The sequence below is a fragment of the Anastrepha obliqua genome, chromosome 3, assembly GCF_027943255.1.
Source record: "Anastrepha obliqua isolate idAnaObli1 chromosome 3, idAnaObli1_1.0, whole genome shotgun sequence".
In the NCBI taxonomy this organism is placed as follows: domain Eukaryota; kingdom Metazoa; phylum Arthropoda; class Insecta; order Diptera; family Tephritidae; genus Anastrepha; species Anastrepha obliqua.
The window spans coordinates 48,553,817-48,697,995 of NC_072894.1; the positions used below are offsets into that span (position 1 = coordinate 48,553,817).

At 35.6% G+C, this 144,179-nt stretch overlaps 2 protein-coding genes across 2 annotated transcripts; one reads left to right on the forward strand and one right to left on the reverse strand.

Annotated features, from left to right (window-relative positions):
• The first annotated feature begins 5,558 nt into the window (after window positions 1-5,558).
• LOC129243101 (uncharacterized) lies at window positions 5,559-6,095 on the forward strand. Its single transcript, XM_054880225.1, has 2 exons — window positions 5,559-5,641; window positions 5,704-6,095. Exons 1-2 carry the CDS (start codon window positions 5,591-5,593, stop codon window positions 6,046-6,048), a joined length of 396 nt encoding a protein of 131 aa, XP_054736200.1. The 5' UTR covers window positions 5,559-5,590; the 3' UTR covers window positions 6,049-6,095.
• A 10,381-nt stretch (window positions 6,096-16,476) lies between these two features.
• Window positions 16,477-76,792, reverse strand: LOC129242413 (uncharacterized). The gene is made up of 5 exons (XM_054879040.1): window positions 76,088-76,792; window positions 25,294-25,837; window positions 17,098-17,258; window positions 16,712-16,834; window positions 16,477-16,630 (listed from the first exon to the last, which is right to left on the reverse strand). The coding sequence occupies exons 2-5, from the start codon at window positions 25,337-25,339 to the stop codon at window positions 16,565-16,567; spliced, it is 396 nt and encodes a 131-aa protein (XP_054735015.1). The 5' UTR covers window positions 25,340-25,837; window positions 76,088-76,792; the 3' UTR covers window positions 16,477-16,564.
• Between the last annotated feature and the right edge of the window lie 67,387 nt (window positions 76,793-144,179).

The window sequence follows — 144,179 nt, forward strand, 5'->3', positions numbered from 1 at the left end:
CTCCTTCGCTGTAGCAAACTTTTGTTGTGACGAATGGTTTTGTTCCGCTGGCACTGCAGACAGCTCCGAGCGTAATTTCTGCTATCTCGCTGAACACCAGGCCATACAAAGCGCTCTGTGACTAGTCGAGTAGTTCCTCTTATACCTGGGTGTGACAAATTGTGAGTTGACCGTAAAAACGCTTGTCTAAACTTTTTAGTGATAAATGGTCGCATATGGCCAGTTGAAATGTCGCAGTATAAGCCCCTAGAACTACAAGGTAGAACAAAACTTTTGAGCTTAAGAGAGTGTTTAATGTTACCATTTAATAAGCTACGTAGCTCATCATCTTTCGATTGATCCTCCGCCAAATCGTCGTAATTTATTGGTTCGACCGTGAGGGATTGTATGCGCGAAAGCAAATCAGCCACCACGTTATCTTCACCGCAAACATGACGAATATCGGTAGTGATTTGCACAATGAAGTCAAGTTGACGAATTTGACGATCGGAAGCTTTGTCTAGCCTTTGCTGGAATGCATAAATCAAAGGCTTGTGGTCCGTGTAAATATGGCAACGTCGACCTTCGACCATGTACCTAAAATGCCGTAATGCTAGGTATACAGCAGTAAGCTCTCTGTCATACGTGCTATATCTACTTTCAGCGGTGGTAAATCTGCGCGAAAAAAACCCTAATGGCTGCAGCGTTCCATTTACGACTTGATTTAATACAGCACCAGTAGCAAAGTTGGAGGCGTCTACCCAAAGAGAAAGCTCGGCATCGTGCAATGGATGAGCGAGAAGTGTGCAATTTGATAGCTGTTCTTTGCACGCATTAAAACAATTAATCGTTTCCTCTGACCATGCAAGTGGTGTTGTATCGTTTCGACGGTTGCCGCGAACCATGTTAAATAGAGGGCCTTGAATTTCCAAAGCGTTTGGTAGGAAGCGGCGATAAAAATTAAGCATTGCCAAGAATCTTTTTAATTCTTTGACAACGATTGGCTGTTTAAACTTTCGTAATGCCTCAACTCGCGTTGGCAGCGGCCGTATACCGTCTTTGTTGATGGAGTGTCCCAAAAATTGCAGCTCCGAAACGCCAAATTCCGATTTGCTAACGTTAATAGTAAGGTGGTTATTTCTCAGCCGCTGAAGAACTTGACGAAGGTGGTTTCCATGCTCTTCTACTGAGGCCGATGCGATGCAAACATCATCCAGATAAACGAAGACGAAGTTTAAGCCGTAAAGAACTTCGTTTATGAGCCTTTGGAATGTTTGCGCAGCATTCCTCAGGCCGAAAGTCATATGCGTAAACTCAAGGAGCCCGAAGGGAGTCGTTATCGCTGTTTTGCCTATGTCGTCCTCACTTATCCGCACCTGGTGAAAAGCCTTTTTTAAATCGATTTTAGAAAAAATGCATTTTCCGGCCAAAATATTCGAAAAATCCTGTAGGAAGGGCAGCGGGTATCGATCGGGAATCGTTATCGCGTTTAAGGCTCGATAATCACCACATGGCCTCCACGTACCATCTGACTTACGCACCATATGCAAAGGGCTCGCCCAGTTGCTGCTGGAGGGACGACAAATTCCCAGTTTTAGTAGTGCGTCAAACTCAGCTTTAGCAGCTAACAATTTTTCGGGCGAAAGGCGTCGCGGTCGTGCGTAGACAGGTTGACCGGTAGTGATTATTCGATGTTCTATGGTCGATTTTGTTGTTGCAGTTAGAGGAAGTGAGCGGGTGATATCTCTGTACTCTTCGATAATGTTTGAGAAACAAATGTCCGCGTTGAAAGTTTTAATGCTGGATGTGCAAACGCTGTCAATTTCGCAAATCGACCTTAATTCTGTTTTGCGATCGAGCAGACACCGTTTTTTTAGATCGACTAATAGTTCGAAATGAGCTAAAAAATCAGCCCCAATAATCGCTTGGGAAACGTCAGCAATAAGAAAATTCCATAAAAATTCGCGTCGTAGGTTAAGATTAAGTTTGAGAATGGCCTCGCCAAATACTGAGATAGGCGAGCCATTTGCGGCAAACAATTTTGTACCGTTTGGTGAGGCTCGAGCTGCGTTAGCGCACTTTGGTATAACTGAGACGTCAGCACCGGTATCTATTAAAAAATGCATATTTGCTGACGTATCATATATGCGCAACCGGTGTGTTTTTGCGGCTTCAGACTGCTTGCCTAAATCTGAAACCGCGACAGCCGAGCGGACCTATAATGATTTTTTCGTCGATGAAAAATTGCATGGCTCTCGGCACTTAGTTGCCTTCTCGCCAAATTTATTATGATACCAACACACAATTTTATTTGCTTTACTTGAATCTGTGTAGGGCCCACGTGACCTAGACCTTGAGCGTGGACGAAAGCGATGCTCCTTGCTACTTAAAAGACTTTGTACCTGTTTCGCTAGTTCCGCTATCTCAAGTTTGAGGTTAGAAACCTCACTAACTGCAGATACCTCGTGTAACTGACTATCTCGCATTCCAATGGTTTCAATAATGGAGTCAGCGATCTTAATTTTTTCTGTAATAGCAACGTTCGTGGCAATAATTGCAGCTTGAACATAAGGAGGAAGTCTGCTCACCCATAAATCATGCAAAACGCTGTCGCTCAACGTTGTTCCAGCTGCTTGCTTCATAATATTGAACAGCTCACTGGGGCGCCGGTCGCCCAGAACCATATCTTTAAGCACTCGCTGAAGTCGTCGTTGTTGACTGTCGGAAAAATGTTCGATAAGTTTTTCTTGAATGTATTTATATTTTGCGTTCGCCGGTTGACCATCTATTATAGGACGAAGCTCCATTAATTTGGTAGGTGGAACGCTAGCAAGAACGATGTTGAATTTTCTTGCATCGTTAGTAACAGAAGAAGCGTCGAACCAAAAATCCAAAGAATAAAAATAAGCCTCAATGTTGTCTTCGGTCATCGTTGGTAATGGCAATCGAGGAGTAGAGCCTGGAACATCCAAAGAATATGCGTCTGAGGACCGGCCGGCAGAAACTATATGGCTATCGTTTAGCGACATTAATTTTTTTCCTCGTCGGGTCACCAATTGTAGCAAAACACGTGTGTCGAGTCCAGGGTCCAGGAATGGAAAGAAAATTTATTTCATATCTTAATGTTAGAATAGTAAAAAGTAATGTAAGATTAATAATCAGCTGTTTGACAGAGTTGCATTTAGGGATCCAACGCCGACAACATGACAAGTGGTTGCCACATATATATAGCCGGGATGCTCTTCGAGCTGTGTAAGGTGATATCGACACAGAGTTAAGTTTGTATGCATTTTTTGCACATCTTTTTCATATATCTATTCACTTGTATTATTAACCAGATCTGAGATCTCACTAATGTCATTCTAACAATCTGATGGCATTAGGATTAACTCTTATACACAGCTTTATGAAAGCTTATGTTGTTGCACATAGTTGGGACAGATTGCAGGATCTCTCTTATGAAAGTCCCGTCAGCAGATATGGATGCATCCATTCATCCACTTGATGCAGGTATATGTACATAGCCGACATTTAAAGCATATGACAGGTGTGTACTAGAGTTTTTCGTCCAATTTTGGTACGTATTTTGCCACCTTGCGCGGTAAATTTTTTTTTCTTTTGTACTTAAATTGTTCTTTCTTATTAATGAGATATACTTGGAGTCCCACATTTACCTGCCGCCCAGAAAATTATTTTCTATCGTTTCAAAATGAATTTTGTCAGTCACGCTTCATGTGAAAGAATTTCACAACCTGATTTTATACAATAAATTGCATACACATTTACTAATAGCGAATTGGAGCAAATTAAGTTAAGCCGTCAAATATGTACGAGGGTTACTCCTTAATATTTTGCGCCTTTCCAACATTTCCATGTTATTTGATATTCTTGGTGAAAAGTTTGGCGTTTTTAAGCGTTAATTTATATGTATATGACGTTTTCACATACGACCTAGGTATATATGAAAAAAGTTCAGTAAGTTAAAAAAGTCAGTCCGACCAAAAGAGGGAACTGGCTCGTGAAAAGTTTTGGGCAATAATTTATTATTTTGGTTCCCAAAACATTCAGGCTAAAAAGCTCATTGTGTTTAGAGCTCTGGAAAGAGGGTAGATAGTCAAGGGGTAAAGGAGAAAAGTATCAGAAGAGATAGGTAAGAATAGATACAGTGACAGAGGTAGTTAGTTCTGTGAGAATATTCCAGATTCTTTGGAAAATCTGTAAATATCCTCCAGTTTTAGAGAACGAATATTACTCATTCTCACGACATCGGAACCCAAAACTCGTAGTCTTGCTCTAGCAAAGGCAGGACACTCACAGAGAAAGTGCTCAGTGCTATCCGCCTCCACCAAGCAAGACAGGCACATTGGGTCCTCAATGATTCTAATGGTGGTCATATGTTGACCCCATGGGTTATGTCCTGTAATAATACCGACCATCAACCGAACGTCTTTCCTTCCAAGTTTTAGTAGAAAGTTTGACAGTTTTCTGTTCGGACTTGTCACAAAACGCTTTGCAGTTCTCCAGCGTTCTAGACTGGACCATCGCTAGACTTACATAATCGCTGATCCAATTTATGATTCCTGCGGAACTGATTCCAATTATTGGCTCTGGTCCTTGTGGGGAAATCGTTGGTTGGCCAATTCATCGGCAATTAGGTTACTTGAACACCAGAGTGCACCGGAACCCATATAAGTACAAGCCTGTTCTGTCTTGCGACAGAATTAAGCTTCTTCTTACATTCTTGAACAATCTTTGAGGTTTGCTTCGCGTTTTCCAGGGCCGTCAATGCAGCCTGACTGTCAATGAAAACTTTCCCGCTCAATCTCCTCTCGATTATCATCTCCTCTCGCTCCGTCTCCTCCTTTGACGTTGAAGCAATCGGCTCCCCAAGAGAGGTTTTGAGCACTCAAGAGATCGAATTAATGGATCAATCGCCTTACAGTCCTGATTTGGCACCTGATGACCTACAAGTAAAATATTCTCAAAATTAATGAAGGGATTTTCATTTTTATTTTACTGTGTTTTCAATATTGAGCGCAAGATATAAAAGACAACCCTCGTAAGTATAAATTCATAGTTTAGAAAAACGTTCAATTCGCACATTATTATTTCGAATGAGTAGTTTTCCGATTATTCATCAAAATATAAACACATTGTTGGGTTCGCACAAATTACTTGCATATGCCCGAATATATGTTTGTAGATATCTGTGCACTCGTACTTCTGTACGCAAATGTACGACAGCAAGTCAAGTTCAATGACAAATGCGACCAATTAAATTTAATTTTTACAAATAGGTGTATTTGCTTATTGAAGATATATGTACCTGAGTAGATAGGTGGTGGAAAATAATACAATTTTCACACTCTTTTTATCAACTGAAACTGAAAATCTGTTTGTGCTATTTAAGCGACAAAAATCATGTAAATTTATACAGATTCGATTCAAAGGAGGAAGTGTAAACAACAAGTAATTAACAGTTAAGTGCCAAATAGGAAAATATAAAAAAATTATAAAATCAGCGGAAGTCGATAGCATAAAAATTATAACAATATGAGAAGTTTAAAATTATAAAATCAGCGGAAGTCGATAGCATAAAAATTATAACAATATGAGAAGTTTATTATCATACTTATTGTGCATAAGCGCCGTTACGCTTTCGGTAAATACGTGCACTAAATATCTACAATTTTTATAAACTTTTTCATTTTCCCTTCTATACAGACGACAGCACCTCAATATGTGGGTCCTTACGCTACACTACCACCACAGTTTTCACAACTGAGCTCCACGCCATATATAGGGTATGGACAAAATATTCGTATTCAGCCATGGGTCATTGGGCAATATGCTTACCCAAATTATCTGTACTACTCAAATTACTGGAATAATAATAATAATCCTTCCAGCTATCCATATAATATGAACGTTCCTGCCTATAATGGCTATAATCCACCGAATCCGCCTAATCCACCCAATCCGTATAATCCTTACAATATGAATACGGGTACGAATACTTATTGGAATGGATACGCATGGGTGAACAATTCATCGTCGATGGGTAGATAAAAAAACACAAGCGACCGAAAGTTTAGTCACTTTACTGACATTTGTACTTTATGAAAAAGTGTATTTAAAAAAGTGTTTGAAATGTAATTAAATAAATTTATTAAAATATAAATTGATAATTTAATGCTTTTTTTGGGAAAACCCGGGCTATTGCAGGGTACATTACACAGTGGAAGGTGCCTGCATATGTTTAAATAATTTGTTTTCGATATTTTCGAGATTTTGCGATTCATTCATTTGTTTTAGAAGAAAACCGATTTTCTCTATTACGTTATGCACGCATCAACTATTTTTATTTAAGACAATTTTGCTTACAATACCGACTCTTAAGGCATTTGAGGACTCATTAGCAACTCGTGCGCACGGATCACGACAGAAAAATAAGCCGCTCCACTTTAAAGTAAAAACACTTCAATATACTTTCTCGGTGTCAGATATTTCAATGCCAACAGCATTGATTGCATTGGGATTCTTCTTTTATATACAAAATTCGATCATGTACTTTGTTTGGAAGAAAGGCCCTCAGCGAAAAAATTGTCACACATCAACATTATTTAGTTGTCCTATTTTGTAATTAGGCCACCGTAACCGAATAGGTTGAAACTTGACTACCATTTGGAAGCACGTAGGTTCGAATTTGCGTGCAAGAAACTCCACAGCTCGACCGCTCGGCTGGCAATGGCAAACGTGTATTTGTGCCAAGCAAATTCTTCTCATAAAAAACATTTTCCATGCGGAGTCGGCTTAAAAATGTAGGTCACCCCATTCGAGGAGCAACATTAAGACGAACATCACAATTAGACGAAGAAGCTCTGCCAAACACCCAAAACGGGTGTAAGCACCAATTATACGAGATGTGTTCAAAAAATAAGGCGAGTTTTCAAATTTTGCGGCCCACGTACATTCGACTTTCGGTTATTATTTTCTTATGTTGATACACACGTTTTAAAGATATGTTCACGGTTTTAGCAATATACATACTCGTAGCAAGATTAATTGTTTTGTGAGAGGCATAAATAAGAAAAGTGTTTTACGTGTTCGGCGATTTTCTGCTATCGGAAAAAATGGATCAAAGAAGTTGCATAATATTTTGTGTAACAAATGGAATTAAGTGCTCAAAACCACTCAGAATGTTGACAGTGGCATACGCTGAGAGCACTCTGAGTCAAAAAAATGTTTACAATTGGGTTTTCACAGAAGATGAATATGATCGAGAAGACGTGAATGACGACGCTCGCTCTGGACGCCCCAGCACATCAACAATCGATGGAAATGTTGAGAAAGTGAAGAAAATTGTTATAGAAAATCGTCGAGTCACAATTATAGAAGTTGCTGAGGATGACGGCATATCGGTTGGCTCATGCTATACGACCTTTTCGGAAATTTTGGGCATTCGTGTGGCAGCGAAGTTAGTTCCAAAATTGCTGAATTTTGACCAAAAACAACTTCGCATGAGCATTGCTCAGGAGTTGTTGGATGACGGCAACAATGATCCAGATTAGCTTGAAAGGGTCATAACTGGTGACGGATCATGGGTATATGGTTATGAAATCGAAACCAATGCCCAACCGTCCCAATGGAAAAGTCCAGTAGTCGATAGCAGAAAATCGCCGAACATGCAAAATATTGTCTTATTTATGGCTCTCATAAACAAACTAAACATGCTAAATCCACAAAGATATCTTCGAGATGAGTGTGACAACGTAAAAATAATAATCCAAAGTCAAATGTACGTATCCCACGAAATTTGAAAATTCGCCTTATTTTTTGAACACACCTCGTATATGGTTGGATGAGAAATAAATTCATTGTTTTTGGGCGAAATTGATGCGCAAATGGCTGAATACTGTTTTGACGATGGTGCGGGTACTAATATCTAGGTCAACTTCTATTATTTCTGTAATTTTATCGACATTATCGACAATGGGCCTGGCTGTGCGAGGTGCATCGTTAATATCAAAAATTCCTGACCGTAACCGACGAAACCGAAATTGCATGTTATTAACTATTACAGTATCAGCACCGTACACCATTCACAATTTACGGAAAACTGTAAAATGTTCCGAATTCTCTCTTTGTTGGTTTCTATTATTAACACCCTTTAACTCATACCTGAATGGAATAAACAAGTATCCGCCAAAGAATTTTTTTAGTGTGAAATTCCACCTTGAAAACGAGCATGAACCTTAATTTTTTAATTGATACTTTACGAGATATCGATCACTACAGTCATCTACCGAGAAATTAATTGATTTGCTTTTGTATGGTAAATAAATTTTAATTGTATTGTAAAAAAATTAGAAATGTTTACAATCCAAACATACCGAATTAGCGGGCAGACAATGACACACCTACGGGATTCACCAGACCAACTGTAGCATTAGTCACACAATCATTTAACTACTATGTTATTTTCCCATTTATTTAAATATATTTTTTTTGTTTACCCGTTTCGCACCAGTATTTTAATGCGGCCTATTTTCATTAATTAACTTTAAATTAAGGACTCAATGTATACAAGTTTTTATAGGTGCATTTATTTGGCTTTAAGTTTTTTGTATTTTATAATTGACAATTTTAAATGTATAAAAGCAAAGAAACAGCTGAAACTAGTTTTGAATATGTATGGGTGTATACATGCCCTGTGCTGTTGGCGTAAACCTTCTCTTTCACGTGGCCCCAAAGAAAAAAGTGACAAGGTGTTAAATCACAAGATCAATGGTTTCGTTGCTTGTGTGACACGTAGCGCCGTCTTGTTGAAATTAAACGTTGCCCATATCAATACCATCCAATTCCGGTCATAAAAATTCGTTAATCATATCTCGTTAATCATCTTATTGGAAAACCCTTTATGTAAATATTTACGCATGTACTCTTACTTGCACGTGCTCTATTACTATCGCCAAAAAGCAGATTAAGTCAGATACACAACTCAGTCACAAATATTCCAGGGATTTGCAGTGCCGCGTATTTCCTCCAATTCTAAACTCCCGTGGAGAAGACTCTTCTTTCAAATATTGAGAAATTCGAGCTTCCACTGAACTCTGCATTTTTCACAGTTCCCAAGGGTGATTGAATGAACAAGCAAACAAAACGATGTGAAATGACTGTTTGTGAAGAGGAAGAGTGAAGAAAGTAATGGAAACAACCAAACACAAGAAATTATACGCACAGACTCACACTTTCTTTCCACGGCTACTTTCGCAAAAAACTGCATTTGTGCTTTCACAATTTAACACGCGGCACTTCGTTCTCATTAAATTGTTTAGTCTAAATCCCATAAAGCACAATATTACCAATCCATTCACTAAATTTTCACAAACATGTAATTTCATATCCTTTTATTTGTTTTTTTTCGCTAGTTTTGTATTAGTAAAGGACCTGACGTCAGACTTGTCAAAATTGCGAAAGATAAATTAAGTGTTTTTGGATGACGCCACCTCCATTACTTGATTCGCCTTGATGATTTGAATTGAGTTAAAATTAAGTATTTGGAAAAAATGAAAGAAACGAAATTATTAAACAAGTCATGATATAGATTTCCGAATAAAAGCAAAATGAAGAAGAAACTACAGAGCCTGAGGGCCAAACATGGACCAAATTTTCTAAAAAAAATCAATTTTAAAAATTTTAATACTTACTACAAAACTCAATTTCCGTTTTCGAAATTCTTTTATGGGAAAAGAGAAAAAGTTCCCTTAGTTTGCTGTTTCAATCATTTTTTAGTTTTGTATTCAAAATCCATGTATGATGACTAATTAGGTTTGCCCTTTAACTGTTATGAAAAAGTAAATTGTGAGGGGAACTTCGACTACCACGTCACGGAAAGATTCGCCAGCCGAATTCTGTACCATCATTTCATATGTACTTACACACTCGTCCTATCAGTCGTTGTTCAGACGACAACGAAGTGTCAATGGTTGATATTTTCGTATATTACCAACACAGTTTCAATTTTTCTGTAAACACATCACAAATGACGTCAGCTCGTCAACTGATTCTAGCAAGAGTGCATTGCATTTTCAGCATCGATATTTTTGAGTTATTTTCCATGAGTTTTACGAAATCCATGGGTAGCTTTAAATAAAATGTTATCAAAATGCGTGCCTAGTTAAGTATGTCATAATATCAACATGCAGATGGTTATTATAAGTTTTATATTTATTATTCAGTTTTTATCAAGAAGTTCAGAAAAATAATTATTTCGATGATCAGTGATCCTAATTAAGTATAAAGTTATTTCAATCAAGTTACCTACAGGGTGGCTGATGAAAGCCGCTACCAAAAAAAAATTGAATAACTTTTTTTCTTTTTAAGTTATCTGTTCCATTTTTGTTTTAATTTGCAGATTGATCTTTAAAATTTATTAAAATGGATAACTGGGACACGCAAACAAGAATTTGGATAGTCCGCCGCTATCACGCACTGGAGTCCGTAGTTTTGGTACAGAGAGAGTACAGGCGGATGTTTGGCGGCGATCCCCCGAGCAGATGGACCATAATGAGACTGGTGAATAATTTTGCTGAGCAAGGAACAGTCGCAAGAAGGCCTTATAATCGAAACCCACCAGTTCGGACGGAGGAAACGATCGCTGCTGTAGCTGCAGCTATACAAAGCAATCCAAGGGTTTCAACAAAAAGCTTATCTGCTCAACTTGGTGTCAGCCGACAGTCTTTGCAAACAATAATGCACAAAGATTTAGACTTATTTCCCTACAAAATTCAAATGGTTAACAAACTGAATGCAGCAGACTTGCCGATTCGCTTGGAATTTTGCCAGAAGATCCTGCAAATGGTGGAAGAAGACCAAAACATGTTAAACTGCCTTTTCATGTCTGATGAGGCCCATTTCGATTTAAACGGCAATGTGAACAAACAAAATTGTCGAATATGGAGTACTTCTAACCCACAGATACTCCACGAGACTGAATTGCATCCTCTTCGCGTGACAGTGTGGTGTGCGGTTTCTTCACGCTGTATTGTCGGGCCTTATTTTTTTGAAGAAAATGGTCACACCGTTACGGTTACTGGAGACCGTTATTTGAAAATGCTGAAAGAATTTTTCTATCCAGAACTACGCCGAAAGAGAATTCCTTTCAACTCTGTATGGTTTCAACAAGATGGGGCAACGTCTCACATAGCCCAGACTGTTATGACAGAGTTGCGACGAAAATTTCCCAATAAACTGATTTCAAGAAACTCCGAATTTCGTTGGCCCCCCCAGGTCGCCTGACCTTACTGCACCTGACTTTTTCTTGTGGGGTTTATGTAAACAAGAAGTTTATAAAACAAAGCCAACAAATTTGGATGAACTAAAACAATCCATTCGGACAACAATTGCGGCTATTCCTGTCGCAACTCTCAAAGCAGCAATGAACAACTTTTTACTAAGATGCCGCACTTGTGTCAACGAGCATGGGGGCATTTAAATTCAATTATTTTTAAAACTAGTTAAGCTACATTTAATAAAATTTAATGACCTTCAACTTGAAAAAAAAAAAAAATGAATTCCATACACTAAAAAAAAAGTTATTTGAGTTTCTTAATGTAGCAAAATTCATCAGCCACCCTGTATAAGCGCTACTCACTAAGACCCTAGTATCAATTTACCACAATCAAAAGATCTGCATACACAACTCAATTCACAAGTCACATAAAATATCAGGGAACCTCAAACTAATTCGTAATAGGTGTAATTATTAGGTGTTTCATCGAGCTCTTGACTTTAGTTTGTAGCGTGCGAGTTGATTTTTTCCTCTACAGTTTTATACCGACTCCAAACGGCAGCTAGTTTTTTGCGGCAGAAGCTTTTTCATGGCATAAATACACTCGGAGACTTGCCATTGCCTGTCTTGGAAAGACTGTTGCTAGAAAAAACTTCTTCCATTTTTGGTATTTCGTGCGTGAGCGCTTCCGAGCGGTAGTTGCGCACCAACCCATTCTGAATAAATCCATAAGAGATTAAATCGCTACAGTGTAACCCTTGTTAGCGATTCTTTGATTCATCACCAGTTCAGTCTTATTGCTGTTCTAACGAAATTGAATGTATTCAGAAATTAAGAATACACGGAATGAATGGAAAAAGTAGGGCTGGCGCTTTGGGTTGAACTACGAGATAAATTAGTGTCAATCCTATAATTTTTTAAGTGCAATTTAATTTAGTGAACATTTTTGGTACTGGATATCTTCGAATGCGAATAACGTCCATATATTCTAAGTGTACATTTAAGGCAGATCTATGTTCTATGCTGTTTTACAAATATTGCATGAAAGCAAGTTGATGAATGCCTCAGTATTAATGAACTAGCTGCCTGGACATGAGAACAATAAAATTAATAACGAGTTATATACCAGTTCATTTCACGAAAATTTCAATATGAAAAGTTTAACTCTCATTGGATAGAATGTACAGTACAGAAGTCAAGCCACCTATCAAACGGACAACAACTTAAGAATGCTCACTGAGTACTGCACAGTACTGCTCTCCTTCCATCTCAGTCTCAAATGCAAGTATCTGTCGGGTAGGACAGTCCGAAGTCTATGAAAAGTGGCACGAATTCTAACACAAGCTATCAGAAACTTAAAAACCGGATCAAAAATCAATTGTGGGTGAATAATAAGCTTTAATTATTTGTTATTAGTAATAAATAATTTCGTCGAATTCTTCATAGAGATTGTTCACAGTACTAGTTTACATTTGAACTGATAATGAACTGTTTTGTTAATGACAGCTCTCTCCCGTAAAACAAACCTATTCGCCTCAGACTTGAACAATACCTCAAAATATTAAAAATTTTCATCTAAAGTGCGAAAGTTTGGCCGGTAAGTTCGTAGGATAAGCTAGCTAATATGCAAAACTGATATTTCCCGCCTTGGTTCGCCTTGTAGAAGAGGAATAGACACCTTTAATGCGGCTGCATGGATCTGTGTAGACGAAGGTTGAATTTGATCTGAATCGCTTTTCTAGACAACATTTTAAATATCGTCTTCTGAATTTATCTGGAATCACGGATGTGTAGAAATTTTACACGCACTCTCCTCGAAAATTTTCTGAACGATTCACGCCGTCGCGACAGTGTGGGTGGTGGTCAAAGAATATATTTAAATTGCTTTTTTTTTGTTTTTGCTTTTTTATTTAAAGAGAGTATTATCATATTATTATTAGTTTATGCACCGGAGAATTCTCAATTTCTAGGATGAAAATGAATATATTAGGCACACGCCATTTGGTCAAAAGATTTGATAAAATCTAATTGGGAAATATTAGGGAATATTGCAAATTTGCAAAATAACTTTATTTGGACCTCTAGCAACTCGGGCGTAGTTTGGTTATTTTCCAGTATTTTTGCATAAAGGAAAATAAAGTAACCTCTTAAAAACGTATATTTTTTGAACTTTGAAATACTCACTAATAGTTCAGCCGTGTTCTTTGAAAGTGGTATAAGTCCATTTTCGCAAAAAATTGGTTGATGATAAAAATTAATACATTTAACTATGAACTTTTTATTTATAAATATTTTCCAAAAAACTCTTTTAAAATTTTCATTGCTTTTATCATCACAAATTTTTGTAGTTAATGAAGTTACAAATATGGTATACTTACTTTGAAAATGGTGCAAATCCAATATCCTTAAAGACAGTACTATTTATATTAGTTCGAAATTGTTTTACATAATGTCTTTACTGCATTTTTATATAATTGACAATATTGTAAATGAAAGAAATATTTTTATACTTTCCCGGAATAGCGGTTTTTTTATAGAATATAAGGTCATCCAGGGTTGCCCCAGAAATTCCTTCTCGCTGATTGAAGCGTTTAGAAAATGAAAACACAATCAAACAGGTAACAGCCTAAAGCGATATATGCGCTGGACAAAATATAAATTTCATTTTGGCTATAATGTGGCTTAAAGCTGTTCAGTCCCCCAAGAACGGCGTAGAAATGATAAAACACAAACTTTTATATTCTGGACACTCTTATCTCTATCAAATGATACCGTTTTTGGAATTATGGAGGGTACTATAAGAAAAGTTCTTAAAGACTATTATACAATCACAAAACAATTTCGAATATATAAAAAGTTTATTTTGCATGAAATGAAACAAGCTCATTTTGTTTCTAGAAAGCCCTTAGAAGATGCGATTCTAATAAGGAGAAAAACTAAACCACACTTTAGTGATTTTGTTTTGGTATCATATACTTTTGGTTTTGTGAAAATGTCTGATTTTGTGCAGAATAATCGTCATTTGCGGGAAGCGAGAGCTACAAAAATTTTATTGAGATGGTTCCATCGCTTCAAAAACGGTGATTTTAATGTTGACGACCGGCCGCGTGAAGGCCAACAACTTTCGAAAACGCTGAATTGGAGGCATTGCTCAATGAGGATTCGTGTTAAACGCAAGAAGAGCTTGTTTCAGTATTAGGAGTTACCCGCCAATCCATTTCCAAGTGATTGCATGCTTTGGGAGTGATTTAGAAACAGGCGACTTGGGTTCCTTATGAGTTAAAATCAAGGGATGTTGCGTTTTTTCGCCTGGGAACGACTGTTCCAGCGGCAAAAGAGGAAAGGTTTTCTTCTTCGCCTCGTGACGGGTGATGAAAAATGGATTCATTACAGCAATCCAAAGAAAAGGAAGTCATGGGGACTGCCCGGTTATGCTTCTATGTCGTCGCCTCGGCCGAATATTCACGCTGCGAAGGTTATGCTATGGATTTGGTGGGACCAAGTTGCTGTTATTTATTATGAACTGTTAAAACCAAGCGAAACCATCACTGGGGATCACCATCGACTTCAATTGATGCGATTGAGCCGAGCACTGCGCGAGAAGCGGCCGGAATATGCGGGGAGGCATGCAAAAGTGATTCTACAGCATGACAACGCTCGGGCTCACTTTGCCAAACCCGTTAAAACCTACCTGAAAACACTAAAATGGGAAATTCTACCCGACCCGCCATATTCTCCAGATATTGCGCCGTCCGATTATCACCTGTTCCGATCGATTGCACATGGTTTAGCTGACCAACAGTTCCATTCATATGAAGATGTAAAAAAATGTCTTGATCCGTTGATAGCCTCAAAAGATGAACAGTTTTATCGCGATGGTATACGAGATCTACCAGAAAGGTGAGAAAGAGTAGTAGTCAGCAATGGACAATACTTTTAATGATTCACTTGTAACCATTTTTACAGAATAGGGTTGTATTTTCATCAAAAAACAGTGAGAACTTAGTTGCGAACCTAATATAAAACCTCATTTAGTGAGAATGAGCAGTTTAAGTCACTAAATTTATTGCTCTCTCGGGGAGAAAGACAGAACTTTAGAAATATAGTACACCACGTTTACATCATGATTCCAGACCCTTCACATTAGGAAGATTTACAGATATAATTGATTCATTACATCCCTCCAATTCATGTTTATTTCCGAAAATTTCATTATAATAAAAAAAAGTTACAATATATTAATAATTAGAATACAAATAATTTTGGTTGAATGGTAAATGTTGAAATAAATCCTTTTTATTTTATTATTTCTTTTTTTTATTGTTGAAAATTCACTAAAAAAATGGAAATATTTTTTTTAGATATTTATTAAAGAAAGGTTTTTACTTTTTGCTCTCTTTGAAATTGGTTTAAGTCCTTTTGAAGTCATTAAAATGATACATTTTTGTTAATCCCATTAAAGCAATTATAAATTATAAATTTAAATCAATTTAATATTGAAAAAATACAAAACAACACGTATCCATATTTTTCAAAATATTCAAATGCAAATCCTCAAATATCTCCATATAAAATAAATTACACTTACACAAACGGCTCAATCAATCAAAACCGTCATCACAAAAACAAAAAAAATGAAGTAAGCGTTTTTAGATATTTCAAGTGAACCCCTCCGCCAACTCTTCCAGATATTTGATGTAGCCACTTGAAAGAAATAATTGATATGTTTACTATTTCTAATAGTCCCAATTAATTCAACTGTTTACAATATTTTATTATTCGCTTCTATCTTTTTTGATTGACACATTTTAAATATAACATAAAAACTCCGTATACAAATATTTACAATTGAATAACAACATCGTCACTAAATCAACTACATAAATTATTGTACAATTATTGCCACGCCTTTTACGTGTGCATTTACAGGCAATTACATACATACATATGTTAATATGCATACATAGGTATGTATATGAATATTCATATTTGCGTACATAACAAATATACAAACATACATACATATAAGTGAAAAAAAACACGTTAGCGCTAGCATTTCAATAATTTACAAATTTACTAAATTTGTTTAAATGAAATCGACTGATTTCGAATCTCATTAATTAAGTTTATATATTTAGAAATATTTTAGGATATTTACGCTATAGCAAATTATAACTAATTACAATGACATAAATACGATTGCACTTAACTAATTACTTGTCAGTAAGGTCACTTAGCGTGAACTTGAGACGCGCAGATGTTTAGGGCGCTTCGAAGTGGATAGGTTGCGTTTCAATAATCTTCATCCTCGTCAGGTGGTTCTGTGGCATACGTCAGCTCGTTCAGATAAAACCATTTCTGGAATATATGTAAATGTTAATAAAAATGATCTCGAAAATTTTTACACTCATTGGCAGTGTTGATATTTCTATTCATTACCGGTGACTCTGTACAATTAAAATTGTAATCCCAATCACAGATGCGATACTCCTGATTGAAAGAAGTCTCGTTGGCGCATAAATGCGGTATGCGATTACCCTCTTCATCGCACATGTGGAAGATCTAAGCATTTTAATGAGAAAATGGTCAAGTTAATGAAATTGTGTGCATACTTTTAGGCTGTTAACAATTATTAAAAGTAGTACTCGAAAGCTACTTAAATTAAAAATTCCACAACTTTGAATAAATGTGAGCAATACCAACTTCGCTCTTCTCTCTCTAACACACACACATACGCAATTGAAGCAAAACTAAGCTTTTCTTATGTTTACGACTTTTTTTAGCATATTTTTTTTTTTTCATTTTATTTCTTATCTACTATTCACCTGACAATTGTACTCCATGTCGGCGTAGAAGCCAACCGGTCGATGCGTGCAATCAAAAGAGAATGTGATATTATCTAAATTCGTCCACTCTTTCGTTTTGTGATTTTGAAATACTGGACTGGCGGCATCTTGTAACGTCAAGGCTGCAAGTAGAATTGGACCTGTATACATGCAGCAGATTTTGCCACAGATACGATACGAATAATTTTTGTTAATAATCAGTCAACGATATTTACAAGTTTGTACAAGATGATTTTTTATGGACATGGTGTTAGTTTTTCTATTTCCTTCTTTGCTGTTGTTGCACTTATAGATATTTGGGGTTAATTAGTGTTTATAGAAATGGCAAAAGCAATATTTTTAAATGTAGGATATTACAAAATATAGTATGGCTAAAATATTCAGCATATGAACAGTGACTGTGAATAATGGTGGGACGGCTATTTTTTGTATAAAGCTTGCAATATTTGTAGCGTTCACTATTTTTGTTAATATATTGCAATATAAAGACTACAAAAGCAGCAATAAAAGCCCAAACCTTTTGAAAAATCTTAAAACTAATGAGACCAGATATTTCGACAAAACTGACAGGAAACATGAAAAAAATGCGCATGACTCTTGGCGAAAATCTCCTAACTTCTCATAATAGTGAATTCTGGTTTAAAATATCAGAATAGAGTGAATAAAAATAATGGATAATTGACAAAATTTTCAAAATATTATTTGAATTTTCGAAATTTGCAAACATCAATTTTTTTCCATTTTTTAAGCTTTTAAGAAGTTTGAAGCTTTTATTTAGGTGTTTTCATTAGAATATAAGCTGTGCTTTTATATTAAATCCAAATTTTACACTTAAAAAACATAAATTTCGAAGTGTAAAATTTGGTTCGCATCGAACTTTAAACACTCGCGTACAATTTAGCAAAATTTATTATAATTTCAGCTGGTCGTAAGTTCTGGAATAAAAAAACAAACTTAAAGACAATGAGAGCTAAGCCTTCTAGCTTCAAATAGACAGATGGAAATTGAGTTTTACTATATAATATAGTTTTTTAATAGCGGCCGCCACTCGGCAGACAATTGCAAACCACCGAGTTTTTTGTCATGAAAAAGCTCCTGATAAAAAATATCTTAAAACTGAAGGTCCCTCCATTTGTGGAATAACATCAAGATGCACGCCACAAATAGCAGGAGGAGCTTGGCCAAACACCCAAAAAGGACATAGACGCCAATTATAATATATATGCATGTATATATAAAGTGGGCATGGTCTTATGAAATCTCAGTAATATTTATTTTAAGTATCTAAATAAAGTGGGAAGTAATACCTGCACAAAGTTTAGGTGAGTTTTATTAAGTCACAATCAAGATATACTCAAGATTTATTAAGACACAATTAAGATATATATTTGTAAATTTTTTTGGGCTCGTCACTTTCACCAAAAATAAGTAATCTTGCATCATTTACAACAGATATCTTTTTTTTATTTTTTCAAAATATCCATTATATAATATAAGAAGTGGGTGTGGCTATTACCCAATTTCACTCATTTTAAATGCCAAATTACCTTCGTAGAAGCGTAAAATATGCACGAAATTTTATTCAAAAATATATTAAATTTTACTTTGGTTATACATACTTAAATCGATTCCTCTCTTCATTCTGAGCATTTTGGTGTACAAATATACAAAGTTGGTTCAATAAGTCCTCGTGTTTGATGACAGAGGGCATTCCTGAGAGAAGGTGCTGTAAGCATCGTGTGGTGCCATCTATCAAATGACGGTAAACAAATTTAAGACTGATTGATAGGTTAGTTTGGATTTGGCAACTATTCGAGTAAGACGTGTTTCCCGATTTTCGCTAAAATGGAAAAAGAGCAGTAACGTTCGGTAATTGGCCTTCTGTTTTTGGATGAGAAAAATGCGAGGAGATAAAAGCAAAGTTGGGTGCTGGATATGGAGACACTTCGCCATCTATGACCACAGTAAGATATTGATTCAACGAATTTAAGCGTGGGTGAATATCTGTTTTAGATGAGGAGCGACCAGGACGACCGGCAGGCGTGCTTACCGAGGAGCGAACGAAAGTGCGCGATGTAACAGAGGCCATAAGTGTGTCGGCCGGAACGGCAATTAAGATTTTACATGATAAGTTGGCGATGATAAAATTGTTAATTAATTTAATTTACTTCATTAATATTTATGATAAGTTGGCGATGAAAATTTTGTCGGCCCGATAGGTGCCCTAATTGCTCATCGTGGACAACAAGCGGATGTGGCTGTTAACTTCGAAGCAGTGTTGGGAGCAATTTCCGCGAGGTCCGAAGGAATTTTCGCGTCGCGTTGTCAGAATCAAAACAATGGGTTTCTCCCGGTTAGTCTGCTCCAAAGAAAGCCAAGACAGTCCCATCAGCCGAAAAGGTCATGACGACGATTTTTTGGTATACGAACAGCGTCATCCTCATGGAATTAAAAAAAAGGAACGATAACTGGACAATACTAGAGTGAGTTATTGGACCGCTTTCACAAAAAATTGAAGGAGGCACTGTCGCATTTGGGGAAAAAGAACGTGCTGTTTCACCACGATAACGTGCCAGCACTTTCATATGGAGTTGTCACCGCCAAACTGCATGAATTACCGCCGAACTCCCGATATGGTTCCCTGCGACTTTTTCTTTTTCCCTAATATAAAGATATGATTTGCGGGAAAAAAATTATTATAGTTGAAGCGAAGAAGCCATCGTCGAGACAGAGGTGAGAGCTCGAGAAATTCTATATTATTTTTGGAGGGGTTAAAATAACAATTTGTTTTTCATTTCTAACGCGGGTACTTATTGAAAACCCCTTTTTTTATGTATGTATGTCGATACATATCTATGTTTTTATGCTGTTACATATAACCGTTATATGACCAAAATTAGACTACACTTTAGCACAAGTGCATATGGTTATAAAAAACGGTGCGATAACTGTTAACAGTGACTGTAAGCTTGAGCAATTTGCAAGGTTTAGTTAAGGTGTGTCGGTTGCTAAAATTTTAATAATGAGTGCAATGAATAAATCAATTTTTACGTAGTGCCAGATAAAGAGACGTATGTAAACAGAGTAGCTGAAGTACAGGTTTCTTTTATAACCATAAATTGCTTGATAGAAACAGTTTCTCACTTTGGAACAATTTACTTTCAGTGAGTAGTTGAGTAGTTGGGGCCTCATTTTTCTCTTTATTTTAAATAAGTTACTAAAAGCATTATTTCGATGAAGCACTATTTCGGTTATGAACGATTGTTTGCGAGCTCACTAGCAGACATGGCCTGCGATTTCAGCAGCACGACATGTCATGCCACACATCTCGTTAAACAATCGATCTTTGGTGACCCTTTCAACATTTTTTGTAGTGTGGTCAGAAAGATGAATATTATGTGAATAATGTAGAAAAGATTTAGGCCGTTCAGAGGCACTGTTACGCCTCAAGGGTTCGTCAAATAATGTCAGTCACGATCAAAAGCCTTGACCATTTTGTGTATGCTGTATTATGTTATTTAAATGTCTAGAAGATTGGAAATTTTTAATAAAGTTACTATATCAAATACCAAAAAAAAAGGATTTCAGTATATTTTATTTTTAAAAATAAATTTGTATGTGGACCTTTTTTGGCATTGGATGGAACCGCTTGTTAGGAAATATGGTATATAAAATTGAAGAATTTTGTATCTATTAAGTATAAGCGAAAGAATACGAATTTAAGCGGATCCGAGCGAGACTCTGTATTCATTTTGAAAGTTGATGAGGGCAAATGCGATGATTTAAGTAAAAAAAATAAAGTTTTAGCTCAAAATTCAAGAAATATTTATCTACAGAATTATAGGGCGAATGATGGATGTAAATTATTTATATGAAATAAGCAGCAATGCGAATGCATGTCGAACTATTAGCAATTTGACTGGGCCACCATGTAAGTGGAAATACGGCTTAGTAAAATGCCAAAAACGGTAAAATTTCTGAATGAATTTCTAATCATTTTGATGATATTATAATACAAATACATTATATACATTTGTTATATTTATAAATCAACCCGCAACAAGAAATACTAGAAATTACAGCAAAAATATTTCATACATTCAACATACATACAAAAGTACTTGTTTCTGTGATAACGGTACATGCATATAGGAAAGTTGCAGCCGTTGTAGCCGATGGAATGGTCCGTGACTATTATTCGGAAGTGCGCAGGTGCGAATTTCCGTGCATGAAACACCAAACAATAGAAAAAGTTTCTTCTAAGAGCGGTCGCCCCTCGACAGGCAATGACAAGCCTCCGAGTTTGTTTGTGCATTGTAAAATTTCCTCATAAAAAAACCACTTGGCGTTTGCAGTCGACTTAAAACTGTAGATCCCTCCATTTGTGGAACAACAACAAGAAGCTCAGTCACACACGCAATATAGAAACCAGCTCAATTTTCTGTATCAAACGCGTTGTCCAATGAATTATTAACGATCCAATTACCCTTTTCCGTCTTACTTCGCACTTCATATTTGATAAAGTTCTCTACTTAAAAATCAAAAATTTTCATTTTCCTTTTGTACTTAAATTCCAAAATATCAAATCATTAACACACCCATTTGGACTTGACATACTTATTTGTTAAAACTTACTTGAAATAAAATTTTGGCCGCAAATATATAAGTACTTTCCAAATGCTTTCACATTACCTTCATAAATACCCATCTACCGAAAAACAAACACCAATTAAACTAACAACAAAAAAGCGTTTCAAGTTCATGCAGAAAATAATAATTTTTCAAACTTGTTTATCAATGTAAAAACTCAACCCACTTAATTAAAACAAGGAAACATCGAGGCCGTGGCGAAAACCCAAAAGCAAGTCATTAGCCATTTACCCATTTGTCATTAAACCATACTCAAAAACAAAAAAAAAACAAAAATGAATCAACAATTACCAATCACCAATCAGTACTCAAGTTGACCACGGAGTAATTAATATATCAAAATATTTACCGTTACTCATCGCTAAAGTAGGTATAAAACATTGAGAAAAAATTGATTTCTACGATATATAAAATTATTATTATTAGTTGCTACCGTACTGAAGATATGTAAAATACATACATGCATATATATGTAGATACACATATGCCATATATATGTATATATATATATATATATTTATATATAGCTATGTATAAAGGGTGTTTCATATGTGGTTTTTTAATCCTGTGCTATTTTGACAATGATAGTTCTTTCCCACTGGACGTTTTGACCAAAAGTCAGTGTCAAATCGCCGGAGAATAAAATTAATTGAAAATCAATTAAATATCTTATCAAAAACTTATTTCCAAAGTCAATGTTATGTAGTCCAACCATTGCATTTCATAAAAAGGTATCAAAATCATATTTTCTGACTAAGCAAATATTCCTCTGGGCGTCTATGTAAATAAACAGAATTGTCGCATATCGGCATCGGAAAATCAGCACATGAGTGTCGAGGAGCCATTGCATCCTGAGAGAATGAATGGTAAATACACATACAAGATACACGTATTTTTGTGGCTGTAAATGGAAAACATAGACTTGCACGATCTTTGGTATCAGCAAAATGGCGCGTCCAACCATATAGTACACGCCACAATTGATATTTTGTGCGACAAATTCGGCAATTGTATTACTAACCGTTGACTCCGTTGAATTTTTTTGCGAGGTGCGCGAAGAACCGACTGACGGATATCGAGCAAGCCATTAATGGGAGACTCAATTGTGAGGGTCACTATGAAAATGAGCCCGGCAAACACTGTTTTCGCATTTTTACTGATAGCTCCAGAACCGAGCCCGGTCCGGCTTTGGTGTCTACGTAGAATACAGAGGGATTAAACTACACTTAGCTTTTGGAATGTACACATCTGTGTTTCAAGCGGAGGTGTTTGCTGTTCAGGAAGCAATGAACTTTGTTCTGGAAAACAGATGGAGGGGCTGATCTGTTTGTGTCTGCAGCGACAGCAAAGCTCCAACCCTCCAACCACTTCAAGGGTAGTTGAGTCCAGTAAATCGAGGGAGAACTATGTCGTTAGACTTAATATTCTGATGCTAACATGGATCCCGGCACACGTGGGTATCGCGGGTAACGAGATCTCTGGCTCTTTAGCTGGGAGGGGCTTTGACGCCAACTTTTTTGACCCGGAGCACGTTCTGTCATTCGGGTTACTCTAATCCATAAGCGAGCTTGGCAGGCTGAGAGAAGCTGCAGATGGACAAAACTGATATTTACTGTCCGACGGACTGTCGCAGCTGCTCCTGTCACGAGATTAAAATCGTATTGTATAAATAATGTGGCTGTCTGCGCGTTCAAGTAAGACAATAAGTGAAGACATTTTTTGATTAATGTTATGTTATGCGTTGTAGTACGGGTTAAATAAGAGGATAAAGCAAACGTTAAAACATAATTTACAGTATATGTTAAGGATTGTATAAGTTGAAGTTCTCGTATGCTTAAAATTTATTTATGTTATAGGACTATGAATAAGTTCGTGCGGTTTTTTTTCGAAATTTGAAACTTTATTGACGTAAAATGGTTACAAATTTAATATTCAAAGTATTGTCCATCGCTTACTACTACTTTTTCCCATCTTTCTGGCAATTCACGGATTCCCTTTGTGAAAAATTCGGTCGGTTTTGCCGCAATCCACGAATCGATCCATTTTTTGACTTCATCGTAATTACGGAAGTGCTGGTCAGCCAGGCCATGTTGCATCGATCGGAAGAGATAGTAATCGGATGGCGCAAGGTCTGGACTATACGGCGGGTGGGGTAGGACATCCCATTTGAGCGTTTCTAAGTATGTTTTGACCACTTGTGCAACATGTGGCCGAGCATTGTCATGTTGCAAAATAACTTTGTCGTGTCTATCGGCGTATTGCGGCCGTTTTTCTCGCAGTGCTCGGCTCAAACGCATCAATTGTCGTCGGTAGACATCCCCCGTAATCGTTTCATTCGGTTTCAGTGGCTCATAATACACAACACCCAGCTGGTCCCACCAGATACACAGCATAACCTTCAGGCCATGAATATTCTGCGCCGACGTCGATGTTGAAGCATGGCCAGGGTATCCATACGTTGCCCGACGTTTTGGATTGTCGTAATGGACCCACTTTTCATCGCCAGTCACAATTCGATGCAAAAAACCCTTTCTTTTGTGCCGTTGAAGCAGTTGTTCGCATGCCATAAAACGGCGTTCAACGTCTCTTGGCTTCAATTCATACGGCACCCAATGGCCTACCTTTCGGATCATTCCCATGGCTTTTAAACGTTTGGAAATGGTTGATTGATCAACTCCCAAAGTTTTTGCAACCTCTTCTTGCGTTTGAGCCGGATCTTGATCGAGCAATTCCTCCAATTCGGTATCCATGAACTTTGGCGGCGCACCCTCGCGTTCTTCGTCTTCCAAGCCAAAATCACCACTTTTAAAGCGTGCAAACCACTTCTGGCACGTTCGCTCAGCTAGAGCATGCTCACCATAAACTTCCACCAAGATACGATGACTTTCGGCTGCTTTTTTCTTCATATTAAAATAATGAAGAAGAATTCCCCGCAAAAACACATTATTTGGCACGAAATTCGACATTTTCAAGTGTGGTAAAAATATTGTTGTTTACGCTTCAAATAAAAAACTTATACTGACGTTTGTGCCTTACGACAGTAGCTCTCCAATGAATGTTTGGAAATGTGGATCGATGGAATAATAATCAAGTTACGCCATCTGTTGTAAAACCGCACGAACTTACTCATAGTCCATTAAAAATTGGTCAAAGTATATGTGACAATAAAGGCCAAAGAATAGTACGAACTATCGGTTTTCGAGACTTTGATAATGAAAACAATATCCGTGCCTAAAAAATTGAGTTTACGTTTAAATATTTACTAAATGTGTCCCTAATGCTTAAAAAAGTTAAAAACATTTTAACTGCATGTTTCCAGTATGAAGATAAGCATTTTCAACAAGCAGCAAAAAATCAAATTTTCAATTTTGAAATTTTAAATAAACAGTCATCGTGGCAGGCCCATGCATTTACAATAAGTAACAATTTGGTACAGATTTTATTCGTAGCTCAATTAAATTTCAAGCGCTAAATGGACCACCCTGTACGTATGTAGATGCATATGTATACTTGTTGTTTACTCACCCAATAAAATGCCGGAAAGCCATAAAAAACGTTTAGTGTAATCCATTTTCGTCCATAGAAGTATTCCCCTTATGCGCAAATATTTCTACCTGAGTTTTGTCCATACGCTCTAAAATGCGCACTGCTCAAAGTTAGTCGCTTGCTCAGTGTTAGCTGCAGACCGATGGAAGCCAAAAGAAAGCGACAGGCTAGTGGTTAACTTCAATTGAAATTGTGTATGAGTGTGAGTGCAAGGTTTTAACTGAGTTTGTATAATAAGTGCGTGTCTTCACTTGAGTCCACATTCAAACGTGTAACTTGCTATTGTGGTTTGGCAGATTTAAGGTGCGCGGCCATAATGCGTAGAACAAGAAAAAAAATACGCAAAAGCAATTGGCATTGACAGACGTGTTCAATTTGGCAAGCACAAGCCACTCTCACACTCGTTGCATTTTTCTGGCCCAAATACAAAATCGCTGGATTTAGTTGGACTTGTGGTTACGGCTTCGGTCAGTCGGTTAGTTGGCGTAAAAAATTCGGCGAGTATTGTTAATTAACAAATTCACTGCAACAAGAAAAGAAAAAAATATATGAATGTTTTATGTATCTAAAGGAATGTTAAATTCCTGTTAAAAGTTGTCTGCTCTCTCAACGCAATTTCGTTTTTAGACCAACTGTTATACGCATTTCGTCGAGAAATGTTAACCCCACATCTACATCTTCTATAAATTATGTTAAAAATGTTCTGTTAAAACAGAAATGTTAGGTGGAGAGCGTGAATTTCAGTGTTAAAACATATTTGTCTTACCGAATTTCTTGCCGTCACTGTCTTAACATCAGCTGTCATTGCGTAGTTTGACAACTCAATTTTAACTTTATGGCCTCATTTGCATGCGCGCATGCGGTGATCCGATTTGCTTGATACCAGTTTGGAATGTTAAGACAGCAAGGTGCCCACATGAGAAAACGGGACAAAGTCAAAACAGAAATTTGACAGATGTTTAGACACATTTAGTAGAAGGTGGAGGTGTACGGCAACATAAACCAATTAGCATTTTAGGCTACCACAAAGTAATCTATTTGTAAACACAAAACAGCAGATTGATAAGCTAAAATTTGTTTATTTTGCCGGTATTTTATTCAACGAGTTTAGATGGAACTTCTTTTTGTGTGTCAACTATGTCGATCATAAAAAAGTAGGGTTCAAGCCCCCTTTTTCTTTCCTTTAATTTTAATTATTTTTTATTCATAGATTCGTTTGTTTTATTTGTTTAGCGAAATTTATTCAAATTTAGGATAATATCAATATAAGCTGGAAACGAAGCGCCAATCCGGGCATTAGAAGAACTCAACTTTACCGAAAAAGTAAATTAGAGTGAGGAGCTCAAAATTTAAAGTTCTTTTCTAGAGAAAAAGTAAATGACATATTTTAACATAAGTGAACAATTCAAAATTTTCCATGAAATAAGCCACGGAGGAAGACATTGAATGGTCAGGATAAATAAGGCAGACCCTTTCTCGACCTCGACCTATTGATTAATAACAAAAAAAAAAAAAATCCGGTTTGTAATTTCGCCTTTGTCAAACAAAATTTGAATACACGGCCTAATTTTTGATATTAATTGTTTGGAGCGATAAGTCTAAATTTAATGTGTTTGGAAATAATGGAAAATGGTACGTGAGACAGCCACTACTGCAGGTATTGAGTCTCCAATAAACTAAAAAAAGATTAAAAATAATGATTTGTCGGTTATAATGTGGGAGTATTTTACATGCTCACGTGATGGTCCAATTGTACAAGGTAAAATGACTGGAATTATGAACAAAGATATCTTGCAACAACACTTGGTAGGAAATTACTCTGTTAATTCTCCTCTTACTTGAGTTTTACCGCAAGACAACCACTCCACACATTTTTCTCGGTTAGTAAAAGAGTAGATTAGCATCAATTTTATAAAAGCTCTTGAGTAACCGGCGAAAAGCGCCAACTTAAACCTAATAGAAAATTTGTGTTGAATCATAAAAAAAACAGTATCTGCAAAAAAGCCAGCAAATAAGGCTTCTTTAGGGCAGATCATTCAAGACTTCATTAGGTCAGATCATCCAGCACAATATTACTTAACGTCAATGCCAAAATTAGGTATACTCGATGAGTAAACGATATGCGGAGGTTATACGGCATAAGTGGGTTCCAACAAAATATTAGCAATGCAAGGTATTTTTTTGTTTTTTGTATTTGCGAATGAGGAGCTTTAAAATGTTTTAAAATATTTTTCATTTCATTTTACTTCTATGCTTGTGTGCCTGTGTCCTGGTGCCGCTTTTTCATCCAGCGAATTTTTTCCGCGAAACCAGTGATGATTTCCCACTTTTTCTTACGCAATGCAAGGTATAGAGTCAATTCACACAATTTAGTAGTAACATCCATTTAGTTTCAGATTACTTATAATAATTACATGAGCACAAAATCGGTGGTGGAAAACACTGTTTTGCTCTTAAAGGTTTATTGATCCACTAATTTAAATTTAAAAAATGCATAGCAATAAGAGGTATAAAAACCTTTTTTAATTAAATTTTTAAATTTTTTCCTCGTTTTGTTTTTATACAATCCTTGTTTTTGTCAGATTTATTGCTATGCTATAACGTCACTACTACAGCACAATTTAATTTTGTGAGCACCAGTGTATGTAGAAACAAATTCCAAGTATGACAGCTTTCAATTTCTGGGCTTGCTTTATTGAGCTTTTCACATTTTTTGTAGTTTAGTAAATAACTACCTCTAATGTTCTTCACCCATTTTCTTGTGGTTTTTATAGCAGACCCAACCTACGTTTTCCGCAATTATAAGCCAATGATATGCGTAAATTGACAGGTGGGTGCACAATATTCATACATGAATATTAAATTAGCAGGGAAAAGTTGTGGGTGTTTAATTACAGTAAATAGAAGTGTTAGTAGGCATGGCTTAAAGTAATAGATTACTATTCATTTTGCACTCAACTCACCTTAAATGGTAGACGAGTATAAATATTTAATTGCACGCATTTTTACAATTTCATGCAGGTTAGGGAAAAAAAGGAGCCAATATATTATAATATATACATTTAATAAACTGCAATATGTTGTACTATATTTTTTATTTTTTGCATACTGCCAGAGAACTACTGTTCGTTTCCGAGGCGAGTGGTACTGCGGACTTTATGATAATCGAATTGAAATAATTTTAAGGCTCATGAAATATATGTCAGTGTTGCTGTTTTTGTAACAATATAAACACTCCGCTTAAATGTTCGGGGAATGTTGCTGAAGTGGCAAGCCTCTGTCGGATATACAAGGTGACACAAAGTTATGTTCCATTTTCAATCATTCAATCATTTCAAAGAAGAATTTCGTTCTTGAATAATTTTTTTACCGAATACAAAAAAATTGTTTAAGTAGTGAAAGTCTTTACATGGACCTTTCCAATTTTTTCTGTAAAGTGGAAAGATCTTAATACACATTTTTTACCATTTCGTCTCATTTTCTATTACTCTCCGCAAGATTTACGATGATAACTGTTTGCATTCCTTTCGAATATTCTCCTTAAGGGCTGTGGTCATCTGATGATTGTTGGCATAAGCTCGCAACTTCAAGTAACCTCAGAGAAAGATATCTGAGTTGTTTAAATCGGGCGATGAACCGTAAAGAGTACCAGCCCAGAGTTGGACAAATATTTGAAGGCCTTGCCATCGAAATCCTACAGTGCTTGTGCTGAAAATCGTTAATGCTGTAGGTGCTCTCATACAGATCACCTCAGAAGTGTCGACAAAAAATTTCTTTGTTAAGATGGGTATTAGCAGATAATCCCTACAGATAATATCGCCCACAGTTTTCAATTTGTTTTCTTATATGAATGAAATTAAAAGTAAATTAAATCGTGCAGTATTTTTGGAATGGCGGATTAGGACGATTTCAGGCACAACTCCAATCAAATCCCATTCCGGACAAAATCACAATATAAATAAGAAAAAAAAATGTAGACGATAGAGTGAGTTCAGCACAAATATTTTCTATGTGACGGAGTCTGAGAGCAGCATTGTCATTCCTTACTTCCTTTGAAGAAGGCGGCTGTAGATATCACTGGGGAGCGTTACTTAGAAAGTGGAAAAAATATGTTTGCAGAGCTTCGCCAAAAGAGAATTTTTCCTACTCTGGCTGGTTTCAACTTATTCTTGTTCACTTATTCTAAGTTCACACATATCCAGGCTTATTATGACAGAGTTGTAATAAAATTTTCATAATGAAATTATTATATTGCTGTTGCTACAGTTATTCTTTCAATCTTTCATTCATAGCCTATTCGCATAGACTACTTACCACGTTGAGCTTGATAGCAGAATTTTCATAATTCAAACTATATTTACTAAAACTGTGAAAAGAATATTGGCATGCACTTGAAATACAAAAATTAGCATAAAACACGAAAAAGAAATCACAGAAACAACAAACCTCCACTTAAGGTTTATCTAAGGGGTTTTCCAATAACAGGTCTTATTTTGATATTCAAAGGAAAATGTTTTTTTTTAATATAAATTATCGGGTGCCTATTTCATTATAAAGAGGAAGGCATGTCGTTAATAGTAGAAAATAATATCAGGAAAATGACCACCACGACCACGCTTACAGGACAATGTCCTTTGCATAAAAATTTCCATAACCGAATTGCAAAGTGGCTGCCCTATGTCCTCGATAGCCTCACGAATTCCATCTTTGAGGTCTTGAATTGACCCTGGGCTGTTGGCGTAGACCTTCTCTTTCATGTGGTCCCAAACAAAAAAGTCACAAGGTGTTAAATCACAAGATCTCGGTGGCCAATTTCGAGAGAAACAACGGTCCGGAAACGTTTCCCTTAAAAGATCAATGGTTTCGTTGCTTGTGTGGCACGTAGCGCCGTCTTGTTCAAAATAAACGTTGTCCAGATCAATACCATCCAATTTCGGCCATAAAAAATCATTTATCATCTCTCGATAGCGCAATCCATTCACCAATAACACCTGTTATTGGAAAACCCTTTATATTCAAATGTTCTTTAAATTTGATACTTTTCCACTCTGAATGCCTCTCACTCAAAGTTACTCAATACTCGTAATGCACTTCATGAAGCAGAGCGCTGTGACTCGGCTATATGGTATATTTGCCAGTGTAGGCAAAAACAAAAGAACAAAAATTCGTTTGTACTTAGTTCCTATTTATATACATACATACATACACAAGTACAATAATACTTAAGTATACAAATAAATGCTGATTCATGTTGAAATATTATCTGGTTGAAAAACCTTTAAAATATCTTAAGCAAAAATAAATTCTTTAAATTTTTCGATAATGACGATGAAACTACGTGGGATAGGTATAATATTTGTAATCAAGCTTGTCTTCAATTTGGATTATGCGGAAACAGAAGCGCATACAAATCAAAAATATACATTTATATGTATGTTCGTATATGCAAAGAAGCGTAAGTAGTTGCCCACTCAAAAGCGAAAATAATCTAAACAAGTATTTTTCTAACCATATGAATCATCAAAATGTCTCGCCTTAAATCGTGGGCATAAGAAGTACACCACTTTACTGTGAGAAAATTTTATGTTACCTAATTTTTTCTAAATTTCTATTATCTACAACTTAAACTGCGTAAATATATGAATTCATAAGCTAACTAATTTTGCCCTTCTCATTGGCTCGATCTACATATACTCCGTGAATCTCCAAAAATGAATTTTAAAAATACTGACTGTACACTGGTTTGTGCAAACGGCAGATTGTCATTTATTGAAAATCAGGCATGCAATATTAAAATTCCATCCAGCCCATCAGCTTTATTGGCCGTCCTTTTATAAGACACAGAAATTGTTCAATTCATTCCGATAGGCATTTTGGGCTAGTAACTGCTTTCTGAGCTGCACGTAGGAGGTATTTTTGAAAGGTAGCCAGTGTCATTATATAATTCGAACGAAGATTTGAGAGAAATTACTTTGTCAATAACAGACTACACTCCAATACTACTCTGATACAATTGCATTCAATTTCCAAATACTGGCAAAATTTTACTCCGAATAGAAAAAATATTTTATATTTTTTATCATTCAAAGTGAGCTTCAAATCCAGAATAAGCCGAACGGTAGCCACTCGCACCCAAGTATGAACGATGAATAACTCATTTTTGATGAAACATGTAACCGCACATATTTGATATTAGGATGGCAGAATTCGTGTACCAATTTTGAGCGAGTTCTATTAAGGGGTGAAAAATTCTGGACGTATCAGAATTTTCAAAACATCGATTTGTTTTGTTTTTGATATTTCGAAAGTATAGTATCTTAAGATTATACTGTCAAATTTTCATGCAGAAATGCCTAATAGTATAGCTTCTACAGCCCATTAACTAGGTAGAGAGCGGTCGGCGCGCTCCTGTACCTCAAACTCTAAACTCGTTTTTTCCCGAAACTACTTTTTCCGGCACGGTCTGCATGATACCTCATACAGTTTTTAATATTTTTTGATGCGGTCTTTTTTAAAATATCCGAAAGTTGTAATATAGTTTAATAGATTTGATTTTTGATATTTTTATTAAAAAATTTTATAAATATAATTAATGACATTTATGACGTAAAACGCACAAAATGCCGTAAAAGGTGGTTATGGTTGTTATTCGCCGATTTCGCCTATCTTCAATACCATAGAAATTTCATTTCATTGAAAAATATTGATTTTTGCTTGAGTTATCGGTGTCCACAGACGGACAGGCTGACGGACATGGCTAAATACACTTCTGCTCACATAATTAAGTCACTTTTTTCTTTTACAATGTTTGCAATATTTTTCATGGTAAATTTGTTTCATTAATTTTTTATAAAAATATAGTTCGTTGTGTGAGAAAATCCCTATAAAATAAACTTTCAATATTTCTACAGAATTCAAAAAAATTTAACAAAGTTCAAAAAACTGTCATCAAAACTTTTAACCTTTGTAATCAGAATCTTTAGAAAGTTTTGGGTACGCAGTTTCGTAGCCCACTAAATTTTAGTACAGTAACAATCGTTCAAAAACTACGTTAATTTTTGCCAATTGTTTTGAACACAAAGGTGATAATTTTCGTTCTCATGAAGCACTTGATCGGAAGTTTTTTATGTGGCAAAATGCTTAACATCGTATGGAAAAAAAATTTCAGCAATCAACAATAAACTTACACTTTATTATATCAAAATTCAAAGAGCTAAAAATCTGCATATCCAGAAGTTTTCTAAAAATTCTGATTAAGAGCTGAAAATTTTATATATAGGGTTTTCCTTATACAATACATTTTTTGATTTAAAAATAACGAAAAAAATTAAGTTGAAAAATATTGCGACTATGGAAAAAAAGAAAAAAGGATTTAATTGTGGGTTCGAATGTATGTATTAGTGTGTACATATGTCTATATATATCGCAATTTCTTTCAGCTGCTTCATACAAACAGTTATATTATATGAGCAAAATTATAATTCCCTTAGGCACAAGTGTGCGTGTATAGTAAAGCAAAATTAATCAAATTTGCTAAAAAAGTATTGCTACCCACCTCCTTCATATCCAACATAATCGTTACTCAGATTGGATGCAGTCCACGCCCACTTTTTATATATAATAAGCCTAAATTTTCGACCGTTCGTCTGTTATTACAAGCTATATACCATATAACTCTCATCGCCTGTAAGCTTACATGATTCCAAAAATTAACAGCCAGCCCAAATTAATTTCACGCAGGTATATAAAATTCGATACGGACCGAATTTAGAGCCGCCTTACTTGTTTAATTTTTGCTTTATTATTCTTATTTTTATATTTATTATTATCATTCTTTTAAGTTTTCTGCTTTTTATGATCGCAGCGATTAATTTTTCGCTATTTTCAATTATGTTTGCGATTAAAGTTGTGTCAATTATGTCGTCGATGAGTCGCATTTATTTACCTACGGCAAATTACATGTATGTATAGTATACAGACAGATATTTAAGCTAGCGTAGATGTGGATACATACACATACGTGCATTTATTTCCCACAAGTATCGTTCATGATGACATCTGAAATTGCCTGATACCAGTCAACAACCTGCTCTACGGGTATTTGCCTTTGGATTTCTTTGCTCAGCTGTTTTTTATGGCATGGCAGAGGTATTTCGTGTGAATATTTGTATATGTTTCATTGTATATTGTTAAGTCGATGTCAATATAGTTGAACTCTTGACATTTCTTGGAAAATTTATGACTTCTTGTTTATTTTAATTCTCGTTTTTCATCACTTTAATTGGTACGCATTCTTTGATGCTACAGTATTATGTTTTTCATTTGTTATATTCAGTGGAGCTGAATTCAGAATGCCGTTGGCATTGGAAAATACTTTCATTTTATACGGAATCTCGTTGAAAAGTCATCTACTTTACTAGCTATACTAGTTACACGTTTCTAGTAGTCAGCTGCCTTTCAACAGAGAACGGGGAACCACAATATAAAATTTTAAATCAATTCGCTCTTGCAGAAATAAACATGAGTATAAAAATGCCTATGCAATCAGAAAAACATCAAGATTGAAGACAAAACTTCCACTAGAAAGAACCAAAGTGTGTTAGTGAAGTTATATTTGGCATTTTTTAGGTTTGCATGAAGATCTAGTGCCGTTAGTTTGACACTTACAGCTTTTTCCTGCATGAAATATTAATTGCCATTCAATGTTATACCGAGCTGAGCGAGATTAAACTAGTCGTCTAACGCTTTAACTATGATGAAAAGTATGACACATTTAATGTTGACCTGGTTTTGTGGATTGCGCTGAAAGATCGATTTTATGAGAAAATACATATCGTCCGTTTCTGAGATAGAGTCAGAAACCATAAACACGGAATTTGAAAATCGAATTGGGAAATGCGCTACTGAAATGCACTGTAGCCAAGGAGGTCACATGAAGGAAAACGTGCTTCATAAATATTGGATATATTTGAAGTCTTACTACTCCCCTGCCTTTGAATATGAAGCTCGTTTTTTATAAAAATACGTCTTTTATTTTGCGACTATACAAATTAAATTTATTCAGTTTCAGTGAAATAGTATATTAAACCACTCCCAAATATCTCTTTGATTTAGTGCATAGGTCAAAAATAAAAGTCTTCAGAATTGTAGCAACTATCGTTTCTCCCGGCAACTAAAAACTTATGCAACAAGAATTTGGCTTTCCCTGAGTACAAATATAGAACTTGTTTTAAGTGTCGAGCTTTCAAGTCCAATAGGCATTGAATACTAAGGGGATATGCGATGAAGCAATTACTAGGTATAAGTAAAATAGACAAAGTCTCACAGCTTTTTTAGAGAGACAAATAGATTCAAGTAATCGGCGGCATGGAAACTCGAAAAGTACATCAAAATATCGCTGCTAGAGAAAATAGTCTCTATAGTAATTCAACTTATTCGAACTATTTCTTTCTTTCTCATTGCTATCTGTCCCAATATCAACTTTTTTGAATTAACTTAAGAAGCAATTCAAAATTTCAAGTTGAAAAGCTTTTTCTACTCTACTCTCGGTCACTTACAGGCATATGTATTTTTATTTGCACAATTGAAATAAAATATCCTTATGATGGTAAGCTAATATAAAAATATTTAACCCTCTGCTAAAAAAAATCAGTTATATATATATATGTGTATATACAAATGGAGGGACCTACAGTTTCAAACCGACTCCGAGCGGCAGATATTTTTATGAGGAGCTTTTTTATGGCAGAAATACACTCGGAGGGTTGCCATTGCATGCCGAAGGGCGACCGCTATTAGGAAATACTTTTTCTTAATTTTGATCTTTCACCGAGATTCGAACCGACGTTCTGTCTCTGAATTGCGAATGGTAGTCACGCACCAACTCATTCGGCTACGGCGGCCGCAGTTATATAGATCGGTTAATAGAAATATGGCTGGCATAAGTGATGCCTTCGCAATTCAAAAGTGAAAGCTTCACACTAAACACCTGGCGGTAGTTGGCGTTTGGCGCATGCGCATGTTTCTGCAGAAACGTCAGTCTATTTGTTTAATAGCCACACCTCGTTTGACAGTCCAATCTAGTACATATTTCATGAAGGCTCACATACATTAATTATATTAATGATGCAATTGCCTAATTTTGACAGCTACCTTTACTGTTTATCACTATTGTTATACATTTATATATCTTGCCTCTCTTCTAGAGCTGGTCTAATATTTCCCTTCCAACATTTCAATTTATAATTCAAACGGTAACGCAGTTACCATTGGCAACACCGAAAGTGATTCAATGCGTCAGAAAATAAATGAATGTGCCAAAATGCGTTACAAGGTCAAGTCAACAGACAAGTCAGACAAAGGTAAGTTTTGTGAGCATTCGATTGATATGAAGTCTGATATAAATATCTTTCATCTACATATATATACGAGTATATTTGTGCATAGGTATGTTCTCCTCGACTGAAAGCGAGCACTGGAATTGCTTGTGATTGAAATGATTGGTAAATTTATTAATTTTTTTCCGCTTATTCACACAACGTCTACTAACTGGCCAAGACAATGCTGCTGGTAAGTAATTCCACACCTCAAACAGCAAGCCAAAGAAATATAAATATTTCAAATGCACAAAGGAAGATGAAGAAGAATATGCGAAAAGGAACAACAAATATGTAAAAAAGTGGTTTTTATTTAAATTAACCAAATATTAGCAAATCTGCACAACGATGATCATTCACCGTGAAGAAAAGTAGAAAAAAAAACACAAATTTAGGTTGTTAGATGGCGTCGATAGAGGAAGCGCCTTAATTTTTCAACAAAAATGTATAATTGCATGAATTTTGCTCAGCATATTTCAGTAATAATGTCAAAAACGTGTGGCTATATTTATGACACTGGGTGGAACGCTCTGACGTTAGTGCTTACTTTTGTACCTTGAATATACTTATATACTATATGTATGTAGATATGTATTGTTTCCATAATCACGACGCACAGTCAGTGATTTTTATTGGTATTTTGCAAAAAGCGTCTTAAAAGAAGCAAAGGTGGTAGGTGCACATCTCTACATCTAATAAATAAAGATACAAAATGTGTATATGTATGTATGTATGTATATGTATGTACCCTACATACATGCATATGTATGTACCCTTATAACTATGTACAGAATGGTCTGATTTGCACTAGACTTTTTGTAATTTGAAACAAGTCTTTCCTGAGATGTTCTTTCTATAAAAGTTGTATAAATTTTAAAAGGGGCGTGTTTAACCCGTAATCCATTAAAAACTTGTCAACAAAACAAACTTACATATGACTCCACTGAGTGGATTTTTTTTTATTATACAACTTCAAATACAGGACAAACGGCAAGAACACAAAAGCAAAATGCTCAAAAATATTTACAACGCCCTTCATCATAGTATAAGAACTCCGATTATTATCTTTGGAAAGCCACAGCGAAGCCACATAAAGAAATCAATTAGCCACAATCCTCTAATTAAACAAGGAAATAACTCTCAAATTTGAGCAAAAAGCGATATGACCTTGAAAGGATATTTTACCACATCAAATATTGATAGCTTCATACCACCTACTTCTGCCTAAGAATCCTGCGAAATGGAACTATTAACCCCCATAGAAATAATTTCTCAAATCTCAAAGCTTAAAACGATGAAGAGCCCCAGTTTTGACCCGATAACACATAAAACACATAGGTACCATTCCATTGTTGGGAACACTTCACTATTTGCTACCCGCTTAAAAGAAATAATCGCGCTGGAAGAAACCAAGACTACTCACCAATTTGGGTTTAGAAAAAATCATTAACTATGGACTAGATCATAGACTAGTCCATACAATAGAAGAAGCTCTGGAGAAAAAATGCATTTGCTCCGCCATTCTCTTCGATGTCGTACGGTCGTTCAAAAAAAACCTTGCACGAGGGACTATTCTAAAAACTTAAAGCAATATTTCCGATGTAGTTTACAGATCTACTAGAAGCCTACAATTATATACAGGGTTGGGCTTTTGCATTACCATTAAATTGCACTATCACTATTTTTTTAGTGATAGTTAAAATAGGGGTTTCATTATCACTATTTTTCCGTGTTTTAACAATCCACTTATTGCATTAATTATTTAATGCACTATGCCCATCGCTGCCTATATCGATTATAGATATTTTCGAATAAGGCATGAACAGACACGGTCAAACATAAAGAAAATTATTGCAGGCGTCTCTCAAGGCAGCATACTCGGACCTATTTGGTACTTGTTATACACTTCAAATAGTCCCGTTCCTGAATCCAGTAAAATCACAACATTTGTAGACAATACGTGCGTACTCTTCATTGGTGAATACGAACGTTTATCAGCTGAAAAACTACAACGATTGATGAAATTATGGAATGGACTATAATGTGTAACATAAAACTAAATGAAACAAAATCAGTACAGTGCTAAGTACTTCCACATAACGCTAGACGTCAAGCTGAAATGGAAGGAGCATGTTAAAATTAAAAGAGCTGAGTGTCGTCACAAACTGAGTATCGAAATCAAACTCTTAATCTAAAATTGGATTCTTAAACCAGCATGGTCACATGGAGTCCAGCTGTGGAAACGTACAGCAAAAAGTAATTCTGAGATGACGCTTTCAAAATAAGACGCTCCGAATTATCGTTAAGGCACTTTGGTTTGTTCGGATGGACGACATATACAGAAATCTGCTCTGAACACATTGAATGACTCAATAAACTCTTTCGCTGCTAAGATGCTAAAAGAAAACAACAGCACAATGTTGAAGCTAAAACTCTTTGTAACGAAGCAATATATAAGTACACAATAAGGTTGAAATGGAACAAACCATTGGACCTTGTGGTTAACTGATTATTATAAAATGTCCATATTTTGAAAAAAAATTATCTGTAAAATTTGTCAACTAGATTATTGCGAAAATTTGCTACGGCAACCCATCGCGTTCTGCTATTTTCTCATTCATCCCACATTCGCAAATTACAAATCATCATTTTTCTGGTTGTTCAAGAGCGCATAGGCGCCGCAAGTAAAACAAAATATATGTAAGTTCTTTTATAATAATATTTTCTACACATTGAATATTTAAAATTGCCGGGACAATATAGGGGTAATTAATTTTTTAATGTTTTAATAAAAAAAAAAACAACTTCAAATGTACAAATATTTCTAATTATCATATTAAAAGATGGTAGACAAATGGAACATTTTTGCAAAAAAAATACTGTTTTTGTACAAACAGATCCATATCGCTGAGCGAACTTCATCACACGAAACTTCGTTGCCAAAGTTAAAATGCACTGGAGTATATGGTATGAGATTGCACACAATGAAATCGACGGTTGCTACCAGCAGCGAATCAGCTCTCAGTGAAAACTGTAAACAAATAATTTTTGCAAACGCTGTCTCACTTACAGAAATCTCTTTTTAATTAGTAGAAAAAATTGGAGATTCCTCTTTTCGCTTTTCATATTTAACTGGGCGAAATGTTGCGAAGGCCATCACCCGCTCGACCTTCGCATGTTTCTTCAGCGATTTGGTTCCGTTTGTGGGGTGTCTTCGAATCATACTAACCATGCCTTAACGGGAGGCATATAGATGAACAACTTACATTAATAAGCATAAATAAGCATTATTGCATCTACAAATATTGACTCTTGGGGACGGTTTATGGCATAGAGACATCATCGGACCTTATTTCTTTCGAAATGATGAAGAATTCACCGTTACCGTACCAATGGTTCTCGACATTTACCCACTTTCTGTGGCCAGAGCTCGGCAAATACATCTGAGCTGTAGTGTACCTACAGATAGGTAGGCGAACAAATAAACAGATTTGTCTAAGTTGATTTCTACTAAATTGAGATCTCAATATAAGGAGTATTGATAAAATAAATTAAAAAAACTGGAAATAATAAAATTTTTGATGCAGTCCCTGAAAAAATCTTGTTTTTAGGAAATTATCTATACAAAAATAATCCAAAGATATAATAAAGAAGTTTTGAGCACGAATATCTCTCGACTATATATCACGGAATATTTTAATAGTTAATGTCAAAAGACTCTGCATTTCGAATTATGAATCTGCTGGCGGTTATAGAACCTTTATCAAAATCCTTTACACAACAAAGTGTAATGCATTGATGCACATTGTCAGTCTTGATTTGGCCAAAACAAGTTACGCAGTGAATGTCATTTGCCGTGCAGCACATATAAGAATGGGATTTAGATCTTTTGTACAGGTTCTATGCTACACGAAAAGATATGGACAGCAGTAAGTATAGTATGTAAGTTACCCAGTAAAACGCAAGTCATATTACCAACGCGATAAAGCTACTGTAATCTTTATATATAAAAATGAATGTTTGTCTGTATGTCCTCGATAAACTTAAAAACTACTGGATCGATTATTGTAAAAATTGTTATATACAGGGTGGCTGATGAAAGCCGCTACCAAAAAAAAATTGAATAACTTTTTTTCTTTTTAAGTTATCTGTTCCATTTTTGTTTTAATTTGCAGATTGATCTTTAAAATTTATTAAAATGGATAACTGGGACACGCAAACAAGAATTTGGATAGTCCGCCGCTATCACGCACTGGAGTCCGTAGTTTTGGTACAGAGAGAGTACAGGCGGATGTTTGGCGGCGATCCCCCGAGCAGATGGACCATAATGAGACTGGTGAATAATTTTGCTGAGCAAGGAACAGTCGCAAGAAGGCCTTATCATCGTAACCCACCAGTTCGGACGGAGGAAACGATCGCTGCTGTAGCTGCTGCTATACAAAGCAATCCAAGGGTTTCAACAAGAAGCTTATCTGCTCAACTTGGTGTCAGCCGACAGTCTTTGCAAACAATAATGCACAAAGATTTAGACTTATTTCCCTACAAAATTCAAATGGTTAACAAACTGAATGCAGCAGACTTGCCGATTCGCTTGGAATTTTGCCAGAAGATTCTGCAAATGGTGGAAGAAGACCAAAACATGTTAAATGCTGAAAGAATTTTTCTATCCAGAACTACGCCGAAAGAGAATTCCTTTCAACTCTGTGTGGTTTCAACAAGATGGGGCAACGTCTCACATAGCCCAGACTGTTATGACAGAGTTGCGACGAAAATTTCCCAATAAACTGATTTCAAGAAACTCCGAATTTCGTTGGCCCCCCAGGTCGCCTGACCTTACTGCACCTGACTTTTTCTTGTGGGGTTTATGTAAACAAGAAGTTTATAAAACAAAGCCAACAAATTTGGATGAACTAAAACAATCCATTCGGGCAACAATTGCGGCTATTCCTGTCGCAACTCTCAAAGCAGCAATGAACAACTTTTTACTAAGACGCCGCACTTGTGTCAACGAGCATGGGGGGCATTTAAATTCAATTATTTTTAAAACTAGTTAAGCTAAATTTAATAAAATTTAATGACCTTCAACTTTAAAAAAAAATAAATGAATTCCATACACTAAAAAAAAAGTTATTTGAGTTTCTTAATGTAGCAAAATTCATCACCCACCCTGTATATGTATTTTTCCACGGAAAAGGTTTGCAGAATATGCTCATTGCCGCCACTCGCCACCAGGTGGCGCTGCAGAGTAGCAACCTCTGCCCCGTTCAACCGATTTTTTCGAAATAAACAAAATCAATAAAATGGGTTAGAATGAATTGAATATTTGTGTACTGATTTTTCTTTAAAGTTATTTTTCTTACATTTATTTTATTTGTTGGCGTAGCAACGCGCGCCGGCTACAGCTAGTGGATAATAAAAACTGAAAACAGTACAAATTTTTATTTACTGCTTAATTGCAAACAAAAACGAAACTATACGTAATTATTTTTCTTTAACTTAGCATTTCTCGTTATATTGAGGTTTTGATATTCTGTAGCTATAATGAATAGCCTGTCCAACCCTTTCAAATCTGTCACACTGATGTTTCACTGTAATATGAAAAGAAATCACTAATTCGAAATTCCGAATCAGCATCATATATTTATCTCGATTAAGCTATCGAAAGCCGTTATTAAATGAACAAAATTATAATGCTTTATAAAAAAAAAGAAAAATTATAATAAATGATCGTTAAATTAATTCGATTAAACCAGTCTATAAGTAAATATCGTACGAACTCTTCTTTTGAATTGAAAAAACCTACCGAAAATTCTTTTTGCTGAAGATGTTGAAATAATAAAAAGTTGTAATTCATTTACTTTATTAATATTTTTCAATAGCCTAAAAGAGATATGTTGAAAGTAGGAAGGAATGAATATCTGGTATTCCTTAACTTTATCTGTAATAAGATTGTAACAAGAAGTTATCATGCTTCGTTAATAGGACAGCTGTGGGAGCGATATTCCTGCTTCTTCCACTTTCAGAAAGGCATTTAAAATGAGCAACAATTCCTATTAAAACTAAACTTACCTGTGCAAAAAAATGGCAGCAATTTTATGCATCTTTACACGGAAAATTACCTCTTTTATCTTCTAAAATTATCGAGTTGGCATAGTCAACATATAAATTATATCTTATTCCTATCCTTTACTATGCTAGGATCTACAGCCGAGTTTCATCATGAAAAACTATGCTTCCAAACAGTAAAGCTCACTTTTTTTTCTGTATAAACAAGATTAAATTATATATTCGATACATGGCAAGGAAAAAATATAGGATTTCTTCAACAGCATGCACTTCATTTCCAGATCCAGGCAATGCCTTGTCTGTACATACCTCTCCTGAGTAGCTTAGAATAACTCAGTCAGAAACACTTTAGCTTATTTAGCATTTTGCTTCTTCAGTCTTTTCGACTCCTTTCCCAATTTATGTGAAGATGTCACTTGAATCAATCTTTTATTTGAATCTTCAAACCTTTTAAGGCTGCTGAACTTACTAGTAGAATCGGAGGGATCAAAATGGTATGCATCTTAAACCAATGTCATTGCCTCGCTCACCTATGCAAGTAGGTTTATCCTTTCTCTTCTACAATAAAAAAGTACATATTTTCAACAAATTTCGGTTATGTGAAACAAAAGTACGCTATTTCTACTTAATTGCAAATCGAGTTTTATTGTAATTAAATCCGAAAACTTTCAAACTCTGACTCTCAAATGGTTGCTAAATTTTGAGGGGGTTTTACTCAAGTGGCGCAATCTGCCCACACTCATGCAATACTAATGTTGTAAAAGAAGTATTTTCAATAACTATACCAACGCGGCTTACTATCATAATAATTATTAATTACTTCTTCATGGTAATTTTTTAAATTTTTGTTGTTGGCTCGTATGCATTTTGTCTGCTCATATTAAGTTAAGGTCTTCTGACTGTGCATACACCGTATTAAGTACCTACTTTTTCGCCCTAAACTATACGCATATCTTGTGAAGTGTCATCGAACAAAGCGGCGCGTCGGCTTGTGACCGTGCAGCCGGCACTTGTTTAGTTGAACTTGCATGACTTCTTGCTGGCTACTTGCCAACTGACCAGCACCCTGAGCCGGCAATCAATTGATGCCATCGGCAAACCTTCACGTTGAATTTCCTATAATTCAAGTTAAGACAGTTCAAATCAAATTCAATTCGTTTCGGCTGAGTGCAGTTGCACTTACCTGCTTGCATTTACGGCTCATACGAACTCTACTTGGAGGTTTACGATGAGCTTAAGTTATAATTTCTCACTTGATTGTGCTTTTTGTTTTTTGATCTTTTGTCCTTGTAACGTATTTTGTAAATTGCCCCGAGCAGGTTTTGATGCTGACTAATTGATGCTGCGAAGTTGTATTAATGCACTTCTTTAATTATATATTTTTTTATTTGTTTCCCACTTTTGTGTTAATTATTTCTCCGAATTCAAAACTTTTAAACATTTTCTTTTAAAACTCTGCCACATTTCACATTTGTCAACACTACACATTCGATTTGTTTACCTGAGTTTTTAATTTTTGCAACTTAATTGCTTCAATTTCTTCTGATATTTGTTTGTAGTGTACATATAACCACTTAAGAACCGTTCTGCATACTCATTTTTTGATGTACGAGTATATGTATTATCTGCAGCATTCCGTTTCTTAATGGGGCGCATACAGTCCGCAACAAATGCTAGCAATGCAACTTCGCCCTTTTATAAGTCTTGCGATAAGTACTGTTACAAGTTAAGTCCATTGTAGGTATGAAGCTAGAATACTTTTTAATGAAGTTAATTTACTATTTTAGTTATTTAGTTAGTTATTTAATCATGTAAGTATTGAAAAAAATTAGTTTTCATTCGCTACAAAGTCCGTTTGCTTTCGCTGCTCGAACCAAAGATTGTTTCAAATGTCTATGAGGCCACGTTCTCCAATTCTGATCACAAACTGTAGTCCAAGGGATTCAAATCTGGACTTCCAGACGTCCAATCTTCTGCAGCTATGAACACAGGATTTTTGGTATTTTAGCCACTTCTGGGTGATTTTTACCTTATGGGCTGAAGCGGAATCTTGCTGGAAGATACAACCCTCTCCATTGAAGAAACTACTACCCAACTGCTTCACCACGCATTCTAAGACATACTCCTTGTACTTTTGCATATGTCGAGTCTAATTTTCTTCAAGCTGGTTGTCAAAAGATGGTCAGCTCAGATACGGAAGGCTTTCATGCGAAGATGATCTTTTATTAGTCTTGACTTGGATTAGGTCGATACATTAATTTCCCTGGACATGATTTTCTGCTTTCTAAAGAGATTTCTGCGAATTCTTCCTCGAACGGCTTTTATGGCTGCATTAGTTCTAACCACGCAAGATCGACCACTTCTTTTTCTGTCTGTTACTTCAAACGTTTGGGAACAACGATTGATAGTGCGGTAAGTAAACACTCGGAAAATTAAGCCTTTTCAGCAATGTAACTTGCACTTTTACCACACTTTTCTAATGCAATCACTTCAATGCGATTTATCTTAGCTCCCCACTCTATTGTTAGCAAGTGAAATTTGCCACGAAACTGAGTATAATTTATGAGGAGACAATGCATTAAAAAGCAAAAATAACGGAGCTCTTTCTGCGAATTCGCTCTCGCCGTATGCATTGTGAAGTTTGTCCTACAATTTATGGCAAGACTAAGTATATGATTTTACTTATAAATTAATATACAGCCTACATAATAAATTGGCGGCCGCCGTAGCCAAATGGATTGGTGCGTGACTACCATTCGGAATTCAGAGAGAACGTAGGTTCGAAACGCGATGAAAAACCAAAATGACGAAAAAGTTTATCTAATAGCGGTCGCGCCTCGGCAGGCAATGGCAAACCTTGGAGTGTATTTCTGCCATGAAATAGCTTCTCATAAAAAATATCTGCCGGTCGGAATCGTTTTAAAATTGTAGGTCCCTCCATTTGTGAAAGGACATCAAGACGTACACCACAAATAGGAGGAGGCGCTCGGCCAAACATCCAGAAAAGGAGTACGCGCCAATTATATATATTATATATAATAAAAGCTTAACCGCCATAACTTCGAAACTATGTAGCCGATTCGATTTATTTATTTATTTATTTAAGAAATGAGGCTGTATCTTTATTTTGGGACTTTTTATTCAACAAACCTGCGTTCAAATTGGTGGCAAATACAAAAAACGGTTAAATTCTTTTCGAAGAAGCAGCTACAAGCAGGAATCTTAGATGAATGCTTAACTGTTCGACGTACGCAAGTATTCGCCCTATATGAAGATTCCTCTGTGAATATTACGTTTGCCTAATGTTGCTTACCCCGTACAACTCTTTTTTCAATTTGAGGTCTTCTAGGTAGGTAAACATGCTCGAAATGGGGATGAAGTCAACCTTTTTTTAGCAAATTGTGACACTTACTTGAAGGGTTGAGATTCGTACGACCAGGTTGAGGTTCTTGAATATGATATTATTTTTTAATTTATATTACTATTTAATGTGCCAATGTGGGAATCACATTTGTCAACATTTTTACAATTCTGACCTGTTTGCAATGTAAATTTTTTAATTTTTAGGCCAGAAATATAGCGAGCAACCCTCGCACGAATGCTGCAGTCGATTGTCTAATTAGTGAAATAAATACAGCTACACTATTTATATATTTAAACCGGAATTTATTAATCGATATGAAGATAACATGCTTCAGTAATAATTGAATAGGCATCAAAGTTAGTTGTATTAAAAACATATTAATGAAGATGGCCAGCACAGACCTAGGCTTGGTCTAAACCGGTTTAACGACGCGCATCGCTACTAACTATCGTATGCATTTTATCATTGCTTTTGTTTCTTTTTTTTTTTGTATTAATATCATCATAATCTCGCTATTGAATGCATTGCGTTTTACAAAATTTTATTGTTGTATTCAGATGTGCGTGCATATCTTTAGTGCTTATTTTTCGATTTTCTCTTTACTTGTTTTTCTTTTCAAAGCGGCATTTTCAAGTTCACCTCAAGCATTACAAAACAACCAGGAGCAATTTCAACTAAAGAAAAAAAAATAAAAAGAAAATAAAACACTACGAAACCAAATGGCTTGTTGTTTGTCGTTGGCTGGGTCGATTCATTGATGGCAACTGCCGGCTAGCTAACAGTTGGAAGTTGCTAGTTGGCGCTGGATGACAACAGGTTTCAGATCTCTGTCCAAAAATGCACTGTAGCCAATGTCGCGTAATACGTAGACAAAAACAGTGTGGTAGGAAAACGACGCGCCAGTCGAGGTAATCAGCATCGACGGAAAGGAAGTAGTGGTTTATTTTGTTATCAACAACAATAAATATATTACACATACGTTTTGTGGTTAAAATGTTTACTAGCGGGGATAAATAATAGCATCACTCAGTGTTAATAATGCAAATAATTACAAAAATAAAAAATAATAAAAATTAAATTACAAAAAACATGAGATTGGGAAAACCTTCATATAGTTTCAGTATCTCTCAATCGTTGTGCACCCACCAACCATGGCATATGACGTGCCATGTTAAAAAATAGTTTGCTATTGCCTGCCAGATCGCTTCTGGAGACAAAATTATGTGCTTTATTTTCCGAATGTAAAAGTGGCGAATCAATTGATTGACTGTAGCTCCTACGCTAATAGTTAAGGTTTCTACGCAGGCGTCTGGAAGATTAGAAAAACATGCAGAAGTGTTATTAATAGGCCTGTCACAATGAGTCCAGCATTGCGGCATCGAATTTGACAGAGCGCAAAATACTTGTATTTGAGTCGAAGGCGCCACATACGTGTCGCACATGGAGTAACACACAGTCGTTGAGAAAGCCACCAGATAATATAGTATCACTGAAATGACCCTGAACTGACGACCAAAAAACACTTGGAGTAGGTGAAAACAAAAAACAACGGCACAGTACCGTGTACGCTGGAAGAGTCTTGTCGAGGCCCTATGCTCTCGAGAGGAGCGAACAAGGAAAAAAAATCGATTTTGCTCTCAATCACATTCGTAGCCACAACGTTCGCAGGCCTATAAATTAGGAAGCATTGGCATCCAAATCGTAAAAAGAAGCGTACGAAAAGAAGATTTAGTACCGCAATTTCTCTGCTTCCTCCTGTTGTGAATGATTGAAAATGGAGAAGATAATAATTTTGGTTAGGTCCATTTGGTGATGTCTTTCGCATGAAAAATGAAATTAATTTACTTTTGTCAGTCGGAGTAGCAGGAAAGGGAGAGTAGCTACTTCCACTATGAAAAAAAAGAAGCTCACTCGGTAGTTCAAACAGGCGTGATTTTCCCCTTTCATGCAATACTTCTCCTGAAACTGAGTTCATCCGAAGGCCCTTATAATTCCAGCAGACCTAATAATAAAAATTATTTTTTTTTTTTTTGTTAAGTAGTTTTAGATGAGGAAGTACTGGCGAAAAACTAATTTTTAAAAACAAAATCATCTAGCCAAACCACGAGCTCAATTTCTTTATAAAATAATACTCGTATTGAGATATTTAACAAGTATGAATTTCGAAGCCAATTTTTCCGCAATGTTATTCTAGGAAACTAAAGGAATTAGAGTAAACTGTCAGTCAGTAGCCAAGCCGTTTTGGCTACAGCAGCCGCTTTTTTTTACTTATGCACATACATGTTGTTATATACATACATATATTTTCATTAGAATTCTATAGTAGACATATGTAAAATATTATTCTTTCTTTGAATATTTATTATTTTCTTATATGATTGTGTATGACTTTTTCGACCTGCCTTAGTGCTTGCATTAAAATTGTAATAAACTAAATTAATAACAAAAATGTTAACAACTGCTTTTTTTATTCAGTAAACATTGAAAAACATTAAATATTTCAATTTGCGTTTTAACATATGTTTGCATGTACTTATGTTTTACTAAGTTTTATTTTTAATTTTTTCTTCTTTTTCCCCGCTTTTCCACATTTCTTTGATTTATTCACTAGCAATCGATAAATTGCCACGCCAAGCATAACAACAATAACTCAATCAGCAGTTCCGTGAATTACCATCGCCGACAACACTTCACTTAACAACAACACCATAAAACATCTTCCTGTCTATCATCCATTGTCCATACTTTGCATTTTTCAACGATTGCTTTTCGCTGCTTACGCCCAGCTTTTCAATTGTTTTGCATTAGCCATTTTTTCCTTATAAACACATAAAAGTGTATGCTTGTGTGTTCGCATATTTTCAATTAACCGCACTTCTGCACAAGGGTATAACATTAGTTTGGGGAAAAAGAAATTCATTATTTTTGCGTAACATTTTGGATAAATGGTTTAAAACTGTTTTGTGGTCGATCTTTAGCTCTTGGGCAATGCTCCGACTACGACATACCGGTCAACTTCGATTATTTCTGCGGTTTTATAGACATTTTAGATGACGGGCCTGCCTAGGTGCAACTTTAACATCAAAAATGCTTGCATAGAATCGATGAAACCAAAATTGCACGAAATTAGTTGTTACGTTATTGGCACCATAAAGAACATTTACAATTTCATAGGCCTGGTTTGCATTTTTGCCTTTATTGAAGAAAAACCGTAAAATGTACAGAATATTCTCTTTCCTGACTTCTATTGTTAAAATCCTGGAACTCTGAACTGAATGGAACAAACAAAAAACAACAAACGAGCTTTATTAGGGTGAAATATCACCTTGACCTAGGCGGCCACCGTAGCCGAATAGGTTGGTGCATGATTACCATTCGGAATTCACAGAGAGAACGTAGGTTCAAATCTCAGTGAAACACCAAAATTAAGAAAAACATTATTTCTAATAGCGGTCGCCCCTCAGCAGGCAACGGCAAGCCTTCTAGTGTATTTCTGCCAAGAAAAAGCTCCTCATAAAAATATCTGCCGTTTGGAGTCGGCTTGAAACAGTAGGTCCCTCCATTTGTGGAACAACCTCAAGACGCACACCACAAATAGGAGGAATAGCTCGGCCAAACACTCAAAAAGAGTATAGGCGCCAATTATATATTGACAACGAGCATATACTTTAAATTATTTGATTAATACTTCCTGTATGTCCGTTGGTCGAGCAAAAAAATTAAACATTTAAATGATTTTTCGGACACATATTACTTTTCTTCAACAAACTTAATTTTGTGTTAAAAGTGATCGAAATTGGACTATAATCATACCCACATCCCATGTAAGATTCATTTGCAGAAAGGAAAAAACCGAGATAACTCTATTATAAATTAAACAAAATTATTAAAATTTACTACAGAGAAAGAATCAAAAAAGGTATAAAACCAAACAAAAAAAAAATGGGCTTATGAGTTCGTTTGCACCCAAAATTACAAGCCAATCCATATTCAATTTTATTAAAATTTACGCAGATATATAAAATTCGATCCAGAGCGAATATTGCACTTCCTTACCTATTTACGTTTTCTTTATTTAACAATTGTCGTTTTTCACGTTGTCTTCGAGTTTCCCGTGTGAAATTGGCTTGTCAAGCAGAAAAAAATACAACAACTCGCAGATCATAAATAAAGTAATACTCCACAAATACAACGATATCACTACTTTCAATACTAACAAACACATTTTTATGATAGCCAATTAATAGAAAAAAACTTTTGTTTGCATTTTACAGCTACTGGTGTTGTTGGAGGTAGTAAGACGTTATATGTATGTGTGTGTATTCGTTTGAATGTCGTTTACTCTTAATAATTGATTTGCTCTGGTTTTGTAATGTCGTCACAGCCTCAGCACCAGAAAACAGCATAACATTGCGTAATCATCAAATGGCAGAAATGCGAAATGTACCACAGTTGAGGTGAAAAATTGTGAAACAGATGTTCAGGAATGGGATTACTGAAAAGGTTTTGTTAATCATGGCATCATAAGAAATAAAAAAAGTTTACATACATGCTGGATAAAAACAACCGTTACTTTTTGTGTAACGAGCTATCATATTGTCCATTCGGTAGTGCTTTCTTTACATCTTCGTTGTACAAACGGTTGCGTGAGAAATCGGATGTCGGTCAGTTGTTTGCTTAAATCATAATCACAATAAAAGTCTGTGCGTAAATTTTACGTGATATTCTTAATAACGTAGAAAAACATTTACGTCTGTTTTTTCTAGTGTTATTAGTTACGTAACGTAAAATTTTATTATGATTCAGGTGTGAAATTTTTAGAGAAAAAAATGGAAAATTCAAGACGTGTCCTTGCGGATGAAGAAACAGAAGAACTATTGATTATAATTTCTAGAGGTATGAGTGATACTGATTATGACATCGAGGAGGAAGAAGACTTCGATAACGATGAGAGCTTTGGCGATTGTGACTAGGCTCCTGAAACATTCGTCCAACGACTTTTTGAAGACTAGTAAGTCGAAACATTGGGAATGAAGCGGAAAGAGCCTTTGGGAAAAAGAAATGATCATTCCCCAACAAGTAACTTAAGTACAAAATTTCGGTAAGAGATGTGATTTTATTATTTTACCCTTCGCACAAAGTTCACAACAAAGCATGAGCAGAAAAATTACACTTCTCTTACGTCACGTTAAGAAACCTTTGTCTGCATCACTTCTGACTATGTGAAAAGGAAAGTCAATTTTTTTTTTCGAAGCCCTGTGACTAATTTATTAATAATAAATAATTAATCAGTAAGTAATATACGATTACCCATATTAAAATAATAATTGAAAATGAGTTCGTTAAGGCAGACTATGCACTTGACAGATAACTAAGTAATAGAGCATGTATTAAAAAAAACATAAAAATTAAAAACCAAAATTTAAATTTCTTCACACTCGTCCCAATAAAGCCAATAAATTTTTCCTTTTTCTCAGACTCGTTGAAACAGCCTCACGCTATGTAAAAGATTGTCCAAGAATTAAACGAATACTTCTCAATAATTTATAAAGAAAACGCGAATTTTATCTTTGTCGAAATCATTGCAAAAATAGTACTCGATTTTTTAAAACAATCAAAATTTTCTGTTATTAACAAATTCATTGACTTCACTAGGTTCTTAAATTATAATCAATAGTTCTTACTGAACTTCGTGAAATAGTAAGGAAAACCCTTTCGAATTATGGCAGCAAAAACTATGGATTCGGCGCTAGGGTAGGGGTTAGTCCGAAGATAGTTAGCACTCAAAATGCCCACTTCTTCACTTCATAGAAATGCATCAACTCGCAGGATTTCTTTTAAAGTTGTACACTTTTTTTTTACTCTTCCAATTTGCTTTTTTATTTTGGTTTTGATAAAATAGATAAGAGTATGGAACTAAAGAGTCGCATGTGCACTAGGGCAATTCGCCGAGTCTTTCTAGGTAAGTCATCAAATTAATATTCCGTCGCCTTATTGACCGGATCATCTAGTGCTGCGCGATTTCTATTTGTTATTGTTTTTTTTTTTTATTCTTGTGGTGAAATCAGCATTTCCAGGAACCGGTTTTGAACCCGCCAGGCTATGAAATGCTAATCCAGTAGGAATTGATAGAAGAAGTCTTACAACAGTGTTTTGATGGGTTGTAAGTAAGACGACTGTTATAATATGTACCTAAATAACTACGAAATCAAAATAATATGTTGCTCAGTGATATTTCCGTGGAATTTAGTATTTATGCGTCCTATACTCCACCGCTTAGTGCTGATAGTCTATACAAAGCACATAACGTCGCCGTGATTACCCATTCTAGTAGCAACTTTTGAATTCTTGGTGCCTTTAATTTACCAATTGAAAATAGCTTTGCGAATTCCAACTTAGTTGATAACTTTCTAAGTTTAGATCTAATCCAAATCAATAGTCTCAAAAACATCATTTGTAGATTTTTGGACCTCATCTTCATAAATGATAACATGAACTTTTCAACCTGTGAGTGCTTCGCTCCCTCATGGAGTTCTAATACTCGTAAACATCGTTTACCTCTTACTATTTTCAAATTTCAAAAACGAGTTGATAATCAGATTAATCTTTTTTTTCTAAATGTTGTAATTTTTACATTGCGAATAACGAACTTTCTCCTCTTGACTTTTTGTAACTTTTAAAGCAAAGATGTATGAAATCCGTATCAAATGTAAGCTAGATGTGTTATAAGATTTCATGATAAATTATGAAAAAACTAAAAAATCTAAAAAAGTTTGAGGAATAAATAAGATTTTTAAATTAAAACTAGCAAATACCCAGAGCTTATGGCTCTGTTCCAAAAATTTGTGTTCGGTATTCAAAGATATTTAAAAATTTAAGTTCTCCAGCAAAACAATTTTCGAAAATTTAAGGCTGCAATTAAGTCCACCCAAGGAATTCCTTGTGTTACATTAAGTCCAAAAAATATGCTCTGCTATTCCTTTCCAAGTATTCGAGAATGGAAACTGTGCTCCCCCACTTGGGAGACTGTTGATCTCTTTTCGGACTTTTTTAGTTTTAATTTTGATCCATCGTCACTGTTTCGCTAACTACCGATGAAATTTGTGATGGAATTCAGGATTTTTAAAGCTCTTCGCTTATGGATAATGATGGATATTAATGTTATTTCTAAAGAAATGTACTGCTCTTGCATACACTCTTTTATTTAGTCACAATTTGAGAAACTATCTACAACACCAAAGTTGTTTGAATATATTACCAAACAAAAGTACCATTTTGCCGAATTCCTTTACATATTTAATAGACATCATGGTGTCATGGCTGACAGGTCAACCGTCACTAATCTCACGGTATTTACAAAATTTTGTCTGATTTCAAAGACAGGCTCAAAGTCCATACAGTCTATACGGACTTCCCTAAGGTCAACTACTTAATCTTAATTTTTCGATTGTGTAGTTTTGGGTTTCGCTCCACTTTTTTCAATTGATAAAGTCGTACTTTTTTGTAGTAATTGTGTCGTTATCGTTAAAAATGTTTCTTCTCATTCTTTTACGACCTCTTCTGGTGCCCCTCAAAGCTGTATTCTGTCAGTACTCTTAATTAAGCATATACTTGATTCTTTCCAATTTTTTAAATTTATTTTATAGGCAGATGGCTTAAAAAGGTGAGAGGTTTTCACCGCATTCATCTGAATTTGAAGCAATGTTTTCAGATATTGTTTTCTAAGTCTATTCAGAAATTTTCTACCTCATATTTAATTCAGAAACCACGTCTTACCATTTTGAATGCAGTTTCGGATCGGAGGCCGCTTCACTTTGGCCATATTAATATTCTTGAACGAATTCTAACGAATTTCCCTTCTTCTAACCTGAGATCGCTAGTCCAATTCCTTTCTATGATGCAAAATGTGTCTTAATAAACTTGAAGTATTTACAAAATAGAAGGAGTATTCTTTTACTCTGCTGTATCTCTGATACTCGTATCAGCATAGTCTTTGGCTTTTGATTTTTCGTCTTCTTAGCAAACTTTTAAATTGTCACTAAATTAATTGCATAAACAAGTACTAACTAGTATCGTTAAGAATCGTTCATTTTTGAAACACCAAAAATTTTACCATTGTCGCTATCTAATGTGTTTATGTACCCGCAATTGATCACATCTTCACAAAGTAGAAGATTTGCTCTGAATACTTAACAAGCTCGATTCATTTAATCGCATATTAAAATTCAGTTCACCTTGGGTAAATGTGCCACGCATTGAAATCATCAAATTCGCCATTATCAAGTAGCTTTATATACCTGCGCGAAATGTTCCAAATAAGCTAATTTCGAGAAAAAACAAAATCACAATCCAAATTAAATCTGATACGCTGACACGCCCGGGTACCTGTAGGTATGTATGTTTGAACACATACTCTCAAACATATTCTATCTGGCTAACGAATGATAAAAAAAAGCTTAAAATCCATACCAGTTCGGTCACAATTTCACCGCTCTTGAGTGGCATATTTGCATGCCTTACGTCAGCGACTCACTTAGCATTGTAGAACGTGTGTTATTTAACAGTTACAATTTGTACTTATATACACGCACATACATATATATACATACAGATGTGCATACATTTTAAACAGTCTCTGCCAATGAGCAACTGCACGTATACGTAACATTAGATTAAACTACAATCGCTTTATGTAGTTCATAAAATAATAAAAATGTGAAAAAATTAGAAACTAGTGAATGGTCCGCAAACTGCAGCACTGAGCTAGGATTTTTTTGAAAAGAACACGTTCCACTTGCATATATTATGCACCGATCGCAATAAAATTTAAAACGTTTTTATGTATGTATGTATGTATGTAGGTATGTACTAGAAAAACTCGTTTGACGCTTATAATCTTTATTTAGGAGCTCATATCTGCATACCTGTGTCTATACTTAAGTATTAAACAACATGAATAAATAATACGTGTCCCCATACATACATATACACATATGCATGTATATATGCAAATGTGCAAGTCACTGGAGAGAGGAGAATGCAAGCAAACATGGAAAGATATTTGTAAACAATTGCAAACAAATATGCATTAACGTCGGTTGATGCTATGCAACACATTTATACAAACTTATGTATACGGACTTATGCCATTTGCATCATTAGGATGAGTCGAATTTTTTATGACCGATCGTATAGATTAAATTAAGTTAACTTGGCTGATCAACACTGTTCTGAAGTGGAGCAGAACTGGTTCCTGGGTCACCGGTCCGCAATATTCCTCGCGGAGTGCAATCATGTAAAGTACAAGGCATTTCATATAAAATCATCTCCTTTCTCTCGAAGCGTTAAGTGAAAGCGTGGGTACTAGCCTAAATTTTTTTTGCAGCAGCGCTAATAATTTTTATTCCATTCGAAAGCGACTTTCTCAGCAACTTTAGAGCATTTTCATCACTATGGATGGAATTTGGGTCTATCATCATGATCCTAAACCGAAACAAAGGCTAAAGAGTAGTGTGAACCTGGTTCTTCCGCTCCGAAACGAGTTCGTGGCCAGAAATTAGCAGAAATGGAAAGTGTTAGCATCAGTTTTTTGGGATGCGAAAGAAATTTTGTTTGTGGCTTACTTGCAAACAAGTAAAACAATAAATTCGGAATATTATTGGAACCTTTTATACCAGCTGAAGGAAAACATTTGTGACAAAAGATCCAGTGTGCAAAAGAAAAACAGAACGTTTTGACAATTCAAATTATGGGTCATAGAAGCTGTGGAAGCGTATTTTACAGCGCTTCCAGATTCTCACTTAAGGGATGGAGTTCATAAATTGGAATCTCGTTGGAACAAGTGTTTTTAAGTTCAGGGAGACTATACTGAATAACACAGTAAATCAGCAAACCATACATTTGTATTTTTCTTATCGAACTTCAAGACTGATTGAACAACCTAGTACCAAGAAATGTTTTCACATTATGTTCGCTAAAACGCATAATATTCAATTATCCAGTAGTGTTGCTTAAATTTCACTTCGATCTGTTCATAAATTTAAATGTCTAGTAGTGATCTTTGAATGCTATTTTTCATTCGACAGCCATATTGACTGTTGTATCTTTTTCTTACTCTATTTTAGGTGTTATACTTCGTAACAGCTCGAAGTTAACGGACCCTTATATTATATTTTCAATGCTGTTCAATTGCTGTTCACTTCCTATGTCCGCCCTCGATTAGAATATGCAACATTTTTCTGAAAGTCTGGCCCTCAATTTACAATTAAGCAATTTGAAAGTAGATGTCATTCTCTTCTCGTTTGATTTAAATTTATTTAAATACTCTAGAGAGTAGAAGGTTTATGCTCTTACAGCCTTTGGTTTCAGATGTAATCAAAAGATGAATTGATTGCTCATCTCTATTTTGGGGTATTCACTTTCACATCACGTTAACACTTTTTATGAATGTTTAAACTCTTTTCTTAATTTATTTAATTGTCTTCAGAATTTAAGCTCACATTAGCTTCAAGGGGTCTTTAAAAAATATTATTATTATGTGTTAGACTTGAAATAAAAGCCAATCTGGACGCTTCTTGAAACGCCATTATTGAAAATTTGTATTATTATATGTTTGGCGGCCGCCGTAGCCGAATGGAGTGCTATTTGACTACCATTCGGAAATGGTTCAGGTTCGAAACCCTGTCCACGAAACATCAGCTGATAGAAAAAGTCTAATAGTGATCGCTCCTTTGCAGATAATGAGAAACCTCCGAGTGAGATTTTTTTTTTCTTTTACCAATTCTCCCTTCTTCTTCTTCTTCTTCTTCTTCTTCTTCTTAGCGTCACAGTCCTTGGCTTCCTTCACAGCTTCTTGCCATCGTTCTCGACTTACAGCCGCTTCCCTCCAACATTGCACGCACATTTCCCTAAGATCAGCTTCCACATCTTCTAGCCATCTTTTCCTCGGGCGTCCCCTTTTTCTTTCTCCAATTGGGCGACGATCTAGTGCCTTTCTCGTTCATCGCTACATGTTCCAGCCATCTAAGTCGTTTTAGACTTAATAAATCTTATTATACTTTGTTTATCAACTATGTCTTGAAGTTCGGCATTGTGCCTAATGCGATAAGTGCCATCTCTTTCCCAGTATCTTCTTTAGTAATTCAGCATTTTAGCATTCACTTCACTTTCAAAAGTACTGATCACAAATAATACGTCACATATATATGTATACCAAGTGTTTTAAAATTTTCTTCGAATTAATTTTTGACTTATCGTTTCTTTCTCGCCTTTTCTTATAATAAACCCGCACTAATTTACCCAAGTGCCTTTCTATTCTTCTCAGTCCTAGTTATTTGTGCTTAGCGCTCAGAACTAAGCAAACACAAATTCCAGCTAAACCACTTTGCGAAGGCACAAATATGATTAAGTATTAAGTACTGTGTATAAAAAGAGATGCAAATATAGGGTGTTTTTTTTAGAGGTTAGGTTTTCAAGATGAAATAAAACGTATATAATTTAATGTTATGGCCAAGAATTTAGCTTTATTATAAAGATAAGGGTTTGCCATTATGTTTTAAAAATGATTTCGGACAAGTGGCCGCCGCGGCTGGCTCGAATAAATTCCAGCCGAGAGGCCCAATTTTCGACCACTTTTTGCAGCAATTGGGGCCATATGTCAACAATAACGCGCCGAATATTCTCTTCCAAGACGTCAATCGTCTCGGGCTTATCTGCGTAGACAAGCGACTTCACATAGCCCCACAAGAAATAGTCCAGCGGTGTTATATCGCACGATCTCCACGGCGCGAGATTATGCGCTCGCCAAAAGTTTCCTTCAATAAATCGATTGTTGCGTTGGCTGTATGGCATGTAGCGCCGTCTTGTTGGAACCAAAGATCGTCCACATCAACATCGTCCAATTCAGGCACGAAAAAGTCATTAATCATGGCTCTATAGCGCCCTCCATTGACTGTAACATTATGGCCGGCTTCATTTTTAAAGAAATATGGACCAATGATTCCCTCTGCCCATAGAGCACACCAAACAGTGACTTTTGGAGGATGTAACAGCGTCTCAGCAATGGCTTGTGGATTATGTTCACTCCAAATGCGACAATTTTGCTTATTGACATACCCATTCAACCAAAAGTGAGCTTCATCGCTGAACAAAATTTTCTTCGATGCGTCGCGCGAACCGAACCATTATTTTCGTAATAAATCTGCTCGATTTGCAAACGTTGTTCAGGTGTAAGTCTATTCATTATGAAATGGTAAACCAAACTGAGCATAAATCAAGTGACAGCTGTCAAAAAGACCATCTACGAAAAAAGTAGTGCCAACTTGAAAACCTAACCTCTAAAAAAAACACCCTTTACTTCTGGAGAATGCACTTTATAATAGGGTGCTTAATATAGTCTGCCTTATAATAGTTAAATGCATTTTATTTTAGTACCCGATGCATTAAACTGCTCTTACAGTGTTCTAGTTCGTCTATTCTCCAGACAATCTTCAGTGGATATGCATAGAAGAGTCAGCCGAGAGAGATTTAATATTGTATTTTGAACAAATATAAAAATATTGAATTTAACTAAGCCAATTCTATCCGGACTGGTATTACCTTGAAACGTGCAGGATTTAAAGGCGTTCTTCTTCACGCAAACTCTTTCAGTACTCAATAGTTCAATAAAAACTTCAGGAGCTAAATTTTTAATAAATCTAAAATAGAAAATATTTCTAATAAAAACGACGATAGTTTTCATGCCAACTTTAAATTGGAATAGGCGTGTGCTGCACGATAGTTTGCTCAGCAATTCTTGGTGCAATTTATGAGTCTACATGCGCACACAACTTTTATTTCTATTGTTTGGATGAAGGCACATGGCTGCCACGGTAACTCGCCATACAGGCAGTGGCTTGAGAGTGACAACCAAGGCAAATCTATTAAAGGTGGTATCGGTAAATCAGCTGATTTGTTTTTTTTTTCTTTTGACGTGTTCATGTGGCTATCAGCCCAGAATGAAACAGAGCGTATTCATTCTTTGTTTTCTACTTTGCCAATACTTTGCCTTGACAATCAAACGCACAAAACATTGTTGGTAGTCCAGTGGCACCACCTTTAATGAATGCTTTGATGGCTATCAAACCTTGTTACTATGACCGTCTAATATCAAAAAGTAGTTTCTTATACCAGTCGTCCCTCGGTAATTGGCCTCAACCTAAAAATTATTAGTATAGTGCAGTACCTGCGCTCATTAAAAAGTTAAAATTACAGGTAAAGTTATGATATTGAGAAAGGTATATCATTTTATTAGCATAACGCTAGTATGATGTTATTTAAATGAATCGACTTAGATATAAACATTTACACTTGTGCTTACATAATAAAGTCACTTCATCTTTTTACAACATTCGCAATATTTTTCAAGCTAATTTGTTGTATAAAAAACTAAAGTTCATTGCATATATACATAAATAACTCAAACTACCAAACTTTGAATAAAATTTTATTATTTGGAATTTTTTTATTTGGAAGAAAATACTCAACATCAAATAAAAAAAATTTGTACAAAATCATCGCAATTTTTGAGCGACTTCAAATCTACACTTTTTTATTCCAAAAGTTAAAGGGCTACAAAAGTGCATACCTAGTGGTGTTCAAACGGTTCTGATTAAAAAGTTGAAACTTTTGAATACAATTTTTTGAAATTTGTTAAATTTTTGTAAATTTTATACAAAGCTTTGATTTGTAGGGTTTTTGTTGTACAATGAACATTTTTATAAAAAATTAACACAAACAATTTAGTTCAGACAATTTTGCTACCATTGCAAAAAGATGAAGTGAGTTAATTCTGTGTACTCATATATACCAATATATAGGGTTGTTCAATAGGTGCGCTTCAACTTTTTTCCGATAGGGAGGGCGAACGACGCAATATTTTTTATTTTTCGCTTGTCATTTGTAAACTTCATTAGTATACATTTGGTCATGGAACGCTACACACTTGAGCAACGATTGTAAATCGTGCAGCTCAGAGCTCAGAGCCAATATTGAACGCGAAATTGCTGGAATTTCGGCCGATTTATGCAAAAGAGTGGTCGAAAATTGGGTTCAACGATTGGACTTCGTAAAACATACACGCGATGGTCATGCAAAAGAAATCGAATTTCATGGTTGGTTGGTTGGTTTAAGGGTGACCCCGCATCGGAGTGCCACATAGACCGCAAGTTGGGTCCGTTGTGTTGCCCTAGAGCTCATTATTTTAAATGATTTCCCCACCTAACCGAGATTTTTATTGTAGATTTTGGTCAAAGATATTAATTCGTTTCGAAAATTTGATGAGAGATTCGATTTTCAGGTCCGAGAGTACTGAAAGATTGTCAATAGTTGGAGAGCCTAGAAGAGCGAGTCGACTTCTGGCTAGACCCGGACAACTGCACAGCAAATGTCTGCTCGATACTTCCTCATCTTCGTCCTCGCAGTATCTGCACAGGTCGTTTTGAGGAACCCCGAGCCGACGTGCGTGAGTGCCCAAAAGGCAGTGGCCGGTGATAAGAGATGTTATATGCCTTAGTTCGTGTTTCGAAAGACTTATAAGGGTTTTTGTCTGTTTCAGATTGTAGGATGGCCAGATTTGTCTGGTCGTGACGCAAGTAGTTTCCACTCGCCACCTCCGATCAGCAACGCTGTGAAATTCTCGATCAATGAGTAATTTACATGTTGAGAGCGGAATGTGGATTGTGGGTAAGTTACTGACATATGATTGCGCAGCTCCAGCTCTTGCGAGCTCATCAGCTTTGCAGTTACCTTCGAATCCACTGTGACCCGGTATCCAGATAACTTGGACAGAATTCTGAACACTTATCTCGTTAAGAGATAAGAGACAGGATCGAACCACATCTGAGTGGGTATAAGAGGAGCTGAGTGCTCGAACGGCCGCTTGACTGTCGGTGAAAAAGCGGATATCCTCTAGTGATATTCTATTTTCTAAGAGAGTTTTCGCAGCATACCAGATAGCGCATACTTCCGCTTGGAATACGCTACAGTAGTCGGGTAATCTAAATGATAGATTGATGTGAGGGGAATTGGAAAAGATTCCAAATCCCACTTTGCCGTCTTGTTTTGAACCATCTGTATATATAGTCAGAGGGCCATCGCTTTCGGTAAGATTTGTCTTCCATTCTTCCCTAGTTGGGAGTGAACAGGAGAATAGCAAGGGTGGTGATGGAAGACTTACATGATAGTCTATGTCGGAAGAGATAACAGTGTTCCTGTTCAGTATGGCCGAATGGCCAAGATACTTATTCCATTTCGATATAGCATTCATGCGTGTCGCTGCTTTCGCTGCAATCGCTTTGCCAGCCAGATCGATAGGGAGCAAGTGAAGCAACGTATTTAGAGCCTTAGTAGGTGTTGTACTTAAGCATCCTGTTATCAGGAGGCAGGCTGTTCTTTGAACTCGATCAATTGTGGCTACTCTACACCGTTTTTCGAGTGCTGTCCACCATACAACCACACCGTAGAAGAGTATCGGTTTGATGATCGAGGTATATATCCAATAAATGATCCGAGGTGAAAAACCCCAGGTTTTGCCTATAGCTTTCTTACAAGTATAAAGAGCTATGAAGGCTTTTTTGCATCTGTTTTCGATGTTCAATTTCCAACTCAACTTCCTATCTAGAATAACTCCTAGATATTTAGCTGAGTCAGATAGGAGTAATGATTCCCCTTTTAAGGTTATTGTTTGCAGTGGAGGAGATTGTTGTTTCCTATTGAAGAGAACAAGATCTGTCTTTGCTGGATTCGCATTTAGTCCGCATTCGGTGCACCATTTTGACAGAATATTGATTGAGCGTTGCATGAGCTCAGTAAGAGTATTCAGGTGTTTGCCTGACACGCAGAGAGCAATATCATCTGCATAGGCTACAACCTTGCAGCCTGCTTTTTCGAGATTTCGGAGCAAACTGTTTACAGCGAGATTCCAGAGAAGGGGTGAAAGTACTCCGCCTTGAGGGGTGCCTTTGACGGCGTACATTCTCATGCGGCTTAACCCAAGCTCTGCAGTGATTATTCTACTTTGGAGCATTTGTTCGATCATCTTTCGGATGGAGTAATTGATACCCAATTTGGCAATTTCAGACAAAATAGCGTTGGGTTCAATATTATTGAAAGCACCTTCTATGTCCATAAATGCGACAAGAGAGTACTCCTTATTGTGAAGGGAAGTTTCCACTGTTTGCACCAGTGAATGAAGTGCCGTTTCAGTCGATTTCCCTTTAGTGTAGGCATGTTGTGCCTCTGAGATCAACTTAGTATCAAGTTGGGTTTTGATTTGCTCATCTAAGACTTTTTCAAAAGCTTTTAAGCAAAAAGAGGTTAGGCTAATGGGCCTGAAGTCGTTTGGTTTACAGTGTGAAGGCTTCCCCGTTTTCGGAATGAATACTACCTTCGATTTCTTCCAAATTGTCGGAAGATAAGACAGATTTAAACACTTGTTAAAGATCCTGGTTAACCAAGGCAGTAGAATTTCTAGTCCTTCTTGAAGTTCTGCTGGAATGATGTTGTCAGGACCTGGTGATTTAAATTTTTTAAAGCTTAGTATTGCTGTAGAGATGCTATTAGAACTGATTAGATCTGATCTATTCCCATAATTACTCTGAAAAGTGCTGGGAAGTGCAGGTAAGTTGGCAACACAGCCTGGAAAGTGAGATTCTAGAAGTATTCTAAGAGTGTGGTCAGTTGAAGTAGTCCAAGTTCCATCTTGAGTCATGATAAAACTGGGAGAGACTGGGTTTGAAGCAAGAATCTTGCGTAGTCTGCTTACTTCTGAGGTGTTCTCTAATTCTTGAGTGTATGATCGCCAGGATGTGCGTTTTGCACTTCTGACGGCTTTCTTAAAGTCTTTGAGACATTGTCGATATTCTTCCCATTCGTCTGTTATTTTAGATTGGTTAAAGAGTTTCCGAGTTCGATTGCGAAGTTCTGAGATTTCTGGAGTCCACCAAAAAGGTTTATGCTTACCTCCTGTTTTCGTCAGGGGGCAAGATTGTCGTGCTGCGCTTTGACACGTCTTCGTTATTATGTTGACAGCGTTTTCGATATCGTTTTTATTTGCCATTTCAAACTGCCTGATATCAGGAAGTCCATTGGCAAGATGTTCTTTATATTTGATCCAATTCATACGTTTTTTGTTAAGGTACTTCATGGGTTTTGCCGTTTCGGCTTTTAAAGTGAATGTTATATATTGGTGGTCGGAAAAAGAGTGCTGTTTATCAACGCTCCAGTCCTGCACCAGTTGTGTACATGATTCGCTAGCAAGAGTAATATCGAGTACCTCTCTTCTAGACGAGTTAAGAAACGTAGGGACATCCCCTCTATTACATATATCAAGCTTATTTGCTAGAATATAATCAAAAAGTTGCTCACCTCGTGTGTTGTTGTTTGTACTGCCCCAAACAGTATTATGTGCATTAGCGTCTGCTCCAATAATGACGCGTTTCTGGATCAGATGCGCCGTATTGACGAGCCTCCTCACTGCTTCAGGAGGAGGCGCCTCCGCTGCGTCGTAAGGCATGTAAGCCGACACAATCCAGATCGGGCCGTGGACTGCTTCAACCTCTATGGCAGTGGTGTCAGCATTGCTAAGGGGAAGAAGAAAAGCATTAATATGTTTTCGAATGAGAATACAAGAGCGCGATCTACCGTTAGCCTCACCTTGAAACAAGGTGTAGTGCCTATCTTTCAGGCCGCATATCTTGTTGTTTGATATCCAAGGTTCTTGGATGAGAATGATGTCTTCTCTGAGGTCAGAGAGACAATCGAATTTCATACTTAAATGTATATGTTCAAACTCGATAATAAAAAAAAAAATTAGTTAAAAAAGTCAAACCGTTTGTGTTTTATTCAAAAAAGTTCAAAAGTTGAAGCGCTCTTACTGAAAAGCCCTATACTACCAATAAGAAGAAGAAAAGAAGACTTAGCCATGTCTGTCCGTCCGTGCTCCTGCCCGTCTATGCCCACGATAACTGAAGCAAAATTAATATATTTTAATGAAATTTGGCTCTTCATCCAAGACAATTTTGTATTGTAAGTCGACGGAATCGGCCATTAACCACGCCCATCTCTCATTCCTTTTCAAGGAAGGAAAATAAAGGAAGGTGATATCTCTCTTAGAAACTAAGCAAAATTGCTCAAATTTAGTAAAAATGATGCGCTCAAGAAAAAATAGGCGACGCCAGTAATGTAAAAAATGGGCAGTTCTACAATCACTTTTTAATGTACTTGTCTATCTCGATAACGACGACAGAACTCTTACTGCTTTCTAAATATCCATTTCTTAATATCCATTAAGCAACTCTTTTGCGAAATAACAATAATTTGCGATTATTTCCACTAATTATTTTTTGGTGCAACGGCAGCTAATACCCGTATTTGTTGCTTGCGATCCATCATTTACTGACAAACCGATCCAATAAATATATGAGCTGTTCATTAATTCACGTAACAATTACAATTTTAATCAGAATTAACTGCATCGGTAGGCAAAAGTTCGCAATTTAGATTTGCTTAAAGATGCCGTCAGATGCGGTATTACCGATGTGATACACTGTGATTAAAAACTACTCCGCAGCAAGCAAAACTGACCATACTACCCGGACAGATTGTTTTTTCATGCTACAGTTGCATTAGCTTACAGAAAATTTTGTCCATTCGTTATCTGAGCTTGAGGAGTCCTTCACAAAACTTTTAATTAAAATATATATTGATTCACAGGATAATTTGAACTTGTAAGAGACTTTTTGCTACTTTTAAAAAATGCTATTTGTATTTTAAAAATGTTTACCTACCAATAACAATCTTTTTTTGCAAACCTGCAACTTTTTTGCTCGTCCCGTATCCTACCGCACCAGCTTGAGGGCCTCTGCTTTTTATCGTTGCCAGATCAAACGTAATCTTACACCGTACCAGTAGTACCGCATCTGTTTGAGGACACCTTAACAAAAGCTACAACTCGTGCACTCAGCCATGCCAGAATATTCGTGGACATGTACATACTTAGGTATATTAACATGCACGGTTTACAATTTGCAAAGTTTTTCACGTCGCCATGTGTTATTGTAATTATTTTTATGTATTTCAATTACTTCGTCGGCAACGTCACAGAATCGTTTAAATATGTGCAAATACTTAGTAGTTGAATGTTTGTTGTGAATTTTATTGTGCTGCAGCATTTTTCACATTCCTCGGTAAGTGTTAAGTGGTTAATGCGCATGCAGTGCTGTATGCAAGTATGTATGAGTGCATATTGTTGAGCGTGCCTGCCTGCATATAAATTACACTTAGGAAATAATTTGATTGTGAACGTATTCAAAAATTCTTGTGAGCTTCAATGAAGTATTGAGCCATGCGCAGTATGGATTAATATTCGTATTTGAGAGGAAGTTCTATTGTTCAGTATTAATATAAATTCATTTTTATATACCCGAACGCCCATAAGAGCCAAGAATGCTCAAAATGTTGTAAGAAGTTAGGGTTCAACCATATCTCTCCGCTCATCTGTGCGCACGATAGGTGGACCAAAAATTAATAGTATAAAAAAGTATTACTCCTTACCCAAAGTAGTAATAAGCAAAATAATCATTAACTATGCCCACTTTTCATATAACGTTAATTTTCAAAAAAGTGAAAAATCTTTGTTATAAATAAAGACAATTAATGACACTAAAAAAACTAAATACGACTAAAATAAAATTTCGTCCTTTTTTTACCACATTCACTTTTGGTAATATGTTTGTGCCTCGATGACGTGTTAACCCTAATTCCATGTCAATTTTTTATAAAACTACTACACGGTGCATGTTTCATACCATTTGTTTGTGATTAAATATTATTAAAATAAAAATTTTTGAAAAAATCTCTTCGGATATGTTTAGTTGAAGTTTAGAAGATACCTTACGATTTTTTTTTTTAATTTTCTGTTGGCGTTATTTAGTAGAAATAAGCGTTGGACGTGAAAGACCTATCTATGGAATGGAATGGAACTACGCCCTTTGATATTTTAAGACTAAATATCCGTCCTCCCACCCGTCTGGTGCTACAAGCTATAACTCTTAATGTCTATTCCGAACGTTATATTCCGATTATCAACAGTTATCAGAATTAAGTTTTACTATATTTTAATTAAATTTGGTTTTATACCCTGCACACTCCCGTCATAGTGTTTTTTGTCTTCATATAATAAAGAAGATACACGGGGGCAGATCGAATTAGTGGGACTATTCTGGAATGTTGTCCGAATGCAACGAGATGGCACTACTTAAAATGCTATGTAGACTATCTTTCACTTGGCAATTTTCTTTCCATTTTGATAAAGTGATCATCCCTCAAGATTGATTTCTGATGCGTTTGAATTGGTTTCTCTTCTTGGTTACACTTGTCCCTTCCATAATCTACTTACCAAATTCCACTTTTTCACTTACTTCTATAATATTTAAATTTTTATGCTATTGTACTAAACTTTTGATTTTCTCACCTGCGATAATTTTATATAAAATCAATCGGTATAATTTTGCCTTTCCACTTTTGGAATCGCAAAAGGAAACATTTAAAATGTTTCATGTTTTACGTATTTGTAGTGCAAAAGTGTAGCCTACTATTAGAATCTTATACCATTAATGAAAACTCACTTTTTATCCGTGTTTTTATATTCGCAAATGCATAAAAAGGGTATTTGAAAACAAGCGCCTAGTTGTTGTTTTAAAATACATTATGCCAAAATTAAGATTCTTTCAGGTTTCATTATTTTTATTCAAAATACGGCTCTTATTTATGTGTGAAAAAATACATAATTTAAATGTCGACCATGAACACGTCTTCAACATATTTAAAACTAAAGTGATGCGTACGATGATAACCAGCTAGAGGAAGTACAATCTTTTTGCTATCTCGGTGTCAGGTGACCTAGACCGAAGGCATCAAAAACCGCATTAGGAAAGCTCTAGCAACATTTGCCTACCTATGTCCAGTCGCGAAAGCATTACACATTTCGAAACACACCAAACTGAGGGTCTTTGATCCCAACGTCAAATCACCTTTATTCTATGCCTGTGAAACGTGGAATGCAACAGAGGTATATCGGCCGCAAAGCACTGCAAGTTTTAACTAAATGCCTTCGCGAAATGCTGAAAATCTTCTGGCCAAACACAATCTTGAACGCTGTTCTGTGTAGATCAACTCAGCAAATACTCCTTCAAATTTACAGAAGCAAACGAGGTTGGATTGGTCACGTCCTTCGTAGGTAATATGACGACTTAACAAGAGCCGCCACTGAGTGGAATCCCTGTTGGATTTGGTAACCTGCAATAAAGCTAAGAGACTGGTGCAGAATGGAAGTAATTTTTTGTGGCTTTTTGTTTCTCCCTGGAACCGTAGGAAATAAGAATAATAAATATTGAGCTCGCCTACAGGTAAAATCCGCCAAACAGTCAATTCATTAATGCTTCGTTGTTAAGATCGTCGAGATATCGATGTTGTTGGGTGTTACGTTGTTTAGCAACACTTTGCGCTACAGCAGCAATATTTTCAACAGAGCGTCCAGTTTTTGGACTGCCAGTATTTTTTTATCCTGAACAGAACCAGTTTATTGAAATTCTTTCACCAATGTTTGAACTATCGATTTATTGGGATGATTATTTCTACCAAAAAAATCATGAATTTCGCGATATGTTGTTCGTATAGATCGACCTTTTTCATTATAATTTTAACGCGTTGTTCAATCGTGTAAGTATTTATGTTCGAAATTGTATATCTGCCTATTTGACAAATGTTAAAGATGGCATAAAAAATGTGCCATCTAGGAATTATTCACTACTAGCATCTCACTTTTGTCGTCACTTTTGAAATATACTTTATGACTCATTCCTCCTATCAAAAGTATACGACCATAAGAGGGGCATTTTTTTTCAATTCCGGTTGAAGGTAACTTAATCAGAAAAAAGTTGTACACAGAGAAAAAATTCTTTTAAATTAATTTTCTATTTCTGGCTTTATGAGCAATTTTTTCTTCAACATTAGCAACAATTTCTCTAAATTTGAAGCCTTTCGAGAGGAAGTTGTCATTTTTAGCATAAAGATATCCCCTACCCCACTTCAGTACTCTTATTTTTCTTTAATGACTGGCACTCTAAACCCAAATATTCTCGATTGGCACAACTATGGCATTCTCAGATAGACTTACAGAGTCATTGACAAACAATTCCTTAGGCGCGTGAATTAAAAGCGAATTGTGAGTAAACAGGCCGATGGCTAGTGATGATGTTGGATATTTAGGCATATCACATGAATTATTCGTTACAAAACGAAAAAAAGTTATTTCTCCCAATCTCAGCGAGACCAATTATTTGGTGCTCAATAGTTATTAATGTTGATGGAAATTTTATGAACTACCAAAAATAACTTCACATGAAATTATTACAAAGCACAATCATTAACTTTCAGTTTCGTTTCCGTTAATGTTATTGTGAATATGTACGAATACAAAAAAAAAACAAGAACAACAACATAGTCCCAGCAACCATTTCTGGGAATCGAAGATAACAAATAATGTAGCAATAAATGCAACAATTTTTGTGGCGGCAAATTCGCACCGCGGCCAACCACATTTAAGCGCCGATTTACAATATTACATAATTTTGTTTCTTTACCAGTCATTTCAAGTGTACATATTGTACACCAAATCATACGAGGCGCTCCAATTTCAAGCCGCCAACTACTACAGCTCAGAGGCAGTAAAATGGCAATAAAGATAGTAGTTAAGGCATAGCAGAGCCATAGTGCCCTCAATTGTGTGGCCACAAAGCCACATATACTTGCATGTGTGCAGACTATATACTTATATCTGAATGTGTATATCCATGATTGTTTTAGGTATTGGCTTATATACTGATATGTAATATTATGCAGATACAGTAAAACCCGATTGAAACTGCATTTCCATTAAAGTGCCATAGCATAGTAATGCTGCAACGTATTTGTAAATATATAAAAACAGGAGATAGGAAAAGTAAATAAGTAATTAAAGCCTATGATTGTTCATATTTTTTTAAAGTAGATCAACTGAGGTTTCAGACAGGGTGACTCGCTGTCGTGTGACTTCTTTAACCTGATGTTGGAGAGCATCGTACGAGCCGCAGAACTTAATCGCTCAGGCACAATTTTTTATAAGAGCGTACAATTGTTGGCGTATGCCGATGATATTGACATCATCGGCCTTAACAACCGCGCTGTTAGTTCTGCCTTCTCCAAACTGGATAAAGAGGCAAAGCGAATGGGTTTGGTGGTGAACGAGGACAAAACGAAGTACCTCCTGTCTTCAAACAAACAGTCGGCGCACTCGCGTATCGGCTCCCACGTCACTGTAGACAGTTATAATTTCGAGGTTGTAAAAGACTTCGTTTATTTAGGAACCAGCATTAACACCGATAACAATGTCAGCCTTGAAATCCAACGTAGAATCTCTCTTGCCAACAAGTGCTACTTCGGACTAAGTAGGCAATTGAGCAGTAAAGTCCTCTCTCGACGAACAAAACTAACACTCTACAAGACTCTCATCATGCCCGTCCTGACGTATGGCGCAGAAGCTTGGACGATGACAACATCCGATGAAGCGACGCTTGGAGTGTTCGAGAGAAAGATTCTGCGTAAGATTTTTGGACCTTTGCACGTTGGCAACGGCGAATATCGCAGACGATGGAACGATGAGCTGTATGAGCTTTACGACGACGTAGACATACCGCAGCGAATAAAGATCCAGCGGCTACGTTGGCTGGGTCATGTCGTCCGAATGGATACAAACGCTCCGGCTTTGAAAGTATTCGATGCGGTACCAGCTGGTGGTAGTAGAGGAAGAGGAAGGCCTCCTCTGCGTTGGAAAGATCAGGTGGAGAAGGACTTGGCTTCACTTGGTGTGTCCAATTGGCGCCGGTTAGCACGAGAAAGAAACGACTGGCGCGCTTTGTTAAACTCGGCCAAAATCGCGTAAGCGGTTATCGCGCCAATTAAGAAGAAGAAGATCAACTGAATTCTCTGAAGCTTTTAAAACCTTCACTGGTCAGCGCTTTTCTCCATCGTAGCTTTAAATTAACAGCATCGTTGGTAATACATACCTATAAAGGGTTTTCCAATAACAGGTGTTATTGGTGAATGGATTGCGCTATGGAGAGATCATTCACTATTTTTATGGCCGGAATTGGATGGTATTGATCTGGACAACGTTTATTTTCAACAAGACGGCGCTACGTGCCACACAAGCAACGAAACCATTGATCTTTTACGGGAAAAGTTTCCGGACGGAGTTAGCTCTCGAAGAGGTAAACACAATTGGCCACCGAGATCTTTTGATTTAACAATTTGTGACTTTTTTCTTTGGGGCCACATGAAAGAGAAGGTCTACGCCAACAGCCCAGGGTCGATTCAAGGTCTCAAAGATGGAATTCGTGAGACTATCGGGGACATAGGGCAGCCACTTTGCAATTCGGTATGGATCTTACAAAGTTTTCGCCCTGGGATGCAGATAGCGAAAATCCATTTTTCAAAATCACCTACATCCATTATAAAAAGAATTGGCCAAGATCAGACCGTTAACCGGCATTCATTCCAAGGTATCAGCTGATAAGCTAATGTTACCGAGGTCATGACAGCCGTTTATTTACGAAAAAACTGAGATTATGTTGGGCGAGTGTATGAATCCGTGGGAAATGAGTGCGCAAACTTCGGCTGCCGAGCACCCGGTGACGACGAGAGTTGCTTGCACCATTTGATTTTTATCATACCAGATTGCCCAAGCCTGGTAATCTATTATCCTTGACCTATACGCTGTTATTCTGTTATTAGCAAACGCGACTCTGATAAACGAGCAAAGGCGGTATAACTTTACCATCCGCGAATGAGCTTGCAGCCAAAAGTCTCCAGTTGTCTGCATGCTAAGCCGGCAATCCGGCACTAGAATCGAAAAGGTAGGCTGATGACCTCCTAATCTTAGCTTGAGAACTTAAAATGATAATAAAAAAAGAAGCATTGTTGGAATGAATTTTTATTTATTATTTTTTGCTAGATAATTTCTTGATGTTGACCGTAATGTGGACGAGTGCTCTATGAACTTCGCCAATAAATTTATTTTTTCCAAGTAAATTTTCACAATTTGCAAGCGTTGTTCTGGCAATACGCGATTCATGATGACTTTCCAAACCTTACTGAACAGAAATGCTAACACAGCTTGTCATTCACACTTTTGTGCAATTTTTTTTCATTGAAAATTTTTACTTAAAAATATCAAATATTTTTAAATCTCATTCGCTTATACGTTTTTCTTTATTAAATATTTCATGATTTCTTGTTTTTTAACTCTTGGAATATTTCTACAAAAAAATTAGCTATGAATTCATTGAGGTACCTAATCTATTATGCATATCCTTTATCTTTTTTTTTAAATACTCAGTGGATAGGTCGTACGGATAGCTACTTTAAAGTGGAAAGTGCCCTAAAAGCATTTGAAAATACTTGCACATCTTCAAAAACAATCCAAAAATTCTAGTTGAGCGTGAGTTCCACCGCGAGAAGCAACAAACTTGAAATTATGTGGGTATCAAGATTCTGTTTTATTCAGGGTAACCAAATAATTAACTAAACCATCTTTGAATCTGCGGCTCAGTCAATTTAAGTAAAGTCTTTCACGAGCAGTTAGGTGCAGCTAGAATCTCGTGTCGAAAGACACACACACTTCTTGATAAAGCCGGACAACGCGATAATTGAATTATTTACCAAGCGAAAAAAGAGGGAGTTACGATTATTGGTTGGGTTTATCACTTGAAATAAACAAAGTGGCTACCATACACCTAACAAAGGCTTTTCTCTTCCTTTGTCCAACTATAACTAATTGTAAAAACGGCTTTCTGAGTCAGAGAATGAATCCATAGATGATAGAAAACCAGCTTTGGCCATCCGAAGCAAAATTCTGAGAGTAATTTCGGCTGCCATTCGCGACTCGGCAGCTGAATTCAGCACACTCATTTCACACGTACTCACAAAATCGTGAAGTCAGTTATTGTTCAGACAATAACAAAGTAAACATTTTCGTATATGACCAACGTCACCTCGGTTCTTTCGTAAACCAACCGCTGTTCTGACCCGAACTACGTAATAAATCAGCTGATTCCTTCGAAATCAATGACAGCCGGCAATTTGTACATCGTAGAATCAATCAACTATATTCTCCATCTCTCAACAATAATAGACATACTACTTACATATGTTCTTTTAGATTCAGTTTTAATCGATTTTCAATTTTGATCTCACGGCGTTCTCAAATCCATCCAACTTTAATGGATAGAGTATTCGAAAGACACACGAAGTTACTTGATTTTATTTTTGTATATAAATGTCTTTTTCAAGTGATCATTACAAAGAGGGTTAATAAAACGTGGTTTTACTGTTTTGTAGACAATTTAGATACTCGTTGTCTAAATTTTATTTGCTCGTTCAAATCTCATTCGCTGCGCTTGCGCAGCATTGTGGCTGTCTAATGAAATATTGGTATGCGATGCATAAAGGGTTTGATTGTAAAAAACACTAAAAATGTACAGATAAAATACCCTTTATGTAGAAAAATTCGAATAAAATACAAAGTGAGACATACAATTATGCAGTCGTTCCTACTGTAAATGTAAATAACTGTAAATATGCCGACACAATGGATAGTAACAGTAACACTGCGCACAATGAAGGCCTAAAAATCAATGTTTTAAATAAATAAAGTTCATACTTTAAACAACTAATAGGGGGAAAATTGTGTACGTCATAATAATTGAAAATTCGTATGCTTCTGAAGCTTGTGATAATATTATTAAATTTTATCCATTGTACAAAATCAAAGCCACTACTCGGGCGAAAAGTCGGGCAGATTGCCAAAAAAAGTCTGCTATTTAAGGATCCAGTACGTGATCGTATATAGTATTAAAGCGACTCGCCATGGTATACCAATCGTCCAAAGTGTCGATAAAATCTTGGAAATCAAGGAGTCGGATGAACATGTGACCACACTAAATAAAGCACATATTTTTTGAATACTAATAATCCTACTGTTAATTTGAGTGTCTAAATAAAGCACATATTTTTTGAACTTTTTACTCCCCATAAAATGTTTAACAAGTTTTAGAAGAAGGTCTTACAATTTCATGCAACCACCAAGTAACAGCAACACATGGTTTTTATGAGAAGATTTTCGCTGCCGACGTCCTCTCGGGAGTATACATCGTTTGATATGGATTACTAAGTATCTAACGGGCAACTTCTAGTCAGAACTTCTTACTTCATCTAATATGGCCAATCCTGTTGCAACATCTCAAATATCGCAATTGAAAATGACTACTAATTTTGGGTTTTATTTTGCAAGTTTACCTAATTGGCAAAGGTTTGTATTGGTATTATATGCGTCCTAGTTTTATAATAATTTTCAAACAAAGTCAAACCCTGGGCTTGCAAGTTTTGGGTTTGTATACTATTTCCACTGCGTGTTTGATTGAAGTTGTGTTTAAACTGTAATAGGTTTGTTTCATTCTTGTGTGATCAATTATATAAATTTAAGAAGCCGACGTCTAATCAACTTATCTCGTTATTGACAAGCTGCAAAACATTGTTGCCATGTTTCGATAAGAATGCAATAACAAAAGTTGAAACTAATGTAAATAAACATTTTTGCGACCATTTTATATTAAAAGGTTGTCGGCAGCAAACACAAAAGTTTTTTAATTTTTATAAATCTAGAGTAAATTCTTTCATTATATGAACTTAATTTGTTGACTAAAATTGAAAATTACAACCTTAAAAACTACCTTTTGATCATACATATCCAAAACGAGTCAACACCTAGAGGAATTTATTTTTGAAATATTAGATGTTACCCTCGGCTTTGTCAGCAAAACATTTTGGAGCTCTCAAATTTTATGTGTAACTAAATTTTCTCTTATCCAAAATAACGTGAACTCAATCCTTTTTCTGTGAGCCTATGTAAACTTGTTTTCTTAATAAAGCTCATCTATCAACGCACTAAGAATTTATTATTTCGGTATCTGATTACGCATTTCGATGTCCATGTTTTTTGTGCTATACCCACAAAAACTGGAAATTGTTTATTATGGAAGCTAATTTACAGCTGCTATAGCTGAATGGTTTTATACACAATTACCATTGGAAGAGCCCGGTTCAAAATCCACTGTGGGCATGAAACACCAAAAATGGCAGAGAAAATTGTTTCTAACAGCGGTCGTCTCTCTATAGGCAAACTTCGGAGTGTATTTCTGTCATGAAAAAGATCATCATAGAAAGAAAATTAACTACCATTCGGAGGCGATACAGGACATCATGAAACAGCATCAAGACGAATGTACTTGTCAAAATTTCACTAACAATACACACGAAAACCCCTTCATATGTCTACGTCCTTGTAAAAAATTAATTACACTTTTCTTGGGCTGAGCTGGGCACTTTCATCAAGATTTAATGGAATTTGAAATTTTGTAACGGTGGGCGTTATAATTTAAACTGTGCCCCAAATACTTTTATTGGGCTAATACGGAGTATCACGTCCCATCATTCAGTCGGCCTGATATATATTTTAGATAGAATTACCACAATCGCTCTCTTGTGAGTACGAAAATATATGATTCCAGGTACATAATATTCAATAATTCTGCTAAAAAAGGAAAGTAGATAAATGTTTTTATACTTTTGTGAGGTGAGCAAAGCCGCTTGTGATGCCTAAATTTTATTAGTTTGGCAACTCGATTATTAGGAATGGTAATACTAACAAGTAAATTGTATACAATTAAAATATGTATATTTAACTGATTTTCCCTTAGTTTATAAAGAGTAAATATTTAGCAGCTCAAAATAGTTGTAATTTATATTTTTAATTGCAGGTTTTGATATCTGTTTCAGAATTTTCAACTTTTTTTTCAATTAGCGTGTCTTAGTAAAAAACAGCCGGGCAGATCCGCTATCGAGCTCACTTGATATTTTCGAAAAAATATGTGTCTTATTATCATATTTATTACTAAATTAAAAAAAGAGAAGTAAGAAAGTAGAGGAAGTGAACTTTCTGAAAATTCTCATAAAAAATTGTTTAATAACTTCTAACTTTACTAAATGGGCTAATAAATCTTTACAGTTGTTTTCTCTAACAACTTAGAGTGTATCAAAGATGGAAAAAATTACCGCTTCAGAGTAAATTTATATCATTAACCTTTGGAGTCTCAATTTTTTTGGAATATCCAATTCTTAGGCCATATGCCATAGGCGTATACAAGCGTATCTTTGAAAATAAAAATCAAAAGTATTTTATCAACTATTTTATATTAAAATTCATAGAAGACTATGTAATTAGCACTTCAATTAAATCCAAATTTTAATTAAATTCGATGAAAAAAGTTTAACGTTTAAATATATATTTTTATTTATATATATACCTTAGGGTGGTCCAAAAATGCATGGGAAAAAATTTATAGTAAAATTTGTATGCTGCCGCCCCCCATAATGGTAAAGAATGAAAAATAAAAAGACCCGTATTTTTTTTTTTTTTAAATCAGACCATATTTAATGGTGCCGCCGGGGCTTTGAAATATCCCATGTATTTTGCATGGGGAAAAAATACTTTTTCGTAGATTTCATGTAAAAACCTGGAAAATGAATATATTTTAACCGGATACCTCAGTTTCTCTTCATAATTGGTCAGGGAATAACAACCAATTATGAAATAATTAATTTTTTTTGTATTAACTATTTTTTATAGAACCCCAAAAAGCCCCCATAAAACGAAAATCTAAGAAAAAATCGAAAAACAATATTTTATATTACTTTTATGAAAATAGTTAATACAAAAAAAATTAATTATTTCATAATTGGTTGTTATTCCCTGACCAATTATGAAGAGAAACTGAGTTATCCGGTTAAAATATATTCATTTTCCAGGTTTTTACATGAAATCTACGAAAAAGTATTTTTTTCCCATGCAAAATACATGGGATATTTCAAAGCCCCGGCGGCACCATTAAATATGGTCTGATTAAAAAAAAAAAAAATACGGGTCTTTTTTTTTTCATTCTTTACTATTTTGGGGGGCGGCAGCATACAAATTTTTTTTGGACCACCCTAATATACCTATATATATATATATAAATATTGGCGAGGTGTGCGTCTTGATGTTGTTCCACAAATGGAGGGATCTACAGTTTCAAGCCGACTCCGAACAGCAAATATTTCTATGAGGAGCTTTTTCATGGCAGAAATAAACTCGGGGGCTTGCCATTGCCTGCCAAGGGCGACTGCTATTAGAAAAACCTTTTTCTGCATTTGCTCCGAATACCGAATGGTACTCACGCACCAGTCCATTCGACTACGGCAGGAAATATTTATATAAATAAATAAATGTTGTGGTTTTTTTCAATTACCTCCAAGCCCGTATTTTCTTTTCAAGCTTTGCTAAAACTCTTTGAAAGTATTCCGTTTTTTTTGGCATGAAATAGTGCAAAATTTGCGCCAAATCTTAGTCCGTCGCGCAGAAAATATTTTGAACAAAAATTATTTATTTACAAAATGGTGATGATAAATCTCATAATTTTTTAATCACGTTTTATTATATTACAATATATTTTAGCCTTAAGAATTATTTAACAAAAAATCGTCTGCGCTACTCTCTGTTAATACTCATACGTATTTGGACTATGTGAGGCCACTACTTGACCTGTGAATTCAATTTTCACTTAAGTAATTCTCTCTTTTTTGCATTAAAGAGATGAACAGAGTTACTGAATGTGAATAAAATCAGTAGGTATTAGTTGCTTTACGAATATTGATTTAAGCAAATAACCATAGGTTTATTTTAAGTATACACGCTTCTAATTAAAAAATATTTACTTTTAAGCAAAAAGTGTAAACGTACCTTCTTATGATAGTAAGATGCATACAATACAAATAGCGATGCCGGAAGCTGCAGTCGGAGCCCCCCGTCTACTGCTTGCCTTCAGCAAGCCAACTGTTTATGTCTCAATATTGTTGAAGGTGTCATCTACTCTTGTTGTAATGTTGCGGCAGCAAAGGTTTATCCAATACACTCTTAAATTAAGTATAAGTGACAACAACTGGTACGTGGATACTTTTTAAATTAGCCGTAATTTTTAAGCTGACATTAACAAAACTGCATTGGGTATTTCCAAATATCAAAAAATATGAAATTTTGGATTTTTTAAACACATAAATTACATTCGCTACTTTTCTTTCATGTAATTTATAATATTTTCTGAATTTCTTAATACGTTAGATAATTTTTATGCTTCAAACATTTTTCATTAAATTTAAACAATTAACTTGTAAACATTCGCTATTCAAGCTGAAGTATAAAATATCTTTATATACGAAATAGTACACAAGCACCCAAAAATTGATAAACCGTAAAACGACATTTGACGCGATCAGCAACTAAACACTGATACAAAAGTCTTCGAAACAAGCAGGAAAAATTATTTGCCAAAAGCGACACGAGCGCGCACACGACCGTTCACCGTAAAACACGTTCACTGAGTAAACTCAACAGCGAACCAAAGACAGCAAAATTGGTTGGCAATGAGGCCAACAAACCACCATCAAACCAAAGCAATTGCAGAGAGTGCAGACTATAGACAACAATAACAAAAAAGGAGCACAAAACAATAATCAAGCAGCCAGACAAAATTATATTCAAGGCAATCGTTAACAAGAGAGCCTCCACTGCTAGAGAAATAACGATTGAACTCTTTGATTTCAGCAAAATCATTTTCGTGCAGCCGCCAATGCATTCGAAGCTGGCGAAACTTAAGTTCGAACTGAGCAAGTGAGCAAATGAGAGTTCAATCAAACCGAAAATTGTGCATAACTTGACTTAAACTATTTACTAGTAATAAAAGCCGAACGCCATAGTTCAGTGAGTTTATACGTCATTAATATTCGATGGATCCCCGGTTTGTTTCCTACTGTGTGCGTCGAACATAAAATGATAAAAGCAACGTTTTTAATAGAACAAAAAAAGAAAGTATAGCACAAGGTGGAGGAGAAGCTCAGCCAAACACAAACATTTGGGCATTTACATTTGTAGAGGCGTTTGAACGACGTCATTAATTAGAAATTGAAAAATTTAGCTGTTGATTTCTCAAGTGGAACTGGAAGAAACTAGCAATCGCTATGTGAGCACTAATTTTTTTAATTAAAATTTTTTATTTATTTGCATACAAATATATTTTACAAACTAATGTTTGGCCAAACTTTAACGGGAGCTTGCATCCCGTACTTAAGCTAGCGCCTGTGTGATACAACGCTAAAAGTTAGATATCGGTCAACTAACCTTAGGAAAGCTTGGGCTCTGCAGAAGAGAAGTAATTTTAAGCATAAAATAACCGCCTTTCAAATTAATGCAATGTATTTTAAAAATGAACCAAATAAAATATTAAAATTCATTCGAGCAAATCAAAAATTCTTTATACTTTTACGATACTCATTTTGTCGAATATCTTAAATTCCATTCATTCTCAATTCAACGTAGCACAATGTTGCGTTAGTTGCCAAACCTAGTAAAATGCAATGTTAAAAGCTTAATAAATCTTAAATACAGTTAAATTCCAAATGCCTTAATTAACCCAGATACACCTAAAGTGCGGCATGTAGTACACCTGTTTTTTCAGAGAACGCGTTAACAGTGCTTTAACATTGTTAATTGATTTGTTGTTGTGTTACAATACATTGTAGTCAGAATGAATAAATAAAGATTTTTTAAGCTTTCTTCATTTTTGTTAAAACATTTATGAAAATTAAAATAGTCCTTGCACTATTAAGCTCATTGACATATCAGGGTTAAGAAAGATTAAAATATGTTTTGCGAAAAAATTATTTTTTAAAAGTTATGAGACATCAAAATCAGGCTTTGCATTTCACTTAAATATGTTGTAGAGAAGTGTCAAATTTGTTTTCACACTTCAATACATGAAATTTATAATTAGCGTCAGCTTTTTTGTAAAATTTAACCAGTTTTTTATCCACGCTTTTATGCCCAAAGGTATTATAATTTTGCACAGCTAACGACTCTATGAAGGCTGTATCTAACGAGGGTGGTTCAATAAGTACCCGTGTTTGATGACAGGGAGCGTTCCTGAGAGAAGTTGGTATTGACATCGTGTACTATCATCTATCAAGCGATGGCAAAACAAATCTAAGACTAATTGATTTGGCAGCTATTCTAGTAAGACGTGTTTCGTGATTTTCGCTAAGATGTAAAAAGAGCAGTATCGTTCAGCAATTCGCCTTTTGTTTTTGAATGGGAATAAATGCAAGGAAATAAAAGCTGTCTATGGGGACGCTTCGCCATCTATGAATATATCATTCGCCAATAACATTGGTTCAACGAATTTAAACGTGGTCAAACATCTATTTTTGATGAGGGGCGACCAGGACGCCCGGCAGGCGTGATTACCAACGAAATCATTCAAAAAGTCCACGGCATGATTCTCGCTAATCGGCGAACCAAAGTCTGCGAAGTAACAGAGGCCATAGGTGTCTTGACCGGAATGGCAATTATAGTTGTCACCATTGATGAAACCTGGACTCATCATTACACACCAGAAACTAAGTAACAATCAAACACAATGAATTTCTCCCGGTGAATCTACTCCTAAGAATGCGAAGACAGTCCCATCGGCCGGGAAGGTCATGGCGACGGTTTTTTGGGATGCAAATGGCGTCATCCTAATGGATTTCTTAGAAAAAAGAAGAACGATCACTGGACAATACTATAGTGAGTTATTGGGCCGCTTTCACAAAAAATTGAAGGAGACGCGAACGGCTTTGGCGAAAAAGAAGATTCTGTTTCAGCACAATAACGCACCAGCACATTCATCGGGAGTTGTCGCCGCCAAACTGCATGAATTGCTGCCGCACCCCCGTATTCATCCAATCTGGCCCCCTGTGACTTTTTCTTGTTCCCTAACATGAAGAAATGGCTCACAGGAAAAAAATTTAGTTCAAACAAGGAAGTCATCGCCGAGATAGAGACGTATTTTTGTGAGTTCGTCAATTCCTATTTTTTGTAGGTGGTCAAAAAATGGCCGGAGCTTTGGGGGAAGTGTATATTTCTAAAAGGGGCTATGTTGAAAAAAAAATTAAATTATTTTTGAAATTTACCTTCGTATGTACCGAAATACGCAGAATGATGGGAGGAGCCAAATTAGCCATGACTGTCCGTACTCACGAGAACTGGACAGTTGGTACCCTTTGACCAATGCAGTTCTGTATAGAAAATGTGTGAAATCGGTCGATAACTACATTCATCTGCCCTATAACGAAGTATTTAAAATTTAAAAAATGCGGGTGAATGCGAGTATATCAATCCTTCTTTAAAGCCAGTATAAATATTATTGAGACCAACTAAAAACCAGGTCGACTTCTTATGTTTATGTTGAAATTAAATTTCCATCCGTTTCTCTGATATTACAAGCCATAGCTCTCACTGTCTGCAAATTTGTTGGATTAAAAAAACCAGCCCAAATTACTTTTGGTTCGTTTGATCATTTGAACGCGTTTTCATGACTGTACATAGGTACTCGACTCCTGAATGAATGTATTTTTTTTGTTGGCTCATAAAACATAAAGTTGGCATTTAAGGGTAAAAGATTGTCAAAATCCACAAAAATTATATTGCTGTGAAATATGCGTGAAATTTCATATGTATCTCAGGGCAAAGTAGTAATCAGTGAAAACACCGCGCAACATACCAGCAACATGATGCCAACAACATTTTTTCACAACTTTTTAAAATTCACATCCCATTTAAAGGACAATTGATTTGCGAGTTAAGTGCCTCAGTTCAAATACTCCAAAGATATATTATGACATTTTTAAGCGAAATGCTTTCGCAAAGTGTATAACTAAATCTTCTATATATATTTTTGTGTCAATATATAAAGTACGTATTTGTTTAAAAACACTTTTCTTACCAAAATTCACAATTGTTTTTAAGGCGATAATCATACATTTTACATTTCTTCCCATTTGACAATTAATGTTGCTAGCAACATGTTACGACAAGCCAGAGGCATGTTGCTGGCGAAATTTTTCGGCTGAATAGTTGCTGCTACCCTTAAGGTTTGTTAGTGCACCCCAGTGTGGTGACATGATACACCTTTGGATAAATTTATAGAGCCTGGTACCTCAGTAGCTCGTCGAATCGCTCTTATTGGAAGAGCTTGATGTGACGTGTTGGTGTGTCCGGTATGCTTTATTTGAGCTGCAGAATGAGCTCTTCATCGAATGTATTCATTGAGCTTTTGTTACTCCGCGTTAATAAAGTGATGTAGTGCATTTAGTGGAGGGCCTTGTATTGAGCTTTGTTCCTATTCGATGCGATGAGGCGGAAGGCTTCATTTAAGCTTTGCGATGAGCTCCTTGACGGGTTTATTTAAGCGCTTGATGTCAGGTCTGGCATACACACACCAGAAACCACTGAGGGCCATTCCTCCACTAGAATTATTTTTATTGCTAGTGGTCATAAATACGCTATTTTCACATACATAGAAATATTTTCAGAATGAAACTATAAAATGGGCAGGAGAAACAGTTGCAAAATACTGCTTAGTGATATTGGTTTATTGAGGTCCATTTGCAACTTATACAAAATTGTGCAAATTCTAACATTTTCCTTTTGTACCGATTGATACAAGAAAATACATAATTAAAATAAATATCTCTCAGAAAATTAATTTCGAGAGCAGTCCCAAATTCACGAGGAACGTAGACTTCAAGAATGGCATTCAGAAATTATTCAAAAATGTATTTGAAATCAAGATTTTGCAATGTCTGAAATGAAAGGTATATCCAAGACTGTCTTTTGGATAAAAAAGTGGCGGCCACCGTTTGAAAAAGAGCAAATAATGGGCTGTTATCGCTGGTCAAAAGCATTACGTTTGTAAAAGGTGATCAATTAAGAGGTATCGGATTTTAATAAGTTTAATTAAAATAACGAAAATTCAACTTGATTGGGCAGTCGTTATTATTTTTGTGTAGAGCCACTCATGACATTTATTTTTCAAAGATAATCCCTTTCAAATGTTGACGCAACTGCGCCGTAATTTGGCCATACATTGAATGACTGGCTGGAGGACTTCGGTCGGTATCGTGAAAAACTTTAGTAATGTTGGCTTACAATGCCTCAGTCGGAGTTGGTATATCCGCAAATCATTTAAACTGTATATAACCCCACAAATAAAAACCCACACGATCTTGGTGGTCAATCCACTCGTCCGAGACGACAGATAAATTACTTACCGAAACGACGATGCAGTAAATCCATTGTTTCAAGGGCTGCATGGCAAGTGGCGCAGTTAGGCTGATATAAGCCGATAATTCCTCTAGTCCATAGGCCACACCAAATGGTTTTTTGAATATGGCCTGTTCTTGAATGGCTTCGGCTGTAACCATTAAGCCAAAAATAGGGCTCATCAGCATACACCATAAGTTGGTCTCAGTGCGCGAGGAACTCTTTTCGCAGAGCGTCGATTTTTTTAACATAATGAAACGCCAATAAATACTGAAAAAATGATCTATTTAGTTTGACAGTAGTCACGCACGAGTTATCAAAAACTCCCATTGGGAGAAGTACCTTCAATCTGATCACCCTTTACAAGCATAACTCTCTTCCAGGTAACCGTTTATTACTTACATACTTGTATATACAGGGTGGGCCATATAGCGTTTGGTTTTTAAACCACCTATTTTTTTTAAGAATGGTAACACAAATGAGATGTCAAATGTGTTCATAATTTACTTAATGGTTTGACATTTATTATATGGCACGCTATACGCTTGAACGAAATTGGGAAATATTGAAAACCTATTTCCAAAGTGGTGAGTCTTCTTCTTCTTTTCTGATTTTCACATCGGTGGCTACGTCATTAAGCAAAATTGTCGGATTTGGGGCTCAGAAAATCCACACGTTACTGTAGAGAAGCAAATGCATCCACAACGAGTCACTGTTTGGTGCGGTTTTTGGTCTGGCGTCATCATCGGGCCATTTTTTTCGAAAATGAGCGAGGAGCCACGGTTACAGTAAATGGCGAGTGTTACCGTAACATGCTCAACGAGTTGTTTCCAAAAATTGAAGAGGAAGACATGGATGACATTTGGTTTCAACAGAACGATGCAACTTGTCACACTGCCTAAGTTATACTGGAACTTTTGGCTACCGTTTTTGAAAACCGAATAATCAGCAGAAATTCCGATATCAATTGGCCGCCTCGGAGCTGTGATTTATGCCCGTTGGACTATTTTTTGTGGGGAGCCGTTAAGGACAAATGATATGCGAACCATCCAGAGACGATTGATGCTTTAAAACACGAAATCGAAGTTGCCATTCATGAAATTGGAGCCCAAACAATCGAAAATGTGCTTAAAAATTGGGTTGATCGAATGGCCTACTGTAAAGCCAGTCGTGGCAGTCATTTGAACGATATTATTTTTCATTCATAAATGACAATGTTCAATCTTCAAAATAAAAAAAAGATTGAAAAAATATTTATTAGTTGTTTTTTATAGCCGATACAAACAGCAAATTTTATATGGCCCACCCTGTATTACATGAATTTTATTACCAGCTTTATTTTTTCTATATTTCTTTCCATGATGGGAGATTGAACGACAGGAGTATTTTTGTAATAAATAATATGGTCGATTTTTTCGGTTCCCACTCTGACCCATTATGTTATTAATAACAATAACAAAACAAAACAAGGAAAGAAAAAATAAAAATAAAAATGTTAAATAATTGCGGACAATAATAATTCATATCAAAGTTGGCATAGATGTACATAATTTGCCATTTTAAAAACATGAACATAAAATTGCTCGATTTACGTGTATCGATATTTGAAAAAAAAATAATGTAGTTTTTACATTCCCTCGTTAAAGTGTTGATGAATATAGTATTGTATTCAAAGTGACATCCATCAAATTTAAATGCATGTCCAGATGAAGAAACTGGCAGCTGTCGCCAAAAGCAGACATCAAAAGTAAATTTTATAGCGTAAAATAGTTTCATTATTCTTTATTTATTTCACACATAACGCAAAGGCTAAAAGCACATCGCATACTTTGAAGGAAAGATGCTCATAAACACATATATAACAAATGAAAACTTTTGCTTTTAATTAAGATAAAACCCCCAAGAGATATACTCGTATAATATTTAAGTGTTCATTTAATACTTAGTCCGTACCGAGAATTTTTTATTAACAAATTTAATGCATTTTATAGTACTGAATTAACGGCAATTGAGGTGAAGAAACATAACCGGACTGAAGCCAAATCAAGTCACAAAATTGTTATTTATTATGTATTAATTTTATTTCAATATTCCACTTTAAACAGCTCAGTGCAAAATTTGCCAATAATTCGAACCTGTTCTTATTTTTTGTCATCACACACAGCCACACGGCTTGATTAGCGACATTTTGACGCAAATGTTGAACTGCTTAGCAACAATAATTCTTTTTGATAATTACGAAAGTAAAATTCTGCCACGAATCTGCATTTATATTTATTCATACCTCGCATGGCTATCCTTTTTATTGAAGATAATGAAATGAATAGACAACAGAATGGAAATTAACATCACATTACTCAACAATATTTCCACATACATTTTACAGGGAGCAGGTACCAACTACACAAGCATGAAGTAAGCACCGATTGAATGATAATCGAACAATTTTGTTAATTTTGACCATAAAGATTTTATATCTTGCACTCAGCATCGCTTATTGTTTCAAACTCGGCTGTGCCTTACAATTATTTATAGTTAAAATCCGCAAGAGTCCAACAATAAATTAAATAATAAAGGGAGAAGTTAAATTTGAGTGATTACACACCAGCTAGTGAAACTGGGGAAATATTGGGTCAACATTAACATCGCCTATTTGAAATTTAGCAACACTTTTTTTGCCTATCGTTCAGTATGATTCATAAGTGAGATTAGATAATGAAAAATTGAACGGACACACGCGTATAGATTGAATTTTTTTGAAATTTACTATCGAAATTCCGAAATCTTTTTCGGAGTCAAAATTTCATTATGTGAGTTGGGCATCAAGATCAACTCACTGCTAAGTTATTTTGTTTTCTTTATGTCTTTGTGGAGGAAAAGTGTATACCAATAACAAAGAGATTTCACAAGCCATTGATGAGAAAGAAACACTCCTATGACAAAAATGTCTCCAAAAGTCGTTGATGTTCTCCACAAGTTCTTTACTTTCTTTACACACGTTCTTTCACAAGTTGGCCGCTCATCGGGTAGTGTTTCTTCTATGATCCCAAAATGGTGATATCATACCAAAGATGGTAGTTTTTGAGTGTTTTATTCCATATGCACTAGCACTTATTTAAAATATATCATATAAATGGATAGCCTATGGATGGCTTGTCCCCAAATTGTCTCCCCTAATGCGTCTTCATTTTGTTCCACAAATTTAAGAATTAAAAGTTGTATGCCGCTTTTGAACAGCAGAAGGTTTCATGAGGAGTTTTCTCCTGGCAGTTATACATTTGGAGATTTTTCCATTGCCTGCTTCTTCTATCATTTGGTATTTGATGCCCATAGTGGGTTTCAAACCTGGGCTTTGCCGAATGCTAATCACGCACAAACATAACTTTGACGGCCGCATATGCAAGATGGTGTAAAATTAATTATCCAATTTTGTTTCTGAATAACTTTTTTATTAAATACAAAAATGCTTTTAACTGATAGAAATCCTTGTTTTGACCTTTACGTACTTCACTACTTATCTGTATACTGTAGCTGTCTAGTTCACAAGTGTCAAATATGCATGATTGACAACAAACAGACAAACATAATCAGCTGAAGAAATAAGCCAAATAATGTATTTTATTTTATCAAAAATCAAATTTTTACGATATAATTTCGAAAGGTTTTTGAGGAGAATGGGTAGCATAAGATTTTTAAATCTAAATCTGCATCCAAATCGAAAACTAGCAACAGACCCAACTTCATTATTGTATCATGATTTGTTCAGTACATATCTACAATATTTATTAGAATAAAAACGTCGGAACTTTTCAAGGAAGTCTGGAATTATTAGTTTTTTTTTAATTTTAAAATGTGCAGGTTCTTAGTATTTTTGACAAAGAATAAAGCAAGTGAATCTATAGCACAGATTGCAGCAAGTCTATAAATATAATCGTGTATTGGCAAAGTTCACTGTAGAATGTAAATGCACTACATCTAAAACCGAGCAGGGGCGCCTCTAATGAATTTAGAATGAGGCAGGGCGGAGTGCTTCTTTTTCCATTGAAACCAATTTTTATACGACGGTGTCCAAAAAAGTGTTAGTTACTATTCTCTGCATGTATTTCCACATACAAGTATGCTAGTTCGGAAGTAGTACCTACTTAATTCGAAGGTGATATTAGTAATAGTATATTTTATTTTTATATCACTTTTTTAATAGTTCTGCATCACTTTTAAATAAAAACCTAATTTATATTGAAAAAGAAAGTAAAACCTTTACCTAGCATTGGCGTAATATTTATAGGTTCGACGTTCAACGACTCGAAAAGGTAAGGTTAGATTAAGAAGAACTGGAGGAGCAAGAGATCGAGTCACGTAGATCATATTATTACCAGAAGCACTTATAATCGGGCGGCCGCCGTAGCCGAGTGGGCTGGTGCGGGGCTACTTTCAATCGCCTTAATATTTATAGGGTGGCGCAGAAGCTTGGACGATGACAACATTCCATGAAGTGACGCTTGGAGTGTTTGAGAGAAAGATTCTGTGTAAGATTTTTGGACCTTTGCTCGTTGGCAACGGCGAATATCGCAGGTCATCGAACGATGAGCGGTATGAGCTTTATTACGACGTAGACATACCGCAGCGAATAAAGATCCAGCGGCTTCGTTGGCTGGGTCATATCGTCCGAATGGATACAAACGCTCTGGCTTTGAAAGTATTCGATGCGGTACCAGCTGGTGGTAGCAGAGGAAGAGGAAGGCCGCCTCTGCGTTGGAAAGATCAGGTGGAGAAGGACTTGGCTTCAGTTGGTGTATCCAATTGGCGCCTGTTGGCACGAGAAAGAAACGATTGGAGCGCTTTGTTGAACTCGGCCAAAATCGCGTAAGCGGTTATCGCACCAATTAAGAGAAGAAGAGAGAATATTTATAGGGTTGCGTGTTCTTTTCTCAAACACTTTTCCCACACTTTGACCAGGCAAATGTGTATCATTTTCTATCCTGTACTCGGACTTAGTGACAACATTATTTGGTCTAAGCCATGCGTGAAGTACCTAGAAATATTGGTGCATCATTGACAGTAGTACTTAATTCGTTATCACTTAGAGAGCGCTAGCAACAAAAACCGCGATTGCAACGCTAGCCCTGGCTAGAATAATGACAAATATCGCTGGACGAAGGCAGCAAACAAGACAGGTTCTGGGTGGAGTGGCGAAGTCTATCCTCACTATGGCGCGATAGTCTGGAGTAATGCGGTCAAACACACTGCTAACGCACGAAATATTAACTCCATGTTCCGCAATCGCGCTTTTGGAGTAATCACTTGACCTTGAGCTTAGGAGACATATGCAGCAAGAATCATGAAATTCAACCAAAATCAAAGTGATCCCAGAGATCTCAGCAAAATGCTATATCAGCGCAGCATAGCCTGATGGCAAGCACGATGAGAGAGTCTAACAAGAAGCGGGTGGACCCAGAGTTGCAGCATAGCTCGAGAGAAAGCACGTGGTAATGTTTTAATACCTTATCCAAATCCTTAGTGGTCATGTATGTTTTTAGGAGTACTTTCATCGTTTTGGGCATGAGGAGAATTCATCCTGAGAGCAATACGAATCGGCAATCAACACAAATGCGGAACATGTGCTCTGAGTATGTCCCGTTTCAGAAGGTTTCAAGAAACACTAGACTGTAGCGTCACACCCAAGAATATAGTGTCACTGATGCTGAAGAGCAACGACGCACGGAATAAGGTACCGCATATGGCTGCCGAAGTGATGTAAGAACTCTGGTGCACGCAAACGCCAAGAAAGTGTGTAAACCAGAAAATCGGTGTGGAGGCAAAAATGCAGGTAAACTGACGACAGCAGACTTAGAAGCTAACCTTCCTATGATATACGACAGGGATGGCTCCTTTCTAAACTAATTTTAACAGTGGATAGTAAGAAGTAGATGCTACTTTTGATGTATTGCAGAACAATAACAGACGTTGAGTCTAGCGCTCAAAATGCCTCCCAACCAAATACTTGTCTACCACTATTAGTGGCGGCGAGAATTTTAGTTCGAGTTAAAATCCCACACCGACAGGGTTAGGTTTTTGATGTTTCCTCCTCTAAAAAAGCACCCCTCTACAAAAAGTGAGAGTGACGTTTTTCAGCTGATTTTTGTTTAGCTGCGTACGCAAGCCCATCCAAACAGCTACTCTAAGACTTTAATTGTTCCAAGAATATATATATTTCTATATATATTTATATATTCGTTATATTTCATTATATCCAATGTATTATAAATAATATAAATATTTTATTATATTAATAATATTTTATTATATTAACCTGGTGAAATCTTTTCGAAAAAAAAACCACTGCTAGTCAACTCTGCAAGGCGCGAGAAATGTGATTTCACGCCTTTACTCTTTTACAATTGGCGAACCAGAAAATTATTTCAACGGTTCAGGTTTTCTCTGTAGGGCATGTTTTTATTGTATTCCTTTCACGCTACCAATTTTATATGCTACACCTTCTTTGCTTACACGCAGTCTCCACTTGGTATGCATTGTACTACAGCAAACATTCGATTCGCATAGCGCAGGAATGAGCATTTGATAAATGAGCAATTGCGTGCACACGGGCGTATACGTAATTGTAATTTTATTACCTACTGTTTTGTGCAAAATAACAACAAAGCATACAAACAAACAGCTAAACAAAAACGTTAAGACCCAAAAACAACAAAAACGACAAACACTCTAAACAATACAAAAAATAAATTCGCATTCTCTTCACGCCTGCAGCTTACATTAATCTTAAGAAATGCTTGCGCGTTTGCTAACTACTACAATACTTCAGCTGAGTAGCGTTGAAAGCTGCAGGAAAAATTGTAATAATATTAAAAATACATTAGCTCACCGGCACTTATTTTACACGGGTTAAAAGATAAAGCCAACAAGTTAAGTACGTCTACAGTTAAGCGCTGTATTGTTGTGCCCTGTTTGAGTATTTGTCCGTTTAGTTCATCTGTAACGTATAAGAGAGGCCTCACCTGAATATGCCTGGTTGGTAACACTAACAGTCAATTTTAAGGAAATAATCATTTTAAAGACTATATTTTGTTAGAAGTTTGTCTTTCGACTTGTGAATAATAAATTTTTTGCTTTTCTGGAGGCAGAGATTTTGTGGATTATATCTAATTTGTGCTAAGGTGTTATTATGATTTTATAATTTGTCTTGTAAGTCATTATGTATAGCGAAGAGCATACATCGGAGTTTTATGAAATTTGACTATGCAAATAAGACGCAATTAATACCTATGTGATCAAGGATTAGAATGAAGGGGACAGATACCTGTAAAATTTCAGAAAAAAATTTAAGAATATGTCAAAAAAATTCTATAACTAAAATTAAAGTATTTCTTATATTATAGATCGTCAACCGTGACGACTCTATTCTTTGCGTTCGAGCGCTGGGAGAGGTATATTCAAACTTTATTCGCGTTTTTCTCAATACTATATTTTTCGAATTGGCGTACACGATAAATTAAAAAGTGAATGACCGATCTCCCTGAAATTTTGCACACATCTTTTTTATGATATTACTTTCTATGATAATTTACAATTTCGAAAAAATAATTTTTTCGAAGCAAAAATAGGAGGAAGATTCGCCCCAAAATTCATTTTATTCCCCGATTTTTTTTCATTTTTTTTTAATTATGACATTAATAAAAAAAAATTGTTTGGTTTTTTGTATGCAGGCGTGAGTGTACATCTGCCATTTTGAACGATTTAAGAAAACTGTATATTATTATAAACTGTCTGCCAGTTTTAAAAAAAATATATTGACTTCTTCATTTTAAATAATTTGATTGAAAATCAGGGAAAATATGTCCGTTTACAGGTATCTGTCCTCTTAAAATCTTTTTTATAAAGGCTCAAAAGTGACGTATAGATACCAGATACCATCAATAAACCACCAAATTACCTAGATACTTCACGTACGGTTTACTCTAAATTATATTGTCACCAACTCTGAATAGAGGATTGAAAATGATACCCATTTGCGTGATCAGAGTGCAACAGTTTGAGAAAAAAATACGCAAAGCTATAAATAATATTAAAAATATTTGGCACTTACACGCTTTTTTCGGTGTTTGGCCAAACTCCTCCTCCAATTTATGTTGAGCGTCTTGATATTGATTGAAAAAACCTTTTCCGTCACATTTGCTCTTTCATACCCCTGCATGAAAACAAAAACAAACCCCGATTTAAAATTAAAATAATAATAAATATCTCAATTTTCTTGTACGTCTCATTTTCACAAACAACCAAATAATCACTCAACTGACAAAAAATGTGAATAACAGTTCTTTAACCATAAAAGCAATATACCTATGTAGCAAGTCAAAGAAATGCTTAATCGGTTCATACAGGTCACACTTGCCTACGTTACATATAAATTAACATACAACAGTTTCCACCAACCCACACAAGTATGATAGTTTTTAATTAATTGATCTTACTCCGTTGACAAATCGAATTGTAGCAGTGTTTGTATATATTTCTGTCAAAATGTACTGAATATAGATAAGCATTCCAAGCTTTATTTAATTTATACTTGTTTTAACACAATCATTATCTGCTAATACCCAATCGCTTGTAATCAAAATTAAAAAAAATTTCTGACCACTAACGAAAATCCGATGATAATATATAAGTGTACTTTTGTATAAGTTACAAGTTTTCAATTTTGTTATTGTTGTACATTTTTAATGTACAATTTCCCCTTTGCCTTCCCTCTTTCAACATGCGAGTACTCTTCCGTTCGCTATTATGCTTTGTTTGCTTCAGCAAAAGTTAACTAACAGCCACGTTAAGTGTCCACACACATGCTCACATACAAATCTTTCTCACATGAGTGTTTGTAATTGGCTCTCCGCTGGCTGATCGATTAGTTGGCTGATAGATTGGCTTTTGGCTACTGCAACATGGCTACATTAGCTGCCGTTGGCTTTGCGTTGGTCAGCCTGAATGAAAAGGAAAGGAGTTAACCTTGTGCACGCTAGCCCCAATACAAGATAGCAAGCATACTTTACATTCATAAATGCATATATTTTTCATTCACTCATACATATGTACGTACATACATGCATTAATACATATATACATATGAAGAACTAACATTCGTATAATTTTATGAGTATTACGCACATGTGCACATGCTTCACTGGGCGAATAGCAAAAGTTTGCAAAACAAATACAGGCGATTATTTTTATTTTTATCTCCTCTTCAAATTTATCATTAATGTTCATAATATCTGCAACTTTGAGATAGCACCACTTTACGAATTAAAATCCTTTCACTTCAAGTCTAATTTATTTCCGGAAATAATCTGCTACCGTACAGCGCTATAGCAGGCAGAGGGTTCTGGACTGATTCTGTTTAATTATTTTTTATTTTTTGTTTAGTAAGCAGTATTCATTTAATAACCCCCAAATCGCTGCGCTTCATCTTAATTTTAAAAGAAAAAATTAAGTAAAACTTACTAGGAAACTTCGGAAATAGCTTTTTTTCCTAGCAACTTTTCCATGACTTTTCTTAAGACTTTTCTGGCAATTTTTATTTATTCTTATTTTATTTGTTTAATGGTTCGATCCTAACACAGCAAGGATAAGCCATATAATTATTACCCCTAGTCACAATAGGTTAACATTTTCAAGGTAAAATTTCCCCAGAAATTGTAAGTTACGAAGGAAAATAAATCAAGTTAACAGAGTGTGCGAAGCATTCCGTGCAACTTACCTACGACTAAATTTACGTGACTATCCCAAGTTTATCTTTGATTGAAAATGATTCTGAGATTTTATCTTTGGTTGAAAATGATTCTTTAGTGACATACATTTTGGTTGATTTGTGTCCTTCTAAGTTATTGAGTATCAATAAATCTGGGCATCATGTGCATACAAGTGAGAAAAAGAAAGGAGAAAATTGGACCAATAATAAATCCTTGCGGAACTTCCCTGTGAAATGCTAAATGCCATGATATCAGTGGCCCACTACAGACAGCTTGGGACCTAATTTTTTAGAGAAGAGGTCATTAGCTGTATAGAAGTAGGGGAAAACCCAATGAAACACTAATATAGTTTTGAAACTCATTCCTTATTCAACCTTTGATTTCGAAGCATTTATCTTTGCATCTTTCTTCAAAAACTCTCTATAATACTACGCTTTTCCTTTTCTGTTAATTAATAAGGATGCTTTGCTCTTGGCTTTGAAGTTATAAGTCCCACATTCTCGTAGTTTTGAATTACTGTCCGAGCTGATATTCATAGCCTGGCAGTTGTTCTTCCTATTTGTCAATAGTTTTGGTCTTCTTTCGCCAATATCAAATTATTTTCTTTTTACTTCCATTGTCAGGCTCCGCACAAAATTCTATTGAAAACCAATCAACTAAAAGCTTATTAAAAAAAATTATAATTTTCATTACAAAAAAATCGCCTTAACACCACAAAAAGCGAAGCCGCAAATGAACTGCGTACACTTTTGATACTCGCTTTTCTACGTATTCCCGGAAGTGAATATCAAATCGAACTTACACACAATATTTTGCAATGTTTTTCAAGTTAAATTTTGTTAAAGCACATCTTGATAAATATATTATATGGATGAAAATGCTTCACATCGTATGCAAAAAAATGTTTGGCAAATCAACACGTCTTTTGACTGACTCCAAGTTCATACTTTATTATACTAAAATTTGAATACTCAAAAGTTTTCTAAAGATTCTGACTAAAAAGCTAAATTTTTGTATAACAATTTTTTTAACAAAGTTTGGAACTTTGATTTGTAAGGTTCTTGTTAATAGATTTAATATTTAAAATAACAAAATCTCAGAGAAAATGTAACAAGTAAAATATTGCGAAATTATTAAAAAATAAAGTGCCTTAATTATATGAGCACAAGTGTACTTATTAGAAAATATTTAACTTTGTTTGTATGACAAATTTTTCCGTTGCCGTTGCTGCTGCTGCTACGATAACAATTTCATTAGCCAGCAATGGGCGTTGCGTGTTATCCACAAAGAACACGAATAGCGTAAGACAGCAAAAAGCCAACAACTTAGTTAGCACATGTTTTTAGTGCATTTTATTTTTAATATTTATTAGTAAAAAATATATGGCTTGCGTGTCATGCATACCATTTTCGGAGCGCACGGACTATTTTAGGTAGCAAATGCGCTACTTTTCGTACCAATTATGTGTGCGTGTATGTAAAGTCGTTTTAAATTGAATTTCAAATTCGATTTCATTGCAATTATATATTTAAGTATGAACGTACACGTATGCTTAGATACATAAGCAGGTAGAATTATAAATTTTTTTAGACAAATTGCTTATAAAGTAAAAGTGAAAATTCTTGGGCACTCTATTGTAACCATAATTCAAACTCCAATAAACAAGTAGTCACAATGAACCAAATCCGCTCATATTTATATACTTATATGTACTTATATATACGCTTATATATATACATAGTTAATCGACGATTTTTTTTTTCTTTTTTAAGTAAGTATTTATGACCCTCCCTCCAGTAGCAGAATATGGAATTAAGACGCTAAAAACCCAGTAAAATGAAAAGTATTTCAATATTGCATAAACTGAATGAGCCTCTTCTATTATAACCATGATATACCACCTTGATCAAAAAGTTCACGGAATATATTCAGTATATTTTTCAACTAGCTCATTCCTCAAAAGTGATATTATTGCCTTTAAAAAGTACTCCTCCCCATTAACTGCAACGCACTTATGTCAGCATTCAATCTAGCTTTAAGAATACGTCTGGAACTCTATTCTCGGTATAACCACCAGAGCCGTCACCGATTTTTCCTTTACTTCTTTTCGACTCTTAAAACGCGTTCCTGTAGTGGTGTTTTGATTATATCAAATAGAAAAAAATCACAAGGAGCCATACTTGTTGAATTTGATGGCTATTTTATGGTATTCGTTTCATTCTTGGTCGAATTTTCGATCAACCTATCATTCTGCAAAATCTAAGAGCTGTTTTCCCATAAGTCTTTTCTTTTGGCGACCTGATTTAGGTAAACGTCCCATAATGCCCAAAAAATGGTTCTTCTGGTGTACAAAAATTCTTGGTGTACAATACCGTTGCAATCCATTAAAGGCATGAGCATCGCTTTCTTTTTTGGCTGAAAACGAGTGGTTTTTTTGATCTTTGTTTATTCGAAGCTGTTCACACTCGTCTCTGTAATGAAGCGTTTAATGAATGTTGGGTGGAATTCAACCTTGGAAATCGTGTTGTTGGAAGCAATTTTGCAACAACACGGCGCAAACTCAAATCATTAACTACATTGTCATGAATGGATTCACAAGCAATACTTAAGTCCTCTGTCAGCTTTCTGGTGATTATTGATTAACTTTTCATTCACTTTATTCATGTTTTCATCAGTTTTCGATGTCGTTCTTTATTTTCGATAGACTCACGACCTCTTCTGAAGCGTTCAACCCCCTCATAAATGGCTGGTTTCTTTAGAGTATCATTACCGAAACAGTTTACCAATAATTCTAAAGCTGTCACACCATTGAATCCATTTTTAACGCAAAATTAAATTAAAAAAGTCGTTAATGCAAATTCAACTCCATTTTTAAAGATTTAATTAAGACGGCGTAATTTTTATAAATGTCAAGCAATGGCGATAAAATTATGATAGGAATGTTAATCACAGATGTGAAAGCCTTAGGAAAACAAAAAAAAGAGTAAAATCAGTTGCCTTTGAGAGTCACCACGCTGTTGTTCTCGACAAAGGTGGCGTTCTTTATTTTTGACATTTTCCGCCTGAAAACCCATATTACATTATAATTTATTAGTTTAGAACATCGCCTTGAACTAACTTTAATATTTACCTTCCTTGTTTTTATTTTTCTCTCTAATTTAAATATAACGTAAAAAAAGCTCTATTCGTCGGTTATTTTTGGCGCCTTATTCGTGGCAGCGCTGCCAAGCATGATGGCGCCTATCGTGGTACCGTTACTTTGCTCTCAGCAAATTTGACAAAGAGTGACGTCATATTAGCACCAGTATGGCCAAATTACAATTTTCGTAACTTGATTTAGCATTTTTTTTGTTATTTAGTCTCGGAGTTTTAGTTCTTTTTTCATGACATTTTTCTAGCCTGTTCTAATTAAAAGTAATGTTTATGATTTTTTAAAATATACATTTTTTAATTAGTTCAATTAATCACTCAGTTTTATTTACCTTTACTTTTTTAACATCTGGTCGCTTTGCCCGCGACTGCTGTTATTGTTGGTGTTCTTCTCCTTTCAGCAGTGAAATCTCTTTCTCGCTACTGCAGTGTTGCCTAGATTTGTATATAAAACATCCTAAAATGCCCATTTAAAGGAAATAAAGTACCAAATTTTTATTGAATTACTTAAATAATTTTGTATGCGTTACAAATTGTCTTTAAAATATGCGTTTTTTTTTGTATGTATAATTTTATTTATGAGTTTTTTGTCAAGAGAACGACTCTTTTGCTATATTTCAGGTTATGTAACAAGATAAGGTACTCTTTTCGTGAAAATGTCATTATGGTTTCTTCAGTATTCACCAGAAGTGTTTTGTTGTGTGTGTTTATTTTTTTACTATGAATACACCTCTTGATGCCCTATGTCCCACTAAGGATTGAGGACCGGAAGAAACGATTACACCTCTTGATGCCCTATGCCCCACTAAGGATTGAGGACCGGAAGAAACGATTTCCTCGACACCTCTATGGTTTTCATTCGCATTCAGACAATTCAAACTCTTTTTAGAATGTGTATAAAAGTTTTCAATGTTTAGAAGAGTTGAGAGAAGAAGATATAATATTCTTGCATAACCTTAAAAAGAGCAAAAAATTAAATTTGCGCTTTGAAAACATCAAATTCTATAGGAATCAACAAATTTTCTTTAGAATCTTCTCAGAGTGACCTTCTTCAACCTTTTTATGTTTACTAATACAGTTTTTTTTTAACTTACAGTTTCGGTAGCTTTAAATTAAAAATAAGAATCAAACACCAGACTTAAAAATTTTCACATTTTGATATATAAAAAGGCACTCAATTTTTTGCGAAGACCAAATGGTTGGCAACACTGCACAACTCGGCCAATGTGACGTCATTCTTGGCTGCCAAGTACCCAAACAAGTTCCTGGCCGCGCTCTAACATAAAGTGAGAGAGTATCGCTACTAATCATCTATGCCCGTGTCTTAAGAAGTACCGCTTCACAGTTTTTGCATGACATCCATTTGGCGACGGCTGCCATACCATTCGTTTATCAAAGATAATTGCAATTTTTATAACGAACGTTTATGTTGAACATTATCAGGAATCAAGTAAAGACAATTATAGTTATACTTAAACTATATTTAAAAGTATGCCACTTGTTTTCCTGCAGTCGAACATGCAACCAAAAAAGAGCGTTACAATTATATTTCTTGTTCTTCAGGCTTTCAGTCACTGACAGTGGTCAATGCGGAATTTAGGTTTTTTTAGCCAAATTCAAATATTATATATAAATATACGTATATATGAATGTCTTTTACATAGTTGTTCATTCATTCAATAATTATTATCAGGCATTATTATTTACATATTTACATATATTTATATGTATGTGGCATATTCTTTCCGACTCAATAAAACATCTGAAAAAACTTTACCACTTATACTATGGGTGCTAGTGAGGTCTACTTGGTCTACCCACCTTCTAAGCTTAGATAATTCATGCACCTCCTGACACACACAAACTTTTGTTCCTAATTCTCTGCTGGTTTCATTTATTTTTTTCTCTTAGTTTAAAGCCACCACAAATTTTATATATTACTCAAATGTATGTGTGTGTGTATATAATAGTATTTCCCTATTGCAGTGCAGTAGTTTTGTTTTAATGCTGTTAGTGTTTTATTACTCGTGCATACTATACTCAAACAGTATTGTTTTTCTGTTGCCACCACAAAAATACTTGCCGTTTACTGTTTGCTGCTAGGTGCACATTGCTCTTCGTCGGCAGTCTGATTGCTGGCTTAAATTGCAAATTCGAAAGTAGGTCACTTTTTTAATGCGAGATTGTTGTTTTATTTGCATCAACATTTTTTGTATCATTTTCTTTGTTTTTCTGAAGAATTAATTCCACTTAAATTTTCACTATTAAAATCAACTATTTTAACCCACATTAAGATAAAGATGGTGTTAATGCGTAAAGCTCAAATGTATCAAATATCATCTTCATAATATCATGTGGTTGTTCCGTTTTTTTTTCGATTTTTTCCTCGTTTTTTTTTTCTTTTAACTAGAATGAGCATTCTTGGTTAGGTGTGTTTGATTGAGTTTCTCCACCAACTTGAGGTGTGAGCGCGTGATGATATTGTCTTACAATTGAAGAGAAGTGTCCTCCAAACGGCAGATGGTTTTTATGAGAAGTCTTTTCATGACAGAAGTGCACTTATGAATTTACCATAGCGTACCGAGCGACGAGCTGTTAAAGAAACTTTGTCCTATTATTTGGTCCATAAGTCCATAAGTTCGTGCGTTTTTTAAAGGTGGTTTTAAAATTAATAAAAAAGATGTTTAAAGTATTTATTAATCAATAATATATTTTCCTTCATTATTTACAATATCTTCCCAACTTTTAGGCAAATTTTTAATTCCTTGTTCAAAAAATTGTTTGTCCTTCGAGCCAAAATACGCTTCGATATCCCTTTTTATAGCTTCTTTTGAGGAGTAGTTCTTGTTACTCATTTGGGATTGAAGTCCACGGAAAATAATCACAAAGTGCAATATCCGAAGTATATGGTGGATGCGGCATTAGCTCCCATCCGAGCTCGTTCAGCTTGCCTAATGTTTTGCCTTGCGGTATGAGGTCTTGCGTTGTCGTGGTGAAACAAAACTTTGCGTCTATTTACTAAAGACCGTCTATTTTTTTAAGTGCCTCATTCGGGTTTGATAGCTGATGGGAATAATAATTAGCAGTTATCGTCTGGTTTGGTTCTAGAAGTTTATATCCCACCAAATAAACAGGGGAACCTTCTTGGGATGAAGCCATATCTAGGGGTCGGTTCTGGTATTTCATCTTTATCTAACCATTGGCGTTTGCGAACAGGATTATTGTAAAGGACCCATTTTTCATCACCAGTAACGATACGGTTCAAAAAACTTTCATTTTCAAGTCGTTACAGCAGCTGAGAACACACATTCACTCTCTGCTGAAGATTGGCGACGGAAAGTCTATGCGGAACCCATTTTCCCAGCTTTGAAACCTTTCCCAACTGCACCAAGTGCCTGTGAACTGTTCCATGCGATGAATTTAAACTCTGAGCTATCATATCGACTCTCAAATTTGGCTCTGCTTCCACGAGTTCGAGCAAGGCTTCGGAGTTAAAGACTTCAAGACGACCAGCGCGTGGGGCATCCTCCACGTCGCAGTTACCACTTCGGAATTTTGAAAACCACTTTTGCGCAGTTCTTACACTCACGGTATCCCCTCCGTGAATAGTGTTTATTTCTGCAGCAGCAGTTGTTGAATTTTTTTTATAAAAGAATACAAAATATGCCTCTTATACGCGTTCGAAGATTCCATTTTATTTTTTAACAACATTTTACATCATTTTATTTTTTTACATCATTACAACATTACACAATATATAGTTCCGTTATATTCCGCGAATAATTTTTGTATGCAAAAATCGTACAAAAGTGACCCCAGAACTTTCTTAGTCCGCCGTCCATTGTGCCTGGGCCAGAGGGTTTTCGAAATGGCCCATGAAGAAATGGAGCTCCATCTTTTCTGCGCTTTCCTGAGAAATAATTTCTGCAATTCTCCTTTAACAACTGTCAGGGGGATGCCGATGACCGGGTAGAAGGTATCTGAGATCAATTCAGTGGCTTTTCTGGCAAGCACATCAGCAATTTCATTTCCCTCTATGTTCCTATGTCCAGGAACCCAGATCACCGGGACACCCAAGAGATTTGGTCTCCTCCTTACAGAAGTTGACTAGTCTGTATCTATACCATGGCGGCGTCAGAGTCTTGACGCAGCGTGACTATCGGAAATAATGTTAATATCTCCCTCGCCCCTACATTCGCTAAGCATTCTGCATGCCTGCAAGATTGCAAAGGCTTCTGCCTGAAAAACACTAGCAGTATTCGGCAATTTTAAGAAAATACATAAATTAGCTGATTTAGATTTCAAATTCCAATTTGCGGATAGAAAGATATATCGGAAGTTCAGAGAAATATGGTAACTCTCCAAAAATGATACGATGTCTGCCGAGGGATTACCTCTAGAGGCCCACCGATTTAACTTTATTGAACTTCGAGCAGCTCGAAAATACCGTGAAAGTCAATATGAAGTAAAAGCAAAACAGCTGGGGCAAGTTTTACATGCCAAAGCATGCAATCCTTTGCACTCTTTCCATTTTAGTGATATTATAGCCCTTCCGAAGAGCTTCCCACCAAACCAGGCAACCGTACGTTAAAACTGTCAATTGGTCGTGCTACATTGTACATTCAAAGCGCGACCCGTGGCTTGAGTCACCATATTTTTACCGAACATAGGTTTGCAGGCCTTCTAATGCCGTTTGAAGTCAAGTATCACTCCACTTTTTTATATAGAAAGTGTACAGTGTGAAGTTGTATATTTTCTGCATATCAGCAGCTTAAATAGCATCACCTCCATTTTGTCAGTGATGAGATCGCAACTCGCAGCCCAGCGACTGAGTACAGCAACTGATCTTTTCCAAATCTCAGCCATGGCTGTGTGAAATGCTCCAGATACCATTAGGAAACACACCATTCGATCACACAACTTTATAGTTCTTATTGGGTTTGTAGCATCCCTGATATATTCGATTTACACTTAACGATTCTTCAGTAGCTGATCCTTCAGCTCTATCCTCTGTGACGTACCATGTGGGGCTAGTTTTTAGATTTTTTATTCATTTACCCTATCTTAGAAAAAGTTCTTGACGTTTTTTCAATTGTTTTCTATCAATTCTTAGCAATTTTTCTAATACATTTTTTTTACTAATAATTGTTTTTTTATTGACGCTATCAAAAGGGAAATTACATTCCGGCACGTTTTGATCAAGATATCCTTCTGTTATGAGTATTTTTGGTCTTTGCACACATAAGAGGCATAATATATTCATCTATTGAGGAGTGAGATGATCAAAATGTTACTCAAAATTGTTATATGTTTTACATGTATGGCTCATAAAGTTTCCTAAGCCGATTGAACCAAAATTATGTGCAAAAGGTAGAAAACTTTGGCGAACCCAAAAAAAATCAGACGTTAAATTTTAAATAGCCGATACAAAGGCTCGGCCCTTTCTGTCAAGAAAAGGTGACGCAGTCCGGGGAATACTATGCGAAAGGTATCATGAGGAAATGGTGTTTGAGGAACTTTGTTTTTCTGATACTAAAAATTCGCGTTGCACCCCAAAACTCGTCTAATCTATATATCTGTAAAAACGAAACAATAAATAGAAAATGGCTCAAACTTCGTAAATCGAATGCGCATAATTTCCGTAATTTGACAAGTCAACTTTTTGCTAAGCAAACCTCATGCATATATAATATAATTCGTAGGTTGTGTGAGAAAAATCACGCAAACAAGATCCATTAAATATTAAAACGCCCGCAAAGTTAATAAAATGTATTTTTATTATAAAAAAAGGTTTCATGTAGACAATTTTTAAACCAAAAAGTTCATTAAAGCTCATAGCACCATATACTTTTCCCACCCATTTTGCAATTCGAAAAATAACACTAAATCATAGTTTATTATATACACAAAAATGTATATTATCGTTTTGTGAAAGCTACAAAACAATCTCGACTGCATGACCTTTTTGGCCATCCCGTATCTGAAAAGTCGATTAACCATTGCATGGCAATGCTCGCAGCAAGCGCATATAGCACAAATTTGTACATATATATTTCCAATAAAAATATAAACCAAACTGCACCGTTGACACACTGACACAGAGAGTAACCAGCTGCAACTCGTCAGCGTGTAATCCTCCCGCATTAACGCTGCCGAACGGAGTCTAGGTAAACTTGCTGATGCTGCCAAAATGTACAACAATAACAATTACTATCGCAGCTGCAGCTCATTCGAAATGAAGACTGCATTGCTTGTGTGGTACATCTTCGAGACGGCTGCATTTGTTGAAGATTACATAAAGCAGTCAGCATAGCTCAGCCATTTGTTGCTGCCAATCGAATTGATATCCGTTTCTGAGAAACCGAAATTCACTCCACAAATTTCGCTTGGGCAATTCAAATACAATATACGCATTTTTTATTTTGCTCATCACCGGCACTTTCGCACACAAATCAGTAGACTTTTGCGTTTGTATTTGCCAATTTGGCGGTTTTATGATCAAGCATAAATTTTGAAATGAGCCCCTAACAATTGCAAGTAAACTTCTATGGATATAAATGTAAGTACACACAATGATTTTTGTTGTCGTTGTTGTTTTTTCTTTTCAATTCGATAAAGTCTACAAATGTGAAACAAAGAGTCATTGAATTAACTACAAACAACGCATGCATACCGATACACTCGCCCGCCTCCACGAAAATCAATTCCACTTCAACAGCTCTGTCAGTCACTCACTCACTGGATGGCTGGTTCGGTATGAAACAATTCATTTAATTTAGTCTACATCCATCTCGTCGTTTAACTTCCTCATAGTAGATTTTTATGGTTGACACCTGACATAAATTTTCAATGCAGCGCGATGCGTCGTCGTCGTCGTTTACGGCATTTGGCGGCAAATGCACATTGAGTTCGTTACTTAAGTCTTTTGTTTCTAATATCGTTTTATGAATTGGTCTACTTGGATGATTTGAAGTTTGTGTGAATTTGAATTTTTGCCAAATTATCTTGTGATGAAAGAGCTCACTTGTTTATTTAGCAAATGCGATTTATGGCGAGAGCTGTAAATAATTGAATGTGAAGGGAATGTTTAATTCGAAGACAACGGATATGCAGTTAGTTATAGTGGATGGACTAAGACTTTCTAAAATAACTATATCTGAATATTGCGCATCTTTTTTATACAATATTGCTAGAAATTAATTCCTATTGGCAACAAGTAATAGTGTTCGGGCGAACACTGCATATTAAGTTTATGGATATAAACATTTCGTGATTATTGGAAAGGGAATCAAGTTAATATATATTTTTGGATTAACACCATCCAATAAAAAGCAAATAATTGCAAGTAATCATAAAACGGTATTGCCTACTTAAGCTTATTTGATAGCAAAATTGCCCACAAGCAATACATTTGCATATTTTTTATTTTATTTCTCTATAGCCATATAAAACTAAAAACGAAGGAGAAAGGGAGAAATCTCATCCCAAATATCGAAAAAATTAAATTAATATAATGCGGCGTTTATGCTGAGCCTTAAATGCAGTTTTAACGCTTTCCAACATTGCTTTTCGAAATATATTCATCGTGCCTCATTTACTAAATGTGCATGTCAGAAGCAGGTGTTTGATCTAGCTGTAGAATATATCGCTCATTTACGTCAATAGTGGCATAATCAAAACAATTTTTTTCTTAATAAGTATGCAGAAATGGCCAAAGGCTCTTCTTTTATGCTGTGTTTTAAAAATTCTTAGCTATAGGGTGGGCCATGTAAAATTTGCTTTTTGAATCGGCTATAAAAAAAAACTAATCAATATTTTTTCAAACTTTTTTTGTTATTTTGAAGATCGAACATTGCCATTTATGAATAAAAAATAATATCGTTCAAATGACTGCCACGACTGGCTTTACAGTAGGCCATTCGATCAACCCAATTTTTAAGCACATTTTCGATTGTTTGGACTCCAATTTCATGAATGGCAACTTCGATTTCGTGTTGTAAAGCATCAATCGTCCCGGGATGGTTCGCATAGCATTTGTCCTTAACGGTTCCCCACAAAAAATAGTCCAACGGGCTTAAATCGCAGCTCCGAGGCGGCCAATTGATATCGGAATTCAAAAGCGGTAGCCAAAAGTTCGAGTGTAACTTTGGCAGTGTGACAAGTTGCACCGTCCTGTTGAAACCAAATGTCGTCCATGCCATCCTCTACAATTTTTGGAAACAAAAACTCGTTGAGCATGTCACGGTAACGCTCGCTATTTACTTTAACCGCGGAAGAAGAAGACTCACCACTTTGGAAATAGGTTTTCAATATTTTCCAATTTTGTTCAAGCGTATAGCATCCCATTTCGTAAATTTCAAACCTTTAAGTAAATTATGAACACATTTGACTTGTCATTTGTGTTACCATTCTCAAAACAATAGGTGGTTCAAAAAGCAAACGCTATATAGCCCACCCTGCAGTATCTCATTAAATGAAAATTTAACTTTACTTTTACTTAGTGAGACGTAGTACAATACATTGTAAACTTTGAAACCGTTTTTCTCGATATTGTGGGTTTTTGAGTTATTGCACTATTGAAGTAAATGATAGGATAGGTTTGATAGGTCTGTTAAATTATTTAACGCATACTTTTAGGCGCGAGTCTTTAACACTTTGAGCCCCACTTGCCCACCCGTGCTCATTTTTTTCTGCACCGGTGGACCGCGTGCTGACGAAGGGTTGTGCTTTACGAGTAGTTGACGAGCTGGGACCAAAATTTATTTACTTAGTTGTATTGATTTTTTTGGAATTGGGGTGACTTTGTAATATTTATTTTTGATAAACCAAATGTATTTTTGTTGTTTCTTTCCTGTTTTTTTTTGTCCACGTTGGTCACGTTGTCCCAGAATGTCAAAATACATATTGGGCCCAAGTGGCCACCAGTGTGCATACTCAATTTTATATTTTTATGTATTTATCTTTTTTATTTTTACATTTTTTTTAAATTTATTTGTTTTACAGATTTAATTTAAGATGTCTAGAAAACTTCCAACACGTGATGACATTGCTGCCGAGCTCGAAAAATCGAGTGTAGACGAAGTTACAGGATTTTCAGATGATTAATTTGTTGATATGATTACTTTGAACCAGATTCTGAAAGCTCTGATTCAGAATCTTATGACGAAGATTTCAACGTAGTGATGAAGATATAGCAATCGACTTGGATGAAGATCCTGACGAAGAAGTTCCTCTTGCAAACTTGTTAAATAGCCGATCAGGGGGGCCTGTGGGTGGAGATCGATTGTGGTTTGTTGAGTTTTCGACGTGTACAGGCGTGAATCCTTTTGTTGCTGCCGCTTTAACTGGAAATACCCTTGCAAATTTTTTCAACTATTTTATATCCGAAGACATGATAAATCTTTTTGTTACATAAACTAACAGGTTTGCTGTGCAACATATTATTGCAGCCGAAAACTCTCCCATCGATCGCAGATAAAAAGGCTAGCAAAATGGGTAGATACCGATCCTTTATAAATGCGTAAATTTCTTGGAATTATTATTTGGATGGACCTACTTCAAGTACCACAACAAAGGGATTATTGGCCCAGGAGCATACTGTATAAAAATCAAATTCCTACATTTATGAGCAAAAACAGATGTAACATTTATTGAACATATTTCATACTTCTGATAACGAAAGCCAAGCACATCTGAATTATCGTCTTCGCAAAATATCTGACGTTCTAAATATGTTCCAGTCATGTGTTTTGACGAAAGTAACGTTCCATTTTTTAAGCTTTGTGTAGCAGGAGGTTACACCTGATCATTCAATGTCTATACAGACAAAGTGAAACAGGACGATACATCAGATTCAGAGACAGTTGTAACTGAGCTAATGGATGGACTCTTAAATTCAGGAAGCTCTCTTCACTGACAATTGGTATACCAGTGTTTCGTTAGCAGACAAGATGATTCAAAATAAGACCCATCTCGTTGGAACTCTAAGAGCCAATCGAAAACAGAATCCTCCTAAAATCATAAAAGTAATTTAAAAAAAGGGCGAAGTAATTTCCCGACAGAAGGAAAAAAAATAGTAGTAGGTACTAAAGAGGAAAGACAAACGCGATGTATTAATGCTTACTGCAAAACATGACGATTCGCTTACACCTTTTTGCACAAAGGAAGATAATGCATCAAACCAGCTGTGTTAGACTAAAACAGAGGTAAAACATTTATCGACTTATCAGATCAGATAGCAGCGTATGCTCCCTACTGTCACCGCACAGTAAAATGGTATAAACGTTTACTGTTCCACAATTGTAAACGCCTACATCTATTTAAGACATTGAATGGCAGAGGATGAATATAACGCGATTTAAGGAATTAATTGTTTCAGGCCTTTTAAATTCAGATGCGTATACGATGCGACCATCGACATCTAGAGATCCCCAAAGACACATTAAAAGAATTGGAGGGTCGAAAGAGAGTGACCAGAAAGAGATGTTTTACATGATATAAAACAATGTCAAAGAAACACAACGCGGCGTATGCGCGAAAAAATGCCAAAAGGTTGAACATTATTTGTGAGCAGTGTGACGGAGCAATGTGTTTAGTGTGTTTTCAAAGCCACTGATAAATCATTATTAAATTAATTTTTTTTCTGAATAGTTTTGGAATAGTTTTATTCATCTGTTTTTTTTATATAATATATATCTTACTTTTTAAATCCTACAATAAAATGAATTTTTCTTACCTAAATTTAATTCACTATTTTTTAGGCTTTTGCAGACCAAATTACAAAGGCGAAGTCAGAAAGGTTTACATCCTGAGATCGAACTAATTTTATTTCAATGGTAAATGTATGCAGAACGTTTCCACCGGTGATCACAATGTCGGTAAATGAAACACGACGTGGTGATCACGATGTCCCATAATGTAAATCCACCAATGCCCACGGGTGGTCACATTGCCCCAAATCGTCAAAACATAAAAGTCCACCGGTCAAGCACGCGGGGCACAAAGTGATAAAAGCAATGAAATTACAGGCCTCTTCTTTTCGCCAAGCGTTAGCAAGTGGCGCATAGATGATGCAACTGGCATACGTTGGCAACGCGATTATAGAGCTACCTTAAGTTACATGGTAAGGCAGTGAGTTATACTAGTCTAGTGAGCTATAGCCATACTCACTAGCGGCGAATCTTGCTCGATAGCTTAGTTGTTGCTTTCGCATGCAAATTTTTTGTTAAGTTCATCGATCATAGAGATAGCGAGCGGGAAAATGGCGAATAGAAGAGGCCTTACATAACATTTTGAGTAATGTGTGATGAGGAGCAGGGATCTTGCCATTTATGTGTATTGAAATGTTGCCACATTTTGAAATCAGTCTGAAATACTTGAAATAGATTTTATCTCATTTATGGCAAAGTTATATACAGTTCTATATATATGTAGCATTTGCCTTTACATCCTTTATTGGATGTTTGGCCGAGCGCTTTCTTCTATTTGTGGTGAACGTCTTGATGTTGTTCCCCAACTTTAATTATAATTGAGAAAATAAACACCTCTATTTGCGAAGTTAACGAAAATTCATGCAAAAATTTTGGAAACCATGTATTGTGACAAAGAAGTTCAAATCATGTTCGAATTAAGCAATGTTTCGAAGATTTCCAAACTGCTTTCGGCATTTAGGTTCTAATTCCAAAAATATTTAGCATTTAGTCATAGAGTTTGCCTAGTTGCATTAAGAGCTAAATGCGCTAAATGTATGAACGTCCTGTAAAGAAATTTTTACTTTAAAATAGCATTTACTGTTATTATTATTGATCAAAAATATCGCGAATATCACAGGCGATGGAATAATGGGCTGTATGAGCCTTACGACGAAGGGGCATAGCGCAGCGAATAAAGTTCCAGCGGCTACGTTGGCTGGGAGTTAGCACGAAAAAGAAAGGACTTTGTTACACTCGGCCAAAATCGTATAAGTGGTTATCCCGCCAATCAAAGAGAAGAGAAAAGAATTATTATTAACCTATTTTAATTTTTTATTTTCCTTGAGACTAATGAATTTTAATATAATAGTTCATTCAGTAAAGTCAAAGTTCAGCTACTTTTTTGAACACATTTCCTGCAGGGTTTCTCGTCTTTCTTTCCCAATAGTTGGTTGGTAGGATAAGAAATGCAACGATAATTCTGAAGCTGCTTTAAAAGACAGTTGCTATCAGATAAGCTAGAAGTTACATAAATAAATAGTTCTTTGTGTCAAAATGCACACCTAAGTTCAATATTATCTCAAATTCTGTGATAAACAACCTGGCATAGACGACGCGTATCTTTCTCTAATTCTTCAAAATATTTCAGTACGCAAAATATTTGCATGTAGGACGTAAGGAATGAGTAATGAGATGGCGAGACCACCCTTATCTAATAAATTATTAAAAAAATAAAAATAATAATAATAAAATATATACAATTTCTTTTATTTCTCAGTAACTACTTTTTGACAAGATATGAAGCATGGATGCATGAGAATTAATGAAATGCAAACTGACTTAGAAAGCAAGTAGAGAAGAAGAAGAACATATATATACCATAATATGTATATGATTTCAACGTTACTTCATCAAAAGAATCCTCAAACTACCCGAGCTCCCTCCAAATTATACAATAACACTGGAAACTAATTTGGAAGATAGCCACATTTATTCTATAGAACTACACATGAAATATATCATATCTGAAAAAACCATTTATAAATACAATTGCAACAGACTCATACGCAAACTTACACAAGACATCTTAAGTAAAAATGTGTTTTGGGTAAAGCATCTGAACGACATTGGAATGGAGTTCGGTCTCAGGTTTGAAGAAAACATCACCGCTACGGACTGGCAAGATCGCTGTGTGCAACTTCTAACCATGATGAAAATAAAAGATCTCAACAAGGCAAGGCAAAAAGCGCAGTCAATCGCGACGCGAATTTATAAACATTTAGATTACTCAAAAGGGAAGTCATATATTAAAGAAGATTTGCGACTAGCTGACATTACAATGCGACTAGTTGACATTTCAACAACAACATTACATTGCAACAGAGCATGAAGTAGTTTACTAAGGCTGATTACAACCACGTATGGAAATTCCCAGAAAATTTGCATCATCTGCAATTTAAATGAGGAAGAAGATATGCAGCCGTTCTTAGGAAGCATTGCATACGGGTGATGATTGCCGATCAGAAAGTCTAGCTCCAGTTTGTCTTCTGAAGTATGCTGACTTCTCATCTTATTATTTACACTGAATATTTTAAATAAAAAAGGTTAGAAAAATCCACCAGGCTGGAATTAAAAATCTGACACTAGAGAACAAAATAAATTCTCAATCTAGCCTCGAAGAAACTAATCTGGTCAAACTGCTTATAACGAAACAAATATAAATCTTTATGCAGATTTTTTTGAATTAGATATCAACCGATCACCATTTGGGATGGTAAATTCCTTGTCGAAACATGTGAAATGACCTATATGACAGGACTAGCACGGGTTATCTCACATTCGGCCATACAGTTTACCAGCTTCACTGTAGTCCATCTGCTCAGAAGCGTCACACCAAAGGTGCGACGAAACTTCTTTTTAACAACGAATGTCCTTTCGGAAGAAAACTTGTTGCAATACTTACAATTTTGTTTGGTTTTTCCTTTCGCCGGCTGCACTGTATTTTAATGAAATATATGGATACTCGATGTAACCATAAACTGGAATGGAAAAGCCGAAGTTATTTATAGAATTTTGCAACATTTGCTGAACATCATCATGGGGCATGTCCATTTACAAAAATATCCATTTATCAAGCATTACAAAATGTAGTACGCCATAAGATTACTGACACTTAGTGTCGGGCTCAAAATATTGTGTTACCAATGTGACCTTTAACCAGCCAATAAGTTGTGCAGTGAGACGACGGCGTGTAAAGTTACAAGTCATTGTACATACACACATACATATGTACATGTACCGGTATGTGTTTATATGTAATATCTGCCACTACATAAATACAAGCACATAAAAGATGTTAGTGAGCTGGTTATATTGTTGGGCGAACACGACCAGCAGGAGATTTCAATGCCCATCTGCATACTCGTCTGCATGAATATAAACACCAACCTAACGGACAGACATGAGGCTCTTTACAGCGGCAATATCAACAACATCAATATCATTATTACAGCCAACATTGCAACGAGTGCTGTTGCTGACAGTCATGACTTTATAGGAAAAAAGAAACAAAATTTATGAAAATAAGTAAACCGTAAAAAAAAGTGATTATTTCAAAAATAAACTCAAATCACGCAATATAAATACATTGACCATAAAAGATGAAGATGCACTGGACGATGCTGCAACTCAACGGGATACAATGCACACACACACACACTTGCACAAGCGCATACAGAAGTTTTCATGCACATGGCTGCATAGTTGTTGTGCTGGGCTGGTTCGTACTTATTTCAATGGCCAACTGATGGTGACTTGTAAATTTTCAATAGCGTAACTGTTGCCTCCTTTCAGCTGTAGCGTTTTTTTTTATATTTAAATATTTTTTCTTCATACCTATTGTTGCTGCGGATTTAGTTAAGTGCATCAACACTACTGTAAATCTATTCGCTTAAAACTTTGTGCTAATGGGAATTTTCTGATTACTTTTGCCTGCTGGCGAAATTTTGCAAGAGCTTCATACAATGTTAATTTATTATTGCTTAGCGCGCACGTATCATCACCGACATGAATGGCTATAAGGCACTAAGTAAATAAATACTAAGGAAGAAGTTCAAATGTAAGTGAAATGTACAGCGTTAGATGTGAGTAGGCGTATCGGTATGGACTGTAGAACGAATGCAATTAAGTATGTGCATATGTACCAGACGTCCCCTCCCCCATCATATCGCAACAACCTTTATCTTGTAGGCTGTTTATGTTCAAAACCTAGTACCTTTACCAATCTACTAAAGGGTGATCAGATTGGAGGTACTTTTTCCAAAAGGATTCTTTTGGCAGATCACGCGTGACTATTGTTAAACTAAATAAATAACCTTTTTCAGAATGCATTGTCGTTTCATCGTGAAAAGCCTTTGTGCTAATAACATTTAGAACTCTTTAATTTGTATTACGCAAATCGACGCTCTGTGAAAAGTGTTTATCGCGTGCTCAGGTCAGCTTACAGTGTATAGCCATGAGGCCCATTTTTGACTTAACGGCTACGTCAATATGCAAAGTTACCATAATTAAGTTGAAGAGCAATCCGTCCGAAGCCATTTAAGAACAGCCATTACATCCATTGAAAAGAACCGTTTGGTGCGGCCTATGGACTGGAGGAATCATCGACCTATATTCCTTCAAAGCCGAGATTGGTGTCAATGTAACAGTAAATGGCGAACGCTATCGCGCCATGATAAACGACTTTTAATGCCCTTTTTTTGAAATTGAAATTTGTATAGGTCGAGCCAAGGAGCACCAAGAGATTTGGTGGCTAATTTCAGGCTAAAAAGCCTATTGTACTTACAGCTCTGAAAAGAGGGTAGATAGTCAAGAGGGAAAAGAGAAAAGTATCAGAGAAAGAGATAGGAAAGAATAGGGACAGAGACAGACAGAGACTGAGGTAGTTAGTTCTGTGAGAATTTTCCAGATTCTTTGGCAAATCTGTAAATATCCTCCAGTTTTAGAGAACGAATATTACTCATTCTTACGACATCGGAACCCAAAACTCGTAGCCTTGCTCTAGCAAAGGCAGGTCACTCACAGAGAAAGTGCTCAGTGCTATCCGCCTCCACCAAGAAGACAGGCACATTGGGTCCTCAATGATTCCAGTGGCGGTCATATGTTGACCCCCTGGGTTGTGTCCTGTAATAATACCGACCATCAACCGAACGCCTTTCCTTCCAAGTTTTAGTAGAAAGTTTGACAGTTTTCTGTTCGGAGTTGTCACAAAACACTTTACAATTCTGCAGCGTTCTAGACCGGACCATCGCTCTTTATGTAGATTGCATACATAATCGCTGACCCGATTCATGATTTCTGCAGAACTGATTCCGATTTTCCACAAAAATAATAAAGTTTGTCCTATTAATTGAATTTTCGTTGTTTTATTTCAATTTAAAATCCGAATCCTCAAAATTATTCATCCTATATAAATTTGCACTACATTTTAAACAATACCAATTGATTAACTCCAGTAAAAAAATTATCGCATGCCACAACTACAGTGCAGGCAAAATATTGCTCGCAATATTGTCACGAAGCGAAAATAGAATGTGCCTGAAAGTATGCTACACTGCGTATACTTGAGTGTTTGGTAAAAGAACAACGCAGTAAGGTTTTCAGTGTGAAGCATATTTTGCGGCTTCTACTACACTACTTGACTTGAACGACACTTCTTTGCTTAATTTCTTCTCCCTTGTCGATACTGTCTTTTAATTGTACTGCTACTATTTATAGTTGTATTACTAGTAAAAAAATCAAATAAACTTCTTTGCTATAAAATCTCATGAATATTTTTGTTCACAAATAGCTATAACGTAAAAAAATTCCACAAACTTTTCATATTCATTTTACGGCTTATTATTTATTATATGGAGAAAAAAAGACCCAGCATCGTCAAGGAAAAAAATACAAAACATAAAAAAAACACAATTTTCAAACTTACACTTTATTATAATAAAATTTAATAAGTTATAAAGCTAAATACCAAAAATTTCTATAGAAATTCTAGTTAAAAACCGTTAAATATGGAAAACTTCTAGAATTGAAAAATTTTGTGTATAAAATTAAAAATTGGATTTATATGGTGTTCGTTATACAATGAGTTTTCCTTTTATGCGAGGTTTGTTAAACAAATAAAGTGAATTTTCAAATTTCGCGGGCTACGTACATTTGACCTTCGATTATAATTTTTTTCATGTTGGTACACTCGTGTCTAAAACCGTGGTTTTAGCAATATAGCCTGTTTAGTTTGTTTGTGAGAGGCATAAATAAGACAATGTTTTGGGTGTTAGACAATTTTCTGTTATAGAATCTTGGCTCCTCTGCACTCATCCATTGAGACGATTGGGCTTTGGTTTCGATTTCATAACCATATACCCATGATTCGTCACCCTTTCAGTTATGACCCTTTTAAGCAAATCTGGGCCATCGTTGACGTCATTCAACAATTCCAGAACAAGGCTCATGCGACGTTGTTTTTGATCAAAATTCAGGAATTTTGGAACGCACTTCGCTGCCACACACTTCATGGCCAAAATTTCCGAAACGATTGCGTGGCATGAGTCAACCGATATGCCAATATGCCGACATCCTCAGCAAACTCTGTAATTGTGATTCGACGATTCGCCATAACAATTTTCTTCACTCTCTCAACATTTTCATCGGTTGTTGAAGTACTGGGGCATCCAAAGCGAGCGTCGTCATTCACATCTTCGTGACCATCTTCACCTTTTGTGAAAAGCCACTTGTAAACATTTTTTTGACTTAGAGTACTCTCACCGTAATCTTTTTTTCATTCATTTCGTATATTAAAATTTATTAGCATAAAGCACTGAACTTGCATTAACTTTAGTATTTAGTACAGGGTGGCTGATGAAAGCCGCTACCAAAAAAAAATTGAATAACTTTTTTTCTTTTTCAGTTATCTGTTCCATTTTTGTTTTAATTTGCAGATTGATCTTTAAAATTTATTAAAATGGATAACTGGGACACGCAAACAAGAATTTGGATAATCCGCCGCTATCACGCACTGGAGTCCGTAGTTTTGGTACAGAGAGAGTACAGGCGGATGTTTGGCGGCGATCCCCCGAGCAGATGGACCATAATGAGACTGGTGAATAATTTTGCTGAGCAAGGAACAGTCGCAAGAAGGCCTTATCATCGAAACCCACCAGTTCGGACGGAGGAAACGATCGCTGCTGTAGCTGCAGCTATACAAAGCAATCCAAGGGTTTCAACAAGAAGCTTATCTGCTCAACTTGGTGTCAGCCGACAGTCTTTGCAAACAATAATGCACAAAGATTTAGACTTATTTCCCTACAAAATTCAAATGGTTAACAAACTGAATGCAACAGACTTGCCGATTCGCTTGGAATTTTGCCAGAAGATCCTGCAAATGGTGGAAGAAGACCAAAACATGTTAAACTGCCTTTTCATGTCTGATGAGGCCCATTTCGATTTAAACGGCAATGTGAACAAACAAAATTGTCGAATATGGAGTACTTCTAACCCACAGATACTCCACGAGACGGAATTGCATCCTCTTCGCGTGACAGTGTGGTGTGCGGTTTCTTCACGCTGTATTGTCGGGCCTTATTTTTTTGAAGAAAATGGTCACACCGTTACGGTTACTGGAGACCGTTATTTGAAAATGCTGAAAGAATTTTTCTATCCAGAACTACGCCGAAAGAGAATTCCTTTCAACTCTGTGTGGTTTCAACAAGATGGGGCAACGTCTCACATAGCCCAGACTGTTATGACAGAGTTGCGACAAAAATTTCCCAATAAACTGATTTCAAGAAACTCCGAATTTCGTTGGCCCCCCAGGTCGCCTGAGCTTACTGCACCTGACTTTTTCTTATGGGGTTTATGTAAACAAGAAGTTTATAAAACAAAGCCAACAAATTTGGATGAACTAAAACAATCCATTCGGGCAACAATTGCGGCTATTCCTGTCGCAACTCTCAAAGCAGCAATGAACAACTTTTTACTAAGATGCCGCACTTGTGTCAACGAGCATGGGCGGCATTTAAATTCAATTATTTTTAAAACTAGTTAAGCTATATTACATTTAATAAAATTTAATGACCTTCAACTTGAAAAAAAAAATAAATTAATTCCATACACTAAAAAAAAAGTTATTTAAGTTTCTTAATGTAGCAAAATTCATCAGCCACCCTGTATTTATTCTTGATAATGAGTGAGTTTCGTATCTACCTATAGTTGTTCATACCGGAACTCCTCAATATTCCCCATTGATCTCCTTTCGTCAGCATGTGATCTCAGCTGCATATGTGTTGCTAGCTTTTTTAAAAGGTTTCAAAACCAATTCTAGCAAAATCAAGACGCCCGCCACAAGTAGGAGGAGGAGCTCGGCGATAGACACAAAAAGGGTGTAAGGTGTATATATGTATGTATGTATATGTAAACACAAATAAATAGCGGAAAGGGTAATCAAAAATGTTAGAAAAAGTAACGGTAATCCATGATGGATGTGTAGACACAGAAACACTTTAAGGGGTTGCATACGTCCAGAATTTTCAACATCAATTTTTTTACAGATTATTCTTCTTTATTGGTTTATGCGTATTTCTTGTAAAAATTCCCCGTAGATGCAAAGTTATGGTAGAAAATGTAACTACCCGATGAGAGTTTAATGCGCACAGGTCGCTTTTTATTAATATTTTTTGATGCAGTTTTTTTTTAATATTCGAAAGTGTTTTCTATATAGACTTGATTTTTGATATTTTTTTTTAATTTTATCAACATAATTAAAGTGTGACATTTATGACGCAAAACGCATACTTTTTTTTTAAATGCCGTAAATTGCAAAATTTTTCGAAATGCAAAAATCCGTCTCGGTAGCCTACAATTTTATTTTACAAAATTGTTTTTTTAATTTTTTACCGATCCATCAACATTTCAAAGAGAAATGATGCAGACCGTGGAGCAGCTTTTTTTTCATTGTATCATACTTTGGGACACCTGATTTTTTATATACTAATTTTTGTATAGAAAAATAAAAATAATTTTTTTTATACAGTTTAAGTACTTACTAATAAACAATGTATAAATTTTTTTATATTTATTTCTATTGTTATGCCTTCTAAAAATTGTTTTTCTTTAGCGCATTTTTTGCGCTGCTGGACGTATGTATGTAACCCCTTAAATGTCCACCACGGGCACGTCTACAGGTAAAATCCGCCAAACAGTTAATTTATGAATGCCTAATTATTGAGAACGTCGAGATATCGATGTTGTTGGGTTTACTTTGTTCAGCAACACTTTGCGCTACAGCAGCAATATTTTCAACAGAACATCCAGTTTTTGGTTTTTGTGTAATTTTTCTATCCACGATAGAACAATTTTTTTAACATTTTTTTACCAACCTTTTAATTGTCGACTCGTGCGAGCGATTATTTTCACCAAACAATATTTGCGATATGTTGTTCTCAAAGACCACCTATTTCCATAATAAATTTCAATAATTTTAACGCATTGTTCTATCGTGTAAAACACACAAAATCTTACTGTTTAGGAATTATTCACTAGTGGCATCTAGGCACCACTTTTGAAAGACGCCTTATTTCTTTATCAGGCATGCATAGTGAAAGAAAGGTGTCACGAATCGATTGAAGCCACTTCGAGCACCGTCCTTGGCACCATTCCAAAAAGCGACATATTTACATATATAGCTGGTTTGATAACTGAGAAAAGCATGTTAATTGTGTTAACAGAATATCCGTTGAAAAAATGTTTAAGCCATTTAATATAGGGGCTTTTTAAGCTATAGAAAAAACAAATTCACCTTAATCAAATTATTTTTACAGTAAATAAAAATGTAGTACAATTTAATAAATATAAAAATTTCCGTTCAAACAAGTAAATCACACTCAAAAATTACATAAGCTACTACCTAATCTGCATGAACGTGCTGCCTACACTATTTTCGTAACTTGTTGGCTGCAAGCGATTTCCGTTGTCGTACGACATAAATTGTAAACAGAGCACAGTCATCGTTTATAAATTGGAATTAATGTTTTTTCCAAGAAAATTCGCAACAATTATTCAAGAGCGTATCAAAGCTCAGAAACTCGCATTGTCAAATAACTTAGTGAATAAATTTCCTCCAAATAATTTTACTCACACATATTTACATATTATGACAAATTAGCGAAAATGCAAAACAAAAAAAACAAAAAAAAAACAAAAACGAAAACGAAAACATAAAAAACATAAAAAGCAAAGCTAAATAAGAAAATAAAAAATATGAATATAAATTTGAAAAAATTATTAATAATAATTGATTGCACTCCATAAGCTGAGTTGTCCGTCGTTTTGAGGGCTCTCGATTGTAGAAGGGGCGTACGAGTATAAGCCGCCGCCCAAAACAGCAAAAAAGTTATTGATTGTGAATTTATTGCAAACTAGTAAGGTTAGCGGCAGCTCATATTTTGTATTTGAACGTACATTATATCTGCATATATTCACACACACACACACTTACTTTCATACAAAAGTAATTTGTTTTTAGCTCGCATTCAACAAAATTTTGCTTGCGTAGCTTTGGTGCATTTGTTTGTATGTTTGGATATATACATATTTACGCATGTATATGTACGTGCATTTCCTTTTCTATTTATATGCACATAAAACACTGAAAAATATAGCCAATGTTTGCAAATAAAATAAATTATTTAACTTGTTAGCTTATAAAACGCGTTTTGCATTTCAAATTTTGATATCAAATACCTTCAAAGTCGGCAGTACGCCAAAATGCGGGAACGAATCGCTCTTGAAATGGGATGCAATCATTTTTAATTTTGTATTTTTGTGCATACATATTTATATACATAGATATGGAGTGATAATTTTACAATTTGAGCGATTAATTGCATTCGGAGTCCAAAAATATGATCAAAAAGGCGCCACAACTGTCATAAGCAGCTAGCAGTTGGCAATAAAAAGTAAGTAATTGCATAAAAAATAGGGTAAAACGACAGAATTATAAAAAACAAAAATCGTGATGTATTCAAAATTTTAATGATGAAATGTATAAAACAAAATGTGTTATGTATGTAAGTACAGGGTGTCCGGTGGCGGAATTATGTTTCAAATTTAAAGTTTCTCCCTAAACGCTGGGCGTATGAGCGTTGAGGAACCGCCTTAGCTTCGTTATTAGTGCAGGTTATTAAAAACGTACGTTCGCAATCGAGGCGTGTTTCAAGACCAATGATTCGTGGGCAACTGCTCCTTGTAGATTTTGTTTACGTTACAATATTCGACGTTTACATGATGTCCCAAGTAAAGATTTGATTCGTTCGTAGGTGCGAAAGTTCCAGGCAATAAGTTCGATGGCAAACAGCCCACGGCCGGGATCCAGTCGGTCATCGAGAGCAAATGAAAAGGTGAGGCAAAATACTATTCTTCGCATTAACACGATTCGGCATCCTGTGACTATTATCCATACCCATAGCTGCATTTGGCTACTTAACGTAGGTCTTTTTTTGTTTTTTGTAGAGGTGGAACCTACGCCTTGTTCCACCTTGTTCAAAGTCGAAGTGTAGGACTTACCTTGCGGCTCACGACACTGAAAACCCACTCCAAACACGTTTCCATTTGTTCGTGGATCTACTGTTACGTACTGCTTTGCGGACAGCAAGTGGCCTATTGCATCTCTACAAAAAAATTTATTTGCCATTTTGCAAATAGCGGACCAGTTTTCTTTTGACTCAAGCATAATATCCATCCACTAAGGGACTTGAGCTCGTCCATACAAGTTTGAACGATAACCCTCATCAGTTCGTTTGCAAGAAAGCGGATGTATTGGGACTTCCAAAAACTATTATGCATGAAATATTGAGGTAGGACCTTGGGCTTCACTTATTTCAAATCCAATTCGTGCAAGCGCTTTAGCCTAATGATTACAATTTGCGTAAATTTATGCAATACAATATTGGAGCGATTTCATACGGTAAACACTTAAACTACCTTGAGGAGGGATGAAGCTCATTTTCAGTTAAATGGAAGTGTAAATAAGTAAAATTGCCGTTATTGGTCAACTAATGGACAGAACAAACTATTTAAACATCAAAAGCCAATTAGCAAATCCAAAACGTCTGTGAACGGTTTGGTCTGCATTGTCAAGCAGTGGAATAATTAAACCTTTTTTTTTTTAAATCGTCGAAGGCAAGCAATTTCTGTGAACGGATGCTGTGTGGTTTCTTCCCTAACAAACTGATAAGACGGTTCGGTGACATATCCTACTTACCCAAGTCGCCCGATCTTACCACTATAAGCTTTTTTCTGTGGAAGTACCTCAAAGGTTAAGTCTATGAAGCAAATCAATCGACCATCCACGAGTGGTATGAAGTACGGAGGCCAGATTCCAAGAGTGTATCCGAAGTAACTGTAAACATTTAGAGGAAATAATAACAAAAAAATTGTCTTCATTGTAATAGTTATTGAAATAAACTTTTATTATTAATAATTAATTTTTAATCTTACTTTTAATTGTTTATTCTGCCACCGAACACCCTGTATTTGTATGTGCATATAAACATAATTGACTCATACATCATTTCTTAGGTGTTAACTCCAGCTTCTATTCCAATTTATTGGTTTGCGCCTTGCTGTTGTCCACCTCCAAACAAATTGTTTTCTACTTTTTACCAGAAATGCATCCGGAAATTTGTCATTGTTGGGTGATCACTATTAGAAAAAATGTTTTCGATCAGTATCAGTCGACGTTTCATCTCCATTATTTGTGGGCATCGTACTCAACAACAACTGTAAAGTAATCACGCAAAAATCCGGTCGGTCGAATTACCCTGAATTGAATTTCCTAACAAAAATTTTATTTTTTCAAATTCTTTCAATGCTTACCTAAATGTATTTGTTTTACAAATTATCTTAACTCTATTTTTGCTCTACACCTTTTTCCTATTTTCATTCGACTTATCAACTTTTTTATAATTTGGTTAGCAACAACTGAAATTAAGTTGCTATTTTTACTGTTTGCTTCTCAATTTGACAGCTGTTGCGGAGACTCGTCGTCGACTCATTGCCAATCGAGGTCATTTAAATACTTAGACTTAATATACATGCATATGTATGTACATATATACATATATATACACATATACTTGTACATATGGTCACTGGAATGGATAAGGTAAATTTACTTTTTCTACAAGTAGTTTTTGTTTAATTAAATCACCTATGGTAGAGTTTTGCATATTTTTTCTATTATTTTTAAATAATCAAAATATACAGTTACGGTTAAATAATTGGCAACGAAGTGCAGATGGTCACTTTTGTTAGCTAGACCAAGTCAAGTTTTACAATTAATTAGTACTCCAGTTCAAAGTAATCCATTTAGGTACATACTGATTTGGATACCAACTATTTGGCAATAGTAGTAGTAGAAATTTTATCTATTTATAAATATTGCATCTTACATTTGAATAATTTATACAATAATTCATTTAAATATATAAATACATAAAGAAAGAAATAATAAGTTTGTGGCAATAATAATGTTGTCTGTCACAGCTCAAAAATTAATCAAAAATTTAACTCTGCAATAAGAAAATTTCTAAGTTAGTCTTTTCCAATTATGGCCATTAAGTATTTACTATATATTACTTCTGCCCCATTTAGCTTCGCTGCGTTTAGGTATCTTGTTCTGATCTCCTTCAGTACCGAACATCTTCTAAGAACGGCTGCATATCTTCTTCCTCGTTTAAATTGCAGAGGATGCAAATTTTCTGGGTATTTCCATACGTGGTTGCATTTAGCCTTAGTAAACTACATCTTGCTCTGTTGTAATGTAATGTTGTTGTTGTAATGTCAACTAGTCGCATTGTAATGTCTGCTAGTCGCAAATATTCTTTAATATATGACTCCCCTTTTGAGTAATCTAAATGTTTATAAATTCGCGTCGCGAGTGACTGCGCTTTTTGCCTTGCCTTGTTGACATCTTTTATTTTCATTTTGGTAAGAAGTTGCACACAGCGTTCTTGCCAGTCCGTAGCGATGTTTTCTTCAAACCTGAGACCGAACTCCATTCCAATGTCGTTCAGATGCTTTAGCTAAAACACATTTTTACTTAAGATGTCTTGTGTAAGTTTGTGTGGGAGTCTGTTGCAATTGTATTTATAAATGGTTTTCCAGATATGATATATTTCATGTGTAGTTCTAAACAATAAATGTGGGTATCTTCTAAATTAGTTTCTAGTGTTATCGCATAATTTGGAGTGAACTCGGATAGTCTGAGGATTCTTTTAATGAAGTAACGTTGAAGTTTATTTACTTCATCGAATAAGGCTACCCCCAAACTTGCGCTGCGTAGGCTTGTATCGCTCTGCATACCGCTTGGAACAGCTTCCATTTTGATTTTAATGAAATGAAGGGCTTCGCTAAAAAATCGTTACATGTGCAATTAATACCTACTAGTTTTTTCTGAAGTATTCCTGGCTTCTAAGTGCTTGCCGAATGTCATTTTGGGTGTGAGAATGACACCAAGATATTTATATCCCGCCACCAATTTAATTTCTTCACCTGGGTACCACCATTTTTCAGCTTGGGAAAGTCGTTTACCTTTTCTAAAGACCATCATCTCCGATTTATTTGGGTTTACTTCCATTTCCGTTCAGCGCAGTATTTCTCCAGGTTATTAATCATGGATTGCATGACTTTAGGGTTATCCGTCAGGAGAATAATATCATCGGCATAAAGGAGAAGACGAATATTCATGCCCTCAACCAATAGTCCACCTTCCAAATTATCGTGCAAATCATTTAAGTATAAAGTGAACAATAATGGCGACAACAGGCATCCTTGTTTCACACCAGTGCAGGTTTTAAAATAGTTGGATACTTCTTTTCCCGTCCAAGCCGCAGATCTGGTATTCTCGTAGATATTTTCTATCAGGTTCGTTATTTTACTAGATATTCCCATCTGTCGAAGTTTATAAATCAACGTACTCCTCGGCACCCTGTCAAACGCCGCCTTGAAATCAATAAAATGTGCGCAAACTTTTTGATTTTCATGAAACTTTCTATGTACTATAGACGCAAGATTATAAATGTTATCTACAGTTGAATAGTTTCTTCTAAAGCCGGCTTGGAATTCTGTGAGCACCTTGTTTTTTTCTACCCAATTTGCAAATCTTGCGTTAATCAATCCCATTAGCACCTTTGCGATAGAATTCATAAAAGATATTCCCCGATAGTTACTGGCTGCACTTACATCTCCCTTTTTAAAAATTGGGAAAATTATTGTTTTTTCAATAGTTTCATCGATTCTTCCGGTCTTAAAAATTATGTTGTATACCTTTTTTAACTCCAACTGAAATTCTGGCGAAGCAAACTTTAGCAGGCATAAGGCATAAGGCATTCTATCTTCTCCTGGCGCTTTATTTATTTTAGCATTTTCAATGATTTTTTCAACTTCCATAAAAGTTATATCTTTATCGAGATATTCATCTTCACATAGCGCAGCTGCGTAATAAACGTCTTTTGTTAATTGCGGTTGGTTTAGTGGGATTTGAAAATTGGCAATATTACCAATATAATTCTATTGTATAAATGTGTTGAGTTGCTGGTTTTTAATTTTAATTAATATCTAGATCAAATAGTGAAATAGCGTTTTCTTTTTTCTCTGGCCTGCGCCAGAGTATCAAACTCGTGTGTTCTTTGGCTAATTTTTGGGTAGCGCATGGGCGAAAACGACCGGATTTCTCACAAAAAACAAACTTCTTCTGTCAGAACAGAATTGCAAAAGCGTTTAGAGCTCCCTAGTGAATAAAGGCATTGGTCTATAAAATGATGAAAAATATTGCTATTTTCTAATGAAATGTAAATAGACTTGTAAAATTTTCTACTTTTGCGGAATGAAAACCACAAAAACATTCACTGAGACACGGCGACGGTAGTTTTATTACGAAAATCGGGTTAATCAGCACAAATACATGTACATAATGAACGAGAAAATGATGTAATAAAAATATGTAATTTTATTTATTTTATTTAATGCATAATAAAATGTTAGTTGGAAGTCGCTCTAAAAACTGCGTTGAGACGTGGAGAATTTTCTTGCTTATAAAGCATATGTTCGGAAGTTTTTATTTAGAAGAAAATGATCAATATCGCCCCTTTTTGGTCGTTTGGTCGAGCTGCTCCTCCTAATTGTGGTGGGAGTCTTGATTTTGTTCCACAAATGGAGGGACCTACAGTTTCAAGCCAACTCCGAACGGCAGATATTTTTATGAGGAGCTTTTTCATGGCAGAAATACACTCGGAGGTTTGCCATTGCCTGCCGAGGGGCGACCGCTATTCGAAAAATGTTTTTCTTAATTTGGTGTTTCACCGAGATTCGAACCTACGTTCTCTCTCTGAATTGCGAATGGTAGTCCCGCACCAACCCATTCGGCTACGGCGACCGCCATCGTATATTTTTACTCAACTAAACTTAAATGAACTATAAAACTGCGTACCCAGAATTTTTCTCAAAGCTTTAAATACAAGGCTGGAAATTTTTATGATTTTTTTTTTAATTTGTAAATTTTTTTAATTTTGTACTTTTGTAGTAGAACGCACTATACTTTTATATACGCGTAAAAAACCCTAAATACCAAACGAATAGTTAAAACTTGGTACTTCGTGGCACTACTATTATTTTGAACCCAGGTGTAGATGTATGAAGCAGTTGTTCTAATAATAGGTTCGCAGTAAAATATTAATTTTAGAATAAAAATAATAACTTTTTTTAAAGTAATACAGTTTGTGTCAGAAGAAAAGAACTGGTCTTTTTTCTTGTAACTTCATGATATATTTCGTTCTGCTTTTTGCGGCGTAATAGACCCACTCAAGGGCAAAAACGCCAGTGCTAACTCAGGTTAGTGTCGTTCGAAACTTTCCCGTAAACACAACCAAACAAAAATGAGTGAATAGTACGCGAAGCGTTTCGAAGCGCTGGGACGTGATGTGGAATCAGGGTACAAGGTGTACAAAAATGTTGATAACTTTTCCGAGTGCGGCTTGCAGCGAGTGATGAAAAAAGCAATATAAAGTGATTGTCCAACTTTTTAAGCGGGACCCTTCTTTGTGACCACGCCAAGTACGAGCAGTTCTTGCTAAAAAGGGAATAGCCATGATTTAAAGCAACTCGTGCAGCAAGTTCTCAAAATCTAGTCCTGTTTGTCGACGAGCTACGCAGAAAAGCTGTCGAGAAGATGCCATACTATACTGGACAACGATGAAGACTACACGGCTTATTGAGTAATTGCGACTCTTAGTTTTATACATACTTTCATGTAAAAAAATTTTAAATATATATATTTTATACTTCATGAATAATCACGGTTCCTGTAATGGGTGTTAGATAAGAATGCCAGACTATGTTGACATTTCTGTTCAGTAAGGCTTGATAAGTCATCATAAATCGTTTAAAGTCAGATCAATGCGTCCAACTTGAGAAAATCTGCTTTAGAAAAAGAATAAAAATTAAAGTAATTATGTTTGCGAAGTCCACAAAGCACTTCGTACGGGCGAAGGCGGAAGTTGCCACACAGCGCGATTAACAATCGATTTATTGGACTGATCGAATGAACCATGTAACTCGTAGCCGCGGCGGATATATGTGGCATGTCATATTGAGGAATAAATGTCATGAAATTATCTGCCAGATCATAATGAAAGAAATTCTTTCCAAAAATATTTCGGTTTTATATTATCATTTTAAGTTCTCAAACCCTTAAAAACACCCAATATAACCGCGTACGAAAAAAATCAACATCTCTTAATATCCAGGAAAAGTTTCATATGTACGAGAAATTATATACTTAAATTTTTTTATAGTAATATTTAATACCTAGTTTCACCTATGATAAAGTTTTTAATGAGCTTTAAGCTTCAAAAAGATTCTAACTTATAAATAATTGTTTTCAATATTTATGCTCACTCTATGATGTTAACGTGGATATTAAACGAAAGAGAAACAATTTTTTTTTTACTTTCTAACTTCGTTATTCTTTCAAAAAAAGTTGAACTTGTAAGTTCAAAAAAATATATACTTTTCCTACAATGAAATAAGGAAACAGAAATAGATACTAAAAACAATCTGAATTTATACACAATTTTTTTTATAACTAGATATATCTTCTTTCGTATCATTTCAATATTAATTTCGTAGGGTGAGTATAAATATCTAAAATTATTATTTGAAAATACAATCCTTTAAAACTTTAAAGTCCCACAAATAATATTAAATTCATGAGGAAATAAAAAAATGAATATGCAGCTTTACTATAAAAAATGTATAGTTTCACTTCCATTTGAAAATTTTACTGGATAGTTATTACTATCGTACTGTAATATACCTATTAAAACTATTTAATAAAGCATATGAATTGACTTGCATTTAATTAAATGCTGCCAAAGTTTTGCAAACAAAAAAAAAATAAAAATTGGATGCGGAAATTTTTTCGAAACCAGTTTTTCATGGCTAATAAATAAACGGAAGATTAATAATTTGATATGTATGTATAAGTAAAATGAAATTTAAAAATTGTATGTGCTTTAAAATAATTTTTATTTTGTGCTTTTGGACATTTTACTTACATAATATACACTCTTTCCCTTTTTATCTACTTTAAAAAAATTTTTTTAAGATTTGGCTTAAGATTTCTTTGTTTTACTTTGCGTGATTCAGTAACAAAAACGGTTATATTCCTTGAACGATGTCCTAGTTAACTGGTTTGTTAATAACATTCATGACTTTTCTCTGACTACTTTCCACTGGCATCAGGGGGCTGTGAAGGTCAATCAAACTTCATTTACACACCTTCGGCTTCGATGCATGGGATCGTTGTCCTCTTATAAAATCTAAGTTTGGCTATTTGTTCCAAACATTTCTGGAGCTGACGGTAATAATTTCATTAATTTTTTTCATCAAAACTGCACTCAAATTGGCGGTAAATACAATTAAACAGCCAAATTCTTTTGTAGAGAACCAGTCCCGAGCATGAACAATAACTGGATGCTTTCACATAGTCCGTTGAAGTTCCGTTCTGAATTTGCTTAGTCCATGCAAGTCTTTTTTCAATGTGTGTTGATGAGAGCTGCGATTTTCTCAATGTACTTCGGAATTTGAGGTCCTCTCAAAGTGAACACCCTCGAATCGTGCCTTTGGATACATTAACACCACTTTTAAAACGCCTTCAGCTTCACGCAACGATAAGTTGACTTTACCACAAACAAATCGATGATCTTCGAATCCTGCTTTGAAGAGGATTTTTTTTTGCCTCGTCCGCGGAAGCCGGTCACGTTTTTATCTTCGGTATACGGTTGCTCCCATTTAGTTACATCTTCAACTTCTTCCAATATTTTTCTACAGATGCACGTGACATTTTTGGACCTTTAAGGTGGCTACATAAGAACACTGCTTCATATCGCTTTTCATACATGGAATTCATTTTGTAAAAATAACGTACGCTTTCTAAATTTCTCATTAAACTAACAATTTGTACAATACCTATTGCGAAAAGAATACAGATTTAGCAGCATTTAAATTTTTTTCATAACTCAACTCTAAGGTTAAATTTTGCCGGTTAACCTTTTTTTAGATAGACTGTATATAAATTCTATAGAACTAGCTAATAAGATGTATCGAACAGAGGGCACAAGGAATAGAAGCTTCTCTATAAATATGTTACCGCTGTTTCTCTGGGTTAAAGTTTTCAATGCTCTTTAAGATGACTCGCATTCATTCCAACAATTCTTATTTCATAACTAGTAAAATGTTTGGGAATTTTTTTTTCGTAGAGCAAACTATGAAGCTTAATGGATTTATTATTGTTTTACTCATTTTAGTACTTTCATATGCTAAATGCTGAAATAGTTAGCTTAACGCTATCTCATTCTTTTAAGATTAAAATATTTGATTCAATTTTCTGGTTTTTCGGTGATTCCTATGGGTCAAAAGTTTGGTAGTTTACTTATCAACGAGGAATTGACTGGCAGTCAAAATATCCCATAACTTTTACTACTAAGTGATTCATTTTCTAAAAGTCATTTGCTCATGCATTTATAAGTGTGGACTCATTAAAAAAACATTAAACATTATTTACATACTTATGTATATATGTGGGACATTAATACAATCATATATGTATGTATTTTTTATTGTTATTGATGAAATCACGTTTATAACATTGAAGCATATACATAGCATACGGGTACATAGTCATAATCAAATTAAGGGTATTTCCATTAGGTGCGCTAGAACTTTGTCCGCGTCGAGCGTTATGCTGGTAATTCCACAAATATGGCGTAAATACTTATTAAGCCTGGGCATTTAACAAAGAAACAATACAGGATTCAACAACGCGTTAAAATTGTTAGAGTTGACAACCAAAAATCTGCCGTGCGTTACGTGCAATTTGCGGGGCGAAGAAAATTCACGCGGGATTCATTAGATGTCACTATACTCAAAATATTGTCCATTTCCTCGAAGATGCGGAAAGAGCTGCGCTTACTCCCACAGCATAACTCGCATTCTTCACGAAATTGATTCCAGTTTATGCGAAGATATCACCTAACTCGTATATACAGGGTGCGCCATCTTTTATGTCGGTATGTAAACGCTGAAAACTTTGTCATTTACCAACCGATCGACTTCAACATACATGTTTTCAATACGTCAAATCACTACAATTTCAACCAATTAAAACCCGAAATACTTGACAACGTCATGACAAACGCAGGAAAAAGATCGCAGTTTGTGATTGCTAATAAAGGTGGCCACTTGATCGATATTGTATTCAGAACCAAATAAAAATACCTCACTTATACAACTCACTGGTTTTTTTTTCAAAGTTATTTAATGTTTTCATACCGACATAAATGATGGCGCACCTTGCAAGCTTTTGTCCGATTGAAATTAGAATACGCCGCTTTAATTTTGAAACCTTATCACAGTAATTTTTGTTCTGTGGTCTCTTAATATCTCATATCCTTTATGCTTGAAATTGTTTTTGGACTACCAACTGTCCTAGCCTTCTTAACAGAATTACATAAGTTTAACGTTTCCGCGAGATCTTTCCGCGCCTTTGAGGTCTTTTATTTTACTTTTATTCAGTACTAAACTATTATGCATATAAAATAAAATTGTTCGTATTATATGCTGTTTTGTATTTATATTAGACTAGAATGAAATAAACAAATAAATAAAAATTGTTCCACCGAGATGTATCACTTAGAGCAGAGCTGCGGAGGGCTATTGTTCGAAGTGATATTCCACACACATCACCAAATATATATAAAAAAATAAAAAACTTTTTGCGGCAATATCAACTCTCACCTATTTGTTTACATATTGGTCCAACAGGGAAGTAATTCTTATTTTAGTTGAGCTCACACATTTTTTCAATGACGCTCAAATGTTATACTTATATATTAACCAAATTTTATTAGCATCCAATTAGCCTACAGCGCTACAATATTTAGCTGTGATTTTCGGTTTATTTTAGATAACATTTCCTTTAGAGTAAATGTAACGACAAACTTATTTTACCCTACATTAAACTAAAATAGGTGTGAAATGTATAAAATGAGTGTAGGTATGTAAAGTAATTTATGTATTACGCTTTAACAAGTAGACTACAATCGATTTGCCCAAATACCTGTCGCAGTCAGCCGTCATAATATTTAGAGTTTACCTACTTGTAGAGTATGTCTAGTAAATCGTAAATTTTAACTTCAAATATTTTCCATATATGTACAATACGATAATTTTTTCAGGCCATGGTAGACCTAGTGACGGCCGCCATAGAAGATTGTACTTTTTTTTTGTCAAGGGCTCAAAATGCCTTCGCACTTACAGCGACCATCGTGTACTGCATTGAGTGGTGTGGCCACTAAAACAAATCCTCCTCTCCTTCTGGGGGACACCCTTCCCGGAACTGCTTTCTATATTATTTCGGGAGGACCGAGAACAGCATCCATAAAGGACCAATTCTATTCATCCACGTCTGGGTCCATCATATTTCTAACCAGCTTTCATGTTATAGGCTCGTCTTCTTGTGTCTCTATCTATGCGGCTTCGCTTTGTTGCAATGTGTCGAGGTCAATCTTTTTTTTCCTAGTACGTTCTCGATGTACCGCGTTCCAGTTGTCCTTGCGCTCGAGCATTTTGCTGATTGTGATTCTCCGCGCGATGTCGCCAATCTGTTGTTGTAGGTGTTGGCCCACCTACTTCCTTCCAGAGTTTTAGTGGTTTGCATGGTTTTCTGATCGCTAATAGTTCTGCTGGAACACGATGGCATAGTGAGGAAGTCGAATTGACTGAGATAGGTTGAGCGGCGTCGAATGGATGCCAGCTCCCACATCACTGTTCATCTGAAAACTGTCAGTGTAGATTTCAATATCGTATCTTCCAATCACCTTCCCTTTGCCCCATTCGGCTCTCGGTGGAAAACGTTGTACTTTTGTCTGTTATTTTTCACTACCCGATAAAACAAAACTGACATACACTCTTACCATAGCGCGTAGGTTACTACTTTGTCAATGTGCAACATAACAGAATCGAAAGTAGTAGGCCAATGTTTCAGGGAAGAGTAAGGAAGGTACCACTATTTTCTTAAAGTTTAACACGTAACAGCGCTCCCTAAATAATAAAAAAAAAATCGGGCTCTCGGTAATGGTAATATGGTACTTTTCAAAGGATGGCAAAAAGCATGAAGCAATAATTTAAGGTTATGTAAGATGTCTAATTTTTACCCTGTGACAGCTACCTTGAGCTAAAAATTAATTAGCAATCTCCTCTTAGAAAACCTTCTAAAGAAAAAGCACTCAAAAGCATAGAAATGAAATAAAGTTAGTTGGCAATACTGTTTTGTTGTGCCACAAAACGTGGGCAAAAGAGGACGTTAAGTTTATTCATGTCCCAAAACACAAAATAAAAAGAAAAGATTGGGTAAAACCGTGCGGAATTTCATTGAAATCAAGCGAAAAAGCTTCTGTGTACCACTTCTCGGAAGAGCGCCCTCTTGTTGTTGTCTACTGATACTCTTTCGATGCCTAAATTTTGCATTGCTAGAATGATCCCGAGACGGTCCATCCTTTGGTTAACACTTCTTTATTTAAAAAATTTAGTTGTATTTAAAAGAATTTTGATTTATATTACTATTATATTAATATTATATATTAGATATTATCATATACTCATGTCATGTGGTTAATTTGGAAAAAGTGTTGGTCTAGCTTACGGAGCGACTTGTGAAGCTGGTCTTTCTGAGGGGCAGATTAGATTAAAGTTGGAAGACTAAATCAAAAACAATTATTTGGGCTTAGGATGATATGGCATAGGCAATAAACAAAATTCGTATATAGATTCATATAGGTCTCCTGAGAATAAGAGCAATATATTCTTGGTGGAAAAGTTATTGTGTTTGAGGGGTTATGTAGGGGGTAGTAAAAATTTTCAAAAAATTCAATTTTGTTTGCATTTTCTCAAAGTATAATATCTTACAAATATTTTGTGAAAATTTGAAGTGACTCCGACAAATACTTTTCGAGTTATTCAACCAATTAGCAAAGGGCGCTCGGGCGCTCCGGAGCAAATAGCAAAACTTTAAATGCCTTTTTCTCATAACTATGTTTTTTTTTGAACTGGTGATCACTGTAACTTAAAAACCGCTTGGTAGATTTCAATAAAATTTGTACTGCTTTTGAAAAGCATAAAAAACTCGTGCCTGATCGAAGGATTTTTTTTCCAAAATTTCCTTTTTTTTTCTCGAAAATCTGAAAAATATTTACCGATACTGCCGCCATATTGTTATTTTGGAAAAAAAGCTTCGATCAATCACAAGACTATCTATTAATAAAACTAATTTCTCTTGTCCGATTGATTTTAGATGAATCTCCAAGAACTTGTGATGATCCCCGCAAGGGACTTCTGGAGAAACGGGTTCCTCACAAACAGCGATAACTTTTACAATTATTAATTTTTTTTTTTGAATTTTTGCTAAAGTCAAGTCGAAATATGATGTATTAATGCTATGTTTTTATTTTTGTAAAATAAAGCAATTGACTAGCAAAAACAAATGATTGAAAATCATAATTTTTTCGGGCCCCTGACTACCGATAACCCCTTAATTACTTAGACTGTGTCATTTATTCTTGGGCCATATAATATTTCTTCAGGCGTCATAGAAGTTTCCAAAATATCGATTTGCTGTTGCCTTCGTATCATTCTACCTTCTCGAGTGTTATCGTAAATGCGCTTATCTGTCACTTTCTGCTTGCAGCTGCTGCTACTATTTACTTGCTTTCGAACACTCCGAAGCGCCCGAACGCCCTTTGTTAGTTATTGAATAACTCGAAAAGTAATTGTCGGATTCACTTCCTATTTTCACCCAAAATTTTTAAGGTATTATACTTTAAGAAAATGCAAAAAAAAAATCCAAGCTTTTGAAAATTCTGACTGCCCCTAACCCCTTAAGATATAGGTTGCCAAAGTTTTTGTGAAACGTACCTAAAGCTGCAGAAATTGTGAAAGTCCAGCAATTAAGTTGAAAATATCAAGTTAAGTTGTATTTAATTTTTGTATGGTTTTGATTATCACAATTGCTTGTAAGACTACGAGCTGTTTGATTTATTATATCCATCTTTCTGTGACTAGGCGCGTATAGAAGTCAATCACATGCATCGTCAATATATGTATGACGAGTCCATGGGAATTTTTATTAAATTATTATTAAATTAAAAGTATGATTAAATAAGGTACCATTCATAAAATAAAATAAAATTATTCTATGTTTCGCATCGACCCTCGTTCAATTTTTTACTACCTCATCAGAAAGGGGATAAAGTTATGCTCCTTTTTCTTTTACTTGAATCATTGAAAAACAGAACCAATATATTATACATACATACATAAAAGAGCGTCAAGAGCGTCAAATTAACATTTTATTTAAAAAAATGTATTTTTGGAATTTTTTATCGCAAAGAGCTTAAACCTGGTTATGCTCTGATTAGAAAGTCTTAGTATAGAATTTGTTATGTTTGATTGGTTCCTGGTGGCATATAATTTATTTTAAAGCGATTTTCGATTTAATTAATTTTAGGTGATGAATTACCTTAACAAAATGCCAAACACGTTCATATTGCAGACAACGAATTTTTCAATATTCACTCACCAAGGTGGTACAGTGCGATGAATAATACAATCAAATCAGCTGTTTTATTGATATCACCTTGAATAATTACGCTTTGGGAGCGCACTTGTGCAAATTTCGGGTGTTATTTTAGCTGTATGAGAACTATGGTTTGAGAAGTATGGTTTGACAGCTGAGAATGGCAAACTGTGTGGCCAGAACAACGTTTCTAAATTGTGAAAATTTACTTCGAAAAATGTTAATCTGTTCATGAAGTTCATAGAGTATTGGCAGCATCATCGGCCCTTATTTCTTTCGAAATGAGGAAGGAGCTGCCGTTACGGTGAGTGCCGAGCCATGCTGACTGGATTTTTAGTTCCAAAAATTAATGAGCTAAACATTGGCATTTGGTTCCAAAAATACGACGCAACTAGCCAATCATCATGCTTAACAATCGATTCATTACAATATTCAAGCTAGCATTGACGCCATACGGCCAGATTTATTGGGAAAAGTAGTCAAGAATTGAACCAATTGAATGAACCAGATTCAAAAAATAAATCCCATATATTTATCTAATTAGTGGCCCCGGTAGTCTAGCGTAAGTACACTAGCCTGCCATCCCAGAGGTTGTGGGTTCGAATCCCACGTAAAGCACGGTCCTCGCACTTTTCCAAGCTTACCTACTTTCCTAGTTTCTATAAAAAAAAATAAAAAAGAAATAAATTCCTCAACCCCAACAACCTTATCTATCCTTCCAATCCTTACTCCCGCACAAAAAACAAAGTCAGCGCATTACTTGCATATAGTGGCTACTAAAACAAGCAAAAAAATAAAAGAAAAAGACACACCACATTGCATCGGAGGCGCCAGCAAGAGAAAACGAGCAATCGCGGTAATAGCACAGGCACACAAAATTTAGTGAAGTCCTCAACCATCTATGTCATCCTTCGCCAGAAAAATTTGACACACAGATAGCGCTTCGAGCAGTAAGAAGGCGTTGGTTCTAAGCAACGACAGGTGGGCATTCCCACTACTTAGCACTAGTAGTGGCTGGCTAATCATCTACCCTGTCAGAAACCAAATATATTAACGAAACCAACGCAAGAGATGAGTCTTGTCGCGGCCCTATGCTCCCGAGTGCAGTGAACAAGGAAAAAAAAAACAAATTTTTACTAGATAATAACAAAAAAGTATTCCAACAATATTTAATTTTTTTATTGTCATTTTAAGTACTCAAGCTCTTAAGAAAACCCCCGATATTAAAATAAAATATGTATATACAAACCCGAGTATTATTATTTACTTTTCTGCTATGCGAACTGGTTGACTAACATTTTACTTTCATTTTTTTATTTACTTTTCACGTCACAGTTTTTAGTATACGCACAACACCATTCCAAATGAGTTTTTAGTTTTAAATTCATCTGTATTTTGTGTAATTTGTTGCAATTTTTCCTGTTTCACCTAACCTCTTTTAGGCTATGTCTGATTTTCTTTAAGCACACACAGACAAAGCCTAGTAGAGGCTAGATTCAGTCCAAGAATTATTTATGTACATCAAAGAAAGACCTGAAATAAATATATACTAGGTTTTCAGAGAGATGAAGCCGTGAAATGTAGTAAAATGGAGCCGCAAAAGAAGAAAATAATGGAACCGCCATGTAAAGAGAATGGGAGAAGAGCGGTTGGCAAATATTTTGATTAAAGGTCAACTTAAACGACCTCCAGGAAGACCACCATAGCCTTGGCACGAGTGTTGGACGTCTGGGTTCCTCCGAATGATGCAATAAATATATTTTTATTTATAAAAAACATTAGCATATTATAATTTTTTTCGTTGAAAAAACAGCGCCCAGTCCTCCAATAAAGGCGAAATTTTTCGTATGGGATATCTCTCATTCGGCGCAAGAGTATCATAATACAAAATTTTATGTTTGTAGATAAGTATGCAGAAATGAGCGGCAGAAATTATTTTCAGCTACGTAAAAAATTCATGCCGATATCTGGTTATTTATATGAAAATATATATTTATATATATATATATATATATAGGCATAGAAAATTGAAAACATTCAAACCGTTTTTTTTCGATTTTTTGAGTTATGACATTTTTTCTCTAAACGAGCGATTTCAACATACCCATATGTATATATGCATCCTAATTTATGAACTCAAACACTACGAGGTCACGCCCTTTACACGTTACAAAAACAAAAATTGACACGCGCGTGCAAACTGCAGCAACAGTAGCACTAAAGCAACGCAAACGCAAGGAAATTTCATACATACATATGCACATACCCACTTGTACACGCAAAAAACAAAAAACTTTCCGCCAACAAAGAAAGTAGAAAGTGTGTGCGGCCTCTACAAGATAAAAAAGCAATGAAAAATAAAAAACAAAAAAAAAAAAACAATTATATTTAAACAGATATATAAGCAAATGAAAAAACAAAAAAATCGGCTATAACAGCATTTTGCAATGCCTGAACAAGCACAGCTAAATAAATGTACTTTTCATTGGAGAAAATTTTAGAAACGCTAAGTCAGCGAAAAAGCAAAAGTGAAGCGTCTCAGTAAACGGTTAAGTTAAGTTAATAATATTGTTGTTGCTTTATAATTTATAATATAAAGCAAAAACCAGGTCGAGCAACGCCCACTGCAAGTTGGTCAGCAGGCAAAATAATAGCAACAACCAACTTTACAACAATAAATTGCAATAAACACATTAAGGTAGCACACGTAACTCGTACATGCGTACATACATACCCACACATATGTAGGTTTGTATGTATGTAAATACTTATTTCTGTGCAAAACACAAGCGGCAGCTGTTGTGGCGCCAATATTGTGTCTCCACTGACTATGCGCTGTGCGCTCACCCCTTCTCATTACCCTCAGCCCACGGCGTTACGCTTTTCGTGCACGCGCACCACTTTCACTTTCCAACAACATGCAATGCATAAGAGTGCACACGTACTAAATCGCAGATTTTCAATATAAAAAAACAGCAGCAACACTTCACTACTCACTCGTCCGCAAAGCTGGACAGTGAGCGCACTTTGATGAATCCGTAGTAAAAATCTTAAACTCACTTTTTGCAAATGAAATTATGCAATTTTGTAATACCCTTGAAACCTTATTTTAAATAATGAAAAATTCTCTCCTAAGCTTTAAATATTTTAGATGCAATTATTTTCAGACCAGGAATCCAAAGATTTTATTAAGATATTATAAAGGATAACATGGAATGAAAACAATTTAAATAAGATGTCCCTGTGCTAATATAGGCAAAATAGCACTGCATACATCTATCAAAATAGCTAAAGATTAGAAAAAAATAATAAAAAAATAGAAAAAGTACAAAATTAGTAATGCCTGGAGAAACGCGAAGTCGTAGCCGCTTCGTTTCTGAAACGCTTAAACCTAATCACTATTCATCCCTGCATCAAACCCAGTGATGGTATGTATGGCTTTTTTAAAAAAGTTTACAGAATGCCACTTGTGATATTTGAAGTTCCAGACTAGATATTTAATTATATAAATTAATGAATTTCAATGAATTGAAAATAGAAAAAATCGGATCAATTTTCAATTACCACGCCCACCCATACAAACATGCCTCCCGAAAAAGCACTCAAAAAATAAATACTGTGATGTAACAAAATTTACAAATACACATTTTTCATAACAACATAATAAAACTCTCCCAAACTTAGTACTCGTTTTATTCACGATATACAGAATGCAGAGATGTGGCCAACATCAGACCATTAACCAGTCCTCAGCGATTTTGAAGGAATCAGCTGATTTACTGACATCAGTTCGGATGTGACAGCGGTTTGTTTACGAAAATACTGAAGATTGTGTTAATGATATACAAAGAAATTCATGCAACTACCTTTCATGTCAATTCGTTTCCGTCTGAACAACGACTAATTGGACGAATGTGTGAGTACGTGGGAAATGAGCCAGCATAGCTCTGCTGCCGAGTCCCCTAAGAGTCGCGCTATTTCGCTTCGGATGGCCCAACCGGGTAATCTATCATCCTTGCGTTTTATTATCTACCTTGTTTAAGTCCCATTTAAATTTGGGAATCCATGTTGAAACTAAATTTTGAACTGTTTGCCTGATGTTATAAGAATTGTCTAAGCGTTTGTTTGGTTCCACAAATTGACAGCAAGCTCAAACTGAAGTTCGTGCCGGGTACTTATATAAAGTTTCGTACGCACCTTCTTTTTCATATCCCTTTCTAGAGTCATTTTAACGTCTGAGCACCTATCATTTCCAGTTAAGCCACTACCTTCGTCAGCCTATGTAGGCTTCAAAGAGAAATTTGTATTATTTAAAATTGAGAGTTGAGAGTGAGAGAGTTGGCAAGTCGAAATACACATATGTTTAAATGTTCACTACATCGCTTCAATTTTATTAGAAATTATATTTGCATGTATTTTTACTCATATGTTATAGAACGTTATTTTTTCAGAGATGTCATTTAAATTGAGTATAGACTTAATTGAAACAATTCACTATCAAATGAGAAAAGTTTTGCCAAAACGGTCAAAAATGTGCGCATATCGTTTCAGGGTGATGTAATTTATTGACATTAAGCGAGTTTACGAAGTTGGATGTTTGAATTCTTTTCATTGAAAGTGTATGCTAATAGCCTTGGAAAACTTTCAGAACTAGACTCGAAGCGCCTTTGATGAAAAAACGCTGACGATAGGCCAAGTGTTATCGAAAATTTCCTCCAAGTGATGAATGTGTTCCAAAAATAACCTCCTTGACTATTAATTATTTTCAAACAGGGCGTTGTTGTTTTTGTTTTAATAGGTCTCAATGGAACATGCTAGTACTAAAAAAAGATTTCTTATCAGAATTTTGTTTCACGTGCACAGTGGTTGGCCTGATGTTCAAAACTCATAGTGAACAAAAACCACCATATCCGTAATAAGAAAATTCTCGTATAAATCATCTTTCATTCCGAGGCGGCATAATTCAGTAGGTGCCTCCATCACTTATGTATATATACATATGAGTGTGTTTACATTTCCAAAAATACAAAAACTGAGTATCCAATGAAGGAATATATAATCAGAATGCAATACATACAATAAAATATATTGCTAATCGAAATAGTTTAAATTTCAACATAAATTCCAAAAACGATTTTTCCAAAACTCTACGATTTAACCAAGAGCTCTCTTGAATCAGATCAAAATTTATAAGCATTAAAAATTTACTTTCAGCTGCTATTTATCACCACTGTGCAGTGCATCGACGTCAGCAAATGGCGTGGCAAATGCCGTTTATGTCGTGCGGTTTTGCACTGACAGCCAAGTGGACCACATCAATTAACATTAGCTAGAAAACACCAACACATTAACAGCCACAAAAAAACATATATTCACAATCACAAACAACTGTAGTAGCAACTAAACAGCTGTCAAATGAGATTTCATCTCCGTATACACGTACGGCGAAGAAAGTCAAATTGTGACGGACGTTGTCGTGGCTCCGAATGTCGAATGGGTGGAAGGCACATACATGCTAACGTATGTATATATATCCATATAGATGTCGAATTTTTTTTTTGTTTTTGTGTACATATGTATGCATGTAAATATGCTGCCATATCCAAATGGCTTTGTGCGTATCCATAAATCGGTACAACCCGGGATCGAAGCCCATTGCGGGCATGAAAACCCAAATGATAGAAAAAGTGATTTCAAGCGATTGCCTCTTGGCAGGAAATGGCAAGCTTCCGAGTGTATATCTGGCATGAAAAAGTGTCGAATAAAAAACCCTTTGCCATTCCTCAGCTGTATAAAACTGCAGGCTCCTCCATTTGTGGAAAAACATCAAAACGTCCACTACAAGTAGGAGGAGGAGCTCGGCCAAATATCTAACGAAAGATGTACACGCCAATTATATGTACCTATAAACATATATACATATGTGAATATATTTGTGTGAAATTGTTATTGAAAAGTCAGAGGGAGGTGCTCCAAAAATAAACAGAATGAGCGATAAAGCGTCTCTAGAAATACTGAAATAATTTTGGCATTGTGTATGCGTTGGTGAATGATAATTCAGGTTGAGCGATTGTTTTGTCAAATAAAAGTTCGCGTAACAGCAATAACAATTTAAATAAATAAACATAAATATATTTACTTATCAACGATATTGAGTCAATAACAGACGACACATTTCACAACAACATACGAGTATTCAAAGATATTAAAAACTTTTTGACAGATTTCTACTTGTTAGCTCATTACACTGAGCAGAAATGTTATTTATCTCAATTTTGAGACAATAATAGATAAAAATATGATAGGCAGTACAAAAAATAACACTTTGAGAGGAATTGTAATTTCGAGTATTTTCGCTAAAATAGATGCTAACAGACAAAGTTTTGCGAAATTATCGTCTATTACACACGTAAAGTACGCAGTATATCTTCAGTTCATATTTTATTACTTAAAAAGTGCTTTCATATGCAAATATGCATGTATATGTATTTGGAGTTTCAAAAACACTAAGTTCAAATGTATGATTTTTCAATTATATATATAAATGCTGCTAATGTTTCTCAAAAGTGAAAATTCGCGCAAACATTTTCAAACCAATATTTTAATATATATCGTGTGTTCTTCAATTAGATTGGCGGAGAATTTTCGGTTGCTACTTGAAAATCGCTTATACTTTTATTAAAAATCTTCGAGTCAAAAGTTTGTATACACAAACTTGCACATACACTCATAAAAGTGTATAAATAAGAAATTAAACTGTAACGTTTTGAAATTTAGAAAAAATTTAAGTAATAAATTATTTATATAGAGTAGCAAAGATAATTAAGCTTTGCCACGAAACAAAAAAAAAATTACGTGCAAATTAAAATTGCATTAAAAAAGATTAATTAGCTGCATAAAAAATTTAACAAACAAACACCTTTTACGTATGTACATAAAAAAGTAATCATCAAATTCAGCAGCAAATTTTGCTTATCTGCTTAATGCATTTTCTTTTTACTTCAGTTGTCGTTAGTACTCTCGTAATTGTTTTTTTTTTGTTTTTGTTTTTTTGCCGTCGCTTTTAAAAGTTCAAGTTCAAAGCTAAACTAATTTGAGAACATTTAAAAACAAATAACAACAAGAAAATCTATGCAATGTGTCTACATACATACATGCAAATAGCAACGGATCTTAGACCTACACACTCACACATGCAAAGAGTAATCTAACGCCCGCGGACGCGATCGCGCTCATTCACGTGCTCTCCCATACGCGCACACACTTTGAACGAAGCTAAGCAACTTCTGATAAGCATGCAAATGTAATTTTTTTTTTTTTTTTTTGCATGACACCGCTCAACTCAGCAGTTTAGCACACTTTTCAGCTAGCTTTTTATCTGTAACCGCTTTATTTTTGCGTAACAAATTTTACTAACATCCGTTCAATTCTACCACCCAACCACAACTGACTCAAGTGATCGCAGCTTAAGTGACGCTAACCATTTTAGCTAACTCGCATGAATGAAAGAAAGCAGCCGACAGCCGATCAATCGTCCGACCGACTAAGCATCGCAGACTTAACGCTCTGAAAAATAATGAGTGTAGCCCAAAATATGGATACTACATACATACATGCGAGTACAAATGTCCGTCTTTACATGCGCTTACTCATTTGTGTAATTAATAATTTTACACGGTTTCACTGACAATTAGCTGCCAATCGTTTGCCGTCGCTGAGCATACTAATCTAATAATTATAATCAACTAACCGATTATTTGCATTTAATCCTCCAGCTAATTCAACACACTGACCGCTATATTCTCTCCCTCTCATAATCATTAATTGCCAACTAACAACTTTTCAAATACATTCTCTTGCAAAAAACACCAATGTCCACACCCATTTCAATTCCTTTCTCTATTAATATTCATATGTAGATCGAAAGTCAATAATGTACTTAGCAACTCTCACTCAATTGGCTTTACGCTCAAATGTTGCTCATTCCTCACAAACAACTTGATGCGTTGGTATTATTGTAGAGTGTGCAGATCACAGAGTGGTTTACTCTCCTAGTGCTAGTCTAAAATTGTTGCTGAGTTTGTTTAAACTCGTCTTTCATTAATGTTAGTTTTTCCTATTAGTTTCCTTTAGTTTTCTTTTTCAAGGTTTTTATGTAGTTTTCTGCAGGCATCGCTGCGTTGTTGCTGCCACTGCTGCCGCCGCTAACGCTAACGCTACCCAGCTGGGGGCCGGCTTGCCCTAATGAGTTGCTATTCCCGTTGCTGTTGTTGTTGCTAATAGCATTTGACGTCGTTATTGTTTTTTTTTGTTTTTTTGCCATCGTAAACGTGTGTTTGCTCCGATAGGTATTCGTGCGATAGTGTGAGGTAAAGTAATCCATGTCAGTAGAACACTCTCAATTTTATTTGGCGACCTTCGCGTTTGCTACTTACTATTGCTCTTACCATACAAACTTGTATGTGGATGTGTACATATGTATGTGTTTCCTAGTTTTATAAATGTGCATACGTACATACGAGTATGTTCGTCGTTTGCTTGTTCTATTTTAATATTTGTTTGTTGAAATGATTTTTTTCGGATTTGGTGCTGATAAGCGAGAATCTGCACACGTTAAAAAGTATGTATCGAAGCGTGTGGTCTCCATGGCGCTATAATAATTTGCATATATTGCTGAATCATTTATGCATGTATTTATTATCTAATTTAGTTTACTGAGTAGTTTTGATGTTATTTCTTGCCATTTCATCTGATATAAACATGTATTGCCTCTCATTCTAAGACAATTAAGAATTTTCTTGAGCTCATAAAATTTATTTTCTCTTTTTGGCAACAGCTTTAGGCGAATTTGACCATACAAACATACATATTTATGTATGATACCAATAAATTATTAACTTTTTTATCTACATATTTTTGTTTAATTATGCAGATTGATCGGGAGTTGCGCTCAGTTTAACTTATAAAATCAGGTTGTTTATTAGTATAAAATAATTTTATCTTATCAAGCATCGTTTTTAGTGTAACTGAGAAATTTTGTTAATCAGTCGGTTATTGATTTTTCATTTTCTCTTTTTTCAAGAATCAATCAACGGACCACGGATACATACATATACATATATTTTTTTCTGTCGAGAACATTTACGTTCCTTTGAGAGTATCCATGCAATTTGCAAGTAAAATTATATATTTTACTACTCTTTTTTGCGTAAAATGTCCAACTTTTCCTTCGTTTATCACACCGAATTACATAATTTTTAAAGGCTCGAATTTTATTGCATTCTAAAGTGCATAAAAAATATTGTTTCTTTAATTTCCAGTTCTAATAACTTTTACTTCCACACTAACACATTTTTCCAGTTTTTGTGTAAACTATTTGCGTTACAATCACTAAAGAATCTCTTTCGTATCCCAAAAATGATACTAGTTCGAGTTGCTTCTTTCACTGTAATTATTGTTTGATATGTTGCCAGAATACATATTTTAAATTTATTTGTTTTCTTTTCTTGTATAAATATTCATTTTTAAAAGTTCATATACTTTATTTTGTCTTCTTAAGTCCACTATTCCATATGCTTCCTCCATTTTATATTAAATTTATTTAAAATAAATTTCTGCTCCTTAATTGGAAATTTCCAAAATTTTGGAAAACTTCAGCTTCACAGCGGCATACAAACGATCTTAGCACGCGCACATCGCTCGTTTTAATAAACTCGAGTTTGTAAAGACTTTTAGCTTTTATAGCCTGAAAGTGAAATATTCTCGTTATACATTCAATTCGCACAGCTCACAACAACACGATCGCGTCCATTGCTGCTACCACCATTGATATTGCTGCTGCTGCTGCTGTTGCAGTGATGGTAACGGTGGCGACGATGACGGCAGTGCGCAAATGATTATTGTTTTTTGGGTTGATTTTTTATTATATTCGTTTCTTATTTTTTGGTCGATTTTGCTGTTGGCGGCTTTGCTGGCCATAGCTGCAGCATTGCGATCGTTGATCTGCTGACTTTCGTTCTTCCAGCACTGTACGCTGTTCGCTGCCTTAATTCTTTCTTCTTCTACCAGCACTGCCGTTTTCTTTACCTTTTGCGCTGTTTAATTTGTTGTTGTTGTTGTTTTGATTTCTTTATTCTTTTCATTATTGGCTTAGCTGAACAACACACATCACATTTGTTTTTCACTTATTTGCTGGTGCTTTTGCTGCTCCGTCAGCTGCAGATCGTTCACTCGTTCTACTACTCGCTCATGTGCTCACTTATGTACGCATACATGCCAACACACATCATACATACACAACGGATATATGTACATACTATATATGCGTCAATGTACATTTCCAATTTTTCGTTTCAAGAACAGCACAGTTAAACGTATGTATGTGTTTTCTTTCTTCATTTCTTTTAAGCAATCTTTGTTGTTATTGCTTCTGCTGCTGCGCTGCATTGCGAGTGCAATAAACGTACGCATACCAGCGCACTCGCGATTCTACTCCACTCGACGCTCGTTCACTCAGTCACTGAAGTCATTGCACCAACATCTACACTTTTCGCACAATTTGCTTACGCACAAAGGCGACAAGCTGCCGCGGCAATATGCAAAGCGCGAGCTGAGTCCGTTGTATCAGAGGTTACTCATACTACCGCGCGTCCTCTTGCTCAATTGACGCTTTTGAGTGGCAACTGGGAAAGCAGATTTTTTCACATCTTTTTCGCACTTTTGTGGCAAACATTTTTTATAATCATAATTTTATTGCAGTTTTTCGTATACACTTTTTTTTATTTTTTTCTGTTATTTTCAATTGCTGTCACATGAATATTCATGTATGTAGTATCTGTTTCCCTAAGATTTTCCTACTTTTTTCTATTATTTTAGACTTTAGCAAGGCAAATTTTCAACAACCACTTTCTACTTGATCCAGTTTCGGTGGCAGGTAAGCTGATAGTGCCAAAACTTGGACTTTAACTATGTACTCGCCGCCCCACTTTTACTTCTACTCTTTCGAATTTAATTTTTATTTAATATTTTTTCCGTTTTTTGTCTTTTCGCGTGATTTTCGCCTTGAACCGGCTTTGTGGTTTTATAGTGAAAGCAGTTATTTGCGCGTAAAGTAAAATTTCTAGTATTTAAGCAGACATCTTAAATATTAATATATGCGCTTACTCACTAATATTGTAATACATTTCAATATTTAATGGATATCCACATCTGTCAAAAAAGTACCGGGAATTGTTCAATAAAATGCAAAATAATTGCTTAATCATCAAAATTTATTTTGTCGCCTTCAAAATAGGGCCCATTCGAAGCAATGCCCATATGCCAACGGTTAGTCCAGTCATCAAGGCACCTTTTAAATGCGTTTGAAGAGATCTTCTTAAGCTCATTCAGCGAATTCTCCTTAGTAGCCTCTATCGACTAAAAGCGGTGTCCATGGAGTGGCAATTTAAGTTGCGGCAAAAGGAAAAAGTCACAGGGCTAAACCCGGTGAATACAGTGCGATGATATTTGTCGAATTTTTGGTCAAAAAGTGTTCATAATGGGTTTCGGCTCATGTGGATAGCGCCATTCAGCCGCCTGTTGACTGGTTTGCATGCCAAACTCATATACCAACGTCTCATCCCCTATTATGATGCGCTGGGTCCGAATTCACTTACTCAAGCATGTCTTCAGACCCTTTGTGCCGATAAATTATACATTTTTTGAAAGAAATTTAACTCTCTTGGAACGAGTCGAGCAGCCACGCGTCTGATGCCCAACTGATGGTGTAAAATGTTGCGAATTGATTCGTGAGACACTCTGAGGCACCAGCTACCTCCCTCAAACTTAAACAATGGTTTTCCAGCACCATTTGATAGATGCCCAGGTCGGGGTAAATCTTCTTTCTTCCACGACTTCTCGGCCCTCTGCAAAAGCCTTATACCACTCATAAACCCGTATTTTTCATGTTTTTGATAAATCACATTCGTCATACACTTTCTGCAATATTTTCCATGATTCGGCACGCGAAATCCCGTTCAAGACACAAAATTTAAGACAAAATCTTAGTTCAATATTTTTAACCTTAGTAAAAGTCGCAGAGCACACCTACCTGATATAATTAAATGCCAAAAACAAGCTAATTGACAGAGCACGCTCCAACTCTTAGACACTATAGAGGACAGTTACACCAACATTCCAACAAAAAAAGATTTAAACATATGAGTAACGCGCGCTTTTAAATAAACAATTCCCGATATATTTTTGACAGAATGTATAATATCCGGCGTTATAAGTTCCTAGTTACTCACCGCTATGCCTTGACAGTCTTCAATTGTTTCAAGCAAAAAAGATTTCACATAATTCGTTTTGGAAGTCAAGTAAAGTGAATAAAGCTTAATTACAAATGGAATACTCGACACTTCATATGCACAGATTAAGAATTCTCATGGCAACTATTAAATTCGGATTAACTGTAAGAGAAACAAAGTTATTAAGTATTGTACAATATATATCCAAGGAATGCAGCGGTTCATTTTGAAAGTAACTCATCGATGACAATACCATACAGGAAGTCATGGATATAATGTTAGAGGCAATTATGACACTTGAAATGACGGTGCATTGACTATATTAGGACTCTAAACAAATTATGCCCGCCACAAATTAGTGCGTGTCAAGCAGTAGGCCATTGGTAGTCACCATCCTCAAAAGGTTGAAAGGAACTCGAGAATAACTAACCCCCTCCATGACATTCTATCTGGCTTGTTATTGTCTGGGTTAGAAACCCCGGACATGATGAAAAAAGGTTTTTTCTAATAGCAGTCGACTCTTAACAAGCAGTAGCGAACCTTTAAGTGCATTTCTGTCATGAAAAATCTCCTCATGAAAAAAACATGAATGAGGCAAATAAAAGATAAAAAATATTTGACCAAATCAATGAAGCAGTGGCTGTTGCTTCCAGCGGTAAATTTAGAAGCAATTATTTCAAATGAATGGTCTGTGTAAATTACGTATGTTATTATATTCAACTTCTCTTTCCTAAATAATAATAATATTTTTCTCCAATCACAATTTTATCTGCTACCTGACTCAACAGTATATCAACTAAAGGGTGATTTTTTAAGAGCTATAGGAAAGTTTTTCAAAAAAACACACGTAAAGTTCAGAAAAATGCATGAAATTTTTATTTAAATTGATAGTACAGTCCATATAATTTAATGTTTGAAGATTATTCCATGCAAATGTTGACCGCGACTGCGCTTCAAATGATCCATCCGCTTAGTCCAATTTTGGCATAGTCTTTTCAATGTTTCGGCCGGTATCTCACATATAAATGCTTTGTTTAGCCTGCAGTTGCCTTCTTCATTTGCTCCACTAACTGCCGAGATGGTGCAGCCGAGGTAGCAGATCTGCCGTCAACCAATATCTGCATTGCTTTATTGTGGTTAGCTCAGATAGCCTTGGTATTGGCGATGTTGACCTCCAGACCGACAGTGCGTGCCAGCGCGACTAGTCTGTCTGCCTACCCTTGCATGTCAGAGAGTTTGTGTCAGAGGAGGCAGTTGCCATCGGCGAAGTCCAGGCCCTCAAGATGTCTTTTTTGTGCAGGGTCAGTTGGCGCATGACATCATCAAGGACGATGGCGAAGAGAAGGGCCGACAGGGGACAACCTTGCCTTACGCCTGTGGTGGTAGTGAATGGATCGCTCATATCGCCTTTGTGAAGTACTGCCAGTTCGGAGTTCTCGTAGAGGACTTTAATGAGGCGGATTATCTACTCAGTCTACCCAGCCATATTGCGTCTCTTTTGATAGTGTCCAACGCCTTCTTAAAGTCTACGAATAGCACATAGAGCGGGAAGCGCACTCAACTGATTGTTGT

Coding starts and splice junctions, on each gene's coding strand:
- LOC129243101 (XM_054880225.1), top strand. CDS start 5,591: ATGAGAAGTTTATTATCATACTTATTGTGCATAAGCGCCGTTACGCTT. Junction 5,642..5,703: donor TAAGCGCCGTTACGCTTTCG/GTAAATACGTGC, acceptor CCTTCTATACAG/ACGACAGCACCTCAATATGT.
- LOC129242413 (XM_054879040.1), bottom strand. CDS start 25,339: ATGGATTACACTAAACGTTTTTTATGGCTTTCCGGCATTTTATTGG. Junction 16,835..17,097: donor ACATGGAGTACAATTGTCAG/GTGAATAGTAGA, acceptor TAAAATGCTTAG/ATCTTCCACATGTGCGATGA. Junction 16,631..16,711: donor TTAATTGTACAGAGTCACCG/GTAATGAATAGA, acceptor CATATATTCCAG/AAATGGTTTTATCTGAACGA.